This window comes from Mixophyes fleayi, chromosome 11 (genome assembly GCF_038048845.1).
Source record: "Mixophyes fleayi isolate aMixFle1 chromosome 11, aMixFle1.hap1, whole genome shotgun sequence".
In the NCBI taxonomy this organism is placed as follows: domain Eukaryota; kingdom Metazoa; phylum Chordata; class Amphibia; order Anura; family Limnodynastidae; genus Mixophyes; species Mixophyes fleayi.
In genome coordinates, this window is record NC_134412.1 from 17652125 (window position 1) to 17796303 (window position 144179).

The window sequence follows — 144179 nt, forward strand, 5'->3', positions numbered from 1 at the left end:
AGATCCTCTAATGCTGTGTTCTCCTCCAGGTGAACAGAGATTGTGGCAATGCACCACTGACAGCTGTAAATTCGCCAGTAAGTACTTAACTTAAATCATTCAAAACTAATGTACTCAAAAACTCGTGTGGGAAATAGTGAATCAGACAAACACCTCCCTGATGAAATTCGGTCACCTTGGTATACCTTGTAACCTTCTCTCTCCAGGCTGTTGTTTAAAAATGCCCCAGAGAGGTTAAAGGGTCATAATAGGTCAATGTTGTAAAAATTATCTATTTTTATTCAAATTGGCTTTCAAGCTACATTTATCGGCCTATTTGGAGTGTGTGACATTTTGTACACAAATTTAATGCAAATTAAAAATAAGTGGTATGGTAAGGTGGATGCTTATTATACAACCAGAAATATTTTTGGCTTCTTTTTGGCACTTAAGTGTAGTCAATGACATAATTTCTTAGATGAACTGAATTGCTGTTCTTTACCCTTGTTCCCCTACCTGTGCTGCAACATTGTAAAGAATACAAATATATTTTGAGTAGTTCACGCACTTACTGTACACATTGAGCTGGACTACTTCTGTGACTGAGACAGTCTGAAGCATAAGCGTCACAGAGTAAGATCTGTTATCTGCGAGCACAAGCTGGTCCATCCTCAGGGTCCCATTAATAAATAATTCGCACTTTGCGGGAGTACATCTACCGCTGTATGTCGGATCCCTGCCTGGAAGACGAGTTGCAATAGCAGCTCCTGAGTTTAAGTTCCAAGTTATCTGGTGGCCCGCTGTGACGGCTGTGTCCCCATATAAAAAGGCTGATCCCCCTATAGATGCATTGAAGGGACCTGGAACAGACATTGCCACTGTAGAGAACCATGCCACTGCAAATAACAAAACAAAAAGCAATCGATAAATAATACATTCTTCGGGCTGAGTAACATTGTAAACCACATTATACTCTTTAAGTGATTTTTTCCTCCCAAACAAAACACTTTGATACATGTTGAAATAGAGGTTGAAAATACTAAAATTATGTCATGTCGTAAATGGGAGTCTATTTTCAGCGACATTTTTTTATTCCATAAATTAAGTATACAATTGTCAATGTGCCGCTGAGGACTACGGCAGTGCAGTAAAAGAATGTGTGAGAATAAGAAAACAATCTGTTTTGCATGTTTATTGACTTTTTATGCTCTTCAAACATTTAATTTATATTGTTGCTATTTATACCATAAAATCTGCTAATGTACAAAACAATTTGGATGTATGAACTTCATTTTAATAGCACTGGGTAGTACATTAAAGGTATACTTAAAGGCTATTTCCGTTTTTAATGGCGTTTATATAATACACCAATTATATGAATATATATATATATATAAAATATCCTGTAAAATGTAGAGTTCTATTTGGTTAGTAAAATGTAAGTTATATTAGTGCAGTGATGATGTCGCTTCTGTTACTTAACTTCATTTGAAAGTTCTCCGTGATACAGTATATAGCTGTCACTAAAGATAAAACACATCTGGATTGGGGGATCACCCCTATATAAGCAACTTGCTTTGCTACACATTGAAACACGTATACTATAAATAATCATGTACCCCCTTACTGTAAAATAAAAAAGATAAGAAAAGTCACCTTGGAGTTCCGTGAACTGTATAAAAGTTCTTGGTCTGTAGTCGTCGGCTTTTATATGGTCACGGAGCTCCTCGAAGATTAGCCAGTAATTATGGTCATTTTATTTTATCATCATCATCAGGTATTTATAGAGCGCTACTAATTCCTCAGCGCTGTACAGAGAACTCATTCACATCAGTCCCTGCCCCATTGGGGCTTACAGTCTAAATTCCTTAACTTACACACACAGAGAGACTTGGGTCAATTTTTGATAGCAGCCAATTAACCTACCAGTATGTTTTTGGAGTGTGGGAGGAAACCGGAGCACACGGAGGAAACCCACGCAAACACGGGGAGAACATACAAACTCCACACAGATAAGGCCATGGTTGGGAATCGAACTCATGACTCCAGTGCTGTGAGGCAGAAGTGCTAAACACTAAGCCACAGTGCCGCCCATATTTAATTCAATTTGATTATGAGGATCGTTTTGCTGATTCCATAGCAACTGCATCATTGATATAAGGAAACTTCAGCCTATTATATAATCACAATATGCAGCTTGAACCCCACATCGTACCCCAGCTTACCCGACAACAGGATAACCTTCCACTGGAGGAAAGCCATTCCTTCTGGTCCACAGACAGGTAGAGAGAGAATCGTCAGAGAACAGCCAGGGATTTGTCAGTGTGTGTGAATGTACAGAGTTTCATGCCATAAAGATAGCAATGAGGAAGATGTTTTTATTTTTGTAGGTATGGGAAGTATGATAAAGAAAACTGACACAGTTATGAACATGTTTTTTTTTTTCACTAATACTTAACTTCCCTTTTTAGTGTATGTCCAGATAGCAAAGGTAACTCAGCATTCTATAGCTAATAACTCAATAAAACAAAACTTTATGAAGGCTCAACAAGTCGTAGATAAATGTTGTAAAAAGAGGTGACACAATTTCCAACAGTTTGGTTCACCGAACTTTAGACATTATTAGTCAACCTCGGGGGTGTGAAATATTGGTTAAAGTCTTACCAGTGGTTTTTCAGTTCCTCCACCTGAATCGGTCTCTCTAGGATATCAGCAGGTAATGGATGAGGATTTTAACCACCAGGGCTTGACCCAGGAGACCCCTGCCTGTCTTGCCTGATACAGATTAATACCCCCTATAGTGATGGGACTAGGTCAATGTGACATGATGTATGGAGGTGTGGAATTAGAAAGCAATAGAGCAAATACAAACAATCTTGGGGTCAAGATAATGGCTCTCAGTAATGAACTTATGGGCAGCACTGTGGCTCAGTGGTTAGCACATCTGCCTTACAGCACTGGGGTCATGAGTTCATTTCCCGACCATGGCCTTATCTGTGAGGAGTTTGTATGTTCTCCCTGTGTTTGCGTGGGTTTCCTTAGGGTGCTCCGGTTTCCTCCCACACTCTAAAAACATATTGGTAGGGTAACTGGCTACTAACAAATTGACCCTACTGTGTGTCTGTGTGTGTGTGTGTGTGTGTGTGTGTTAGGGAATTTAGACTGTAAGCCGCAATGGGGCAGGGACTGATGTGAGTGTTAGAGGATATAGGGATCGTTTTATTAAAGGGCAAAAAGCCTCTTCTCTGATAGTTCTTTTCATTGGAGATTGGGTTTCACCATAACAATACTGCTTCTGTCTTCGCCAAGTCAGGATGGCGATGACAGAAGAAAATGAAAAAAAAATGCTTTCAATGGCCAATATTTTTATAAAATATATTTTAGTTGTTAAAAAATATTTAATTTTTTTTTACAATTTAATTTTTAATATTGTTTTTTTTAGTTAGTGGAACTGAAAGCCTGCACCGGCTAGTCGGGTTACGGATGCACATATACGGATGCACATATACGGATGCGCTTATCACATTTGCTAGGCAAATGGTAAATATTTCCTTATTACTCTGGGCCAGTATTGCGGAGGCAACAGAGTATCACTCAGCTGCTTCTGCAAGATATCAATAATAAAGATAAAAGGTAATTTTCTGTTGCCATGATAAGCGGCTATAGAAAATCAGCCCTTTAGCCATATAGTTATGAATAGTCCCCCTAGTCAGTCTCTAATGCGTTTTCATTTTGGTGGGACTGTCCCGATTTGCAGACCCTGAAAGGGACACAGTCTCATGATAGTGTGGTATGTGTTGACGGATCTGGGAGTGGTTTAAAAAGGATCGTGGGAGGGGCTTATTTGTTTTATATAATGCTGTCTACAGTAGAGTAGCTGGCTGCGCTTGTCTCTTCCCTAGCACCGGAGGCTCTCACAATCCACCTGCATCTGCACACATTGCTGGGTCCACTAGAGAAGAGACTGATGGTGGCTCTACAAGGATATTTATGCCACTTGCGTCTAGTATGCGCTGCAACTTTAAGCTGCTGGGGGATGTAGTTTTTCCAGCAGCCAAACACTTGGAAGCTCCTCCAGACCCCCCTGGGCCGGCTGAGTTGTCCAGGACTGTATCTGGCCGCTTACACTCCTGGCTGCCGATACTCAACATTTTTGCTGAAACAATCTGCATCTCTCTTATTTGTGGGTAAAGCTAAAAAAAATGTAAACTAGTTGTGAGTATGTGAAAAAGTCATTTTAAAGCAGACAGCAAGAAATTGAGCAAACACATTATAAAGGATTTGTTATTCAAAATGATTAAAAAATAATTAATTCCACTTATCAAATAAAAGCTCTTTGAGTGAACTTCGGGTGTTGCTGATGGCCAGTTGACTGGAGGCCTCCAAACCAGTCGAGTCTGACAACAACACAACCCCTGAGCTGGGTATGAGCGCTTCAATTTATTATTATTTTTAAGCACAAAATAAGAGGTGTACTGCAAAATGCAGCCTAGTTTCCAGCCATCCGAGTGTGCAAAAGTTAAACCTATTACATTGTCTGCTCTTGTAACACATATAATTGTATTTCACAGACTATTTCCACCTTTGACTACTCCATTCTGGATTAAACGGCTTAAAAAATAATACAAGGTTCGAAAGAAAAAGAGAAACCCTTTAACAAAAGGGGTGAAAGTACAAAAGCACTTCTTCTGGCAGAGCGCTAATCGGATGGCTTTAGTCTAATCAATTCTTGTGATCTGCTTTTCGTACAGGAAGTGATAGGTCTGAATGGGGGATGCATCTGTCAATATGCAGATCTATAAACCAATTAAGGTAAATCATTTCTGGATCAAATTTATTATACTGGACATATATCAAGCTTAGGAAACTCTCATTGGACAATCAAAGTCTTTTATATAGGTGGGACAATATCAATCTGACACTTGGCAACGATTGTATATTTACAGTATGTTATAAATCACTGCGATACCAATGGAAACATAGCATCACATTCATCGTTGATGCCTAGTATTGTATGGTTTGAGAGGCGCCAGCATGTGAAATTGTTTTATGCCAAATGTATATGTAAGGTTATTGATTAAAGTATATTAACCTTTTAGTTCAAGAGTGTTTAAAAACATTTTATTATTGTATTATAATAAAATTAGTTTTTTTTTATTTAGATGATCCTATTTTAATTATATCACAACTAGTCATAACCCTTATCTACCAATATGCAGATCTTAATTATTAGAGAATGGGAGAAGTGTTAAAACAATTTATCCAAGGTAGCCAAACTTATTGGAATGATATAGCTAAGGTTACAAAGTATACTTGTTATATATTCCATGTTGTAGTTTAGCCAGGTCAAATTAATTGCGTAGAGAAGCCCAACCTATTATGGCAATCGTCTAACTGTCAAACACATAATCACAACCGTGTGGTTGGGCCCAAAGACAATGACATCTTTCACTCTTAACATGTTAAGAGGAAACACAATGTGTCAGTTATACTCAGTTATTCTTTCTACATTGGTGTAATTTACATACAATGACCTCAATGTTTTATTCTCATTATTGATCCTATAGTGGTATGTTTTTTTATTATTTCAAATATTTTATTGTGCTCTTTAACTCTGAGCAGCACAAAAGTATATATATATACACACAAGTTAACCCGTGCATGATACTCATGCATTCTAGTCAAATCAAGATACTTAAGGTCTTAAAAAGGTTCTTGTCATGCATTTGGGCCTAGCCCAGGCCTCCTCAGGGGAAGAGCGTTACTTCCCGACGCAAGCGCCCTTTTTAATGTGTGTTCATGAGGTAAAATGACCTCACGAAAATGAGTTTGACCCCTCAACTCGTAAATTTAGCCTTTACTACCCCTCCCACGGGGGGAAGGGGGATGATGGAAGTTAACTGACTTGACTATTATAATTTTTTTGTCAAATAATGTCAGTATACCAAATTTCAGGTCAATTGGATGAGCCCTTTCTGAGAAAATAGTTTTTTTCCACAAACACACACACACACACACACAAACTAACGCACGCCTCTACACATGTGTGTTCATGAGGTAAAATTACCTCACGAAAATGAGTTTGAGCCCTACCAAATTTCAGCCCTTTTTGAATTTTTTTTCCCACACACACTAAGAATTTAGTAGGTCAGTGTATAACTCTGCCCAGCAGGTGGCGCTGCAACTTGGTTTTTTTTTTCCACACACAGACGCCACTAAGCATTTATATATTAGATATATATTGTTTTTAAAATCCCAAATGTCTCAATCTAAAAGCAATTCTGTGATTCAGTGACATCTGAACTATTTAGTGAAAAAAAACCACAGCGTGCTGTAAACGATCCGGCGCTGTGTGCTAGCACTATTATGCTGAAGGGATGAGGAGGGCGATGATGATGATGCTACAGGCGCTGTTGCTGCTGATGGGCTGTCACGGTCATGCAGTCTTGTGTTTGACCAGTACCGCTTGTCCACATAGCCATCGTTAAGTGGACAGTCGGTACAATGGCATTTTGCTGGGACTGAATGACTTATCCCGCTACAGCTGTTGAATTGCGGTTTGGAAGAAATGGAATCGAAATGGAATTTGGTAGACACATGACCTCAACTAATTGGCTAAAACCTGATGCATTGATGGCGGAAATCTCACGCACATGCAATGCTAACATAGCTGATTGCTTCACAGACAATTGTTGTTTGAAGCTATGCTTTCTCTCCTTGCTCCCCTTCTGTATAGAAGAATAATCTCCAGCAGCAGCAACTGCAGTGCGCAAGGATGCCTTTTTGGAATCATGGATTGCCTTAGGGGAATCAGTTTGCATTTGAAAATTGGATGCTGTTACTATACATGATTTTCCACCTTTTTATAAACTACTTGAATGATCTCGTTGCAAATAACGTAACTGGGAAATTGCAAGCTCGCAGGCAGGGCCTCCTTCCTTACCTCTTTGTCTGTCTGTATTACTCAGTATTGTTTAATTACTGTGTTCATTGCCAATCAATGATCACTACAGAATATGCTGGCGCTATATAAATAAATGATGATGATAATGATGAAGGTAGGAGGTGCCTATCTCTAGTTATTGTGGCATCACAAAAGCAACAGATGCCTTGACAAATATTTTCTGGGTTAGGATAAAAATATTTCTGCATGAAGAGGTGGATATTTTGGTCTGTTGCCCAGACATGATAATGTTCTTATCATGGGCGTGAGGTGGTACCACTGGTGACTGATTTACTTGGACACATACATCATTCTCCTCGTTATCTTGTTCAATTACAACACATTGTTACATTTTCAGATCCACAATTATCTCCCACACCCTGTTGCACTGTAGCAAGTTCCATAGTAGTATCCTAAATTTCTATGTCTCAGCCATCATCATTACTACACATCCTCACATTTACAAACGTATGCGGTGGACGGCTAGACATTCATTTGGGGATATTGTTGTCAAACTAAAATAGTGTCTATACTTCAGTTATTTTCTTAAACCCATTTCAGTTGTGGGGTGGCAGACGTGAAGAGATCATTAGGAAATAAAAAATGTAAAATGACTGTAAATGAAAGTTAATGCTATAAATACTAATGTAGGAGCAAAAAACTGCTCAAAATCACATGATTTTACCTATTTTTCAAATTTTTTTAATTAAATCCAGATCCAAAACCTTTCAGGATTTTTGAGCAAAACCAGAACCAAAACCAAAACACAAAGAAGTTTTAGAACCAAAACCAAACCAAAATCAGAACACAGGAGTCTGCGCACATCTCTAATTATTATTATCTTTAGAGTTGAATGTTCATGTTCTGCAGGAGGATTTCTATGGAAGGTGAATAGGCCGACCGCACTTATTGATGATTTGAGCACAGGAAGCTTTAGGGACTGAACCAGGAGCTGTCACCTGTAGATCCTGTAAAGAACTGGAAGTTGCTCAAATCAATTTATAGGCTATAACAGGTGCATGAAAGGGTGGGGTTATCCTAAAAGGAAAAAACACAGACAAATTCCCCCAGCACACTGCTATAGCCAGCAACAGATCTGCTATTTCTACTGTAGATAAAAATGCAAAAGTCTTGGTTGCACACATTTGCAAATGTATGTTGAAGCCACCCACCACTCCACGGTGCTTTTGCTAATAGGGTGGTCCTACTCAAAACAATGAGAGTCCCATATATTTGGGCCATACATATGTGTTTTTAAATTGAGAGCTAACTTACCAAAGAGGTACCCCAGAAACCTCCAAATAGCAATCCAATGTCAGTACTCCCCCTCAGCTACTGACACCAACATGCCTCTCAGACAAATAAAGAACTGGAAGTTGCTCAAATCAATTTATAGGCTATAACAGGTGCATGAAAGGGTGGGGTTATCCTAAAAGGAAAAAACACAGACAAATTCCAACAGCACACTGCTATAGCCAGCAACAGATCTGCTATTTCTACTTTAGATAAAAATGCAAAAGTCTTGGTTGCACACATTTGCAAATGTATGTTGAAGCCACCCACCACTCCACGGTGCTTTTGCTAATAGGGTGGTCCTACTCTAAACAATGTTAGTCCCATATATTTGGGCCATACATATGTGTTTTTAAATTGAGAGCCAACTTACCAAAGAGGTACCCCAGAAACCTCCAAATAGCAATCCAATGTCAGCACTCCCCCTCAGCTACTGACACCAACATGCCTCTCAGACCTCTTGATCCTGGCCTGTTAGTGTTTAAATTTGAAAAAATTGTATGTGCAATTGGTGGAAGGTGGTCTAGACTATCAAAATATTGGGACAGCCTGTTCTCTGGTGGAAGCAGGAATAAAGGTGAGTAGAACTACTTGGGGAGGTCTCAGCACTCCATATGCCACACTCCATCTGAGCCTTCAGACGTGTAGATGGCAGTTGTAACTCGAACTACTAGGTTGAGGTCCATCGGCTGCCTAGGTCGGCTGTCTACCATTCAAACCAATAGTAGGGTGGCAGGTACTTGGTAGCACCGGATGATGAGACACATTGAGCAATAGGGAAGTCACTGTGCATGATAAGTAATACAGTTGGTAGTTTGAACAAGTGAATTGAGTTTTAAAGGCTAGGCCTCTAATAACAGCGAGCTGATAAAAAATAATCCTTGAGAAGTTGCAACATATATAGGAAATGCATAACAGATACTACAGGGACATTACCTGCTTCAGTTCCTCTTTAACAATTAAAAATTTTCATAGTAAAGAGCTTTATTAAACAATTGTGGATTATGTAAATTATCTCTTATGAAGAAAGAAATTAAATATTATATAGGGTCGCTTACAGTTGTATATCAATTGTGTATTTTAGCCATTTTTCTATCAAGATTGTATAATTTCGAAGGCATAAATAGTCTAATTTTGACTGCTTGGAATTATACCTTTGGACCGGTGTAAACCAAGTATGCCTAACATTTAATCAGTATTAAACTGACAATTATAGAATTGGACACCCTCCATCAGCCCAGTTGTTTATAATATTTGTAATATTTTTAACGTACCATCACCCCATCATCACCATTTATTTATATAGCGCCACTAATTCCACAGCGTTGTACAGAGAACTCACATCAGTCCCTGCCCCATTATAGCTTACAGACTAAATTCCCTAACATACACACACACGGGTCAATTTGTTAGCAGCCAATTAACCTACCAGTATGTTTTTGGAGAGTGGGAGGAAACCGGAGGACGCGGAGGACACCCACGCAAACGCGGGGAGAACATACAAACTCCACACAGATAAGGCCATGGTCGGGAATTGAACTCATGACCCCAGTGCTGTGAGGCAGAAGTGCTAACCACTAAGCCACCATGCTTTTTATGGGTATATAATTAAAATAAATATTTTTTTTTATTTTTTTTCTGGGGGGTCATAAAGTCTAGTGAGTAGACTTGGTATATAATCCTTATTACTATAGCTCTTATCACTATTAGCCTAGGAGTGCCTGATACAAAAATTACTTCCTTTTCTTTGTGTTACTTGACTCTCGCTAGCTCCCAAGTATACGCATATAAAATATTTTTTTTATTGAAAAATGTAACTTTATTTTGCATAAAGATTCAAAAGAACAAATAGAAGACATTACATTCAATTGTACTGCGTCACAGCGCAGCGAACGCACAATACACCATGAAACATAAATCAGACATACTTTATAGCACAATACAAGACATGTGGCAGAAGATATGACATCCTACACTATACATCAAGTATTGCACTATTCATGCATCACTTTAACGAGACAACAGTTTCAACAAGCAATGGATGTGAGGGGGAGGTAGGTGAAGGGGGTAAAGGAGGGAGACCACAGGACTGAAGCTTCATTGATAGACAGACACATATAAGGGGAGGATACATAAATAAAGGCAAGACAGTCAATAAAACTTAAAACAGTGTGATAGGGGAATTGGATGGGGGTAAGGGAGGGGGAGTCACCATTCCAAAGCTTTATTGAAAGACATACATATAGAGGGAGAAGGGGAAGAATGAGAAATATTTAGTCCTCTTCTTCCTCAGGACTATCCATGATGGAATAATCTCTTAGCAGGTTGTGGATCAAAAGAATGAAGGAGGGGGCAGAGTGAGGATGAAGAGGTACAGAGTGTGTGGATGAAGGAGGGTACAGAGTGTGTGGATGAAGGAGGGCATAGATTGTGTGGATGAAGAGGTACACAGTGTGAGGATGAAGGGGCACCGTGTGAGGTTGAAGGGGTACAGGGTAAAGATGAAGGGGCACGGTGGGATGATTTTTGTACATGTTGTTTTATTTTGTTTGATGTTATTCCTCTTAATATTAGCTGTAAATTATTCTTTGAGATCATCATCATCATTTCTTTATATAGCGCCACTAATTCCACAGCGCTGTACAGAGAACTCATTCACATCGGTCTCTGCCTCATTGGAGCTTACAGTCTAAATTCCCTGACATACACACACACACACACACACACACACACACACACACACACACACACACACACACACACACACACAATTAACCTACTAGTATGTTTTTGGAGTGTGGGAGTAAACCAGAGCACCCAGAGGAAACCCACGCACACACAGGGAGAACATACAAACTCTGCACAGATAAGGCTGTGGTCAGGAATCAAACCCAGTGCTGTGAGGCAGAAGTGCTAACCACCAGGCCACTGTGCTGCCCAGAAATATAATTGAAAACAATATATAAAAATATTATTTTCCCTTGTATTTATGTGTATTATTTTTGCAAACAACTTACTAAGTATTTCTGTCCTGACCTAAATACTTATTACGTTATTTTGACCCAACTACTTATAAAACGGAACTGCTCTGTAATTATTTTGGAGCGGTGCCTTGAAAAAATTATGGAGACTCTAAGGGTGCCGCGAGCTGCAAAAGTTTGGGAACCATTGCCATAGACTATAACTATATGCAACATGTTAGCAAATCACTCTCAGTAAGTTAAAATAATAATAATATTTTAAACATATATTTATATACAAACGAGAGAGAGAGACAGACATCCTGTTCTCACTAAGATCAACAAGGTCTATTCCTTGGGAAAGTTGCTGAGAGATCACTCCCAAATCCTACAAAGAGACCAAGTAAGGCTCTTGCAGTACTATGGATAGTAGAGGAGGTTCGGTGCCTCAGTCAACAGTAAGAGGCTAAGACCTAATAGTAATAATAAACATTTGTAAGTCGCTGCAGCTAGGGATAAACGTCTACCCAGTTTAGGCCAACTCTAGTTCGATGGATAGGTAGGGATTACGCAATGGGTTAGGAAGTGGCCAGGTTAGATGTCCTTAGGCAAAACAAGACATTAAGGGTTGTTAACTTAATTTAAAATATGCAGGTGCAAGCAAGTTACATGAATGTGTCCATCCACCTGTCTAGCGTATATACGGCCACATTTAGAGATGGACGCATTTTGTAGGTATAAAAATGTTGTTATAAAAAAAAGTGTACCACCATATTCCGTAGCGCTTGTTTGTCCTTTAAAAATTAAATGGGTTTCTTCTTTCCAGCAGTAATGCAAATGTAAATAACAAATTAGACAGGAGCAACTTATTATAATATAGATAATTAGCGACACTAATCAATGAAAAACTATCAGCTGGAGGAGTCAATATATAAACAGCCAATCAGAAGCTGTTAAATATTGCTGGTGGTGGTCATCATTATCTCTTATCTTTCCACCAGTCCTCCACTACCTGGAATTCACGCTAAGAGGCGTATCTAGGGATGCGTCCACTATCTCCCGTGCTGCCCCCCTTCACTGGAACGACCTCCCTCGCTCCATTCGTCTCTCACCCAATCTGTGCTCCTTCAAGCGGGCACTTAAAACTCACCTGTTCCTTAAGGCCTACCAACCATCCACTTAACCTCTCACCTCTTCTGGTTCTCCCCTGCCCCCTTTCTCTCTCCCCGTTGCTTCACTGGCTCCCTTTTGTGCCTGACTTTGTATACCCTCCCTTAGGATGTAAGCTTGAATGAGCAGGGCCCTCTTCCCTCCTGTCTCCATACCTGTTCTTCTGCTCCGTCTCTACTGTATCTGCCTGCCTGGAGTTTCTGAAGTACTGGTACTTTGTGTTTATTGTTCTGTACTGTTTTACCCTGTATAGTCTACTAATTGTACCATGTACGGCGCTGCGGAAACGATAATAATAATAATAATATCTAATTACTGGGCATCTCCAGGGGACCTTAATTAATTACACTAGTAAACAAAGATTTTGTCGCAAGGCACCTCAAGTGGTATTATATATGTATTTTTTATGCTTTCAAAAACAGTTTTAGAATCTTTCTATCACCCATAGTGTTAAAGTTACGCACCTTTTAAGAATATACATTACGATACATATCCCATATATACAGCATTTAGAGAGCCTTTTCTTCAGTAAAATTCCATTGTTTTCTTTAATTATACTGTTCCGGGAAGATTAGTATAAGTTAAGAAGGGTACAGAATAACAAAGAGTTGAGTCACATTCTGCTGGATGATGCACTTTGGACATGATGAGATATAGGAGTGATGACTAAGCAAGTAAACCTTTCTTACTATGGGGTTCATGTATCAAGCAGGGAAAAGAGTGGAAAAGTGGACCAGTGGAGAAGTTGCCCATAGCAACCAATCAGCTTCAAGGAAGCATTTATCAAGTACATTTTTATAAAAAAAAGGTAGATGCTGATTGGTTGGGGATGCTGATTGGGGAGTGGAGATGAGCTGTGCTTCCACAGAAGCTTCCTCCTGGGACGCAGACAAACGGTCTGGACTAGTCCATGGAGAACAATAGCTATTAATTGGCTTCCCCTCCACCAAAGATAAGGTAGCAGTCAGCCCCTCAAAAAAAATAACCCCTTACACTACTTTGTGATGTCATAAAAAGAACATGCTATAATCCACATTTTATGAAAAATGAGGGACAGGCTTGTTAGGTTGATATTAATACCTTGTTTAACCACACATTGTTTTACTCCACTCTTTAAGAAGTCTTATGAGCTTTACTTTGGATGCAAATTTGAAGACCGAGATAAAAACTGGGCCCCTCATTTTACAGATTGTTACTTTTGTCTTATGAACATTTCAGGCATCAGTGACATACCCTAATTTACCATCTGCCATAAGGCCTGTGCCAAAGCCTCCAGAAAATGTCATACTTAGTAATAATGAACAAGAAATAGAGCCTGTAGACAATGGTGAAGGTCATGTAAGGCTTGAGCCAACCTCTGGAGCTTCCTGTTCATCTTCTGAACCACATTTACTTACCCAAGGAGATCTCAATGACCTTGTCTGAGATTTAAACCTATCTAAAGGTCAATCAGAACTTTTAGGCTCCAGATTGAAAGGCTGAAATCTCCACAAAGAAACAAAGTATGTATTTTTAGATATAGGCATTGTGACTTTAAGGATTTATTTTCCCTTGACGATGGACTTGGTTTTTGCAATAATATTAATTCTGTTACGGAAGCCCTTGGTCGCAAGAACAAAACAGAATATTGGTGTATATTTATCGATTCTTCTAACGTTAGATTGAAAGCTGTGCTTCTCCACAATAGAAATAAGTTTCCACGAGAACCACTAGCTCATACTGCTGATATGAAAGAAACATATGAGAGCATGAAACTCAGGCTGGATAAAATCAAGCATGAAGAATACAAATGGAATGTATGTGGTGACTTAAAAGTCATTGCTCTTTTGTTTGGACTACAACTTGCTTTCAAAAAGTACCGTTGTTTTCTTTGTGAGTGGGACAGTAGAGACCGGATAAATCATTATGCTCAGAAGCAGTGTCCAAAGTGAATATCACTATCCCCAGGAAAGGAAAATGTTGTCAGTACACCACTTGTTGATCCAGAAAATGTATATCTACCTCCACTCCATATAAAGCTTGGTCTTATGAAGAACTTTATTAAAGCAATGGATCGAAGTGGACTTGGATTTCCTTACTTAATAAAAAAAATTCCTGAGGTACATTGATGCAAAGATCAAAGAGGGGATCTTAGTGGACCTCAAATAAGAGAACTGATTCAAGGTGAGAGTTTCGATGGTCAGTTGAATTAGGCTGAAAAGACTGCATGGGAGTCCTTCAAGAGTATTGTTGTCCGCCCCCTGTCATTGCGTGCGCTGGCACTTCCGGGTGTTGGCTGGTCATGTGACTTCAGTCAAGGTGGGCAATTTAAATCGGATATCCTATTTAAATCCCACTCTGACACCTCTGCAGTGTCAGAGCAACAAGTATCCTGGCTTGTCTGAATCCCTGTCCCAGCGTTTCTGCCTGAGCCCTGCCTTCCAGTGTTTTCTCTCCCTGTGCTAAACCACGAAGCTGACTATCTCTGTACCAGTTACCTGCTTCATCTGACGCTTCTTCCTGTCTTCTGACTTTGTCCTGCTGACTCGGGGCTAGACTTACTAAGCTGTGGGTTTGAAAAAGTGGGCATGTTGCCTATAGCAACCAATCAGATTCTAGCTGTCATTTTGTAGAATGTACTAAATAAATGAAAGCTATAATCTGATTGGTTGCTATAGGCAACATCCCCACTTTTTCAAACCCGCAGCTTAGTAAATCTAGCCCTTGGTGTACCGGTCCCAGGCTATGTTTTGTGATTCCTCTCTGTTTGCTGTTTTTGTACCTCACTGACAGTCCATGTACCAGATCCCGGTTTGTCCTGATTTTGCTACCGTCTCCTGATTCTGTAGTCAACCCATGACCAACTCTAGCCTGTCTGACCTTGTTTACTCCTGTGTCTCCACACAGACCATCTGTGTTCCAGACTTGTTCGTTACTTTCACCTGACTGCTTCTACTCCTCCTTCCGCAGTGTTACATCTAATGGCAGGCCAGAGGAGCACGACCTGCAAGCCAGGGCCCTCTTAAGAACATCTTGGGCCCCCGGGCACAGCAGTGCACCGGGGCCCCTATATACACAAAAAAAATAATAATGATTATATATATGGGCCCTGCAGCCCAGGGGGGCCCGTCGGAGGCAGCAAAAAAAACAAATCTTAAAAAAAAAATAAAGAAAATACCTTACGGTCAGCTGGCGATCCAGCTCCCTCCATGGTCTCCGCCTCCGTCGTGCTCCGCAATGGATGTCGGGCGGGCGTGATGACATCACGCCCGACATGCACTGCGAGCGCGACAGAGGAGGAGACCATGGAGGGAGTCAGATCGCCAGCTGACTGCAAGGTTAGTATTTTCTTCTTTTTTTTCAGGTTTTTTTTTTCTTTTGGCTGCCTCCAACAGGCCCCCCTGGGTTGCAGGGCCCCCGGGCACCTGCCCATTGTGCCCAATGGGAAAGACGGCCCTGCTGCAAGCCGTTCTTGGGAACACCAGAGGACTCGTCAGACTCCGCCCCTCTGGTAAAGGTTATTGCTATAAGAACCCCAACTGACATACTAACTTAACTATCAATCTTGTCTGTCCAGAGTTTTATATTAATCCATCTGTTGATCACACACACATTTCTCACGTGTCTCTCAGATAGTGCACTCGGCCTAAGCCACATTGCTTATTTTAGATTTTGAGTCTACAAAGATGTGTTCATATATTAAGTAAACACATGGGAATTTGATTAAGCAAGTTATAGTTAATAATTTATTCTTTAAATATTACTATTTGATACTGTTTGTGAATGATACAATTAGTGTGCTATCTTACTGATCAATGGGAGTCATTTATCCCTGATTTAATTATACCTCTTTTTAACTGTAACGATTTCAATATTACAATCATGAAATATTAGCACAAAGAAACAATAACACTGTACACAAAAAATGTATATGAAAATTATTTTACTTAACTTATATTGAATGAGTTTTTGTAATTGTCTAGATTAGTGCAAGAATCCCAAAGACCCCCAAAAGTCTAGCTAAGATTTGGAATATATGTCACTTCCAAGACAATCTTCACATCAAGGAGACTGGGGAACAATGTCTCTTTGTTCAGCAGAGAGATTCCCATGAACTCCCCACTCTGCAGGCTTTAAAAACGTCTTTAAATGTCATAGAACCAGTTATAGTCAATACTAACTTTAGACAGTAGATGGCAGTTATACTCTATCTAAGTATGTGAACTACATGTGTATTAACAAATCACAGGTTATTTTGGAGTAAAAAACAATATGGAGTTTATTGTAGTAAGCAAGAGCAGAAAGGAAAAATACAGACTGTGAGGCAATGCAGGGATGAGTAATCAGCCACAAGAATTAATGAATTAATGCAATAATATAATATTTGTTTCACTACAGATATATACATAGTCTTTGTTGCAATCCTGGACTGTAAAAAGTGTCTCTGAGGAAATGATGGTGCAGAATAACATGGTCTTTGAGGCAATGCAAGAAAATAAACAATGGGCTAGATTTACTAAGCTGCGGGTTTGAAAAAGTGGGGATGTTGCCTATAGCAACCAATCAGATTCTAGCTTTCATTTATTTAGTACCTTCTACAAAATGACAGCTAGAATCTGATTGGTTGCCATAGGCAACATCCCCACTTTTTCAAACCCTCAGCTTAGTAAATCTAGCCCAATGTCTCTAAAGAATGCTGTGTAGATTAACACAGAGTCCAGTGATAACTGCTAAGCCTCATAACAGTCTATTTCAGTCTGTTTGTAAATTGTTTTATAATTCATTTTAATTTTGTATATTTTAACATTATCTGAGAAAGTGCAAACATTTATTTATCTTTTCTCTTAAATGTCTGAGTTAAATATATATGTATATGTGTAGATAGATGCATGCATTTGTTAGGTAAATCATGATAAATGTATTAAATGATTGTGTTAGATATAAGTGCTTAATATGACTGTTATGTTATATATAAGTTTACTGTCAGTTATATAGTGAATCACTGTTTGGTGTTGTTTTGGTGCAACAGGTGCACTCAGATACTGTTTGATCTATAAGCAATTCTCTTTGTTACAGTAGGGGATATATACATTACAGTGTTAACATTTTTCAATATCTTTATATTTGAGGTCACCCCCTACCTCTAAGAGTACTTTGAAGACATTATGATTGGACCACTGTGAGCTTTGCAAAGAAAAGAGTTAAAGAAGAACACAGACATTTTGTACACGCTTTGACCTTGCAAAACTTATGCAGTTCTCTGCTAAGAACAGCAATTTAACTAGTCTCCTCACCTGGACAACTGCTCAGCTTTCTTAACTCTGCAATCAGAGCTTCAGTGAAAAGGTCAAGTCAATCAGATCAATTCATCTCACTTGTTTGTAGCCTTTATAAAGTCCATCAATTCTGCCAAACCTTTGCAGGATCAAGTTTGTTTTTCAAAATATTATTAATCCACTTCCATTGAAACGCACAATGTTCCTAAAGCCTCATGCCCTTCAATATGAAATAATAAACTCTGTTAACTGTCAGCAAATCAGGTTCTAGATATATTGGAAGCTAAAAGATTATTATAATTATAAATACACCATTTTTTTTTCCCTTTTGAATAAATTATTTAAGGAGATATAGCTTGCCTATTTTTAAAAGATGATGTATAAAAGTTTTGCCTGCTGGGAACAGACTTTATCCATTTCTGCATATGGGGAATGTTCTGTCATCAATCATTGACGTCAATGTAGTAATTACTGTTGTGTGAAAGAGAAAAACCACTGACAATATTGCATGATCAGAAGATCTTTTTTATTAAAAAACAAAACAAGAACAAATGATAAATTAAGTCATTATACAGCAATATGGCATAGTGCAGTGCGCCTTGCGGTTTAGATAGCGCTACCGAGATAAGGGAAGTTGAAATGTATCAATCAGCGATTTAGCGCCCTCCAGAAAAAGCGCCAGAAAATAGAAATGATCCTGATAGGCGAGATCAGTATGCTGTATAAGCTATCTGGCCATTTATAACATAAGAGGAAGCACCATTAACTTATGAATTATGGGGCAATCATTATTTATTGTTTTAGTGAGCACAGCTAATTAATAATTAACTTATGTGGCAACAATAATTGATACATTTTTTATAATTAATTTAAGGGGACATTGTGCTCATGGGCACATTAATTAATTATAGCGATAGCAACACTTATTTTGCGATCGAAGTACAATTTATACTGCACACATGTGGCACTACAAGTGCCAGCAGGCACATGGGCAGTGTAAACATAAAACTGTTCAGTATCTGTGTGCTACATGCAAAATCAGCCAGTATTTTAGCTGCATGTAAAATATAAATAAATGCATTTGCACCCCTTTCATTTCAACATTGTCCCGGAGCAAATTTGGACATCTTTTTGCTTTACTCCTAGTTCTCTATAATGCCCTAAATGAGTAACAGTGATTGGTCAGAGATAAGATGCTGCATACTGTATAAATATTTGTAATAAGGGTGTTGTGTTTCATTGTAGCCAGGTAACCTCTCTATAACATACATGTATAAACTGTAAGATATGCTGTATTTTATATCTTGTCCATGTGCTTATATTAGAACAAACAAAAAGACTTTTTCGGTTAAAGATACTGGAGTGTCTTCAATTTTGGGTAAAGAAAAAACCCGCAGAGCTGTACAGAGAAAATTTGTCATCTACATCAGTCCCTGCCCCATTGGAGCTTACAGTCTAAATTCCCAAACACACACACACTAGTGTTAATTTTGTAAGCAGCCAATTAACCTACCAGTATGTTTTTGTAGTGTGGGAGGAAACCCACGCAATCCCGGGGAGAACATACAAACTCCGCACAGAGAAGGTCATGGTCAGGAAACAAACTCATGACCCCAGTGCTGTGAGGCAAAAGTGCTAACCACTAAGCCACAATGCTGCTCACAATTGTGGCATGAACCAATGCTTTGGGAGATTACACTATCACGGCAAAGCATGCTCCGAAATATATTGCCCTTTATTAATAATGTATTGCTACAAAATTAAGAAAAACATCTCATTTTAACAGGGGCCAGATAATATATTATTTTGTGGTCAAACTTACAAATATTTTGCATTTAAGAACCACAGTTATGTTATATTTGGTAATATATATATATATATATATATATATATATATATATATATATATATATTTTAAACTATACACATATGAATGTTCTGGAGAGCTACAATTAGTCAAAATGAATTTCTAGTCCTCAGTTAATAAGAAAAAAATACAGGCATAATATTATTATTTTAAAAGGAAGTTCCCTCCTCAACTAACAAATTCAAAAGAGGTTCACCGCTGTGAGTACCATCATTTTTTGGTTTCTGATAAAATAAATTATTCCTGAAACACAGCAGACCTACTTGGAATCAAAATTAGTTCAACCATGATGCTGGATGGGTGAGTGACTCGTGAATTTAATGTATGCCATGGTTGGAACCAAATATATTTTTTTCTAATTTGGGGGAGGACTTTCTCTTAAAATAATATTTTGCCTGTAGCTCTCAGTTAAACCAACACTGAAGAGTTTAGAGGTCCAGCCTTCTCTTGATCAATCCCGTGAAAATTGTCTCCTGACCCCACTTGTTTCTACAGCAAGTAGTGGTTTGATGAGATGTTTGTTTCATTTTAGTCACATAATCTAGAAGAGGATGAAACAGTAAACATAAAATAATTAGATATTTGTATATGTAGCATACCTCTCATATACAGTCATGAGTTTTGAGAATGACACAAATTTTATTTTTCACAAAGTCTGCTGCCTGAGTTTTTTATGATAGCAATTTATATATACTCCAGAATGTCATGAAAAGTGATCAGATGAATTGCAATTAATTTCAAAGTCCTTCTTTGGCATGACAATGAACTTTATCCCAAAAACAACTTTAACACTATATTTCAGCCCTGCCACAAAAGGACCAGCTGGCATCAAGTCAGTGATTCTCTTGTTAACACAGGTGAGAGTGTTGACTGGGACAAGGCTGGAGATCACTCTGTCATGCTGATTGAGTTAGAATAACAGACTGGAACCTTTAAAAGGAGGGTGGTGCTTGAAGTCATTGTTCTTCCTCTGTTAACCATGGTTACCTGCAAGGAAACACGTGCAGTCATCATTGCTTTGGACAAAAAGGGCTTTACATGCAAGTATATTGCTGCTAGTAAGATTGCACCTAAATCAACCATTTATCGGATCATCGAGGACTTTAAGTAGAGAGGTTTAATAACTGTGAAGAAGGCTTCAGGGCAGCCAAGAACGTCCAGCAAGCGCCATGTCCGTCTCCTAAAGTTGATTCAGCTGCGGAATCAAGGCACCACCAGTGCAGAGCTTGCTCAGGAATGGCAGGTGTGAGTGCATCTGCACGCACAGTGAGGTGAAGACTTTTGGAGGATGGCCTGTGTCAAGAAGGCCAGCAAAGAAGCCACTTCTCTCCAGGAAAAACATAAGGGACAGACTCATATTCTGCAAAAAGTACAGGGATTGGACTGCTGAGGGCTGGGGTAAAGTAATTTTCTTTGATAAATCCCCTTTCAGAGTGTTTGTGGCATCTGTAAATACTCTTGTCTGAAGAAGGAAAGGAAAGGTGAGTGCTACCATCAGTCCTGTATCATGCTAACAGTAAAGCATCGTGAGACGATTCATGTGTGGTGTTGCTTCTCAGCCAAGGGAGTGGGCTCAATCAAAATTTTGCCTAAGAACACAGCCATGAATAAAGAATGGTACCAAAACATCCTCCAAGAGCAACTTCTCCCAACCATCGAAGAACAATTTGGTGACAAATAATGTCTTTTCCAGCATGATGGAGCACCTTACCATAAGTCAAAAGTTATAACTAAGTGGCTCGGGATCAAAACATCAAAATTTTGTGTCCATGGCCAATAATCTCCCCATACCTTAATCCCATTGAGAACTTGTGGTCAACCCTCAAGGGGCGGGTGGACAAAAAAACCTCAGACAAATTCTGACAAACTCCAAGCATTGATTAGGTAAGAAAGGGCAGCCATCAGTCAGTATGTAGCCCAGAAGTTGATTGACAGCAAGCCAGGGCAAATTGTAGAGGTCTTCAAAAAAGAAGGGTCAACACTGCAAATATTGACTCATATTGAAACTCAATGTAATTGTCAATAAAAGCCTTTGACACTTATGAAACACTTGTAATTTTACTTCAGTATACACATAGCAACATCTAACAAAAAGGTCTAAAAACACTAAAGCAGCAAACTTTGTGAAAACTTTGTCATTCTCAAAACTTCTGGCCATGACTGTACACATTAACACATTGTAACAAATAATTACTGCTATTTTATAGCTATATAATGTAACACATTCAATATTGAATCACAATGGAAGCATGTCCCAGAAAATAACTGTTCATAGCTTGTGTGGGGAACAGGTTACAAACAGGGACATTAATATTTTACATATTCCTCTGAGAAAATAGCTCTTATCTGTGACATTGCTGACTGCTGTTGAATTTAGATCATCCTATAATGTGTTACAAACAAATTCAAAGATACAAGCTGTCATCTATTATCTCCTATTATCAGCATAAAGGACTGGTGTAATTGGAAGTTATTTGAAATCTCTCCAGTGAACTTAACAGTCAAGTGCCCCAGTACCATCCGGTTAAAACGATCTTGGAATGTTTGCCGTGAGTTAGGCTATCTGAGGTTTCCTGCAGTGGTTCTGGATGCTTGTATCGGTTTAATAACCTGTAACTGAAGTTAACCAGTAAATCTGTCTCTTTTAATTATACTTCTGTGTCTGTTATCTTCCATCTCGCTGTCAATATTTCATGATTGAACCGCGGAACCTATGTTTAAGTTAAATGAACCCATTCACTTCATACAATGATATTAAACAAAAACTGGTTTATTCCAGGTCATCCAAAGGAAAGTGTGATGTATCGGAGAGAAGCTACACATTGAGCATCTCTTAGACACCAGATGTGATTGGCCCCACATTGATGAGCATGCCAGATACAGCTAGTTGCATTACATGCACACAGACAATGATGTGAGTGTGATTAGTGGGGTGTCCTCTGGAGCATGATACCCTATAGAGAGTATATAGCAAACTGATACGGATAGGATTAGGTCTATAAACACCTATTTTAATTAAAAGGACAATAGGTGTTTGGTCTCTATTAATTAATTATATTTTATTAAAAGCGCATATTCTCTATTTTTATTAAGATGCACTTTTATTTCATCAATGAAATTTCTGCTGATGGATTCAAAATATCATCATGTGTTATGTTATGTATTTCCTTTTCTATTGTGTTTTGCACTTATGGGTCAGCTGTGAAATGACTTTGCCTGCTACTAACTGTGCAAAAGTTCAACTTGATAGCAGCTAATTGTACAAAAGTGCAATTAATTAAATTCATTCTTTTGATCTATTGGCATTATCTCCTTTTTTGTACTGCGCACCCCTACTTGGATTATATTTTGTAACTCTGACTGACAACAACTTTAAAGTTTTAGTGCATATATTCCATTCAGCCTGCCAGGGGTACTTGAGGAGAGGCAATAAGCACACCAGAAAATAACCAAGAAAACATGTTTTATATATCTATACATACGGTTAGTGTTATTGTCTCAAGGGAACATTGCTGTATATGGCTCCGTCTGTGCGTATTACACTCTGCAGATAAAATATAAACAGTAATTACAGACATACATACACAATATATGTAGTACATGTTTGGTGTAATTGGTAAGTAGTGATATAATTTAGTCACATGATTCCTGTTGAAAATATTGTATATAAGAATGAACGTCTGTCAGTAAAGGATAAGCAAACACTCATTATGAGGATCCCCTCATACTATGCAAGTAACTTTGATAATATGTTTGACAGGATTATTATCCGGTACCTTTGTGAAATGTGGGTGTGTTTATGGGTGTGGTTTGAGTGTGTGGGTGTGGTTTGAGTGTATGGGTGTGGTTTGGGTGAATCATGGGAAGTGTGTATTGTATTCCAACTTCTTCACATGAATTGCAAGTAAGCATTGCAGGCAGCACAGCATTGTACAAAATGGACCCGGTATGTGAAAAATTCTGGTAACATACAGAAAAGAACAATCATTTAATACAGTTCTGTGATAAACATTTTAGAATCATTACCCCACACATCCGATTGGAAAGCAAGGTACAACCTTCACAGCATAAATGGTGAATTAATGTGTTGGGTAATACCCTGCGCCTATATTATCATCTTAATAATAACCTTACCTCATAATATGGTTCTTCATTTGTAGAATTTGTTTTGCCCATCTGTATATGACATAATGAATAGAAAATATTAGTGAGGTACAATATGCATCTATTACATAATTCCTTAAATGGCAATGGAAAAAAGAGACTAATAATACTGAAACGGCTCAGTATAGACACATAGGCAGGACAGCGCCAGCCCTGGGGACACCCTTCTTCATTTGGAGATGTTGCGCCCCACCTTAGCAGATGGGAGGCGTGGGCGGCATCCCCTCTTCCTGGGACTGGAAATGTGGTACCTGCCTGTGACATCATAGACAAGCACCATACTCCTGGTGTAACACTGACAACGATGACATGTAAGAAGCCACTGGCTGCTTCTCTTTCATATCAGCAGCCGACACTCTGCGTGCGCATCAAAAATACCAGATGGGTGATGTGTCATACGTCACTCATTCAGTGTTTTAGGCACTCCAAAACAGTTGGCACCCTAGGCAACCGCCTAGGCTTGCCTAATGATAGCACTGACCCTGCACATATCACCTCTTGCAAAACTTTATATTTATATCTTTCTTTTGTAACCTGTTTCATTTCCCTCCAACAAGGTTGGTTTATGAATTATGTAACCTCTCACATGTCACATACAAAACCGAAGAAATAAGGTAGCACAAACATCTCTTAAAATATTTTTTAGGAGACCACTGTTGGTTGAAGAACATGGCTTTGTCTTGTTGCATTGTTTACAGAATTGAGCCTGTATGGTCTTCTGCATAGAGTTCAAATCTATCTTCTCTGCCAGCTGTCTAATGGTGCAGTCTGGCAACCCACATAATGGTGAGAGGTCCAGAGGGGGAACAACAACCAAAGGACTTCATGGAGTAACAGAGTATGTGTGACTTTTATATGTGTTATTGCATTGGGGTGTCTGCTTCTATAGATATGGAACAGGGGAGGGATAGAGGGACGAACGTAGGCAGTGTACAGTAAGGGCTTGCAGAGGGCATTCAGATACAAATGTGCCCAATTCAAGTGCTGGGTATCTTGTAAGTACACTTTTTTTTCGCCGTCTCATTTGGACCAACGACAAGGCAGATGTAAGTGCCGACTGATGGGCAGCACAGTGGCCTAGTGGTTATTACTTCTGCCTCACAGCAGTGGGGTCATGAGTTTGATTCCCGACCAAGGCCGTGTTTGCGTGGGTTTCCTCCGGATGCTCCGGTTTCCTCTCACACTCCAAAAACATACTAGTAGGTTAATTGGCTGCTTTCTAAAATTGACCCTAGTCTGTCTGTCTGTGTGTCTGTGTGTGTGTGTCTATATTAGGGAATTTAGACTGTAAGCTCCAATGGGGCAGGGACTGATGTAAATGAGTTTTCTGTACAGTGCTGCGGAATTAGTGGCACTATATAAATAACTGATGATGATGATAGTGATGACTGTCACGGTATAGTCTTTGTATTAAAAACTGCAAGTATGCGTGACACTAGATAGCATGTGTATGCAAGTAAGAGGGACTATAAAAACGCAATGTGTAATACAGTATGCAACAAGTACATCCTGATTTATATATGTAATGTGATTTTTTTTTTTATTAATGATTATAGTATCAGATGTTGTTCATTTGTTTTGCTAAACTATTTATTTTTTTGATGTGACTCTACATTGCACATATGCATATGCGTATCCTGCACTCTGTTGTGTCTGTTAACATACGGCAAGTAACTTTTAGAGAAAGCCTAGTTACACCCAGATTCAAATCAAAGCGCATCTTGAGATCCGCACGGACTTGAATGCCGTCAGAATTCTGCTGAAGTTCCGTGCTCTTTTTTTTAACCACAAGTAGCGTTCAGATATGAATCAGACCCATTGTCTTTATTTTACTCTTAGCTCAGAAGACATCTTACTTCTACTCCTTTTATGGCATTTTCATAAATGTGTTGAGGTGGGATGTCTCTATTCTCATACACGGGTCTTTTGGGAGCACCTGTTAAAAAAAAAAAAAAAACAGCAAAATTTTAAAGCAACTCAAAATTGCTGTTTGCATTTATCGATCTGGTTCATATCATTTACATAAAACAAAGTGTGCTGGAGAAAAGGTCATAACTTCCACTTAATGAGAAAGTTCAAGGTAACACATAAAACTGGATATAAATAATAGTGTCTCTGAGCTAGTGTAAGAAATAAGTAAGCAACATATCTGATATAACTACTATATATTATTACAATGCACAATAATATGCAGAATAATCAGGGCCATTCCTATCATGAGGCACAATGAGAATATTTTCTCAGGTAGCAGAATTGTAGGGTGGCAGAGATGAGATTCTCCCTTTATCTCCAGGCCTGCAAAAACTCTCCCTTTCCTCCCCAGGGATTCCAATCCTGTACTTATCATATAGTGACTGTAGGAGGAAGCACAGCGTGATAAACTAAATTGACTTTGCTCATTTCCTTGTGCAGTGACTACATGAGGGGTGCTCCAGTGACTTACAACGAGAGTAAAGGCTCATTCTTTCTTTCTTTCTTTCTTTCTGTCTCATTCTGTTTATAAATGACTTGCAGGCCTCATGCTTACTTATCAGTAGGGACTCTAGATAATTATAGTCATAAATATACATAGATAAATACTCATACTGTTTCCCTCTGCAAGTCTTTGCCGTTCTAAAGGGAAGATTTGTTTAGAGGTGTGAGTTAAGGTTTGTGAATAGCAATCACGGTATAATGCTGTATGTACCATTATCTTTTATCCATACTTGTCAACTCTCCCGGAATGTCCGGGACATTCCCGCATTTCGGGTGGGTCTCACGGACTCCCGGGAGTGTATGGCAATCTCCGGCATCTGCCCACTTCCTAGTGAAGTGGGCAGAATTACGGCCAAAATACAGCGATTTTCTGGGAATCGCAGCATTTGGCCCCGCACCCCCCCGCTGTAAAATGATGCGTTTGTGCCATTACGTCATGTCCCCCGCATGCCCACCTCCCCGCGGGAGGCTCCCGGACTCCAACTCCAAGTATGCTTTTATCTGATGCCACAAATAACAATCCCATTTCTAAAAATTACACACAAAGACCAGCTGCTCTCTTGTATATTCCTCATCCTACAACTTTTCTGTCTTCTCCAGTGCATGATAACAATACTGGGATGAAAGTTCACACTGACCAAGTACTTAGTTTCTTAGTCTGTCACCACATTTAGTCTGCACATCCACTGTCCATATCGTTTCCTATATACATAAATAAATGAAGCTATCCAGTTTGGGAGTGAAAGGTGGTCTCCAAAAAATACCTTAGATAATGGAATAAAATAAGAAAAGAAACATATGAAATAATTTTTCATGGAGGAGGCAAGGGTTGGATACATACTAAGGTTATTGACAATAAATATTTATCCAACACTGTCATTCCTTGTATTCCAATTGCTTTAATGTATATGCTATAAGATTGCTTGGGTATAGTGGAGGAAAGAGAAAAAATAAAAATATATCAACAAACTTTCTTCGCCTAAGGAACCATATTTTATTTCAGGGTACCTGACAAATTAGGGCCCCAGTGGTTTAGTAGTAACAAACTACACTTGCAGTCAGAAAACCTGAGTGAGGTGAAAAGTTGAAAACTGTTTCTAATAAGTTCATCTATTGGGATATGCATTCAGATTTAATCTAACACACATAAATCATTACAAAGCCACAGAGATCCATCAGGTTTTGGAATTAACACCAAAGAGTTAGCCCAGTAACATTAAGATTCCTCTATAGCCTTACATCTTTTTGATCATCTCAGAGATTGCTTTCCTAAGGGATTCTGGAACCCAATAAAATGTATCTTAATGTTGAGTACTATTATCACATTATGTTTTATTTTATTTGTACACCTGAATGACTCACAGAAAACCTCCCTATTACTCTCTAAAACATCTTCCTGATTTTGGGATATAGACAAAGACTCAATGTAATTTTGCGAACATACTGGTCCTCTTTGGTTACATTTACTTCTGCAAGCACCACTCGATGCTCATAAAGTTTAATTAGGTTTACATGATAAACTTGAAGGGGCTTTCATTTACCCAATAGGAATGCCTGATAGAGTAACCTCTCCAACCCATTCAATTATGTCAAACAGACCTTGCCACTTATCAAAAAATAACTAAAGAACTTGCAAATACCAAAAAATAACTAAAATCATTTACCCTGATTGGAATTAAATTAATATGTTCTATAATTGATAACTTAGTGGTACAATGCTTGAATCAAAGAAAGAGTGCATTGGATGAACTCACTAAGTAATATTAAAAATACAATATTTTTTGAAAATAAATACATTTTATGTTATTAGACATACATCAGGGATCATGTGCTAAGATGGTGATATTCACTGAAAAACTGTGCACACAATCCTGGCAAATAGCTATAAATAGCTGTAATGAACAATTAAATAGCTAAGCATAAAATGATCTACCACTGGATTAATAAAACATTGCTCATGCTATTAAGGAATGCACAGCTAAGAAATGGAATTACTAATAGTTCTCAATATTTATTTAAAAGTGATTGTGTATCAGATAAAAGTCCATTCTAATTAGGAGAAATATGGTGCCATATCACAATACGAATACCTCTGATAGATTGTAAAAATAGCATATCTGTGGAGCTTTGAAAACGAGTCCATTCTTAAATAAAATTTAAAATTGTATAGATTCATATGGAGATTTTAAAGTCTTGGATAAAATCTGAATAAGGGACATCACTCATGGGACATTGGAAGTTTACATCATACAGACCAGCTTAATGTATAGCAATTATTTGTGCAAAGGGTACCAATAAAATCGGTAAAAGAATCAAAAGACTATGGAAAACTGGTGTAAGTGCCGTAAACAGTCATTCTGGCCAAGATTAAAATAATTCTGTATATTCCTGTGTAAAATGTTTGGTTTTAACAAAATCTAGATGCCCACCCAATACATGATGATAGGCCATTTCAAGAACCACGTATCGATAGGACTAAGGCACAGCAAGATGCTTAATGACTTTAACGCTAACTTTACCAACCTTATACAACATATCATTACTCATATTAGAAAATTATTTATCAGCCTGGACTCTTTATTCTTTATGTTTTCCACCTTAACGTTTATCCTGGCTTGGAATAGAGTATGATCACATGACACCCCTGTGTTACTAGGTCACATTTGTCACCTTTAGGGAAATTAAGAGTTTCAAAGACCTCATGGAGTGAACCATATCCTGGCATAAGGGTTGTTTCTGGCATCTAAAAAGACTGTAGGGAGCCGTTCACAGCTGTATTTTATGTAGACAAATATATAAGTTTCCAAAATGCAAATTACAATCAATATAATTAGTGATCAAACCCATAATCATAAATAGCATAATGAAGGGCAGCTCCTACGTCAAATAAAGCTGGCTGTCAGTCAGAGAAGGTGAGGAAATCAGCGTCAACTCAGCTAATACACTGGACCTATGCTGTTTGGTATCTATAAATTTGTAAATTTATATTGGATTTATTAATAATAAAATTGGGTCTGGTGACATTCCACAGAAAAGTTAGGTCACATTTTAGAGTTGAGTATTAAATCAGGGAAGATGCAAAATTGTGGTTGTAAATGGTGTCAGAGGCCCCCTCTGGAGACCGCAACCCCCTGGAGATGGGGAAAGGTGTAAAAGTTTTTTTAAAAAGATGAAACCAGTTACAAGAAATTGTTAGTCTTTTGGGAAATCAATAATTGATCAGCTGTCCATCTACCAACCCAATTTTCTTTGGCGCAGAGAATACAACTCATATGTAAGTTCATACTCTGAATTTTATCTTTTTATTTTACATGCTTTGTTATGTAAGTCATATCATCTTAATTGTTTTTATAACCTATAAGCATTGTACTTTTTTGTATATTAAATCTAAAATGTAATAAGTGCTGTCCTTATTGCTCTAAACAAATTCACTGCCTGTTTAGAAGAGATAGATTGCTTGGCTGTGTTAACCCTTTAGATACCAGTGTGTGAAGTGTTAACTGCTTTAGCTACCAGAGCACAGAGTGTGTGCAATTGGGTAATCAAGTTATAGGCGTTTTACGTGCCTTATACATAGATGGTGGCATATGCTGAGTGATTTTGCGTACATACGATATGCTTAAAATAGGCAGATACGTGCTTTGATAAATCAGGCCCATAGTGTATTCTTTCATATACAATGTTATGGACTAAGTGAAACTCAAAATAGAAAAATAAATAATCCTAATTTATTAATATCATTATTTCCACAGAATTCGCTATAATGTCATAAACATAATCAACATAAGCAATCCTACATAATCACAATCAATGCTCAAGCAAGCAAAATATCTCAAAAAAATTAAAATAAATAAAATACTTTAAAGCAATAAGGGCTATAGAGGGTACGTTTAATACATTTCTCTAACATTTCATTATAAGTTGCCTGTCATTATCTCTCCCCTTCCCATCTCTCTATCTCTTAGACAAGGTCTTCTAAGTCCCCAGCTATTACAAAGGGAATGTCACAGTCTATAGGTGTATTACAGTTTACCATGCCCAGGAGGAAACAAGTTTATTGTGATCATCTGAAAAAGCAAATAAGGCATAGCCACCAAAGATGCAAGTATATAATATATGCATTTATGTACGCACAAATATACAAAGATGCAAGGGTGGTTTATAAAAAAAAATCCATGAATACATACATTTCTTCACTATGAAGAACACACTGATTCCAATTATGGTGACTCCAGCGAGCGCTCCTATCACGATACCAGCGATTGCACCACCACTCAGTCCACTACTAGAAACAGCTGTGAAATAAGCAGCAGAACAGCAAGTCAGGAAATTCAGGAAATTCCTCTATGACTTTGCTTGAAATTACAACAAAGAGATACTTCACAAACAGCATTTTACACTTAAATTAAGATCAATTATGTTATTGAAGGATCCATCATTCAGTTAAAATAGGGAAATCCAGGGGCTGGCAACTTTTAGCTCAGGCAAGGGTGGGGGGGGGTGGGGTGACACGGCTCAACAGACTATTAGGAACATTTTAAGGGAGGAAAAATGCTGATAGCCCAGGGATCCAGCTCAAGGCAGCCCACTATGGGTCTGGCCGCGGGGGCAGATGCCCCCCTGCCCAGCCAGTCCCTGGTGCAATCTGTTTGTGCCATCTTCTGATGTAGCATAAGTTTAAGTAATAAAATAAATCTAGATAATTGATTTATTTCTATATTTTAGGAGTCTCATTTTAGGAATGTTCATCTAACCATATTTTTTTAACCATTTTTTTATGTTTAGGCTCTCAAGGTGCTTAATCTTTGGATTGATTTCACTATTACAAATCATAATAGAGACATTTGAGACAATTTTTTCCTGTACGAGTCCCTTCCACAGCTGCTCTTAGACTATTCCACTTCAAAACAACATAGTATATAAGTACATCTAGCGCTCACTTTTTAGCACAAAGAAGTGTGTAGACCTCCAAATGACGGAAAGAACTTGATGCACAACGTATTTTTCTATGTATCTTAGCTCAGGTTCTGTAATGGTGAATGTAGTTTATTGTATCAGTGGGCTTTCTATAGGTCTTGGTTTATAGCCCCTTTTCCTTGGTGTATACAGTGATGTCTAAAAAGTTTACACTAGATTGGCTAGACTCAAAGGTAAGTTCAATGTTAGAAAAATTCTCATTTAAATGATGGCAACATTTATGAAGATTATCCCTTGATCCCCTCCCGATGAAAAAAATATCATCTATGTACCGGTACCAGGCACTTTTTAGTTTTCATATATTTCTGGTGGAGTATGCAACTATGACCGATCCATGGGATATTCTGAGGCTTGAGAACATCTTTAACATTTGTAAGCATATGTCCTTGTGAGACGCTGTGTCTTGAAGATCACAGGTGCAAACAGTTTTACCTATCATCATTACACGGTGGAAGGAGTTAGTGATTTACTCTAAGGGACTTTGGACTTTATATATGTTATTCATGACACACTACACTATATGTATCTATGTTTTGTGAGTTAAATTTTCAGATCAAAGAACCTGAGCTAAGATACATACATAGAAAAACGTTGTGCATTGTGTTCCTTCCCTCATTTGCATGTCTGCCCAGATGTACGTATATACTTTATTGTTTTGATTATGGATTAGAGGTAAAGTAGACCCTCTTTATATGTATTCGGCTGCACATTTGGTGGAGCACCATACCGGTTTGTTTAAGTATTTTTCTATTCCACTGATCAATCACCCCTTTTTGCCTTTCAGTCTTCCCACCAGGGCCGGATTAAGGGAATGGAGGCCCCTGGGCTAAGGGAACCTCCATTCCCCCGTGAGGGCCCCCCCTCCCCGTGAGAGTGAGACTCACGAGATCTCCTCAGTAAGGAGTCTACAGCGTGCCGGGGAAGGACCGCATTTAAAGTGCTCAGCAGCATTGATCGCGGCGCGGTCACCCCCGACCAATCAATACTGCTGCTGAGCACTTTCAAGGGCCCCCTGGATGCCCGGGGCCCCTGGGCTGTAGCCCAGTTAGCCCTAGGGTTAATCCGGCCCTGCTTCCCACATGCTATTTTTCATTTCGATATGTTACATTTAAGACTCCACACTTTAGTACGATCCTCTGTTTTCTCTAAATCACTATGTATTTCTTTTACCCCTTCTAGGGTATCATCCCTGTTGGAAATCATTGTTTTAGGTGCGGAAAGGCATGACTTCCATTGTAGACTACAAGTAATATCACTAATGAATACAATAAACAAAATGATAAGTTAGTCATGGGCAGGGGTCAATATGTTGTACTTTTAGCTTTATTTTCTGCCTTTTTTTCTTTATTTGGAAATATGTCATGATTTAGGGGCCTAATTATGAGCCTCCAAAGAGGTTCATCTCACATTATTGATTATTTTAAAGTAACAAGGCTATTTATTATTAGAGGATCACAGCAGATATATGAGATATCTACTGCTTTCCCAGACTCTTCAATGGTAAAGGCAGTCGCCATAGGTGTCTATGGGACTGTGAAAATGCCCTATATATCAGGCTCCAGAATTCAGAGCTTGACACCAACAGCTAACCCCATCTGCAGATAGTGTTAACTGTTCCAACCTATGGGGAGAGTATCGCAGGAGGCAAATCTTCAGCTCCCTTCCGGGCAGGCTTTGTGCTCCTACCCATCGCAAGTTTGCAAAAGCCATAAGAACCAGTGGGTAAAGTAATCGCGGAGTTGCTAAGGATTTTTCATAAATAGATATGTTAATTTGTTTCTTATCAATGCAATGAGAAATGATAATTAATGTAAAGTAGATGTGAGAGATCATACATAGGCCCCTTAATCTGTTTAGTAATGTCTCTTTAGAAATGAAGATGACTTACGTTTGGCTGCCACGTTGAGAGTAAAGGTGAAGGTGGTGCTTCCAATAAGATTTTCAGCTCTGCATTCATATTCTCCATTTTCGTCTTCAGTCACATCAGAGATCTGGAGACTGGATGTATAATTAGTAGAGTTCACTGTGAATTTATCTCCAGTTTGTATAGGAGTAGTGAAGTTTGGACTGAGACGGGCCCAGGAGAACTCAGCAGGGAGGACCTGAGGTGTGGAATTGGTGGCTCGGTCCTGGCGTCCAGGTCTCAGATCCACCGTCATAACGGCATAGTCTCCCTTTATCACTCTAGTGATTGTACTATTGTCATGTCCCGGAGACTGCGGAGACTCTGATGGAATAAAATCAGAAGATTTATACTGAGTCACCTCATGTTATCTCTGAACAATGTATTTTACTTCCATCAATTTGATGGTTTTATGATGCTTTAAAATTCATGTGACAGTAACTTTAATATTGAATTGATATTTTGGATGGCTTTTATCCTTTCTGTCTTAGGCTTTCCTGCCTTATGTTATGTAATAGGAGCAGTAACAGCTTCACTTGCTACAAAGAAGTGTTTATAATATCCCTAATTACAATGTATCTCACCAAATGTCAATGTACAGCTTGATATTTTTCCCAGCTGATCACCTTTGCAGGTCAGGATTGATCCTTGGACATTATCAATTGAAGACAGATTCCTGATCACTTGGTTATAATTTATCTCTGTTACATTATTATATACCATGGTCACATTGGCTGCAGGGTGTCCTCCTGGCCAGGAGCAGATAAGCTGTAGACTCTGGTTATCATTTTTGGCAGAACAAAGAATGTGTCCTTGTGGGCGCCCTGTGAGATAAGAGGAATGAGAATCATAAATAAAATCCACATATTGTATTAAGCAGCTGTGCTACGTCAGGCCTTATGGGTGCCAGATTCACACTGCCACAACACAACTTACACTGTTCCCTTTATCACCTATAATTTTACCTTTCAGATAAATAATACCATATTCTAGGAACAGCGGGCCTGAGTCATTAAGGAGAGCAAGGCAAAAAAAAATAGTAAATTTGATCCTGGACAAACCAGGTTACAAAGCAAGGGGTGCAAAATAGTTTATCCTTTTGCACATAAGTTAAATACTGGCTGATTTTCATGTGGCACACAAATACTTGATAGCTGTATTTTTGCACTGAAATTTAAAGTTGATCTAGGATATGCCTTATAGAAACTATACATCTGTCCCCACTTCTTAAATTACCTCCCTCCTCCAATGCAACATAGTTTGGCCAAGGTGCAAAGTTACTCCCTTATTTTGCTTTACTCTCCTTAATGACTTAGGCCCAGTATACATACTCGCAGAATGATATGCCACCAAGCCTTCTCTCCTTCGTAGAATGCATTCCTCTCTCTCTCTCTTTCTCTCTCTCTCTTTCTCTCTCTCTCTCACTGAGTTATTAATTTTGCAAGATTTTAGTGTCTCTTGGCTTTACAGAAGTGTATTTGTTTCAACTTTATGGGGGAATTTAATTGGGGGGGGGGATTCAAAATCTGCAATGTTTTGGCTTTCAACAAACCTAAGGAGCCTCATTGCACGAAGCTCCAACAGAATGTTCAGTTCCCGAAACATGACTGATTTGTAGACATTGTCTCTTGTCTTTAGGGAGAAGAAAAGCAGTGTCTATCTAGAGGCACTCCAGGGTAGCACTAAATTTAAAACATAAATTTTATTTAATATAGATAAAAGAAATATGGAAAGAAAAACAAGAGCGAAATACTACCCCGGAGTGCCTCTAGATACACGCTGCTTTTCTTCTCCCTAATGTCAATTCTATTATTGTGTGTAGGGCGCACCTTTCAGGAGGACATTTGTTGCTCTTGAATTCTCTCTATTATAGGATAAATTGAGGGGCAGCGTTTAATAATTATACCTAGTGTGGTTTTTCCATCCTCTCTTAATGTCTCTTGTCTCTTTACCACTGCTCATTGTGCTAGTGAGGCAGCATCATCTCCAGTGAAGATAAACCAACAGAACATACTCCAACACTTTACCATTATAACACTATTAGCTTACATAACAAGGGGCCCAGGTCTCAACAGTGCCTCAATGCTGCAACAAAATTCTGAGTTGGAACTATATCATAAAGTTGTAAATTCATGTATGCATTTCCAAAATACCCCAAATTTTTATACTTTATCCTAAATTACCATTACTATCAAATACAAGAACCATTGATGGACAGAATAAAATGCAATTGTTGCAACATATTACTCACAAGCCAGGTCTAAGCTCAGTGTATTACTGGTTTCATTATTTGCCAAGTTAGAGCCTCTACAGGTGAAAGGTCCATTGTCGTTCCTGGAGACAGGGCTGATGGTGAGATTGGAGTTGGGAGGAGAGTTATCCCCTGTGATGTGATAATGAGGGCTCTGGGGTAAGGGTTCCCCATTCAGTATCCAGGAGAAGCTGACAGCTGAACCTTGAGCTGAGCAATGCAGAGAGACTGAATCTTCTCCTTCAATGAGCAATGCTGACGTGTTACTGCTCAGCCTCACATCGGAGACGGGTGCTGCAAATCCAAAGATAGAAGGTGGTAGAATTAGGAAATAAATTAAACAAATGCCATATAATACAGCTTAATTTGCATCACATTCATTTCTATCAGAGCACTAAATTACTCTCAATAAATAGTAAATACTACAGAGAAACATAAACCAGGCATTGTAGATGAGGTAGAAGCAGATGCAGATAAAATAGAAATCATTTAGTATAACTCACACCGTACTCTGCTCCAATGGCCCTAATAAGAGATATATATGGATTGGATTAAACTTTTAGAGGATACGAGATTTTGTGCTATATTTATTGGCAGGAATATTTATTCAATCATGTATGATTGTGTACTTCTACAACATCTGTTAGTGTGTGTATTAAAAGTGCCACAAAATATTCCTATTCAGATAGGTTGAGGTACATAGACTATATTTAAAATATATAAATAGTAAATAGATCAGACCGTACATTTATTACACACCTGAAATAATCCCTGCCTTTACAGTCATTGGATCATCTTTTATGCAAACAATGAATCAAAAAATGACTATTTAACGGATTAAATAAATCGGGAAATGGCAATGCAAAATATACGTACCGAGGGCTGGATTAAGCACGAGGGAAATCAAAAGCTAAGGTTGTGTTCATTAACTAAAGGTCACCTTTCTAAGGGTTGAAGGTTAAAACGGGATGGGGTACACCCATCTGATGTCACTAGGGGAAGGTTAAGGAGTAGTCAATAAAAGTGAGCAGCGGAGTGAAAATCATTCTCTAATAGCCAGACGTTGTCCGCCATCCCTGGTATTTGATGGATTTTGCACCTTGGTTGTTGTGATGTTCTATTTTTGTGCTGATTTTCTATTTTTGTCAGTTCCTGGCCTGCTATGGCCTTTGTATTTTTGGAGGTCCTGGATGATTTTTGTTGACGGAAAATTGAGTGCAGTTGGTGGCCAATGATTGATGGGCGCACATTGAGATGGTGGACATTCCTAACCCATTTCCCTTCAAAGAGTCGGCTATAGTTTTGGTGCAAGTACCACCCCTGTGGGTCAGCTTGTAGTTGCACCCCTTTTAGCCCAGAGGGGTAATGGGTTCTCTATTGCCCAGGATAATTGATTCCCGCTATGGTAGCTATGTACACCCGGGTAAAGTTGTTACCCTCATTGTTGATATCCAAAGGGGAAGTTAACCTGCATTGTGATATCTGGTTTTGGGCCTTGCCGCACTGCCTGCTCTTTTCTCCTCCACCATATAGTTTTGCCAAAATGCCAGTCTGGTGTCTGCTATTTTAGGCATGAGTTAAGAGGGTAAAGAGAGGTTATACAAGGTAAAGAATATCAACCGTTAAGGATTTTTTTATTTTATTTTGTGGGCTCTTTATCCATCAGTTGCAGATTTTAATCAGAGGAATTGGGGCAGTAGTCTGGCATAAAGGTGGCTTTCCCTTCTCCCATGCAATCTCAGTTTTACATCTATAACCTTGACAAGAGAGTCATAGTGATTATGTTCAAAGAACTGGTCATTGTGTGGAGGTGGGGAAGAGTTATAACATATATATATATATATATATATATATATATATATATACATAGATGCACTTGCTAAACAGCAAACACTGTTTAGTTAACTTACTCTACTTAGTAGAATTCTAGATTTCCATGTTTTACTCACAAGCCAGGTTGAGCTTTACTTCATTGCTGGTAATGTTATTTATTGAGTTTTTAGCTGTGCAGGTGAAGGATCCATTATCTTTAGCAGAGACTGGGCTGATAATGAGGATGGAGCTATTGTTGGTGACATTGTATCGGGGGTTCAGAGGCAGTGGCGCCCCCTGTAGGTTCCAGGAGAAGCTGACATTTGTACCACGAGCTGAACAGCGCAGAGACACGGAATCCTTTCCCGGCCAGACCAGAGAATCTGATGTGTTAGTGGTCAGGGTCACCTCAGAGACCGGCACTGGTAAATACAACACAAAGATTACATTGTACCAAAAATAACATACGGTACTTGAATTCTACATCAGACAATCACACAAGGAACTATATAATCCTCAGAGTTTTCAGAACTGTATAAAAAAACAGCCTGTGGTTTCATGCTTTATGCTTCTGATGTCACTATATATATATATATATATATATATATATATATATATATTTAGTTTTGCTAACGGCAAAGGTCAGAAGACCCCAAAGTGAGGTGGAAACACTTGAACGTGCTGCAATAACCCACACACCCACTGTATTCCAATAGTAGTGCAGAGCAGGTAGAAATGAACAGTGTGATAAACCTGCTGTAATATCCTTCCAATATCCTTATACTTATAAGGTGTGGATTATCCCCTATACGTTAAAGGGCATGCCAAGTAACCTGAACAACTAAATTCCATATCTATGTATGTACAACAACATTTTAAATCCATTCATTTATTCATTCTATACCTACTCTGACAATTTATTAGCACTCTGTCCTCATTCAGAATTAGACATGCAGTACCCCTGTGTTACCAAAGGAGCTGCTGTTGTACCTAGACAGTTTCTCTTTGCCTGCAAGGGGTTAAGCCCTCCTCATCTGAGCTGGATTATGGTCACCTGTGTCTTGCCTTTATTGGACTGCCTTTTTCCTACAGACTGATGCCAGTTTGTTTGTCTTTGTCCCTGTTGCTGGTTTCTGTAAATCTCCTGTTTGGATCCTGACCTTCTTCCTGGCATTTGACTCCTGCTTTGTTCCTATGAATTGCACCTCATCTTGTGACCCAGATCCTGGCTTAGTTTGACTTTGATCCTGTTCATTCCCTGGTATTTTGTGGATCTACAGGCTTATGACCCCTGGCTTGCCTGACCCTGCTTTTGCCTAATCATCCCGTGGATCACCCAGTGCCTTGTGCCTCCTGATTAATCTGGTTATCCTGCTTCATCTGTTAAACATGGTAATCCTGTTCATCCTGCTACCCTGTGCTGCAGTTAACCTGTTGTTCCTGGTATCCAGTACTCCTATGCCTCTGCTAATTCTGGTAAACTGGTACCCTGTTCCTCTTATTTCTATTTATTACTGCACCTAGTTATACCTGTGTGATCCTTGTTCAATAATAAAGACATTCTGTTTACATTTTCAAGTATTGTCTGTGGTATTCACACTGAGAACCCTAACACAATTACTGCATCCCACATCCATGTCTGACAACACATGTACCAGGGTGTATCAATCCCTAACAAATTGATTCCCTGTCTAAAAATATTGCTTATTTTTTCTGTGCCTAGTAAATACAGCATGTTCACTCCATGTCTCTATAATATGTGATATGGCTACCAGTATCACAAGTTCATTCCATGTTTATTATTATTATTATTATTATTATTATTAATAGTTTTTATTCATAAGGTGCCACCAGGTGTCCACAGCACTGTACAGGTTACAAACAATAGGACAGTACAAGGTAGAACAATACAGTACAATAAACAAGTAACACTAATAGGCTAGTAGCGCTAAACACAGCTAATGAGAAAGGCTGGAAGGGCAAGAGGGTAAGCAAGTTATATTCAACACAAGCCGAAAATCTGTGCCCAAGAGTGTGGGTGAAGCTAACAGTTTAAGACCTACTGAAAAGTGCAAAGAAGTGCAGGAGTGGAGTCAGTGTACAGAAAGCCCAAGAAGGAGGTGGGTAGAGTAACTGGTGAGCAAAGTTAAAAGTAGTGGAAACAGAAGGCGAGAGTGCCCTGATCAAAGGAACTTACAACCTAAAGGGAAAGGCAGACATACAGATGACACAAGGGGTGAAATGGGGACAGGGACGAAAGGAACAAGTGGGCGAGAAGGAGGACGGGGGGATGAAAGGATGAGAGGTTGAGGTAACTGACTTGATGAAGTAGTTCAGCAGATGACTGTTGGATTTTTAAAAATAGGTGGGTTTTTAATACCCTTTTGAAGCTGCACAGACTAGGGGATGTACTGATGGAGAGGGGCAGTGCGGGAGAAATCTTGGATGCGTGTGTGAGATGTGGTTATCAGGTGGGAGGAGAGGCGATAGTCATTGGCCAATACAAAGGTAGGGAGCAGTAGAGTTGGCGAGTGACTTGTGAGGGTGATAAGCTTGAAAAGGATTCTGTAGGGAAAACAGAGCCAGTGTAAGGCTTGGTGGAGACAGATGTGGAGCTGCGAGAAAGGAAGATAAGTCTAGCAGCAGCATTGAATATAGATCGAAGAGGAGTGAGATGGGAGCAGGGAAGGCCAGTAAGAAGAAGGTTATAGAAGTCCAGATGAGAGATGATCAGTGAGTGGATGACAGATTTGGTTACATCTGGGGAGAGGAAGGACCGGATGCGAGCAATGTTGCGTAACTGGAAGCAGCAGGATTTGGCAAGAGATTGAATGTGAGAGGAAAAGGACAGAGAGGAGTCGAGAATGACACCCAGGCAGGAGTTGGGGAACAGATAAGATTGTTTAAAAATACATATAACTTGTTAATTGTATGTCTAGCAAGTGCAATAAGTTAATTCCAAATTCATTCCCTAACTAATACATATTATTGGAAAAATAGGCATGATTATGTTACAATATGCTAGGATATAATTATATACAAATATAAATATTTATATTAATATGAACTGCAATTGTTTCCATTTAGTTGGCTCAATCTTGTTTTCCCTTCAACACCTGCTACTTAGCTTAGTTCCCCCTGTTAGTTCCTTCTTGTTCATAGCATTCTATTAAAGAATGTCCCACATTCATTAGACTCTTACCTATTACAGTCAGCCGCAGGGAGGTACTGGTGTTGGTGCTGACAGAGTTCTGGATGGTGCAAGTGTAGGTTCCGCTGTCGGTCTCTGTGATTGGCTGGAAGATCAGGACTGAGTCCCTGCAGGTCACATGGGGTTCAGAGCAAATGGTCTTCTGGTCCCGATAGAACGTGTAAGTAAGTACAGTCTGACTTCCAGCATCACAATGGAGGGTCACATTGCTGCCACCAACAAGACGGTCAGGTGTAGTATTGTAGGTAGAATTAAACTTGAGAACCGGTGCATTGAGGAGAGCTAGAACAGAACACACAATAAAATCAGTGATGGTTTCTGATGAGCCTGTTTCATTCTATTGAAGCACATTTACTATATGTAATAAACAAAATTTGTAGACATTCACAATGCCGCCGTTAAAAGAGCAATGCCGACAATCTTACTATCGACATTTTGAAGCTCTTACCAGAAATGAAGTGTCGGCATTTAGCCTGCCAACATTTTCATGTCGACAGTATGTACCCAACCCATATTGAGAAATATAAATACCACAGGATTCTGGGAAGGTTAAACTTGGGGAATAATAAACTGGGATTGGTATGATAAAGTATTTGGGGGTTCAATAGGATTCTGAGTAGGCAGTGATCTGGATGGAGATGCTGGCATTAAGATATATGGGAATGTTAAAATAATTCTGTAGATATGGGAATTGTAAGGCTGAGATGATAAGATGGGTATGCTGAGATAATGAGACTGAAAGATGGGGATGCTATTTTAATATGAGATTGACATATGGATTCTAAGATATGTGAATTGTAATAGGACAAGGGATACCAGCCACACTAGGATGGAGGACACATACACATGAGTAAAGTATCTACAAGCATCGGCCGTGATTCATCTTCTGGTGTAACATAAATGCGTACCTTGTGTGCATGTATCATCATCATCATTTATTTATAGACGGCCACTGATTCCGCAGAGCTTTACAGAGAACTCACTCACATCAGTCCCTGCCCCATTGTAGCTTACAATCTAAATCCCCTAATACACACACAGAGAGAGAGACACTAGGGTCAATTTGATAGCAGACAATTAACCTACCAGTATGTTTTTGGAGTGTGGGAGGAAACCGGAGCACCCGGAGGAAACCCACGCAAACACGGGAAGAACATATAAACTCCACACAGATAAGGCCATGGTCGGGAATTGAACTCATGACCCCAGCACTGTGAGGCAGAAGTGCTAACCACTGAGCCACCGTGCTGCCCACATGCCTATATTCAAACACAGGCAGATCTCAATGTACATTTCCATTTGGATCTGGGTATAAATACGCTATGCCTAAACGTTACTTTCCTTATGTAGAGAGACAGAAGAGACAGCAGGATACGCACATGCGCAAAATAAAGTTCCATCAGAACGCATGCAAAAAATATATAAAGTAAATTAACAACCATTAATTCTATAATCATCGATAAAAATATGTTTTAATGTTTTTATATTAAATACATAAATCAGGATGTTCTTAATGCGTACTGTACATAAAATGCATTTTTACAGTTTCTCTTACTTGCAAAGACATGTTTTGTGCTATCTTTAATACAAAGTCTATGCCGTGTCTTCGCTATCAGTCGGCCCTGTAGCCGATGCAAATGATACAGCTAAAAAACACTTATTAAAGATATACCCTGAACTTGAATCATCTGCATCTGCGTTAGCACATCCTTATTGTATATGTAACATTGCCTATGTTCATCTGATCCCTTCTCAACCCCGTTCTGCCCTTCAAACCGTAGGCAATCTTTAGTGTCATTTGCGTTCAGACATGAATTGCATACAATTGCGTTCATTGGCGCCAGTCCCGTTCGGAGGCATGCACAGAGCTGTTTCACCCAGAAAGCACCACGTAAATGGACTTACAATTGAAGATGAATCAGTCCTTGAATATATCTTAAACAGACACAGAATTCTGAGCATTGTTAATGTATTGTATCATCTACGTAATGTTATATGTACTCTGTGTAAGCTTATGTTATTGAAGAAATATATTATAATAATATTTAAATGGTGTATATGAGTAGGTGAAGGCTAAATAGCACAAAGGAATGTGTAGTAATTAGTAAACAATGTGGTATCATACGAAGAGTACAGAGGTAGTAACTGAGTGTATATTGTGTCCTGTTAATAGAGGTTATTTAGCATTATAATTTTAATTAGCTTAATACACAGTCCTTTTTCAATGTACTTTTCTTTCTCATGTTTTTCCTATACTTCTGTTTAAGTGATTTTTCTCTTGTCCCCCTTCTTACACTTCATTCCATCTCTGATCATTACACTTACTGCTACTGTATATCTCTTTCATTCCTTTATCTCCTATTTATTCCAGTCGATATCAAGCAGGAAACGTATTTGTGTCACACAATAAATACATACTGCTTAATGCCTACATGCTCACACAAGAGTAAACCTTTGTTCCTAATATGTAGGAACCTGTGTTTTACCTAGTATAGGACACTGTTGTCCGCAGAGTATTACATGGTGCATTCTGCTTAAACAATTGTATATTACATTGCATGTCTTTGTCCTTGCTTCCTGCTCAAACACAGTAGTTATATTCATGAAACATAACAAAGGAAGTTATTATGGATCATGGTTAGTTCTTACGGTAAACGTTGAGCTGGAGATTTTTTGATTCAATGACGATAAAGTTTTGGAACTGAGCAGTCACAGTGTACTCCCCCTGATCAGACTGTCTGATAGCGTCCAGTCTCAGGCTTCCATTACTAAACAATTCACATCTTCCCATAAATCGATTGAAACATTGAGAACCTCCAGAAGTGAAAGTTTGAGCTATTTGGAGACTGTTACTAGTCCATGTTATCAGAAATGTTTGCAATGGGACAGACACATTAAAAAGAACAGAACCCCCAAGAATCCTGTTCACCACCGTCCCATCAGACACAGCACCTGCATGGAGTAACACAACACATTAACACATACTTGCCAACTCTCCCGGATTGTCCGGGAGACTCCCGCATTTTGCGAGAGTCTCCCGGACGAGTGTGGCAATCTCCCTGATAGGAAGGGGGAAAAATTCATTTAAAACGCCGCGATTCACCCGGAATCACGGCGTTTAGCCCCGCCCCCGCTGTAAAATGACGCGATTTGCGTCATTCCGTCACGGGGGCGGGGCCAAAATGACGCGATTTCGCAGCCCCGCCCCCTGCATGCCCACGTCCCAGCCGGCATCTCCCGGAAAAAGAAAAAAAAATGTTGGCAAGTATGCATTAACATGGTTCTGTTTAGGGAATAAGACAAATAACTAAATTAATGTGCATTGTGATGTAATTGTCAACGTCTGATATTAAAATATAAATATTGGGTTAGTAATGAGTTATTTGTCGATTTTCCTTTAACCCCCAATATTACATTGACAGGATTCTTTCACTTAACAAGACAGTTACTGTTTAACACAATAGATAAAAGTAAATCTCACCTGAAACTACCACCAGCAGCAGCATACAAGGGAGGAAACATCTATAAAGATCCATTGTAGGTGACTTCTGTTTGTGTCTGATAATCCAGTCTGTGTCTCTGTACTATCTGTGCTCCAAGCTCAAACCTTTGTCCTGTGTTATAAGGATGGTTATGACTCACAATCAGTTTCACTTCTTCTAAAGGGAAGTATGTGAACTATTAATTAATAACCACCTGCCCTGGAATATTGCAGTGTGTTATCATACAGAGCTTCCTGGTGTCTCTGCCAATAACACACACGTCTTATGTAACTAACCATGCTCACGGAATACGGAATGTTATCAGTGGTGAACTAAAACTACAATGGCCCGTGGTGTCTAATACATTTGTATGTGCCTGATTAGCCAAAAAAGACCCATATTTTGTGCATATAAATTTTGACTATACCATTAGTTTATACAGTAAGTGTTTTACATCCAGTAATTACCACAAACAGCAAAAACATTCCCCAAGTTTGCAGTAATATATTCTATGCCATCATCTGTCAAGGTCAGGCATACATCGATATGAATGGGAAAGCTACGGTCCTTCTTACTGACCTGGGCCCAGGTATACCACCCAAAATGCCCTTTTATAATCCACCATTGCATACCATTGACAGTAATGAGCAGCACATACATAGATAATTTTTTTTTTCATATATGCACATATTCCCCAAAGGTTCCACTACTCATGTCCTATAGACAACAATTTCCCATGGGCATATGGGGCATAGGCTGATGGTTGGGCAGATAAGAGTTGTGATCAGTGTGGGCTATGGAGTGAACATATTTGTCCTGATTTATTGCTTGCAAAAGTTGCCAAGTATGCATTCATGATCATTTATATAAGTACTGTGAGTGTTAGAAAAAAAATACTTAACTCTATAATGTCTCTTTGTCCCTTAATAAAAGAAATACATTTCCCCTTTTTAATATGCATCACTTTACCTGGAAATACGTTGTTCCTAGTCTACGCCAGCAAAATACATTCATTTATTTTGACAGCATATTGACAGTGTTTCTCTTAGATTAATGGCAGATCTCAGAGATGGTTTACCTAGTCATGTCATGCTACAGATTGCACCAGTGTTGCAGGATCACTTTTAATTTTCTTGTTTCTTTAGGCTAAGATCATAAAAATATGACAAACTGCAAGGCAGACTGTGTGTATTACTGTGAGAGTACATTTGTCTATGCAAAAATGACATGGCCCTTGATAATCCTCACAACCCAATATTATTAACGTAACACTGCATGCTTGTTCTTCGGGCCAGTCACTCAATAAACGACCTTTATAAATTGTTAGGAACTCTTCCATATCACTGGGTCTTGAACAATAGAATACTTGGTTTGTTATCTTCCATACAGTTGCTCTTTTGTCTGGAAAACCTTTTGTGGAATCCAAAGCAAGTATTTTATTCAAATAAATAAACTCCTTTTGCTGTTTTGAAAATGAATACTGTTTATACGTTTACTTATATTTTGGATTTACTTTAAGTATCCTTATTATTTCCAATGTATACTATGACAGCGCAGAAAGACTTTCATCTTTTTTTGTCATATATTGCATTTTGAAACTGGTGGTATTTGAAAGGTATTTCTAGATTCAGTCACTGGGGCATAGGTATAGTTTTCATATATTTTAAATTGACATCTCCTTTATTTCACCTTTAAACTTACCCTAGTTGCACCATGCTATCTGATAGGGATACTAGATAAGATATGATAAAATAAGTGTTTGATAGGGATACTAATCTAATAAATGTAAGTGATGACGATCTTAGCATGGTTATTAAAAAGTTAGAAACTAGTACCAAAAGGATTATCAAGCTCTATAGTATCTTCCTTCAAAGGGCAACTGAGGATTTTAGAAAAGAGTGGGGTAAACTTCTTCATATATGCTCTATCCCATTGATATAATAAATTCTGAGAAAGAAGGTGAAATGGGGAAAAATATGGAAAATACAAGTTAACCCGTGCATGATACTCATGCATTCTAGTCAAATCAAGCTACTTAAGGTGTTAAAAAGGTTCTTGTCATGCATTTGGGCCATAGCCCAGGCCTCCTCAGGGGAAGAGCGTTACTTCCCGACGCAAGCGCCCTTTTTTAACGTGGTTTTGTCCACATGTCACCACCTCATCATTTTTCTCCATCACCTCATCCTTCATCTTTATCGCCACATCTATCCAGATGTCTATCCAGACACAGCGATCTCTCTCAGCGGTCCTGAGTATCACACTCCTCTCGCTCTGTCACCCCCGGCAACCACCAACCCCTCCCCACCGTTACCCCCGGCAACCACCAACCACTCCCAACTGTCACTTCTCCTTCAAGAAATATATATATTTTTTTTTTAAATCTTTATAAACACTTTTAACAATTAACAAATTAAGTTAACAAATTAAAAACATCTTAGTATACCAAATTTCAGCCCTTTCTGAGTTTATTTTTTCCACACACACTAAGAATTTAGTAGGTCAGTGTATAACTCCGCCCAGCAGGTGGCGCTGCAGCAAATTTCAGCCCTTTCTGAGGTTTTTTTTCCACACACACACTAAGAATTTAGTAGGTCAGTGTACTACTTCGCCCAGCAGGTGGCGCTGCAGCTTGGTTTTTTTTTCCCACACACAGACACACGCCACTAGGCTTTTATATAGTAGAAAATTACGAAGGAAACCAAAGAATTGATGGCTAGTAAAAAGAAGAAGTATAAAAGGAATTGTGAGATTCGTAAAAAAGAAAATAGCAATAATACCTTAAGGAGAGATAAATCCCCAATAGCTAAAAATAAATCTAAGTATAATAGGATAATATTTAATAAAGATAAAGATAGATACAAAATCTCTCTAAGGAGGATTTGAAATAATCAAATGAAGGGGGTACATATCCTAAACAAAACTATAAATTGCTCTCCTGAGCCAAATTGGATGATTGGGAGAAGGTGAAGAATTAAGAAAAATCAGCAAACCTATAAGGGTGGTATGTGGAGATCAAAGGAAAATAGTGGCAAAAAGTAAAGTCTATAGCAGAAGAGGACAAATCAGTGAAGACTTTAAGACACTTGTCAGGAAAGCAAGGGCTAAACAATACAGTACTAAAAAGCTCTGTCGTGGATCTTAACCTACATGTGATTGACATATCGTTAGTTGGTACCATGTGCATGCCTTTATGCCATGAGGAACAGTTATCAGGAGAATTACATATATTTTAAAAGAAAATGTTTAAATGATGCCAGGTGGGTTACACGTCCAAAAATTGTGATTGAATACTCCACATGTTAATAGATTGTATGACTCGGAGAGGGGAATTGACCAGGAAAAGGAGATTAGATGGTCAGTTCCATATACTCTTTTGAATAGGTCAGAAAACTAGCCATTGTATAATCAAGCACATGTCACCAGGGGGGGGGGGCCTTCATCCATTGTGTAAGAGATGGAAATCCTCTCCCTATCATACAACTAAGCTGGCCACAGTGTATCTGGCATCATCCTGCAATATTATCACATGCAATAATTGTCAGCGATTTAAGTAATATTGTACCGAATGTGTTACCATGCAGTGCTGCAAAGGTCTTATATTAGTAGAATTGTTCTTGTGTTATTAACTAGCCAGATTCTGCATAATGTATCAGGTGGAACAAATGCTAGTCATCAGCTTTATATGTAACTCAGATATTGATTCAGAGTCTGTGTATTGAAGCTTGCATTAGCTGTAAATAACCACAGTAGTATATTTCATCGCTCAGCCACCCCATTGTCCTTGTGAATTCTACCCTCAATGGCATCCTTGATTAAGGAAGCGGGCTGGAGGCAGAGATATCTTGTGTGTCAGAATGGGGATAGAGAGGCAGAGAAATCAGAGCTGAGTGTGTAGTTTTGTCAGACAGATTGAAGAGGTCATAGTCTGGTCTGAGTAATCTCAACATCTGAAGTTGTTAGGATTTATTATTTCCTGGGACTCTGCCATACTGCTACTGTTACCTCCGTAACTATTGTAACCAATAACGATTGCCCAATGCAATCAATGTGGTACCAAAGCACAAAGAGATTTAATTGCAAAATATAACAAAGTATAACCGATACATTCGCTGCCCACTGGATCCATTAACAGTCTTCAATCCTGAAGTCTGTGTAGAGAGAGACTGATACTGTGCTCATTGGCCTGTTTTAAACAGTCTGAGTTTAAAAAACATTGATGATGTCACAATGTACACAGAGATAACAGTAAGATCATTCTTCAATGGTTCAGGGTTCAAGTTCAGTGCAATGCAGGTCATAGGTCAGTTCAAACGATTCTTCTCCAAGGTAAGAGCAACTCACTCCAACAGGTGTGTACATGTCTTGCCTCAGGGAACCACCAAAAATCCGGTTTAAATTAACATATTAACATATTAAGTACAGAATATTTTTGAACATTAATCTCATACTAATCATAACTTGCAATAGCAATGTGCGATCGCTTATCCAGTGATACCGGATTCCTGCTGGTGAAATGTGGATTAATATAACACCAAATACATTTCTTATGACCTGAACCCTAAATATCTTTAATGTAGTTTTACCATTGTGTAATGAATCTCTAAGTCTTTAATATTAATAATAAAAGAATGCAAGTAGAAAAGTGTATTAAAAGTGAACTATTTGCAAATGTAAGTGTGAATGTAAGTATATTTACTGTGTCTTTGCACAGGAAATTATAACAACCGATATTTATTAATTCAAACAACTTCATCCAATTATTTGACTTCAACACAACCTTACTGGAACATTATTGTGCCGCTTGCAGGTCTTTGTTACCTCTCTGGAAAGCTTACACCACTGGTTGTTGCTGTTCTGGTTCCTGCACTGTTAAGTTGCTTAAATAAGATCCTGTTACACCAGTATCTGTTGTCGGCCTGAGGGATCGAAGAACCCGCTCTCCTCACAATACTCATCTACAGTACGTTTAACGCCACTAGAGATCAGGAAGATCCTTTTTTAGAATGGCTGACAGAAGAGTAAGAAAAAAATAGAAATTAAGGAGATTGAAAGAAAGGTGACCACTGAGAATACCATAGATAATATTTAATCTAAGCTCTAGGTCTTTAAAGGAGGATAAAACCTCACTGTTCCTTGAAGCTTTAGAATATGCACCAACATCAAAGATAAATTCCTTCCATGTTTAAAAATTGGAGAAGTTATTAATTATCAAAAAAGGATGTAGATATAAAAATGACATCCCAGTTTTTAGATAAGGAGGATATGATGTATATACCAGACCCAAGTGTTATAAATGAAAAGTCCACATTTTGTCCTACACGTTTGAAAGGTAGTTTTATTAATAGCTTTTATAAGATGTCATAGATGATGTACGTTGCCTAACTAAAAAGAAAAGTAAGGTAAAATCAAACTTAACAAAAAAGGAAATAGAGGCTCTAAAACTTCTACAAGAAGAATATTATTATAAAATTGGTGGATGAAGGGGGAGTAGTTATTATAGAGAAATATATAAAAGAAATAGAGGGACAACTAAGTGAAGGCGGAACATATACAAAACAGAGGAATGATCCAACTAACCATAATAACAAAATATTTGGAAAATTTAACCATTAATTAAAAGGAATTTAATTTTCTCAATATTAAGGATCCTACAACACCCCTCATTTACATACTCTCTAAAATCCATAAAAATATTACCAATCCTCCCCAGGTAAACCGATAACTGCCAGGACTAATAGTATCACCTCAAATCTTTCATCTTTTGTTAATTTTTATTTATAACCCTTAGGTGAACCCATCCTATCTTAAGGATACGGGGGATATTATAAGGAAATTGCAGAATTTAGAATGGCAAAATTATTATGGTGTAATTACAGCAGACATTACTTCGCTTTATTCAATACTTCAGCATACTAAAGGTTTGGAAGCACTGAGCTTTTTTTTAGGATTCTACTATTGTACTAAATATAGTGAGAATCTTAAAATTCTTCAGACTATATTAAGTGTAACGTGGATTTTTTTTATTAAGGTTTTTCAGGATGTTTTAATGATAGTGATAGTGACATGGGCTATGAGTATTATGTATTATGTAAACTATACAATGAAGGAATACCAATTAAGATTACACCCCCCTGATAAAAATATGAATCCTTATTGCTTTACTTCACTTTAAATACCAATAGATTTGACACCTCGCCATCCACATTAAAAAAGACTGCAGCTGTTGCAGAAATCCGTTGGGTGTCAAAAGACACATTCTTTGTGTAATATAAAATATATTTAACTGGGGACTGCACCCCCAGTGTTGAATGTATGGATTTTGACTCCTAAACAGGAAAACATTATTTCTTTAACAAGATGGAATTATAATATATTTTTATATGGTATTTAATTGGCTATATTATTTTTTATGTTTAATTTTGGCAATTTTACATTAGAATATGAATAATAAAATATGTGTTTTTAATTATAAGCTGGTTGGAGGTCAATAATATAATATAGAAAAAAAGCGCTTCTTTTACTTTTTGTTTGTTTGAGTTTACTGAGAACATCATATGACAGCCAATACTTATTACACCTATATTAGTAGGACGACCTGCATATATTGTTTGAGATTCTTTGTGTATATTGTATGTTTTTTTTAATAATTTTCTATTGTTAGTGTTATTCTATTAAAATGTCCATTTTTAGTAATGGTAATGTGCTAGATACTTCTCTTTTGTATCCATATATACAGGTTGAACAGGAGAAGTAGCTACAGAGAGGAGGATTTGGAGATTTGATTCTGAGAGACAGAGACCACAGTGGATTCACATATTGTGTGCACTTCAGGGATCCATATTTGGAGATTCTATTCTGGAATACCCTTTTGTGACTCTTGTTTATCAGTGATAAATTACTGAGTGCGTCACCTTTTTTTTTTATTACTGATCTTTGCTGATTTTATCACCTATAGTGTGGTGTATGGTTAAAGACATTTCCTGTGGGAGAGACAATGAGATAGAACAAAGAGGAAGTTCGAGCAGAACATAGACACATTTATGTTTTCCATTGTATATTGTAACAGCGCACAAAGGTTATTATCTTCTATGCTAAAAGCAGAGAGCTGGAATGGGAGGGGTTTAAAGAAGGAGGACTGAAGTGGGTGAGATTAACAATTGAGGCAAGACGTCCAGGGAATTGGATAAAAATGTAATACTGAGGCTGCTGGTGGTTAAAAAGGAGGGGTAGGGGAGATTTAAAAAGGAAGCAGTAAGGGACTTTAAAAACAGGAGGGGGTGTTGTGGGGGCATTTAAAAACAGAGCTGAGGTTAGAGGGGTTTTTAAAAACAGAGAACTTTTATTTATTTATTTAGTAATATTTTTATTTTCAAATTGCAATGAAATTTGCAGCCATTAACCACTTTTGAGCGGAAATTAAAAAGAAAAACTGGTAAATTTCCCGGGAGTGCAAGGATGGTTGTGTCAACTTGAGCAACCAGATTGCATTGAAAAGTTGGCTCCTAGAGACAACACTGTCTCTGGTCTCTGTAGTTTAGCCTCCCCAATCCCCTTCGGAGCTGAAAGTAATTTTCCACTATTGACATGTGAATCTCTTCTTATTTCCTGAGCATGATGTCTGTGATACCAATCACTCCTTTGTTCCTACCCCTCCCTCGTGCATGTAACGATCACCACAGTTGGTACACAGTGAATATTACCGACTGGGAATTCATTGGGTTGGCTGGGGTGTGAACATTGCTATGAAAGAGAGCATGGGAGCCTGGAGAGCCCCGGGCAGTTGCCCCTCTAGCACAGCCCTAGTAAGGAGATAAAGACACACCAATAGTGTACACTGTGTCGTATGGCAAGCAATTTGTATTGCATTCACTTATGCCAAAGAAAGGATAATAATTGGACACGTATTACTCCGTGATTGTGGTTCATCTCTTAATTCAACTTTTTTCTTTTTAGATAAGATATATGTCTTATATACACAAAAAGTTATTTTCAAGAATATATAAGATTCAAAGAAACCTTATTTAGTAAATGGTTCAATTTATTATCTAAAATGGTAATAAAATACTCAAAATGCAAAATAAAGTGTATAAAATACAACATATTTATGTTATATCACGGTGTTCACAATAAAAATAAATATAAAAGAAAACAAAATACTTCTCCACTCAATGGATACAACGCGTTTCTCAGACCTCTGCTTCTTCCTGTAGGTAGGAAGGGAGGGAGGGAGAAGTGCTGGTATATATAGGAGATCCTTAAGTATTATTGACTGTCATTCTAATTAAAAAAGGCTGATAATTCTTATATAATAATAATGGATAGTTTGAAGAAACTAATTCAAATGAATAGCGGGACCTCTATTATGTAAAACACATTCAACAAGCAATAAATATATGTAGAGATAAGTTGAAATAAAAGCAAAAACCTAATCTAGACTCGCCCCAATCAATTCACAGCCAAGGCAGGGTATACTAAATGATTAATACACGAGGTACAATACTTAAACCTTATATGAATAATTAGATAAATAAGTTAATGATTTTTTTAGATCATATGAGGACAGTTCTGAAAGTATGAGAAGCAGATTGCAGCTTTCTTTGCAATATTAATTCACAATCGCCAGAAGAAGATCTCTGTGAAATGCTCGAAGGAAAGAATTTTCCTATAGAATAGGTGTAAGAGATATAGGGGGTAAATGTATCAAGCTGCGAGTTTCCGGCGGATTTGAAAAGTGGAGGTGTTTCCTGTAGCAACCAATAAGATTCTAGGGCCTGATTCATTAAGGATCTTAACTTAAGAAACTTCTTATTTAAGTCTCCTGGACAAAACCATGCTATAATGCAAGGGGTGCAAATTAGTATTCTGTTTTGCACATAAGTTAAATACTGACTGTTTTTTCATGTAACACACACATATCAAATTTAAATGTCAGTGTACAAATAAGCTCTCGAATATTTGTGTGTTACATGAAAAAACAGTCAGTATTTAAAGTGCAAAATGTCATTAATTGTATATAACTAACAAAATAGTGTATAAATCAAATTGTAACAGACATTTAGGTACATGTCATATAAGATATAATGGAGTGGGATGTGTCTACAGATCATTCCACAGAGACACATTGTGCCGATGTTGGGGCCCGAAATCTCTGCTCATTTTTCCTCGCAAAATAATAATAAAATGATAATAAATAATAAACTCAACATATCAAATATTTCAATATATACAATTTTAGTCCCAAAGGTTGCAGCATCAGTTATCAAATTCATAATTGCAAATCCTCAAATGCGTATTTAATATATATATAAAAAAATCTCTCTTGTTAATGTGCAAATAAAAAGATGACTATAGTTAATAAAGCGTGTTCTCAGAGCTAGAAAGCAAAGGTAATCTACAAAAAGGCATTGTAAATCCAATATGTCTCTCTTTGTGAGAGCTTTTTCTGTCTGTCTCCACCTCTTGGGTTTTGAAACACTCTTTCAATCCCAATCACTTTGAGACCCAAATTGTGGTTATTGTGCTTTTTTATAAAATGACAAGAGATTGGTCTGGAGCCCTTTTTGAACATTCAGAATGTGTTCTCTTATTCTTGTCTTCGTCGGTCTCCATGTCTTGCCAATGTATTGCAGACCACAGGGACATTCTAGAAGATAAATCACAGTTGAAGTTCTGCTTTATGTTATATTCTTTCTTGTCCGAATATAACTGATTTAGATCCATATTTGCTTGCTTTGGAGTCAGCTATGGAAAAAAAACCCTCTACTTCTTAAAGTAGAGCCAATTATCTATATCAGTTTAAATTTTTTGGGAACTGTTGGAGCAGGGAATTTTTAATATTCTGTGCTAAAAACAATTTGGGGTTTATTGGGTAAGATTGGTTTGAGGGTCAGATCCTTTCGGCAATACATGCCAATGTTTGTTAATAACCTTGTTTACTTTTTGAGATTAGTTGCTCTATTATCACTTGTGTGATACATGGTATTTTGAAGACCTCGTTGGTAATTTTTACTTTGTTTTTAATGAGATCTTGGCGCTCCAACTTCTCACAATCTTCTACCAAGATTCCAGTAATTCTGATAGGTATTCTCTTTCTTTAAATTGTTGTGTTGATGCATTGTTTCCTGACCCTTCCAAATTGTCCTCTTGGAATTTTTCATGTCTTTGTTCAAATTTCATTTCCTTTTGAGTAGATTTCAGCCTCTAAGAAAAATGTTTCTCCTTATTATTCAATAATTATATATATATATATATATAATAATACGGACAGCATTATCGTATCGAAGAAACATTGGTCACGCTGCTGTATAAGGCTCCATCCGTTCGTATTAAAGTCTGTGAATAAAATGTAATAATTAGAGACATATGTACACACAGACTTACAGTGTACATAGGTGGGTTCAAATATACAAAAATGTAGAAGCTCCTGTAAAATATATATACAAGTATAATATGGTATTAACCGAGCACAGGTGTATTTCCTTATTGCTTAGTAGCTGTCTATCAGGCCTATATAAGATAATTTTTTATGTGGCTCACAAGCCAGCCCTTGTGAGCCCCTATACCTGGGAGGTGAGTGCATCTGATTTTAATGGTGTTTGAAGCATATGGGTCAGTGTAAGACCTGCATACAATGAGGTGTACTTGACGATGGGATGCAGGCTTAAAAGTTTTGATCAAACTATGAACCAATACCTCATGTTTTCATTTTGCTGGATACACACAGACATGCAGTGTTAAGGACAAGCTTTGACAATAACTGTCTTTGTACATGAAACACCACATGTGAAGTATAAAATATACTAGATGTCAGAATCAGTTCATACTGTACAAATAACCTGTTGTGTCCCAAGTTACTGTATTATAAGGCACCCCCTTCTGTAAAATGTAATTTTGACCATAAGTTTAACATGATCATTATTGGGTATCCTGGTCAATTAATATATCTCCCCAAACAAATTATTTTGTTTGGATACCCAAATTATTGGTCCCAGAAATGGGACTGACCTCATTAAAATATAGGAGTAGTTAGAGGTAGGAGTGGCTAAATTCTCTTTTCAAATGTTAGTAGGTACGTTTTAGGGTCACAGAATCGGAGATGTCGGGTCAAATGTCTGATTTTCCTGACATTAGAGATGCTCAAAAATGTTTCAAATTGACTTTTCAAGCCAATTAGTTGAACCGGTTTTAGAGTTTGAAAATTATTGATAAATTTTCAAATTCTCAAGGTGAACGGTTTCATCCATGTTCAAGCAAGTTCAAACGTAATGGGTACATTATGCATTCGCTATTCGGTTTGATTTAAATAAAATATCCTGATGACGTGTGATGATGAGCTCACTTACGTCTCTCCATGTCACACTCACATAGAAAGTTATGTGAGTGGTTTATTTCAAATAGACAAGAGCCTTAAAGTTCCCCTCGCTGCTGTATCAGTCCATGCATTTAGAATCTGTAATGTTATTTTCTGTCTGCACCATAAATTGATATCCACGCATACCTGCCAACATGTCGTTCCCCGGCAGCAGGACAGGTGGGCGTGTCCTCATTGCAATAGGGGCATGGCCACGCCCCCAGAGGCCTAGCACTAGACTGACTTTTAGATATTACCCTTCTCCCCAACGTTCCCACCCGTGGATCAAACATGTCCAGGGGCAGGACAGCGGGACAGAGGCCTAAAATTGGGACAGTTGGGCAGTATACCAATGGCATGGAACATGTATATATAGCAGTTTACACAAGGACTTGTTTGTAATTACATATCTTAGTGTGTCCAGCACATTTTTCATTCATCAATTGGAAAACAAATGCAATTTGCATTAGGAACTAAGTGAGCGATAAGAATCATTGACCTCTATGGCGACATGCATTACTTTCTAGTTCCATTGCAATATATATATATATATATATAAATATCTAATATATATAAGCCTAGCGGCGTGTGTTAGTGTGTGTGTGTGTGGAAAAAACTATTTTCTCAGAAAGGGCTCATCCAATTGACCTGAAATTTGGTATACTGACATTATTTGACAAAAAAATTATAATAGTGAAGTCAGTTAACTTCCATCATCCCCCCTTCCCCCCGTGGGAGGGGTAGTAAAGGCTAAATTTACGAGTTGAGGGCTCAAACTATTGACCGTGTGGGTATTTATTTACCAGAGGCTGTGTTTGGTCATGGACAATTGTATGTCGCATTTTCACGAGTACGGAAAAGCAGTGATGTGAAAGTGCAGGTTATGAATACTGCCCTTCAAGGAAGACTGATTGAGCACAGCGATAAGGTGTTTAGCAGAAACGTTGTGCATCGAGAGGTTTTAGAACAGTAAGACGATGGAGATTAAGGATGTTGCGATGAAGATGAAGGATGAGGTGATGGAGAAGAATGATGAGGTGGTGACATGTGGACAAAACCACGTTAAAAAAGGGCGCTTACGTCGGGAAGTAACGCTCTTCCCCTGAGGAGGCCTGGCCTAGCCCCAAATGCATGACAAGAACCTTTTTAACACCTTAAGTAGCTTGATTTGACTAGAATGCATGAGTATCATGCACAGGTTAACTTGTGTATATATATATATATATATATATATATATATATATATATATACACATATACAAAGAACAATCGTTTACTAGAGTTCTCTGGTAAACATTTTAATATCCCTACCATGTATTAGATTGGAAATCTATGTTTAAACTTCACAACATAGAGGAACAATGATATCCCACAGATTGTAAGCTTGTGAGCAGGGCCTTCTTATCTGTGTCTGTCTGTATTACCCAATATTGTTTAATCTCTGTGTCCGTTCTCAATTGTACAGCGCTAGGGAATTTACTGGCGCTATATAAATAAATGTTGATGATGATAATGAATTTGTGGGTTGCTCCCTGCACCTATATTATCATCATAAAAAAACACTGTGTTACTCACCTCATAATATGGATTTTGATATGTAGAATTTGTTTTCTCCATCTGTACAAGAGAAATTGACTATGAATAAAAAAGGCTAATTAGGTATAATATGCATCTTTTACATAATCATTTAAATGGCAAGTGAAAACACCCTGATACAAATACAAGACAGAGACTAATAGTAGTGAGATGGCCCAGTACAGGTACATATCACCTCTATACTAGTTACACACCTTATATTTACATCTTACTTTTGGGACCTGTTGTGTTTACCTCCAAGAAGGTTGGCCTATGGGCTATATCACTTCTTACATGTCCCATACAAGACCTAAGAAATAAGGTAGCGCAGCCAATATACATTGGAACATACTTCACAATATTTTATTTTATTTAAAAAGTTTAAGGAAAACTATGGGACAATTAATGGTTGAAGACGAAAGAGTTAACTTGGTTTGTTCAGAAAAATATTGTTCAGGGTTCAGGCCTACAGCTTTGCAAGTCACAAAAGGCTTTAGTTTTATTAACAATTTTCAAGGACGTGCAAGAACTGCAACTATGGTTTGTAACAGTTATGCCCAGTTTCACAGGACATGTATATCTTTCTTTATTCTTTGTAACATTTGCTGATGTTGGATTTTGTGATTCATGCTTGCGCTGTGCTAAAATGTCTATGTGACTAAACTGTTATATATAGATGATGATTTGTTTTGATAAACTCAGAGTATATACTTTACCCCACCTGTGCACGTATTTATTGTCTCTCCGACCGTTATGATATATCTTATCTGATCACTGACCACTGAAGAAATATTGCTATCAAAGAATATGGCATACTTGCCAACTCTCCCGGATTGTCCGGGAGACTCCCGCATTTTGCGAGAGTCTCCCGGACAAGTGTGGCAATCTCCCTGATAGGACGTGGGAAAAATTCAGTTTAAACGCCGCGATTCACCCGGAATCGCGGCGTTTAGCTCCGCCCCGCTGTAAAATGACGCGATTTGCGTCATTCCGTCACGGGGGCGGGGCCAAAATGACGTGATTTCGCCGCCCCACCCCCTGCACGCCCACGTCCCAGCCGGCATCTCCCGGAAAAAGAAAAAGAAATGTTGGCAAGTATGGAATATGGTGAGAGGCTTAGTCTTGCTGCATTATCCCCAGAATTGAGCCTGTATCGGTCTCTGCATTGAGCTCAAATCTCTCTGCTCTGCCAACTGTCTCGGAATATGTCTGCACATTTTAAGCCCCCACCCCTGTAGTTGCCCATTTTCATTATGTTACCATGAGCAGCAGACATCATACCTCTACTCCTTTTATAGTAGTTTCATAAATGTTTGGAGGTGGGATGTCAGAATTTTCATAGATGTGAGTTTTGGGGATATCTGTAGAGAAAAGTACAAAATTAAAAAATATTAAATTTTAAATAAACCTAAAATTATTGTTTGGTTCACATTATTTACATATATCAAAGAAAGTGTCCTGGAGAAAAGTAGGGATGTGCACCGGCGACTTTTGAGGTCTCGTGTTTTGTGTTTTGGATCCGGATTTTCGTTATTTTTGAGGTTCGGATTTGTCTCGCAAAACACTTGACGAAAGGTCTCGGTTCGGATTTAAGGTATTGGATTCGGATTTTTTTTGAAAAAAACATAAAAAGTTTAAAAATCAAGTTTTTGGGCTTATTTTCACTCCTAGGCTATTATTAACCTCAATAACATTCAATAACAAGCATTTCCACTAATTTACAGTGTATTGTGAACACCTCACAATATAGTTATTAGTCCAAAACGTTGCAACAAGGTATCTTTCTGGACTGCGTAGAGGAGTGGGTCACCACAATATATATTAAAAACCCTGAACTTTTATGAATCGCACCAATAAATGTACCTGGACTGCGTAGAGGAGTGGGTCACCACAATATCTTAAAAACCCTGAACTTTTATGATTCGCACCAATAAATGTACCTGGACTGCGTAGAGGAGTGGGTCACCACAATATCTTAAAAACCCTGAACTTTTATGATTCGCACCAATAATTGTACCTGGACTGCGTAGAGGAGTGGGTCACCACAATATCTTAAAAACCCTGAACTTTTATGATTCGCACCAATAATTGTACCTGGACTGCGTAGAGGAGTGGGTCACCACAATATCTTAAAAACCCTGAACTTTTATGATTCGCACCAATAATTGTACCTGGACTGCGTAGAGGAGTGGGTCACCACAATATCTTAAAAACCCTGAACTTTTATGATTCGCACCAATAATTGTACCTGGACTGCGTAGAGGAGTGGGTCACCACAATATCTTAAAAACCCTGAACTTTTATGATTCGCACCAATAATTGTACCTGGACTGCGTAGAGGAGTGGGTCACCACAATATCTTAAAAACCCTGAACTTTTATGATTCGCACCAATAATTGTACCTGGACTGCGTAGAGGAGTGGGTCACCACAATATCTTAAAAACCCTGAACTTTTATGATTCGCACCAATAATTGTACCTGGACTGCGTAGAGGAGTGGGTCACCACAATATCTTAAAAACCCTGAACTTTTATGATTCGCACCAATAATTGTACCTGGACTGCGTAGAGGAGTGGGTCACCACAATATATTAAAAACCCTGAACTTTTATGATTCGCACCAATAATTGTACCTGGACTGCGTAGAGGAGTGGGTCACCACAATATCTTAAAAACCCTGAACTTTTATGATTCGCACCAATAATTGTACCTGGACTGCGTAGAGGAGTGGGTCACCACAATATCTTAAAAACCCTGAACTTTTATGATTCGCACCAATAATTGTACCTGGACTGCGTAGAGGAGTGGGTCACCACAATATCTTAAAAACCCTGAACTTTTATGATTCGCACCAATAATTGTACCTGGACTGCGTAGAGGAGTGGGTCACCACAATATCTTAAAAACCCTGAACTTTTATGATTCGCACCAATAAATGTACCTGGACTGCGTAGAGGAGTGGGTCACCACAAGATATATTAAAAACCCTGAACTTTTATGATTCGCACCAATAAATGTACCTGGACTGCGTAGAGGAGTGGGTCACCACAAGATATATTAAAAACCCTGAACTTTTATGATTCGCACCAATAAATGTACCTGGACTGCGTAGAGGAGTGGGTCACCACAATATATATTAAAAACCCTGAACTTTTATGATTCGCACCAATAAATGTACCTGGACTGCGTAGAGGAGTGGGTCACCACAATATCTATTAAAAACCCTGAACTTTTATGAATCGCACCAATAAATGTACCTGGACTGCGTATAGGAGTGGGTCACCACAAGATATCTTAAAAACCCTGAACTTTTATGAATCGCACCAATAAATGTACCTGGACTGCGTAGAGGAGTGGGTCACCACAATATATATTAAAAACCCTGAACTTTTATGATTCGCACCAATAAATGTATCTGGACTGCGTAGAGGAGTGGGCACTGGGCACCACAATAAAATATATAAAAAACCTTCAACAGATCTGCATTACACTACACATACGGCTGCTCCTCCATCCTCTCCATCATATACATGTTGGAGTTTTAGCATGTGACAACCTCTTGTTTTTGATAATGTCAGTGCATTTGGAATATTTTTCAATTTGCCCCACACCACTGAATGTACTTTATCTATGATACGCAATACGCATCTATCTATCTTGACTGCGTAGTGTGGTGGCCCCGGTACACAATTTGGTACCGAGGCCACAATATAATTAAAAAACCCTCCACGTGTCGGAATTCCACCAAACAAGTATCTGGACTGCATAGTGGGGTGGCCCCGGTACCCAATTTGATACCGGGGCCACAATACCTCCTCCAAACATGCTACAGACAATTCGTCATTGAGAGACCCCAGACAGACAGGGTCGAAGTGTTATTGTTTGACTTTGTAAACCCAAAAAAATGTCCCTGTTGCACTTGCACATAGTCGTGCAATGAAGACTGACTTTTTCATTTAAAGGCACGATCTTTAAAGTGTCAGAAAGAGAGAGAAGACACAGGAGAGGAGAGTTGTAGCTGGGGACCTGGGGTGGAAGCTCCCAGGCTTCCCCAGCATTGCCTGGAAGTCTGAGCGTGGTGACTGAGCCAGGGCAAGGAATGTGTGCCCTGGATGAGGGGGAGAACTCCATGCCACTATAGTGAACCCAAGAGAGAGGGGGACACTGCACATGGAAGAGGCCCTGGAGTGAGGGCTGCTACAAGAGGCATGGTAGCTGTAGTGTCAGATCCTGAGGCTGAGAGTACACAGAGTGACGTGTCAGAGCACAGGAGACATTATCCCCGCAGAGGAGGGATGAGCTGCAGTTGAGAGGTATGTTGTTGAAATAGGACATGCACACTTTAACAAACCAATCATTTCAGCGACAGGGCCTACCAAACAACTTTGACTGAAATGATTGGTTTGTTTGGGCCCCCACACCAAAAAAGCTATTCATCTCTCCCTGTACAGACTAAACAGGCTCTACTGAGGCAAGATGTCGTCCTCATCCTCAACCTCTGATTCCTCTCCCCCTACAGTGTCTACTTCCTCCTCATTACACATTATCAATTCGTCCCCGCTGGACTCCACAACCACAGGTCCCTCTGTAGTATCTGGAGGGCAGTGCTGTACTTCATTGAGGAATTGATTATTCATTTTTATAAACATCATTTTTTCAACGTTGTGAGGAAGCAACCTCCTTCGCCGCTCACTGACCAGGTTCCCCGCTGCACTAAAAACTCTTTCCGAGTACACACTGGAGGGGGGACAACTCAGGTAAAATAGAGCCAGTTTGTACAGGGGCTTCCAAACTGCCTTTTTTTTCCTGCCAGTAACAATATGGACTGTCTGACATGTCTACTTGGATGGTGTCAGCAAAGTAATCATCCACAATTTTTTCTATTGTCACAGCATCCAATGCAGCGAGAGTAGACATGTCTGCAATGGTTGGCAGGTCCTTCAGTCCGGACCAGATGTTATCAGCATCCCCGCCAGTGCCTCTTTTGGGAAAACTGAGCTTTTTCCTCGCAGCCATAGATGTGGAAGAAAATGAGGGTGGAGCTGTTGGCATGTCACGGTCCTCTTCAGAGGACAATCTCCTGACCAGCAGGTCTTTGCACCGCTGTAGACTTGTGTCCGCCGGAAACAGAGACACAACATACGCTTTAAACCGAGGATCGAGCACGGTGGCCAGAATGTATTCCTCTGACTTTAAAAGAGTGACCACCCTCGGATCCTGGCAAAGCGTACGAAGGGCTACATCCACAAGAGCTACATGCTTGCTGTAATCGCAATGGCTTACCAGCTCCTCCCTCACTTTCTCCAGCTGCTTCTGCAACAGCCTGATCAGGGGAATGACCTGACTCAAGCTGGCAGTGTCGGAACTGACTTCTCGTGTGGCAAGTTCAAATGGCTGCAGAACCTTGCACAACACGGAAATCAGTCTCCACTGCGCTTGACTCAGGCGCATCCCCACTCCTTTGCCTATGTCGTAGGTGGCTGTGTAGGCCTGAATGGCCTTTTGCTGCTCCTCCATCCTCTGCAGCATATAGAGGGTGGAGTTCCAGCGCGTCACAACCTCTTGTTTGAGGTGATGGCAGGGCAGGTTCAAGCTTTTTTGATGTGCCTCTAGTCTGCGGTAGGCACTGGCTGAATGCCGAAAGTGTCCAGCAATTTTGCGGGCCACCGCAAGCATCTCCTGCACACCCCTGTCGCTCTTGAGGTAATGCTGCACCACCAAATTAATGGTGTGGGCAAAACATGGGACGTGCTGGAAATTGCCCATATTTAATGCCCGCACAATGTTACTGGCATTGTCTGACACCACAAATCCCCATGAGAGTCTAAGTGGGGTAAGCCACTGGGAGATAATTTCCCTCATTTTCTCTAATATGTTGTCAGCGTTGTGCCTCTTATTAAAGCCTGTAATGCACAATGTTGCCTGCCTTTGCATGAGCAGCCATTTTGTAGATGCTGCTACTGATGCAGCTGTTGCTGTTGCTGCGGAAGGGGATGCATCTACCCAGTGGGCTGTCACAGTCATATAGTCCTTCGTTTGCCCAGAACCACTTGTCCACATGTCCGTGGTTAAGTGGACAGTGGGTACAACCGCATTTTTAAGAGCACTGAGGACACTTGATCGTACTTCTCTGTACATTTTTGGTATCGCCTGCCTAGTGAAGTGGAATCTCGAGGGGATTTGGTACCGGGGACATAATACCTCCATCAACCCTCTAAATCCCACTCCACTGATGGCGGACACCGGGCGCACGTCTAACACCAACATTGCAGTTACAGCCGCAGTTATACGCTTTGCAATAGGGTGACTACTATCGTATTTGGTGGTCATGGCAAACGACTGTTGGACGGTCAATTGTTTGGTGAAAGACTTAGCGGTCTTACGACTTCCCCTCTGGGAAGATGACCGACTAACAGCAGCAACAGCAGCAGTGGCAGTAGTAGGCGTACCGCTGCAGGATTCCTCGGATGAATCCCGTATTGAGGAGGACTCAGTCTGGCTGCTGACTTGGGCTGCAGGACTGAATCTGATGGAGATTGTGGAGGAAGTTGACGAGGAGGGTGTTGCTGGTGTGTATCCAACTGGACCACGGGATTTAGGTGTCCCTGTACCGATGAGGGTCCTAGCCCCAGTTCCTGAACTAACCACTGAACTATGAAGGTTATTCAGGTGACGTATAAGGGAGGATGTTCCTAGGTGGGCAAGATCCTTACCCCTGCTTATTTGAGCTTTACATAAGCTACATATTGCCATACATTGGTTGTCTGGATTTGGATAAAAATAACTCCAGACCGAAGAGGTGCATTTTTTGGTCTTCTGACCAGGCATGACGATGGGCTTTTTCATCCCATGGACATCAGCTGTTTCCCCCCCTGGTGCCTCATTTACAATAACCACATCACCATCCTCATCATCAAGTTCCTCCACAGCGCCAGCTACATCATCAATAGCCTCCTCCCGAGCCACCTCTTCCCGTACAGTGATGGGAAGGTCAGGCTTGACAACCACCAACACCCTTGGACTCGCCTTGGGGATTTGTGATAATTTCTCTTTAGAAGGCAGAGTTGTTTGCTGTTTTGTTGCTGACAGCATAACTCTCTTCAATTTTTTGTAGGGGGGGGGAGGAGGAGGAGGGCTAAGATCCGTGGGTGAAGCTGAACCACTAGTCATGAACACGGGCCAGGGCCTAAGCCGTTCCTTGCCACTCCGTGTCGTAAATGGCATATTGGCAACTTTACGTTTCTCCTCAGATGATTTTAAGTTTCTCTTTTTGCTACTTTTTCTTAACTTGGGCTTTTTGGATTTTACATGCCCGGTACTACGAGATTGGGCATCGGGCTTGGAAGACGACGTTGATGGCATTTCATCGTCTATGTCATGACTAGTGGCAGCAGCTTCAGCATTAGGAGGAAGTGGGTCTTGATCTTTCCCTACTTTATCCTCCAAATTTTTGGTCTCCATTATATGTAGCACAAGATACTGCAGAATGTGTGAACTTGGTAATATTGCAGTACCAATGGACTTATACTGCTGGATTGGTTTTGCAAATTTGGTTATAATTATTATTTTTTATTTTTTTTTTAAATTTTTTATTTTTTTTTACTTTTTTCTTATTTTTAAAAAACTTGGGAATAGTGGGGAAATAACTATGCCCTTAGAAGCACAGAGCACAGGACACAGCACCACTGGACTGAACAGGACACGGCACAGGACCCAGCAGCACTACGGAACTCAGCAGGACAGAGCACAGGACACAGCACCACTGGACTGATACTGCAGAATGTGTAAACTTTGTAATATTGCAGTACCACTGGACTTTTACTGCTGAATGTGTGAACTTGGTAATATTGCAGTACCAATGGGCTTATACTGCAGGATTGGTTGTGAAAATTTTGTGGTAATTAAAAAATATTAAAGTAGTTTTTGGTATTTTTTAAAAAAACTTTTTTTTATTTTTTTAAACACAGGGGAATATTGGGGAAATAACTATGCCCTTAGAAGCACAGAGCACAGGACACAGCACCACTGGACTGAACAGGACACAGCACAGGACCCAGCAGCACCACTGACCTCAGAAGGACAGAGCACAGCACACAGCACCACTGGACTGATACTGCAGAACACAGCACAGCACAGCACAGCACAGCACAGCACTAAACAGCACAGCACAGCACAGCACTAAACAGCACAGAACTAAACAGCACAGAACTAAACAGCACAGAGGACCACCTAACACACCCTCCCTCTACCCTGATCAATGCCCGAGTGAAGATGGCGGCGACTAGCGGGGAATTTATAGGATCCGAGTATCGCGAGATCCGACAACGGGATTATGAGTCAGAGCCTCAGTTTCACTTTTGAATTTGGCGCCAATACCCGGATCTGTCTCGGATCCGACTCGGATCCGCAACGTTCGGGTGGGCTCGGATTTCAGAAATCCGAGTGCGCTCATCCCTAGAGAAAAGGTAATAACTTCCACTTAATGAGAAAGATCAGGGTAACATAAAATTGAGTTCAGTAGATTAGTAATGTAGTTGAAGATAGTTCAATGGTTCAATTGTCCTGGACGATCCTTAAGGACCACAGGTATAAGTCCAGTAGGTAGACATTAAAAGACAGAAAAAAACAGGTATAAGATCAGTGTGTTAGTGATAGCCCATCCCCTAGATAAATACACACCATAAGGAAAAAAGGTTGCTTATCTGCATATATCTTTTCCAGAAACTGGAACACAGCTATTACACGGCTGTTCTCTCAATGATATATAATCAGCATTCTCTCCAAGGAGGTAGTAGAGTCAGCAAAACTGCATGCCTGCTCACCAGCCATACAACAACAGCATACTGTAAACACCATAACTCTCCTCCACAAAGTGGATAGGGAAAAAAGAATAATGCACTATATGGTGTAGTATTTCAAAGAAAACAGCATTTAATAGAACGTAACATATAAAATGCACACTCACATTGAGTAGTTATAACATAAGCTTGTCTGTAATTAAGGTAACAGATATACCATGTCCTCGGGTAGAACAGGAACCTCCCACAGTCTCCGCACAAGAAACACTAATGGTATGGTGATCCAAATGTGACCCAGGGGTGAATAAAATATCCTCAGGGTGTTACGTTCTATTAAATGCTGTTTTCTTTGAAATACTACACCATATAGTGCATTATTCTTTTTTCCCTATTCACTTTGTGGAGGAGAGTTATGGTGTTTACAGTATGCTGTTGTTGTATGGCTGGTGAGCAGACATGCAGTTTTGCTGACTCTACTACCTCCTTGGAGAGAATGCTGATTATATATCATTGAGAGAACAGCCGTGTAATAGCTGTGTTCCAGTTTCTGGAAAAGATATATGCAGATAAGCAACCTTTATTCCTTATGGTGTGTATTTATCTAGGTGATGGGCTATCACTAACACACTGATCTCATACCTGTTTTTTTCTGTCTTTTAATGTCTACCTACTGGACTTATACCTGTGGTCCTTAAGGATCGTCCAGGACAATTGAACCATTGAACTATCTTGAACTACATTATTAATCCACTGAACTCGGGCTATATACCCCTGTTAACGCACCTGATTGCGCCATATCCTGCACTTTATACACTTTAATATCTTGGACTTACCTACCATTTCTAAGGAAGGCTGCCTCCATACGTAGAAGAGGTGTTTTATGTGGACTTGTATTTATATACCTATACAATACTGTTGTGAGCGCCATTGTTTATTACTCCTATTGCACACTAACATAAAATTGAATTTAAGTAATAGTGTCTGAGAGTTAGTGTAGGAAATAAGTAAGCAACCAAACTATATAACTAATGTCTCCCTATTATTCTATAATAGCTGCTATTGCTGGAGAAACACTTCCCTTTTGTAACGCTCTTACATGTTTCCTCGCTCCAGCGTTGTCTCTCACTGCCACGATCGGCACTTCTAGGTAGCGGGTCACATGACTCGGCTGCCGGGGCGGGCTATTTGAATCTCCTTTATATAACTCGGCACTGACACTTGCTCTGTGTCAGTGCAAATTTGTTGTTAGGGTCTGACTCCTGTATCCTCTGTGTGCCCTGCTCTCTGTGAGTTGTGTATTTGCTAGATTCTCTGTGTACCATTCCTGAATTGTCTGACTTGCTGGATCATCTGTGTACCGAACTTGGCTTGGCTGACTACGCTTTATTGGATCATCTGTGTGCCGAACTTGGCTCGTCTGACTACCCGAGTACCCGATCCTAACTGGTCAGGACCCTTGTTTACTTATTGTACTAGATCCTGTCAGCCTGTTATCCGTGTGCATTTACACATTTGACTCCACCATATTATCACTCCTGTATTGCTCTTCTGTGACGATTATACTCCTTGAGACCTGTGTTACTTCCTGAGACAGTTCAGGGGGCCGTGACCTGCGAGTTCCTGGCAGCGAAGAGCATCCTTGCGGCGGTTCTTGGTGAACACTGGGGAACTCGTTTGACTCCGTGCCCCTGATCTGCCAGTGCTAATCAGGAATATTATAGCCCTTCACCTTCAGATTGTAACACCTTTAAATGTTGTGTGAAAGTAAGACTCAACCCAGTTAATAATATAGCAATGATTATGGTTAAGTTCATATTAAATTCATGTTTATATTTAATTTAGAACTAGCCAGGAGGGGAAGACCTTGGTGTGACTTAATGCACATATAAGTGGTATAATGACACTTATATGTGCATTATATATCAAATGTTTGACATAGGTGTATTTGTGTGAACATAAAGATATAAGAGACTATTACAAACAAAGTCACAAATACATACATCTCTTCACTATGAAGAACACAATGATTGCAATTATGACGACCCCAGCGAGCGCTCCTATCACGATACCAGCGATCGCACCAGCACTCAGTCCACTTTTAGAAACGGCTGTGAAATAAACAGCAGAACAGCAAGTCATGAATTTGTTTTCAATTGTATTTATAGTTTATAGGCGTATTATTATTATTATTATTTTTTGCTACTTTTAATCTTACGCGAGAACGATTAGAATATCTGCTTTTTTTTAGAGGTTTTTATTTTAATTTAAATCAAACCTAATTATGAACATGCATTTTTCGCTATCAAAGCAAATGTGAACAATCGTTTCTTGTGATTATGACTTGGTGGGTGTGTAGGTGCATCTAGGTGTAAGTACACTTGAAATAAACCTGGCACATACTGGCGCAGAGATGGATCTTGAGACGCCAACGCCTCAGCATATGGACGCAGCTTGTGAAGTTTTTTTAGAGCTTATGCTTTTAACGCATAGACATCCATCTCAGCATCTGCCCCAGAGTCTACAGAACTGTACATAGTCCTCACGATGAGGTTTTTACAGTGACCTATAATATCACCTCTTTCCTACTGCTACTAATATTGTAACCCTACAGCACAGTATTCTGCTGCCTTCTTCTACTGTTTGACTTCAATGCTTGTTTACCTTCATATCATGCAAAACTATGGCTTCAAGGTCCGTTTTCTTGTGTGGTTGTTGACATTATGCCAATGTTCATTTTGTGTTCTGCTTTCACATTTTGGTGCCACATACTGTATTTTATATTTTGATGTATAAAATTTAAGATTCCATACTTTAGTTTATTCCTTCATTTTCTTTTGTATTTACCCCATCTGGGGTATCAGCCCCATTACAAATCTTTATATTACCTGCACAAAGGACTAGACCACTCAGAAGATCTTTAACAAAACAGGACCCATGACAGATCTTTAAGTTACTCCACTGGTTATCAACCCTTACTCTGAACTTACACGGGCGACTACATCTCTCGTGTCCTGATTAAGTTTTAAAGTGGAAGACTTGACTTTAAATAAAGAAGAAAATGGAACAGGGAAACATTTTAGGGGGCGGGGAAGGAATCTTCTGAGACAGCTGTTTACCAGTGACAATACATCTACATGTACTACGTAGTGATGGATAGAAAAAAACCAGGAACCAGGCATGGATGTATCGGTAAGCACAGCAGGTGAGGCTGGCAGGTCTGCTCAGCTCCAAGGTGCAACCATTTATCTTACACACAATGGAGGAAGACGGGACATACATAAGTCTGATTGCAGAGAGGGAGTTGGTATGATGAGTACAAGGGTGACGGAGGTGCGGTCATGCAGTGGTTAAGTGTGTTCAGCGAGTGTGTGGGTGATCCGTTACAACCATCCGCAATATCAGTGCGGGTATGGTCCCAAATGGCCTCATTGGAGGTAGGTATTGGTAAGAGTGGGGACATGTGGCATAGTTAAAGGATCTGGGGGCTTTGGAGGAAAGACAAAATAAATAAAAACAAAAAGCCCATTCAGAGCTATATACATTGACAGCCATAAACAACATGGGCTATAACCATTGTAAACCAACCGGTTTTAGATTTTGAAAATTGTTGATAAATTCTCAAACAGACTAAAAATGTCAGCACAATTCAAGCAAGGTGAATGGTTTAAAGCAAGTTCAAACGTAATGGGTACATTATGCATTCGCTATTTGATTTCATTTAAATAAAATATCCTGATGATGTGTGATGATGAGCTTACGTCTCACCATTTCACACTCAAAAACAATGTGTTCTATAACCATTGTAAACCAAGAACACCAAGAACTATAAACATTTGGTTCTATAAACATATAGAGCTATAAAACCAGAGCTATAAATATTAACACCACCTCACCAACCAACTACATAGCGGAATAGCAATATACCAACACACAAAAGAGCTATACTACTTACACGCCATTAAGGAAGCATAAATAAGTGCTATAAACTAAGAGCACAGTGTTACTGTATAATGGAAAGTATATTGCTTCCAGTCCAGTTTATTTAGCAAACTGTACACCTCCCCTTTTTGTCTACTCCCCCTTCCCTTCTCTCTCCCACAGATCAAACCAGGACTAATAACCAGGAGCTGGACACAGAGCAACACTCATATGTGAATAACCAACATAAGGACTCACTAAGTCTAACAACTACAACCACCTGCCTCCAAAAACTGGAACCAAACAGGAACATCACCCCAGATTTGACACTAAAAAGAAGAAGAAAATACAAGATCTACAAAGGATAAAAGGACTATAACCAAAACCAACCTCCAAGCACAGAAATATACACAGTACAACAAAGTAAAAAAAACACAGAGAAACAACGAGAAGCTACCACATACAGGTGAGCCTCTCCAAATTACCCCCTTACTGTATTGTTCTCTCTGCCCCTTCCCTTCTCTTCTCTCCAACACAGGCACAGAAAAGAGACTCACAAGTTACGAATCTAGACCACCACAATCCTCTGTCAAGCAACAACACAGCAAAGAAAACACATAAGCTACAACCAACAATAAACACAACATACACAAGGAAAAATACCAACATACAAGATACAGAAGAGCAAAGAAGGGTAAGCACCACCTTCAGAACATCCCACCGCACACATCACTCCACGGGGCATCATAAAAGCATCTTTGCAAAGAAAGTGGAGTGTGTCTGGGACACTTGGCGTTTGTCAGATTTGGTTAGAGGAAGGTCATACCTGTGTCTTCAAGGATGGTTGGTGGCCCAGATTACGCAAGAAGTAAATTAAAAGATTTTGAGGGATGGATATGTGCAGTTATTTTGTTTATAGCAGAAGGGAGGATGTTGGGAGGACGTGACATAAGATAATCCCTAGAATGTTTGGGAATTGTTTCTAACATTTGCAATTCTGTTTATTGTGACTGGGGCAAAGAGGCCAGAACTCAGCTCACTATAGGTACATTGATACAGTGTCTTTGGGAGTTGGGGCTGGTTATGTTATAATGAAAAAGTGGGTTAAGGAAAGGCAAAACTAAAAGACGTAATCTTCCCAAAAGAGGTGGTGGTGACTGATTCAAATCTGGGTTGGTGGAAAAAGGGATCAAAATGATCCAGGAATGGTCCAAATGGTGGGACTATGGTGGTGATGGAGGTAGAAATGTGCTAAATGGAACGAAGAAGAGTATTAAGAGTATTAAGGTGACAGTGTCATGAGGTAATGGTAATTGGGTCATGTAGGGAAAAAAGTTAACATGTTGTTATATTTCTATTTATTCTACTTCAATCCAGTGTCTGGTGTGAATTGTGGGACATCCGTACGCATTCTGGGCGGCACATCTGGCAGCGGTCAGACCATATGGGAGGCAGTGGAGTTTGCCAGAGATGACGTTATAGCCTGATGATTGGGCATATGGGCAATAAGGTGGGAAGATGTAGTTCTGCTATGCAGAGACTGTACATCTGATGTCCTGGTAATTCATGCTGGAGGCAATGACCTGGGCGTAGGCCCCATCTAATTTATTTTTTCCATTGTGATTTTTCTTATTTTGATAATAAACCAGTAAAGCTGCAGATCTGTGCCTGTCTATGATTGCTGAATTTAGAGCACTGAAAACATTTGAAAGAACAGGGAATTATTATTCTGTAGTTACAGTATTATTTTTTAATAGACAAAACAGCAAGGTGAGCACAGAGTTTAAAGGAACCAGTATTATCCATGCAACTTTAATTCCCTTATAAAATGACTTTGCTAGTCATAAATGAAAAGACAAAAAAAATCTTAAATAAAATTAAACTTAAAAGGAATGATAAAAGAATGTAAAATTAAGGTTAGCTCTAAAGGTCTGGTTACTCCATCTTTTCCTATTATGAACAACTAGTTACTCTGTGGTATACATGATGTCTAATCATTGGAAGTTTTGCTATTTAGCCTGTGCAGGGATCAGTATATTGTACTCTTGGCCTTATTTACAGCCATTTTTCTTTCTTTGGAAACATTTTATCATTTAACTTATTTGTTATCGTATCTTAAAAACTGAAGATAACTTACGTTTTGCTTCCACGTTGAGAGTAAAGGTGAAGGTGGTGCTTCCAATAACATTTTCAGCTCTGCATTCATATTTTCCATTTTCATCTTTAGTCACATCAGAGATCTCTAGATTGGATGTATATTCAGTAGAGTTCACTTTGAATTTACCTCCGTCTTGTATAGGGCTGGGGTTTGGACTGAGACTGGCCCAGGAGAATGTAGCAGGGAGGACCTGAGATGAGAAGGTGGTGGCTCTGTCCTGGTGTCCAGGTCTCAGATTCACTGTCATAACTGCCTTATCTCCTTCTGTCACCTCAGTGATTTTACCATTGTCATGTCCCGGGGACTGCGGAGACTCTGATGGAATAAAATCATAAGATATATACTGAGTCATCTCATATCACTTCCAGATAAATTACAGTTGTACCTGTAGCTGCAAGGTGTGTAATGCAATGCAACGAATCATATATTAGCTTTCATTACACATCACTTGCATGTCTATGATAAAAGCAAGCATCAGATTGGTTGCTCTGTGCACATTATGTGATTGGTTGCTTCTATGCTACCTGATTCAGTTTTATTCTCTACTACCTGATTTGCACCAAAACAATGCAATGTGATTTTTTTTTAGCAATATCCATTCACTGTGGCTTAAATGGATTGTTCTACTCAACATGACCTAGTTATAAATCTGAGTGTTCTGTAATACACATCTTTTTTTCTAAAATGTTATTATATTGCAGTCACCAAATTGTGTTGGCTTTTATATGAAAATATAAAGAATATTATATTTGACTTATATGACTTAACATAACTATGAAAATGGGGTTCATTAGAGTTGAATTCTCATATTTTTATTGTGTATGATACATATTTTAGTATTGTACATGTGCACCAAACAAAGATACACATACATCCGTAAATAGGTCTTAGATTGTACGTCTATTTGCATTACTTAATTGATAGTTCCATTTGGACAGTGGCAGGAAAGAAGATTCCTAATTGATTTTTTTTAAGGAAAAAAAATAAATGTTTGTGCTGAATTATACTTTACATGATTAGTGTGGCTCTCACATTTATTACAGCGTCCAGACTATTTTCTGTTGACACATCATTACATTTTTATATTGTCTACAAATAGGGTAATATGACAGTTGCAGCAATCAGGCAAAACAGATTATATGCAGTAGACACTTGTATATATTAGTGGTGATGCACTCTTATGGAGATATGATGCAGGTTTAACAATACTGCACTACTGTGCAGGTACTTGTGGCAGACTCCTCTAATATTGCTGTAGGAACAGTAGGGAGCCTCCGGTCACTATATGAGGGCTTTTGGGGACTTTATATGATTGTGGGCACGCAGCTCTCTAAGCTACGACTTGTCTCTCCAACAGTCTGGATGGAAGTGCGCCGCCAAGCCGAACTTCCAGCTTCAGAGGTCTGGGCATGCACAGTAGCGCAAACCGGACATTGCAGTCCTGCCCCACTTCCTGTCTCTTCCTAGACCACCAGGGAAACTAGTGGTTGGCATAGCAACAATGGGAGGTGAGGCGAAAGCGCTCCTAAACACTAACAAACATGCTTTATTATGATTGTCTTTTCCTATGTACATTAAAAAGCAAATACCTCCAACTCTACATGAGCCCCAATGTATCTAACGAATGTCCATAATTGCAGTATAGCTTCCAGCAGTGGGAAACAAGCAGCCTGTGGGCTGTCTGCAGCCCGCTGAGCATTCTCTCGTGGCTCCCCAGCTAGCTGCTCCCTCCCAGTGCAGGAAGGTAACGCGGCATAATCGGAGGAGGAAGGTGTAAGTGCACTGCGTCACCGTCCTCTGCGCGGCCCCTTTGAAGGCAGTAGGGCCACTCCTGCGGCTCTCCAGCTGCTTCATGTTGCCCATCACTAGAGCAAACACAATGGCAGCACGTTTGGTACATTTTAAAAGGAGCAATATTAAACTAACATATTTGAACATCTGTGGGTTACTGAGCAAAACAATATCATTGAAATAACTGTTTATATTTAACTAAATATTTCCACCATTCTCTATTTCAATCCTCTGCAGGAAGTTGCAATGTTAGCAGGGAGGTGCTTCTATATCTGAGCAGGCAGCATGTGAGTGCCAGACTTGTAGATTTGCTGTGCACAAATAGTCTGACACTCAAATTCTGAGTGGAATGTTGGATCATACACAGGGGCCGGGTCATTGATGTTACAATACTTAGATGACTGCTTTCTCAGCTTTTTATCACTGTTGAAAAGGAACCTCAGCTGCCCTAAGTGGGGTGGAGAGACAATACTTTACTTTGCAGTAGAGAGCTGCAATCACACTCACCTATTCTCCCGGAATCCAGGAGATTGCCAAATTTATGGTACATTACCCTGAATTGTGTCATTGTGATTCCACCCACTGTGATCAGATGAAGTGAATAGTGGCATTATGCCACGGGTGGCAATGCCATGATGATGGGATTGATTTGCATCGCCACCAGCCTGCAGTTGCCATTTGACCTTCCTTCCAAACGATCCCTCCGGGGGGGCTGAAGATGGTTCATATATAAACATTTATATGTTGGGGTCCAAGCATCTTTATAATGCAGATGACAGTAATGTTTATATTGAAGTCTTATAGTGGATAACTTTTCTTTTTCATTTTCTCTCATATCTCAGCCTTTGGTGGTTGACCAGTTATATAAAAGGAGCAATAACAGCTTCATTTGCTACACATATATTTTTATGATATCAATATTAATAGTATATCTCACCAAATGTCAATGTACAGTTTGATGTTTTTCCCAGCTGATCACCGTTGCAGGTCAGGATTGATCCTTTGATGTTATTATTTGAAGTCAGATCCCTGATCACTTGGGTATGATTTCTCTCTGTTACATTATTATATATCATGGTCACATTGGCTGCAGGGTGTCCTCCCGGCCAGGAGCAGATAAGCTGTAGATTCTGGTTATGAGGTTGTCCTGTACACACAATGTTTCCATCTGGGCGCCCTGTGAGATGAGAGGAATGAGAATCATCATTAAGAACCTTCTGCAGTATTAAGCAGCTGAGCTACGTCAGGGTTCACTGGTGCCCAATGTATAGGACTACAAACAAACTAATAGAGGCAGAACATATATGGTCTCTTGAAAGTAGCCAGGCCCAGAGACATATAAAATCTCTGAGCAGTATGTGTATGCAGAGGAGTTAGACTTAGCCAGGCCGAACGAGCAGAGGTGAGAACTCAGGTCCTCTGAAAATGCCAGGTCTCAGGACATCCATAAATTACTTTGAAAGCCCTGTGTAATTTTGTGCATCCATATAACTTAGATGAAAATAAAATTCCTAAGGTGGGGGGTGAAGAGCCAACAAGAAATGGTTTAAAAATCCCTTGTATCAGTAATAAAGTGTTCATTTCTTTGAGGAGGTCTATCACAACTGAAATGTGCCATTCTTCTCAATGTGTCCTCCTCACACGCCAATTCCTGAACTTGTAAGTAGGGACTCTGGTTTTTATTTCCTATTTTATTTTCTGAAACTCATTTGTGCAACCTGTTGTATGTCTTGTTATTAATTTTTGTAAATAAGCATTGGAAATATTTTTCAGATTAAACATATTTAATCTAGCGTATTTCTCCATGATTCTTTGTGATGTTACATGCTACATGTGTATGTGATTTAAGTGTGAAACATTAATAAGTGGTTCTGATGAACGTAAGGACACCATAATAATTCCTGCATGGTGGCAGAAAAGCTGCATTCATTGTTAATTAACTAAGGTAACACCAGTCATGACCAGCTGTTCAGATTGTTGTATCTGTGACAGGCTTGGGTGTTTGTGACACCTCCTTTAGAATAAAGACTTAAAAGAATTATCTTTGATGTAATGCCTCCTGTCTAGTCAGGTTTTCTCTGACATGGTTTCTGACTGCAATCCAAGTCTTGGCTGAAAACATCACAGGGTGACCTTTGACATTTATTATACTATCTCAAGCACACTGCTTCATCTAGCATCATGACTTGGTCATAACTTTGATGTGTCTGGGACTGGCTAACCAACTGTTACTGATAGCAGCAAGATGACTTCTAAAGTCTGCAGAAACATCTGGACCTATCTGCAGGGAAATGCCTTCACACTTATTGACCAATGCTGCATCCTGAGGCAAGAAAATGACTCAAAACACACTGCACATGCAAAAGATATGTTGACCTTGGGAAAAAGTGGAAAGGCTGAGATTGGCCATGTCCCTTTCATGGTTTTAACTCAGTCAAGCATTTCACTAACGGAACAAGAAAGTGAAGTCTTAACTCCTGCCCCCCTAGAAAACAGCAACTGACTGCGTTGAATGTGTTCAGCATTCATTGCATGCAGAGGCTTAACATTTAATATGAAAACACTTAATAAAATGTTCAATAGCCTATGTCAAAATAAATATGCCCATGCTCCTCTTCTCCCTTTGAGATTGTTACCATATGCAATGATAGGAGGTTCACCATCTTCAGCTGATCGGCTGACCAGATCAGAAAGCCCTCCCTTCCTCTGCAATTGATGTGCATCAAAACTGAGATTAGAGAGTAGCACAAGAAGCGAAGGGTTCCGGCATGGGGTAGTAAATGAGGGTGAGATTAAAATGTATATACAATTGTTCACATAGAGGACTGGTCACTCCATACTGCCCTTGATTAGTGCAGGCAGATTTAGGTGCAGGGTAACTCCTGCTCTGTCGAGTGCGTTTAGCCCTCACTAGTTATAGAGGAGATCAGAGTTCGAAGTGGAAGTCTAGAAGTGGCGGTATTTAGAATGTAAGTGATTGGAATGTTATAATTTTACTAAGGCAGTATCTGAAGTGGCGGTATGGCATACCACCTTACACTGGCCCACTTCAATCACTGGTAGAAATGATAAAGCCTAGGTATCAGACTTCCTCAGATAATTTGATTAAGACAGGGAAGTTTCAGTTTTGCTAGGGAAAATACCTTGTAGGATATGGAGTCGGAATAGTGTCTATTGAACAATTAAATGTTCGTATCCAGATTATTACTGTATCACACCAATGCATATTTAAATACTGTAACATGTAAAAAGACAGCAGTTCAAAATGCATAGTAAATATAGTAATGAATTCATAGAAATGATCACGTGCAGTGCAAAAAAATAATAATTACAATTTCAGCCTACGGTATCATTAGAGATAAGCACTATCAGTGGTACAATCTTACTATTACACTTTTGTTTCACAATTTCTCTAATGGCCATTCCACAAAGTATTTATAAAATTACACATTGTGCTAAATTTACAATTTCTAAATAGAGCTGGGACGTGAACGGCATCAATGCATTGTGATCTATTTAACTTCTTTGTAGGGTTTTATGTATCTAAATGAATCTAAATGAATAGACCAAATGTTGCCCCATTTTTATCTGTTTTTCCCCAAATATCCAGCATAATAATTACATATGCCAACCTATGTTTGATTCTGTTTGGATCTATTTAGAACTCAAATTTAGATAATGTGTTCCATTGCCCTCTAAACGTACATCAGTAGCTTCTGTTATAAGTTTTACTGTTGTCAAGGTTTGTACACTGGTTAAGACATATGACATATGCAGTTTATCACCCTACATTATCGGGGGCTCTGGTATTAGTCTTAACAGTGTATTAATTCTGCAATAAAACTTATTCTAAATTACCATTAATATCTAATACAATAAGGATTGATGGACTAAGTAAAATGCAAATACAACATGTTACTCACAAGCCAGGTCTAAGCTCAGTGTATTACTGGTCTCATAATTTTCCAAGTTAGAGCCTCTGCAGATGAAAGGTCCATTGTCGTTCTTGGAGACAGGGCTGATGGTGAGATTGGAGATTGGAGTAGAGTTATCCCCTGTAATGTGATAATGAGGGCTCTGGGGTAATGGTTCTCCATTTAGTATCCAGGAGAAGTTGACAGCTGAACCTTGAGCTGAGCAATGCAGAGACACTGAGCCTTCTCCTTCAATGAGCAATGCTGACGTGTTACTGCTCAGCCTCACATCGGAGACGGGTGCTGCAAATCCAAAGATAGAAGGTGGCAGAATTAGGAGAGTAATTAGGTAAACATTATAGAAAACAGTTACAATGGCCTTCTCTATATAGGAAAGAATAGAAGAGCCCCAATAGACGAATAGTATTTATTAACGAAAACAGTAAAGATAAAAAGTTTACACTTACAACCGTGCTTGTTCAACAGGAACATAAAATGGGTAAGGATGAATCTTACATCTCCTCCACCAATCAGCAAAACCTTACGGTCAGCTCATGCAGCAAATCTACCCGGCCAGGATCAATACACCAACGCTGCTACTTCTATTATTTCTATGTTAATCAGATACTGTGTAATACAGATTACTTTATATCACATTTATTTGTATATTCACACTAAATTCCCTTCAATAAGTACTACAGAAAGATAAAACCAGACATTATAAGAGCTGTAGAGGCAAATAAATAGAAATTATTTAAGATACCTATATAATGTATGAAACTAATTTATGGGAGCTAAGATAATGTGTTGTATTTATTTGCAGAAATAATTATGTAATAAGTAAGTGCTTATTCACACTGTTTTCAAAACTATAGTACTTACACTGTGCTGTTCCTATGTCACAGATTAGAATTGTGTACTCACTTCTACTATATAACTGTCAACATGTCTATTAACAGTGACATAATGTAAAGGCTACAAAATATTCTACAAGTTTATATATAGGCTACATGTAAATTATATTAGGAGTGATATAGATCAGACGGTGCTTATATTCCACCGCTGAAAGAATTCCCTGCTTTTCAATAATTGGATAATTGAAGGATGTCCTTTATACAAACAATTAATCAAAATCAAGACACATGGATGATTTACTGGATTAAAAATTGGGAAATTCCAATGTAAACTCTTATGAATCATTCAGCCAAAGCCAGGCCAAAGAAATTTGTTTTTTGAGCCCTTTATCCGTTTGTGCATAGATACAATTGCCGAAGAGCAAACCCATGCAATTGTTGAGAGAAACCATTTCCTAATCTACTTAGCAGAGTTCTAGATGTCCTTGTTTTACTCACAGGCCAGGTTGAGCGTTACTTCATTGCTGGTAATGTTATTTATTGAGTTTTTAGCTGTGCAGGTGAAGGATCCATTATCATTAGCAGAGATAGGGCTGATAATAAGGATGGAGCTATTGTTGATGACATAGTATCGGGGGTCCTCAGGCAGTGGCGCCCCCTGTAGGCTCCAGGAGAAGCTGACATCTGTACCACGGGCTGAACAGCGCAGAGACACGGAATCCTTTTCCGGCCAGACCAGAGAATCTGATGTGTTAGTGGTCAGGGTCACCTCAGAGACCGGCACTGGTAAATAAACAAAAAGATTACATTGTACCAAGAAAAAAATACTCGGAATTCTCATATCACACAATCATACAAGGAACATGAACCACTTCAATTTACAAACAGATAGAACATACTTGTTTTTGCTCAATGGAATGATCATCAGACCTCAGGGTGAGGAAGATGCACCTGAACGTCCTGTAATAACCCCCACACCCATCGTATTACCAATATTAGTGCAGATGACATATGCCGGATCTCTCTGCTTATCTATTTCAGTCTTACTCTGGGTCTCCAGTGCTCAGTGAAGCCTCATGCCTCACTCTGAAAGTTTTCCATGATAAAACGCACAACTGTTTGTGACGGTAAAACTCTCTAAATTATGAGAGTGATCTTATACAACTAACTTGTTTTATTCCACACAGAAGCTTATGTATAGCAAGAAATACTTTACCCTGACTGTAATAAATATATATGTATGGATTATCCCCTATAAGTTCAAGCGTATGCCTGGTAACATTCTAGACATAAAACAGATATAGAGGCGCTAGTAATTACTTGATTAAAAAATTATTGACATTTATTGTTATATACATATACACCAGGAACATATATTCCCTAAATAGGGATTTTAACAAAAGGCTCCTATACCTTGGGTGGAGCAGGTAAAAAATCACAGCACTATCAGCTATGAGCACTCGGACAGTATTTGAAATGACAACCAATATTAATAAAAGTCAATAAACTCCATAGATGGATTGAATGAAAGTGGGGATGACACAATTTGTTAGGAACTCATATAGTGTAGAGTATTATGTTAGACTCTTGCTGAAATACATGTCCAGATGGTATAGCAAACACCATATATGAGTTCTCACAATGCCGTTTATGCAATGGTATAATTTATCAAACCGGCATCATCTCCGCATGAGAGACCACCAGGGAGAGAAACACAATATCAATGGTTTGAAAAGAATAAAGGGGGCAGTGCACCCTTGATCTTAATACAAGCTGGATCTCTTCTGGTGAAATATGATAAAATTAGATCACCATCTTCAGTATAAGGAGAGCGCTTAGTATAGTCAATGTAGCAAACTGCAGTTTGGAAATGTTCTTTTGAAAAAAAGAAACTCACTTTTCGTAGCGTGGTTTTGATCTCTCACCCTCTAGAGTGTCCTCAGACGGTTATTGCGGCTCACTGAAGCTTAGCGTAATATAACCTCAAAGTTTCATCTTCCAGAGCGTCCTCAGACGATTGTTGGAAATAGATGCAAAAAACTTTGAATGGAAAAGCCGTTGTTTCGTCCGTCAGTCTGCATGAGATACAAACAAACCAGATATCCGCTAGTGAGATCCCCGGGGTCTCTAGATTTTCAAGAAAAACTTTCAAAGTTATAAATGTAAAAGCTTGACGCGTTTCTCGACAGATGTCGTTTCATCAGAAGCAGGATACCAATCCGGGAAGAACAGAGGTTTTTAAACCCTTGTAAATGTCCAAAGGATTAATTGATTGTCATTAGTTCCAGGTGATCATCAGGCTACTCATTGTTTCACCTGTTAACGGGCTGTATGCAAATTCTCACACACAGCATGATATTATCACATAAGGTCTCTGTTTGAACAATACACAAAACATATATAGCAAGTGACCGTGAATGTCTCATCCAATTAATGAATAGTGCATAGCATAAATGCATTAGAAGTATCCAGTATTATATTTAACAAGAGACATACATATATATATATATATATAAAAATTTTTGATAGAACAAACCAAGTGTAGGCCGTGCCGACCCATCTACCAATAGTTATAAAAAAACATTTTCTATTATAGATGTTTACACCAATACTGTTATAAATCTTAAATGCAATAAATGACTCTCTAATTACATAAATAAATAAACTAGTAGCATGATAATAAATCCCTCTCTCCTATATTGTATAAAACAGTTACTATGGTTCAGAATACTTAAAAAATATATTTGAAACAACTTATATAAATATAAACTTAAAAAATGCAGGCTCTCACAGGTGCCTATGTTAAACATTCCCTCTGGTATGAGAGGTCTCCCATCCAAAGCCAAGCCTAACTCTGTTCTGCTTAGCTATAGAGTGGATCCTCATATCACCTCCCCTAACCAAACTCTGAACAGATAAAGAGAATTGCACTAATCGAATTCTTATAGAGTGAAGAACAAAGACATTTTGTTAAACTAAATCATAAATTGTTTAACTCAATAGAGTCATTCAGACCATTAGGTGAAAGCGTTCTTAGCTTAAAAATCCAGTATGCCTCACGTCTGCATAAGAGATTAAATCTATCTCCTCCTCTGTTTGTTATATTCACCTGCTCTATTGCTTTTACCAGGAGACCTGATAATCTCGTGCCTTGACACTGATTAATATGAGCAGAAAGAGAGTGTGATCTATTGTTTCTCAATATATTGCGGTGATGTTCTCTAAATCGGGTGCCTAATGTTCTTATAGTACGGCCAATGTATTGTTTGCCGCATTTGCAGTTAATGGCATAGACTACAAAAATAGATTGACAGTCTAAGGTTTTCTCTATGGGGAATTTTTCCCCTGATGTAAATGAGGTAAAGTCAACCGCTTTATGGTCTGCATATACACATGCCACACATTTTGGTTTCCCACATTTGAAGAAACCATTTCCTCTACTCAGCCATCTCTCTGCATGGGATAACTTAACTGGTACATGAACTTTAGTTCCTCCCCTATAAAAACTGGGGGCTAATCTTTCTTTAAGATTTCTTGACCTTCTGAAAACTGTCATTTCATTCTTCTTGATCATGTGGCCAATATGATCATCAAGCTCCAAAAGGGACGCATTCTTGTTAATAATCTGTTTGATCTGTTTAGCACAATTGTTATATTGAGTTACAAAGACCAGAGACTTATCTTTTGGTGTTAATTTTGTTGAATCCTTCAAAAGTTCACATCTATCCATTTTCAAAACTTCATCATAAGCTTTGTCTAGAACATAGCTCGGATAGCCCAATTCTACAAATGATTTATATAATTTCTCTATATGGATTTCAAATTCTTCTTGTCTTGAGCAATTTCTCTTTATTCTCAAGAATTGTCCCTTGGGGATATTAATTTTCCATGGCCTGTAATGGCTACTAGAAAAATGTAAGTAATTGCGAGTGTCCACCTCCTTCATAAAATTTTCAGTCACAATTATATCTTGATGTATACTTAAAGCCACGTCAAGAAAGTGAATTCTAGAGTGATGATGTTCACTAATAAATTTCAAACCAAAAGAATTACAATTAAGATGGGTCACAAAATTGGAGATCGAATGTTCATCTCCATCCCAGATGAAGAACATATCATCTATATAGCGCCCATAAAGGACCAGGTTCGCCCCAAATGGCGAATCCCAAACATGGGACTGCTCAAACATACCCATGTAGAGATTCGCATAACTCGGGGCGAACCTGGTCCCCATCGCCGTCCCGAGGATCTGAAGATAGTAATTGGAGTCAAAAATGAAATAATTGTGATTTAAAATAAATTTTATTGCCAACTGTATAAAATCACTCAAATGTGTATCTAGATGTTGTTGTTTATCAAGAAAAGCTTTAACGGCATTCAGGCCCTGACTATGCGGAATATTGGAATACAGAGATGTTACGTCGCAGGTGAGAAAATAATAAGTGGGTTTCCAAATGATCCCCTGAATCATACGTAGAAAGCTAGTAGTGTCCTTAATATGTGACTTAAGGGTAGAGACAATGGGCTGTAGATATGAGTCTACAAAAGACGAAAGGTTACTTGTTAAAGACCCTATTCCCGATATTATCGGTCTTCCAGGTGGATTAATCAGGGTCTTATGGATTTTGGGCAGATGGTAATAAGTCGCAACCACCGGATAAGGGTTGTAAATAAAGCCCATAATGTCCTTCGAAATTGTGCCCTCATTCAGGGCATCCTCTAATAGATTTTTCAACATTAGTTGGTATGCCATAGTCGGGTCATTTTTAAGTTTTACATAGGAATTCGGGTCCTCCAATTGTCTCATAGCTTCTCTATGATATTCTAATTTATCTTGTATAACCAGCCCTCCCCCTTTATCAGCAGGTTTAATTATGATACTTTGATCAGTCATCAGATAGTTAAGGGCTTTCCTCTCACAAGGAGACAAATTGTCTTTTCTTCTCTCATTGTTAGATTTTTCACAAAGAGTTCTAAAATCTTCCATAGTTTTCTTGTAGAAGCTTTCTATCAATGGCCCCTTAAACTGGAGTGGATAGAAGCTTGATTGTCTTTTGAACTTCCCAGTTTCAACTGTATTATTGATATCAAAAATCTTAGTTGGAGAAATGAAATTAATATCACCACTTTCTTCCTCGAGTGATTCAAGGCAAGAGAGAGCTGGTAGATCATCTGTATCCAATATAATCGGTACTGAATCACTATCTGTCCTCTTTGTTATCTTGTTTGCAAAATAACGTTTTCTACTGAGGGTTCTTACAAATCTATTCAGATCTACAAAAAGGTTAAATAAATTTGGTTTATTTGTTGGTGCAAATTTAAGACCTTTTTGTAATAATTTCATTTCAGACTGAGTGAGGACTTTAGAGGATAGATTGAAGATTCCCTTCCCGTCTAATTTAGTCTTGAACTTTTTGCCTGATTTGAGGGTGCCTCCCCTGGATCCTCTATTTCGTTTCCTCTTACCCTTTTGGAAATATTTCGTCCCTGGCCTCCTTGATAATGATGTTTTGGGGGGGGGAGCCTCTTCCTAAAAAAAGGGCACTTTGGGCCTCAGGGGATGAAGGTCTTATACAAGATCGTGATTCCATATCCTCATAGGAGTCTAAAACCCTATAACGTGACCCTCTAGGTTGGTATTCTCTTTTCTCAAAAGCAACCTGTGTTCGTTCTTTTGGTTTATCATTAGAATGAGAGCGGAGATCATTATTATATTTAGAACCACTTCCATTTCTCTCATCAGTATCATTCCTAGATCTAGGAATGATACTGATGAGAGAAATGGAAGTGGTTCTAAATATAATAATGATCTCCGCTCTCATTCTAATGATAAACCAAAAGAACGAACACAGGTTGCTTTTGAGAAAAGAGAATACCAACCTAGAGGGTCACGTTATAGGGTTTTAGACTCCTATGAGGATATGGAATCACGATCTTGTATAAGACCTTCATCCCCTGAGGCCCAAAGTGCCCTTTTTTTAGGAAGAGGCTCCCCCCCCCAAAACATCATTATCAAGGAGGCCAGGGACGAAATATTTCCAAAAGGGTAAGAGGAAACGAAATAGAGGATCCAGGGGAGGCACCCTCAAATCAGGCAAAAAGTTCAAGACTAAATTAGACGGGAAGGGAATCTTCAATCTATCCTCTAAAGTCCTCACTCAGTCTGAAATGAAATTATTACAAAAAGGTCTTAAATTTGCACCAACAAATAAACCAAATTTATTTAACCTTTTTGTAGATCTGAATAGATTTGTAAGAACCCTCAGTAGAAAACGTTATTTTGCAAACAAGATAACAAAGAGGACAGATAGTGATTCAGTACCGATTATATTGGATACAGATGATCTACCAGCTCTCTCTTGCCTTGAATCACTCGAGGAAGAAAGTGGTGATATTAATTTCATTTCTCCAACTAAGATTTTTGATATCAATAATACAGTTGAAACTGGGAAGTTCAAAAGACAATCAAGCTTCTATCCACTCCAGTTTAAGGGGCCATTGATAGAAAGCTTCTACAAGAAAACTATGGAAGATTTTAGAACTCTTTGTGAAAAATCTAACAATGAGAGAAGAAAAGACAATTTGTCTCCTTGTGAGAGGAAAGCCCTTAACTATCTGATGACTGATCAAAGTATCATAATTAAACCTGCTGATAAAGGGGGAGGGCTGGTTATACAAGATAAATTAGAATATCATAGAGAAGCTATGAGACAATTGGAGGACCCGAATTCCTATGTAAAACTTAAAAATGACCCGACTATGGCATACCAACTAATGTTGAAAAATCTATTAGAGGATGCCCTGAATGAGGGCACAATTTCGAAGGACATTATGGGCTTTATTTACAACCCTTATCCGGTGGTTGCGACTTATTACCATCTGCCCAAAATCCATAAGACCCTGATTAATCCACCTGGAAGACCGATAATATCGGGAATAGGGTCTTTAACAAGTAACCTTTCGTCTTTTGTAGACTCATATCTACAGCCCATTGTCTCTACCCTTAAGTCACATATTAAGGACACTACTAGCTTTCTACGTATGATTCAGGGGATCATTTGGAAACCCACTTATTATTTTCTCACCTGCGACGTAACATCTCTGTATTCCAATATTCCGCATAGTCAGGGCCTGAATGCCGTTAAAGCTTTTCTTGATAAACAACAACATCTAGATACACGTTTGAGTGATTTTATACAGTTGGCAATAAAATTTATTTTAAATCACAATTATTTCATTTTTGACTCCAATTACTATCTTCAGATCCTCGGGACGGCGATGGGGACCAGGTTCGCCCCGAGTTATGCGAATCTCTACATGGGTATGTTTGAGCAGTCCCATGTTTGGGATTCGCCATTTGGGGCGAACCTGGTCCTTTATGGGCGCTATATAGATGATATGTTCTTCATCTGGGATGGAGATGAACATTCGATCTCCAATTTTGTGACCCATCTTAATTGTAATTCTTTTGGTTTGAAATTTATTAGTGAACATCATCACTCTAGAATTCACTTTCTTGACGTGGCTTTAAGTATACATCAAGATATAATTGTGACTGAAAATTTTATGAAGGAGGTGGACACTCGCAATTACTTACATTTTTCTAGTAGCCATTACAGGCCATGGAAAATTAATATCCCCAAGGGACAATTCTTGAGAATAAAGAGAAATTGCTCAAGACAAGAAGAATTTGAAATCCATATAGAGAAATTATATAAATCATTTGTAGAATTGGGCTATCCGAGCTATGTTCTAGACAAAGCTTATGATGAAGTTTTGAAAATGGATAGATGTGAACTTTTGAAGGATTCAACAAAATTAACACCAAAAGATAAGTCTCTGGTCTTTGTAACTCAATATAACAATTGTGCTAAACAGATCAAACAGATTATTAACAAGAATGCGTCCCTTTTGGAGCTTGATGATCATATTGGCCACATGATCAAGAAGAATGAAATGACAGTTTTCAGAAGGTCAAGAAATCTTAAAGAAAGATTAGCCCCCAGTTTTTATAGGGGAGGAACTAAAGTTCATGTACCAGTTAAGTTATCCCATGCAGAGAGATGGCTGAGTAGAGGAAATGGTTTCTTCAAATGTGGGAAACCAAAATGTGTGGCATGTGTATATGCAGACCATAAAGCGGTTGACTTTACCTCATTTACATCAGGGGAAAAATTCCCCATAGAGAAAACCTTAGACTGTCAATCTATTTTTGTAGTCTATGCCATTAACTGCAAATGCGGCAAACAATACATTGGCCGTACTATAAGAACATTAGGCACCCGATTTAGAGAACATCACCGCAATATATTGAGAAACAATAGATCACACTCTCTTTCTGCTCATATTAATCAGTGTCAAGGCACGAGATTATCAGGTCTCCTGGTAAAAGCAATAGAGCAGGTGAATATAACAAACAGAGGAGGAGATAGATTTAATCTCTTATGCAGACGTGAGGCATACTGGATTTTTAAGCTAAGAACGCTTTCACCTAATGGTCTGAATGACTCTATTGAGTTAAACAATTTATGATTTAGTTTAACAAAATGTCTTTGTTCTTCACTCTATAAGAATTCGATTAGTGCAATTCTCTTTATCTGTTCAGAGTTTGGTTAGGGGAGGTGATATGAGGATCCACTCTATAGCTAAGCAGAACAGAGTTAGGCTTGGCTTTGGATGGGAGACCTCTCATACCAGAGGGAATGTTTAACATAGGCACCTGTGAGAGCCTGCATTTTTTAAGTTTATATTTATATAAGTTGTTTCAAATATATTTTTTAAGTATTCTGAACCATAGTAACTGTTTTATACAATATAGGAGAGAGGGATTTATTATCATGCTACTAGTTTATTTATTTATGTAATTAGAGAGTCATTTATTGCATTTAAGATTTATAACAGTATTGGTGTAAACATCTATAATAGAAAATGTTTTTTATAACTATTGGTAGATGGGTCGGCACGGCCTACACTTGGTTTGTTCTATCAAAAAATTTTATATATATATATATATATGTATGTCTCTTGTTAAATATAATACTGGATACTTCTAATGCATTTATGCTATGCACTATTCATTAATTGGATGAGACATTCACGGTCACTTGCTATATATGTTTTGTGTATTGTTCAAACAGAGACCTTATGTGATAATATCATGCTGTGTGTGAGAATTTGCATACAGCCCGTTAACAGGTGAAACAATGAGTAGCCTGATGATCACCTGGAACTAATGACAATCAATTAATCCTTTGGACATTTACAAGGGTTTAAAAACCTCTGTTCTTCCCGGATTGGTATCCTGCTTCTGATGAAACGACATCTGTCGAGAAACGCGTCAAGCTTTTACATTTATAACTTTGAAAGTTTTTCTTGAAAATCTAGAGACCCCGGGGATCTCACTAGCGGATATCTGGTTTGTTTGTATCTCATGCAGACTGACGGACGAAACAACGGCTTTTCCATTCAAAGTTTTTTGCATCTATTTCCAACAATCGTCTGAGGACGCTCTGGAAGATGAAACTTTGAGGTTATATTACGCTAAGCTTCAGTGAGCCGCAATAACCGTCTGAGGACACTCTAGAGGGTGAGAGATCAAAACCACGCTACGAAAAGTGAGTTTCTTTTTTTCAAAAGAACATTTCCAAACTGCAGTTTGCTACATTGACTATACTAAGCGCTCTCCTTATACTGAAGATGGTGATCTAATTTTATCATATTTCACCAGAAGAGATCCAGCTTGTATTAAGATCAAGGGTGCACTGCCCCCTTTATTCTTTTCAAACCATTGATATTGTGTTTCTCTCCCTGGTGGTCTCTCATGCGGAGATGATGCCGGTTTGATAAATTATACCATTGCATAAACGGCATTGTGAGAACTCATATATGGTGTTTGCTATACCATCTGGACATGTATTTCAGCAAGAGTCTAACATAATACTCTACACTATATGAGTTCCTAACAAATTGTGTCATCCCCACTTTCATTCAATCCATCTATGGAGTTTATTGACTTTTATTAATATTGGTTGTCATTTCAAATACTGTCCGAGTGCTCATAGCTGATAGTGCTGTGATTTTTTACCTGCTCCACCCAAGGTATAGGAGCCTTTTGTTAAAATCCCTATTTAGGGAATATATGTTCCTGGTGTATATGTATATAACAATAAATGTCAATAATTTTTTAATCAAGTAATTACTAGCGCCTCTATATCTGTTTTATGTCTATTTGTCTTTTGGTCTAGGTTTGCATCCTAGCGTTTAGGGGCAGCTGTAATTATCTTATAGGTCCTATCTAGCGCCCTAATATTATTTGTACAACTGGTAACATTCTATACCTACTGTGCCAAGTACAGAGTCCCATATCTATATCTGACAATGCATGTAACAGGGTGTATCCATCCCTAACACATTCATTCCTTGTCTAAAAATATGACTTATTCTGTGTCTAGTAAATACAGCATGTTCACTCCATGTCTAACAACAGGTATAACATGCTGATTCTACGGCTACCAGTATCGCAAGTTCATTCCATGTTTAAAAATACATATAACTTGTTCATTCCATGTCTAGCAAGATCAAAAAGGTATTTCCAAATTAATTTCCTATCTAATACATATTATTTGAAAAAAAGACATGATTATGATACAATATGTTAGGATATCACTGTATACAATTAGAAATATGAACTGCAATTGTTTCCATTTAGTTGGCTGAGTCTTGTTTCCCCTTCAATACCAGCTACTTAGTTGAGTTCCCTCTGTTAGTTCCTTCTTGTTCATAGCATTCTATTATAGAATGTCCCTCATTCATTAGACTCTTACCTATTACAGTCAGCTGCAGGGAGTTACTGGTGTTGGTGCTTACAGGGTTCTGGATGGTACAGGTGTAGGTTCCGGTGTCGTTCCCTGTGATTGGCTGGAAGTTCAGGACTGAGTCATTGCAGGTCACATGGGGTTCAGCGCAAATGGTCTTCTGGTCCCGATAGAAGGTGCAAGTAAGTACAGTCTGATTACCAGCATCACAATGGAGGGTCACATTGCTGCCACCATCAAAACGGTCAGAGGTAGCATTGTAGGTAGAATTAAACTTGAGAACCGGTGCATTGAGGAAAGCTAGAACAGAACACACAATAAAATCAGTGATGGTTTCTGATGAGCCTGTTTCATTCTATGGAAGCTCATATACTATATATAATAAACAAAACCTGGTGTACCCATGTAACATTTAAATGTGCTTAATTAATTAAAGCTGCCTTCTTATAACCAGTAATTCTTTTGATCTGCTGTTTTATGACCGAAATCATCATTTAATTCAAAGTTAGTAACAAATGCGACAGGGGAAATAAGGACACAAGGGATCTAAATATACATAGGGCCAATTTTTTTAAATGATTTGGGAGCTCATGATACCCACCCCCACCCATATGACTGAGAAATGCCACATAAAGACATGGTCAATGGCTGCAGCAACACAAATATTGGGGTACTCAAGCACCCACAGAACTGGCTCCTATGCAGATGTAAAACACATTCAATTGGTATGACCCATTGCTTTAGACTTGTATCTGCAATAGTGCTAGAAATGGATAGTTTTCTAAACTTTGTTTTCAATGAATATTCCTTTATGTACTGAACGATAATTATAAATAAGATACAATAAGGAGTGATAGCACAACAGCCGCACAATAAAGTGTTTCACGTTTATTAAATGCACTGTGAATATAGTTGCCCTGAACCCCCCCGCCCCCCGGCCCGGGAATGTAACGCCTAAGGCCAGTCTCCATACAGCGGTGGTCACGAACCATACAGATCCTTTCTGTGCCCGCTCCTCTCTCCCTGTGACAGCGTATAACACATACGCGCCACAGTTGGTTCAAGAAATGGAGCTGCGGCCCCAGCCACAGCAGGACCTTGAACTGGGGGCACTACTGTGGAGCATAATATGAATTGGGGGCACTACTGTGTGGTGGTGCTAGACACGCCCCTCCAGCGGTGAGCTGCGGGGCAGAGTATCCTTCTCTAGATTTTCCTGGGTGCCCACCCTAATGAAATGTACTGTGCACACCTATGTGTAACACGTGGGGCATGCACCACTTAAAATGATAACCATGCCAATTGCAGGATGGTCATGTCCACTCTGGCGGCATAGCTTGGAATCCCCCCTCTAAAAATCCTGCGTTTGCCCCTGTGTTGTGGGGGTGTTTCACTTCTGCATGGGCAGGGCTATTGGTCAGGGTTGAAGAGTATATAGATGCTGCCAAGTACACCCAAATACTTGAGGAAAACCTCTGGCCCTCTGCTAGACAGCTGAAAATAAGCTGGTGGTTCCTCTTTCAGCTCAACAACGACCCTAAACATACCGTCAAGAAAACTATGCAGTTGTTTAAGGATAGGAAGGTGATTGTCCTTGACTGGTCAAGTCAAAGCCATGACCTAAATCCACAAAAATCTGTGGATGGACTTGAAGAGAGCAGTCCGTTGCCGCTCACCAGGAAATTTGACTGAACTTGAACAATTCTGCATGGAAGAATGGGCAAATATTCCCTAATCTAGGTGCACCAAACTGGTAGAGTCATATCCAAACAAACTGATGGCTGAAATTACAGCATGAGGTGTCTCTACAATGTATTAATTCAGGGGACTGACCACTTTTCCAACCCTGGTATTCTAGTTTTCCATTTTTTATTACTTTACAGAACTGGTTTCTCATTAGTTGAATGCTGTAAGGTGAAATGTGTAAATAAATCTGGAAAAAGTTTTAATTTATTTTAATTTCCATGGTATAATGGGACAAAAGGTAATTATTTTAACAGGGTATGATGGTTTTCTATAGGGACTGTTCCTTTCCAAAAGCTACAACCCTGAATGTGTATATATACACATACACATTTTGGAGGATAGAGAGAGAATATATATATCTTTTTCTCGTATATTTTTCAATAATTTATTGGATAATTTAATATTATAAAATCAGTTTACTCCATACAATCTAATTATTCCTACAGCTAATAACAATCATTCCTTTAAAAAAAGTATCCAGTTATTTGGGGTATTGCCTTTTTCTACATCTTGGATAGCAACACTCTCTCTCCAAAAGCAATAAAGAAGTAATCACCAATGACAAAAAACACCCATATATAATAATGTCAAATAGCGGATTCACATGTTCATTAAATTAGCAATAGTTGACAGTGCAGTGTAATAGTGTACACATGAATGCATTCCTTTCAGTATGCATTAATACACTGTCTTTGAAATATACATATTCACTGCCCAAGTATCCTCTATTATCCCCAGCACCCTTAATTCTCTGATAGCTTTTCCTTGCATCATCAATACAGGCTCACCATACAGGTGGCAGTGGGGTATGAGCTAAGATAAACAAGGGGGCCTGGCCAAAGCGACTGTAATAGTCCTTTAATGTGATCCACAGTTCCTCACTCATCCTTGTAAGGGAAATGAAGCCGGGAGCCTGTGTGTTAGGCAGCACCCCTGGAATATTGGGGTCAGTAGTGGGATTATAATAGTGGTGGATGGTGCAACTGTCTGGGGCCCAGAGCAGTAGTCACAGTAATCACTTAATGTAATGATGCTGTGACTCTGCTTTAGAGAGGAGTCACTGTCGCTAGTGAAGGTATAAGTCAATAGAGAGAACTGCAGGGTGGAGAGAGAAAGGATAGGGAAGGAAAGTGCAGAGAGGAGGGAGTGGACTCAGATTCATATGTTTGTATAATACATATATATATATATATATATATATATATATATATATATATATATATATATATATATAAAAACATCAATGTAACAGTGACCTGCTTCAGGGCAGGAAGTGAAGAAGCTCATTGACCATGTTACCAGCATCTCAGAAGCAGGTAAGAGACTCACCTGCCAGTGCCACATGAAATGGTCTTACTCTTCTCTGATGTATGACCTCGGATGGTAGGTTCTTTGTGATTCATATCAGAGATCGAATTAGGGAACCAATGCCTGACTCATGACAATAACTTATGTTTAGTAACTAAAACACAGACCTGGACTATAGAGCAAGACTCATGGCAGATTTATTACCAGGCAACAGATTTCAGTGCCAATGAGCTCTGTAAAAGAGCAATGAGTCCCCCAATTGCTAAGGGAGTCCAGAATAGGGTTCAACATTTAATATTAGTGGCATCCACACAGGATAATAAGAATATTGGTTTTTCATAGCTTGAGGATTACAATAAGACAATTGGTATACACAATGGACCTGATTCATTAGCGGACGTATCTGCAAATTTTGAGCGTATCGCAAAACCATATTGCGCATGCCCAGTAAAGGGACCAACGTACGAAAAACAGTGAGATGCGTATACACAAGCAAGCAACGTACATGCGAAAACGAGTGCAAGGACCACTTACTACACTCTACGTCTTTGGGAGTAAAAAGGTGCGTGCGATGGGCGGACACCACTGGGACATACTCAATGTAGGCGTTTAGTTCAGGATACATCTGATTGTTACTCTGCTGAACGCAGCAATATAAGTAATACTCAACGTAACATTTTCACCAGATTTACAGATTCACACATATACAATTTTTGGGAGTTTAAAGTGATTGTTGTTAAAGAATATACATAATAGTTGGCAAATTAATTTATTTACCTGTTTTTTTCTCTTGAGAGGTAAGTATTTTTTATTTTTTTAAATGTCTAAACTGTCTTGTTTTTTTTTTTTTAACAACATTATCAATGCTTATTTATGTTCAAATGTTGTATTATGCCTGTTGAATAGTTTGTCTCATGCTTCGCTGCATTGTTTTTAATTTCATTATTTTTATTTTTGTAGCTGGTCTGTGTATCTGTTAACTGTAATTATTTTATTACTTTCAGTTATTTTAGTTAATAAAAATGGTTACATACATTGGTGTGTTTGCATTTTAATAAAATTAAATGAAACACACATAATTGGTCACCTACATGATAGTGTGATCCAAATAAAACAAAACCCCAGGTAGATGATGCAAAATCAGCTTCCCTGCAAAGTAAACTATTTTTAATAATTATTGCAAAATAAACTCAAGACATCTCAACACTAGGCAAGTCCACAGAACTGATCTTATTTGTATGCATTTCCCTAGAGTTCTCTAAAGTCCGTAGTAGTCCGTGCTGCCCTCTGTGTATGATTTCCACGGTTGGACGCAAATGTCTGTTATGTCATTTCTAATGTTGCGTAGGCAATTTGCGATCGAATTCATCTTGGTACATATTTGAAGATCAGTTGCTTGATGAATCCACACGTACGTTGCTTGCACTTATGTGTGTATATATTATGTTACGCAAGTTGCTCTCAGAATACATCCGCAAATGAATCAGGCTAAATAAGACTAATCACAGCATAACGTGAATACATGTGAACATTAAGAATGCTAACAAATCACAGTTTAGTATGCAGTATCGTTGTGACTGGATCACAATTAAATTACTTTTGGTAAAAATGTATTTAAAGCGAATAGCGCAGGGCACTTATTTATGTAATTGCATTTGCACTTATTCTTGTTTAGTGTAAGATAGGAAGTCATTATCTCTGAGACCAGGGGAGAAATTTGTCTCTGTTTAACCTTCCTATAGGATATACCTATTTATGATGCATATAACTGATACAATAGGTCTTTGTGGATGGAGGTCTTGTGTGTATTGGGATGTATTTAGTATAGAAGTGTCATTGTTTAGGATTTGTAAGGTTGCTTGTGGAAACCTGCAATTAGGACATGTGCAAGGAAGTCTGATAGCAGAAAGTGCTAACGAAGTTTTGTGATGAAGTGTCATGTCTGCTCTGGCCAAAGACCTCATCAGGGGGTCATTACTGTGGCCTTTGCCAGAGTGAATTTCATAGAAAGATGTAAATTTTGTTAGCCTTGAAATGTATGTAAATTCATGTTTGTGTCAATAGAGTATATCCTGTTTCTGAACTGTATAAAAGAGGAGCTCTGTGAGCATGTTAGGGTTCTTCTGAATTGTCATCTGACCTGATCATACTGGGACCTTCCACCAGTGTGTGTGAGCAATAAACATCTTGCTTCAAAGACCTGCTTGGAATCATCTTCAATATTGCTGTTTTCCTGTGATCTACAGATTAGACCCTAAAATCGAATCCATTCGCCGGCTGTCTCTGCGGTTTGGACCCAAGCTATTCCAGTGCCAACGCTCTGCGCTACCCAGAAGCCCTGGTTTGTGTGATAAGCCAGGGGGGGACCCATTCACAGCAATCCTGATCCATAGTAAGAGGTCCGGAGTTACCAGCCAGGTACACCAGCAAGGAGACCCGCTAGCAGCGTCAGTGACCCAGAAGAACATGGTTCTGAGTGCCATAGAAGGAGCTCAGTGGTGGCAGAAGGCCCCTCCCACTGCGGCAGGAGGGGCGTATTCAAAATAACGTAAGGGAACGGTGGCAAAGTAAGCCCAGCCGGTTCCCAGCAACAACAGACAGGGTGGCATAGGCGGTCCATCCTGTCACAATCGTAAACAGTGATGATACAGCATTCTAAGCTTCTCAACTCTTAGCCGTCAATCAGCCGTATTTTTATAGGCATTTGCTCCACTGAGAGCCCCACTCCATCAAGACCCCTGCCCCACTAGGTCTAGTCCTTCCTGCAACTGCATCCCTTAACACCTTCACTATGCCCAAAATGTCCATCCACCAAGGCTTGGTTCACTCGAGAAAGATGTAATCCCCATCTTGGCCCATCTCACATGGCAGCGTTCTCTCCACCTTTTGTCTCAAGTTTGTCCACTGTCCATCTTTCTTGCTTGACCCTTGTCATGTCTTTTGTTGAATTTTGTGAGCGTGCTATTCTGTTGTTTACTCTTGTTTATGCTCTTTGTATTCATGTATGTGTATCAACCTATTTTTAGGCCCCTGGAAAGATGGTTTGTGTATGTTGTTGTCACAACCAATACCAGAAATTAAGGATCTCAGTTACCAGCCAGAATTAGAGCTAGCAGGACAGAATTGTGTAGTCTAATGCGACCCTCGGTTTCCCCCAAGAACTACCACAAGGTGGTATGGGCTTCGCTGCCGGCAGTTTGAAGGCTATAGCCCTCTGTACTGCCTTATGGCGTGATGGAGAGAGAAGTGGTAATACAAGAGAAAAAATCAAGGTGCCAAATTAGAATCCAAAAGTGTAGTCAAATTTCAGGCCGATATCAAAGTACAGGAATCTCAATAGGGAAGGCAGGAAGTAATAGCTGGGAGTAAGGAGCCAGAAGCTATGACTGGAAACCCTGTTGCTCGGACACTGAACAGTGTACAGGGCCTGTTTAAATAGAGAGGCATATATGCATGGACTTTCGATCATACAACCGCCAATATCATCCAGTGTGCCTTGTGTCTGCTGTACAGTGAGTGGTGTCAGTGAAGAAGGAGAGCCCGCCGCTGGAGCCTTGCATGAGCGGCGCTGATTGACGGGACCCAAAGGTAACTTTATGACCATTGTGGATCTTGATCTCCTCTCTTCTTGGCAAGGACTCCACCAGAATCTTGACTCATGGACTGCGTGGGGAATGTTCGCAGTCATGAACATCAGGGGGAAATTTGGAAACCTCCTGCTCACAAATAAAATAGGCGCTGATTTACTTGTAAGCTGCAAAGGCCATTTTGGCATATTTATTGATACAATAGACAGTATAATGGTGTTTATTCTCAGCAGAGTTTGTTTTATATATATATATATATAAATAAGATATATATCTAGTCTACTATATAAGCAATATAATAGGTGTAATGAATCGAGTGGCACTTGTTGAATACTCATGTGTGGCAGATCTCCTGGCAACTGCACTCAAAATTTTCCGACTTTCACAGCTCCTCTCTCTGACAGAGTGGTTCTCCAAACACAGCCAACTCCTTACTCCTTGATCATTAAAGTTCTCTCCCTTCAGCATCACACTGGCTTTAGCCTCACTCTCAGTCACTGCTTCTCTCACCGAGTCTTTCCTCACCAACCATCTTCTCACAAAATGACTCTGCCCTCTGGTTCTGGAGCCTTTTCTTCTCTCTCTCCCAGCAGTCATATACCCTGGACTGGTTCAGCTCCTCCTCTGACAGTCTCCCTCCCAGCTGCAAAGCATGCTGTGAGACGTAGTTTATCACTTTCCTTGGTATCACGCAGTGTCGCCAGAGTTACACGTTTTATCTGCATGATGATTGTCTGGTGTTTTGGCATCTGTAGCACCTTATAAATAAAACATGATGATGACTGCCTCTGGTCACCTAGACACCAAATAGACGTGGCAATTCTCTCTCTGTCTGCACCACATCACTCTTCCCTGCTCCTGTGATTCTCTTCCTTGTTTTGCAAAAATTCTGATCTGTGTGGATGAACTTTGTTGTTACTTCCTTTCCCCAGCACCAGGCATGCTGGGGGATGTAGTCTCTGACACCCAGGAACAACCAGGTTACAAGTTCCTCCTGCCCATACTTGCCAACTCTCCCAGAAAGTCCGGGAGACTCCCGGGCGAGCTGGCATTTCTTCCGCATCCCGGATATCACCGAGAATCGCGTCATTTGACGTGATTCTCGGTGAATCACGCCATTTTGGAGGGCGGGAGGGGGCAGGGTGAGGCCAAATCACGTCATTTTGACCCCCCCCCCCCGTGACGTACATTACGGTTTCCTTGGGGGCGGGGCCAAAATGACGCAAATTGCCTCGCCCCGCCCCCTCCCTCCAGTCACGCCCCCTCTCCCGGAGACAAGATCCTGGGAGTAGGCAAGTATGCTCCTGCCTTCTCTCTCAACCCCCTGGTTTTAACCCCCCTTTGTATACTTTTCTCTCTAGAGAAAGGCGTACATAGCAAGGGGCTGGGTAATGGGGGAAATGTTTGTCAGAAGAAGGAGAAATTACCACAATTAAGTTAAATGGCTCTCATAACAAAGCTGCCATTGTTGCTGCATGTCTTTGTGAGATCAGTTTCTGATATATGACTGGACTGAAATGTTTTTTAAAAATTTAATTGGTTCCAGAAAATAATCATATTTAAGTTAATCCTAATTTAATTAAATGCTTGGCCTTCTCATTCCAGTAGCGCCAAGTTTCTGTGAGTGCACGTGCAGAGTGTCAGCAGAGTGCATGTGCATTATTGCAACAAAAATAGAATTGACAGCATACTCCAGTTGCCAAACACAACTCCATATACTTCACAAATCATCCATTATGTAGTTAAATGACTCTTGATTTAGTCTTGCTTAGAATTCCTTCAGTATCATTACTTGTATTTCACTTGCATTTTGGGATGCAACAATTGCATTAACAACTACTAACAAAAGGTTAAATAAACCAAAGTGTAAGTAATATATAATAATGTAGTTGCTGTATGGTGTAATATTATGTGTTATTGTTGTTGATATGATTTGTCATTTTGTTTCCTGACATATTTCACTGTAAAGGTTTTGCAATGTTTGTTTTTCTGCACTACAAACTCATATTGTTTACAAACAATCTGTCATGCTGTTGGGAACAGCCAACAATATTTAATAATTAGATATCATTGTTATGATAAGTGTGTAGTTTTACTAATAATTTATTATAACACTTATTTGTTCAATATGTCTAATGACTAACATGGGGTTTGTTTGCCATAAAAATCAGATTTTAATAAATAGATTTCCTTTTGTTTCTGGTTTTGTCAGCCTGGATGTCTATATGAGTTACTGCCCCAAACTCCTCATTTCTGAATCCTTTTATAAAAACACAAAATGTGACAACAGAATTTTTTTTGTAGTTATCACGCCTGAGGATCTGTCTGTACCCAGACTGGGTTGTGTCTCTTGAGCTGGACTGGTGACTATGTGGACAAAGCTGGGTGGCCTGATAATGTTCCTCTGCATGTAGTGAAAGGACAGCTGCAGATGGTGATTACACTAGCAGAGGAGAGCAAACAGGAACTGGATTCTGGACCAGACTGCTGAAAGAGGATTGCTGTAATCGGTTTGAAACCAGACTGCACTGTCTGAGCTGGATTAATAGCAAGATTGCTGGGAACCATGTTGGCATCTGACATACAACATTGCACTGGTAACAGGTAAGGCCTCCAGGAAGTCCTTTTATAGTAGTTGTAGTTTCCTGATTGGAGACTGTGGTCAGCTGGACTAAAGCAGCACTCTGAGTTGCTGGGATGGATCAGGTGACTAAGTCCAAGATGGCAGCTCCCATGAACTGGTTTTGGAGCGAAACCTGGAATGGAGGCTTTTATCACCTGATTGGCTGAAAGTAATCATGTGACTGAATCCAAGATGGCCACGCCCATACACGGATTCTGGAGGGATCTCTGGAGTGGGAACAGACTGGGCAGCATCTTATAGAGAGGTCTGAAACCAGCAGAGCCTGAGGACCGCAGGAACAACTTGGAAAGGCAGTGTTGAGGTAAGTGACAGAACCTGAGAAGCCTGGTGTGTCAGTAGTATCTATTTTACAGTTTTATATGGTATTTTGTATATTTTATAATTGCCTTAGGGCTGTGTCAGGTGGCCTCTAGCACTGTTCCAGATAATAGAGTGTGAGCTCCTGTAGTCCTTACTTGTCCATGTGCTCACACACTGAAGTGAGGGGCATGTTCCTCCTCTGTTAGTGTTTGTGCTCCTGTGATGAAGGGGGGCATCTCGTTTATTCCAGTGTGTCAGCAGGAAAGAGGACTGAACACTAAGAACAATGGTCTTTCTATAGATGGAAAAATGCCATGGTTCAAATCAAATATACTACATCAGTTAGTCTATGGGCCCATAATACATATATAGTCACTGCCTTTATTAGCTCCCTTCTGTACCTCTATTTCTTGCTGTTCCCTTTTCCATATTATATAATATCTCACCGTCTTCTGAAACCATCTTTTCAATCTTTTTTCACCAAATGTCAATTTATTTTCCATTTCAAAATATATTACTTTCATAATGAGTTGTTTTTCTTCCTCCTTTCTCCTCTGGTAATATTGTTCCTCTCTTTCTTTAGATATCTAAGCTAATTCCATTTTAATCTTCTTCTCTTCTTTCTATTATCTTACCTTCCTTTACTTCTATTTGTCTGTAACTCTATTTTCTCTGCCTTCCTGCGTCCCCTTCATCCTATCTCTATTCATTGATGCTTCTGCTATCCCTCTCTCTTATCCCTTATATCTCCTATTCTTTCCAAACTAAAATAAAGCAGGAAACTTTTCACAGTATAAATACAGAGAGCTTAATGTCCACATGCTCACACAGTGCTAAACCTTTTATTCTTTATATATGACACTATGTATTTCCTAGGGTAGGTCAGTATTACCTGCAGAGTCTTACATGATATATTCCATGTAAATACTTGTATGCTTATTGCATGTCTATGGTGCTCAGTTTCCTGCTCAGGCACAGTATTATATTCATTGTAAAATGAAACTCAACAATGGAAAGTATTATGTTATAGTTCATGGTTAGTACTTACTGTAGATTTTCAGCTGAAACTTTTTTGTGATTGAAGCATTGTTACTTCGAGCCTGTATTGTGTATTCACTTTCATCAGCGTATGTGATATTATCCAGTCTCAGGCTTCCATTACTGGACACATCACATCTTCCCACAAACTGAACAAGACACATAGGATTTCCAGGAAGATCAAGTATAGCTATAGGGGCACCTTTTTTACTCCATACTATTAAACTTGGTTGGAATGAGATAAACACAGTAAAATAAGCAGATTCCCCCAGAGTTCCATTCACCACGGTCCCATCAGACACAGCACCTGCATGGAGTAACACAACACATTAACATGACTCTGTTCAGAGAAATAAGGCAAATCACTGAATTATTGTGCAGCATTATGTAATGATCACTGACTTCAAAAACGTAGATATCTGGGTAATACGTAATTTGTCTGTTGATTTTTGTTCAGTTCCCAATATAACATTGACAGGAAGATTTCACTTAACAAGACAGTTACTGTTTAACACAATAGATCCCAGTAAATCTTACCTGAAACTACCACCAGCAGCAACATACAAGGGAATAGAGATTTATAAAGATCCATTGTAGGTGACTTCTGTTTGTGTCTGATACTGCAGTCTGTGGACTATCTGTGTTCTAATAGTCTCAGGATGGTGACAGCTCACAGCCAGTTTCACTTCTTCTATAGGAAAGTATGTGAAATATTAATTAATAACCACTCACCCTGGAACATTGCATCGTTATTATTGCTGCTACTTCTTCCTGGTGTGCTCTGCCAATAACACACACACACACGTCTTATGTAAATGAACCAACCACTGTATGCCCATGAAATTGAGCATAACATCAGTGTCATATTAGTGACCACTTGTAGGTCATGGCAGTGGTGAAGACTACCTTCCTGTGCTTGATTACCCATGAAATACCCATTATTCTTCCATATCCATTTTTGATCTCTTATTAGTGGAAACCACAAGACTCATACTTCCAGTAATGTCATAAATGGCAAAAACATCCCCCAAAGTTCATAATAATATCCTGCAAGGCATCATCCCAAGTACTTATCAATAGACTGTTCCTGGGACAATACCTGTTACCTTTAGGAACCAGATAAGTATTTACTCCTGGGCAAGGGCAGGCTGGGCCGGAGGGGCCGGGTGCCCCTTGGGCCGGTCCCATAGCGGGCTACCTTGGACTGGGTCACTAGTCCACCTGCATTTTTTTTTTCTTTAAAATGTTCCCAGTAGGCTGCTGAGTGGAATCTTGCCCCCAGGTTATATAGCAAGTCTCAGACATCCAGTAATTGCCACAAACAGCAAGAGCATTCCTGTTTACAACAATATATTCCAAACCGTCACACCAAGTGCTTATTGCTTGTCATGGTCAGACATACACCCATGGCTTTGAATGGGAAAGGTATAGTCCCTCTTACTGCCCTGGGCCCAGGTATACCAACTAAAATGCCCCGAATATAATCCATCATTGCATACCATTGGCAGTATGCTGCAGCAGTTCATACCACTTTTTTTTCCACGTATTCACATATTCCCCAAAGGTTCCACTGCTCAGAGGACCATCCTGATAACTTCTAGGCAGCAATTTCCCATGGCCAAATGGGGCATAGGACTGATACCATGGGAATGTAGTTGGTCAGATAGGAGCTGTGATCTGTGTGGACTACAGAGTAAATACATTTGTCCTGATTTTTTAGTTAGCATTCATGATCATTCATAAAAGTACTGTGAATGTAAGAAAACAAATACTAAACCCTATAAGGTCTTTGCCCCTTAGTGAAAGAAATACATTTACCATTTTTTTAAAATGCATCGGTTTACCTGCATCGATTTATTTTGACATCATATTGACAGTTTCTTTTGATTGATGACACATGTCAGAGATGGCTTACCCAGCTGTGTCTTACTACACACTGCAGCACTATTACTTGTACTTTTCTTATTATTTAAGGCTAAGCTCAGAAAATATGGCAAAATGTAAGACATAATGGGCCTGATTAAGGAAAGTAAGGCAAAAAAAGAGCAAATTTGCTCTTGTACAAACCATGTTACAATGCAAGGGGTGTAAGTTAGTTTATTATTTTGCATTCAAGATAAATACTGGCTGTTTTTTCATGTATCACACAAATACTTGATAGCTTATTTTTACACTGAAATTCAAAGTTGATCTAGGACATGCCCTACCCCAACTATAAATCTGTCCCCTCATTTTAAATTTACCTCCCCCTCCAATGCAACATGGGTTTGCCAAGGTGCAAATTTACTCCTTTATTTTTGCTTTGCTCTCCTTAATGAATCAGGTTACCTGCAAGGAAACACATGCAGTCATTAATGCTTTGCAGAAAAAGGGCTTCACAGGCAATGATATTGCTGCTAGTAAGATTGCACATAAATCAACCATTTATCGGATCATCAAGAACTTCTAGGAGAGAGGTTCAATAGTTATGAAGAAGGCTTCAGGGCACGCAAGAACGTCCAGCAAGTGCCAGGACTGTCTCCTAAAGTTGATTAAGCTGCGGGATCGGGGCACCACCAGTGCAGAGCTTGCTCAGAAATGGCAGCAGGCAGGTGTGAGTGGATCTGCATGCACAGTGGGGCGAAGACTTTTGGAGGATGGCCTGGTGTCAAGAAGGCCAGCAAAGAAGCCACTTCTCTCCAGGAAAAACAACAGGGACATACTTGTATTCTGCAAAAGGTACAGAGATTGGCCTGCTGAGGACTGGGGTAAAGTCATTTTCTATGATGAATCCTCTTTCAGATTGTTTGGGGCATCTGGAAAAACGCTTGTCTGGAGAAGGAAAGGTAATCGCTACCTTCTGTCCTGTGTCATGCCAACAGTAAAGCATCCTGAGACTATTCATGTGTGGGGTTGCTTCTCGGCTAAGGAAGTGGGCTCACCCACAATTTTGCCTAAGAACACAGCCATGAATAAAGAATGGTACCAAAACATCCTCCAAGAGCAACTTCTCCCAACCATCCAAGAAGAGTTTGGTGATGAACAATGCCTTTTCCAGCATGATGGACACCTTACCATAAGGCAAAAGTAATACCTAAGTGGCTCGGGGATCAAAACATCGAAATTTTGGGCCCATGGCTAAGAAACTCCCCAGGCCTTAATCCCATAGAGAACTTGTGGTCAATCCTCAAGAGGCAGATGAACAAACAAAAACCCTCAAATTCTGTCAAACTCCAAGCATTGATTGGGCAACAATGGGCGGCCATCAGTCAGTATGTCACTCAGAAGTTGATTGACAGCATGCCAGGGCGAGTTGCAGAGGTCTTCAAAAAGAAGGGTCAACACTGCAAATGCTGACACTTTGCATAAATTCAAATATAATTGTCAATAAAAGACTTTGGCACTTATGAAATACTTGTAATTTTACTTGAGTATACCATAGCAACATCTGACAAAAAGGCCTAAATACACTGAAGCAGCAAACTTTGTGAAAACCAATACTTGTGTCCTTCTCAAAACTTTTGCACATGACTGTAGATATCGCCTCTTTGGTATAAGATTCTTTCCTTTTACATGTCTTACACATGATACAATTTGCAGATCTAAAGGTTTTTTTGGCATTAATACTGAACTATTAGCATGTATGTACTTACAGACAGTGCAGTCTTCACAGAGCCTGCAAAGGCTGAATGCCGACATTAAGGAGAGACAAGTATCATGTTTGTAAAACCACTTTGCCATATTACCATTACAAAATAACTTTCACACGCAGATTTTAGTATACATTAATAAACCTTTATAAACCTTTACCAGGTAATTTATCTGGAAAATTAATTTGATGCCAATGAAGCTTCTGGAATTTATACTGTTTCATACATTATCATCATCATCCTCATCAGCTATTTATATAGCGCTACTAATTCCGCAGCGCTGTACAGAGAACACACTCGCATCAGTCCCTGCCCCATAGGAGCTTACAGTCTAAATTCACTAACATACAAACACAGACAGAGACAGACTAGGGTCAATTTGATTGCAGCCAATTAACCTACCAGGTATGTTTTTGGAGTGTGGGAGGAAACCCACGCAAACACGGGGAGAACATACAAACTCCACACAGATAAAGCCATGGTCGGGAATTGAACTCATGACCCCAGTGCTGTAAGGCAGAAGTGCTAGCCACTAAGGCCCGTGATGCTACAAATAGCATGAGCCATAGTATGACAGCCTACATATATCATTGAACTTTTATGTCTTACTGGGTTCAGCTTGCACTTTCTCTGTTGTTCTTATAATTCATTACCTGTCCAACAGAACATTTTAAACTCAGGGACAAAGTAGATAATACATAGTATGTGTGTGTGTGTGTATATATATATATATATATATATATATATATATATATATATATATATATATATTAATGCAATGTTAGTTTTGTCACTACCAATACACATTGTCTGAATGCGATTACTGTGGTTCCATCACACAAAGAAATTTAATGAGAAAAGATAGCATTTACAGTAAGCCATGATAACGCATACAAGGTATATCAATAAACAGAAAAAAAATTAAGACATTTCATTACACAAGCACATCCTGGGCCCAGGTCCATGTAGTCTGCAGTCAGGAAGATAGAGATCTAACACTGGCTCAGAGTTGCTTATATGCAGTTTGAATTAACATAAACGATGATGATGTCACAAATACAAATACACACAGATAACACTAAGAGAAGTCTTCATTGGTCCAGGGTTAATGATGTTCCAGTAGACTGCTGGATCTCTTCCTAAAGGAGGGGTCAACTCACTCCAACTGTTGCCTACGTGTCTTCCCGCCGAATAACCAGTTTAAACTGACCCATAAACATATACATATACAGTATTAATCTCGCATTGCTCATAACTTGCGATCGCTACTCTGTCAAAACCAGGTTATTGCTGGTGAAAAAAGCTTTAATATGAGACCAAACTCTTCACCTTTTAGAGGACCTGAGCCATAAATACCATTACTATAATATTATCTATGTATAAAAAAATCTCTAATAAATTTTACTAATAAATGTGGATTGGAACCTTAATAAATGTTTACTATTTACAAGTGTAAGTGTGAGGGTAAATGTGTGTTATTAATCCGTGTAATTGTGTCACTATACGCGGCATACTAATCACAATCGCATGGAAAACAAATATTAATTTAGCCAACTTCATCCAATTATTTGACTTACACAATATATAATATATATAAAAAGTTTTAATCAAATAGTTTACCCTATAGGTGATGCAATCAGTGATTTATCAGTGATAAACATGAGTCACAGGAGGGTTTTCCAGAAATGCAAATATGTAAATTCACTGTAGTCTCTCCCGTTGGTAATACACGTACATTCCACAAATATTGTGGGAAGCTTTGAGAACCAAATCTACAACCCCTCCTCTTATCTTATCTACTTCTCATGTTTCATACCCACCATGTACAATATGTATAGTTAAAAAAGAGAAGTATCTAGCGCATTACCATTATAAAAAAATAAATTTTAATAGAATAACACTCACAATATAAAATGATTTTAAAAAAAGCATATACAATATAGACAAGGAATCCTCAAAAATATATGTACTTTCTCCTACCAAAAAGAGGTGAAATAATGAGTCGTATGATGTTCTGAGTATACTCCTGGGATCTTTCTCCGCCGTACAATGCCTATAGTGCGGTACAGAAACTTTGGCAGGATACTGCTGAACCTCAATTCCCTCTAACGCGTTTCAACTGACAACAGCAGTCTTTTAAGGTCGATAGTAATGCGTCATAGCTATCAGTATTTAAAGTCAAGCTAACCAATAAGGATTTATATTTTTACGAGGGGGTGTAACCTCAACAGGGCCGGATTAAGGGAATGGAGGCCCCTGGGCTAAGGGGCCCTCCATTCCCCGCGAGGCCCCCAATGTGAGCCGTCCGCCGCCCCCCACCCCCCGCGAGGACCCCCCCAAGCACTTACCTGTCAGTGCAGTCCTCCGTCCCGGCGCGCTGTAAGCTCCTTACTGAGGAGATCTTGCGAGAGTTCATGAACTCTCGCGAGATATCCTCAGTAAGCAGACTACAGCGCGCCGGGACGGAGGACTGCACTGACAGTACTCAGCAGCATCGATCGGGCCGGGGGCGCCCCCGCCCCCGACCGATCAATAATGCTGCTGAGGAGTTTGAAGGGCCCCCTGGATGCCCGAGGCCCCTGGGCTATAGCCCAGTTAGACCTCGGGTTAATCCGGCCCTGAACCTCAATGACTATTCCTACATTCTATAGTTTACATAATTATCATGATAATATTCCTATCACTGTCCTGAAAAACATGAATAAAAAGTCCACACTGCACTAAATATGGTGTGAAGAAATTTGCCCATCTCCATTCAAATCTGGAAATTATGTCATCCCACAAGGTAATCAAAATCATTGTCTAGGTGATCCTGAAGTATGATCACTGGACTGTCAAATCCAAGAATGAGTAATACGTCCCTATGTGAGTCCTATGATGGCAGCTATCAGAGGTAGTAAATATTGCGAGATGTGTAATACATCCTATCTCTGACCCTTTACACAAACATATGGCAGGCTATCTCCATTTCTAACTAACCTCCAGTTGTGATTTGCTTAAAACAGAAATTCTAGAATACATTCGTCAAGACTTCTAAAATTTCCCAAGTAAGGAACCATTTCCTCTCAAAATTCAAATTTAAACCATAGGGTGATAAAATGTTTAGTCTAAAGATCCATTACAGTTTTTAAGGATTTTGCAGAGCACTGATGTTTGCTCTTAAATTGAGCAGGGATTAAATGCATATCCTTCCCTTTCTCTATATTACGAATGTGCTCTACTATGTGAACCTTAAGCGGTCTTGAAGTCAGGCCACATTCACACTCAACCAGCTAAACAACTTTTTTGAAATGACATATCCTGTGTGTTTGTTCATTTACTTTAAACTTATTTATTCAGCACAGTTTGGCACACTAGACAGATCTCTGGAAACCCTTTGTCTTAATAATTATGGTTGGTTCATTAGGCAATGCACTTTTAACAAGTTTGTGCCTTTCTGTAAATGAACCTGAGTCGAGATGAAAGAGCATTCTTCATCATCACCATCTCCATTTCTTTATATAGCGCCACTGTTTCCGCAGCGCTGTACAGAGAACCCATTCACATCAGTCCCTGCCCCATTGGAGCTTACAGTCTAAATTCCCTAACACACACACACACACACACACACACACACACGGATCAATTTTGATAGCAACCAATTAACCTACCAGTATGTTTTTGGAGTGTGGGAGGAAACCGGAACACCTGGAGGAAACCCACGCAAACACGGGGAGAACATACAAACTCCACACAGATAAGGCCATGGTCGGGAATCGAACTCATGACCCCAGCGCTGTGAGGCAGAAGTTCTAACCACTTAGCCACCGTGCTGCCCTACTATTCTTGAGAATAGTATCTTTTCAAAAGAATATTTCAATGCTTGCATATTATATGATAAATTTTAAACCTAATAGGAACATGTACATGTGTACAATAGGACATCATATCCTATCCAATGAAACATTGAAAGAGATGCTGACTGACCTAAATAGAATTTATATTATATTGTATTGGATATTTTTAATTTTTTTTATTATTTGTATTTTCATTTTCTTTTTTATATTTGATTGTATTTAATTCATTGATCAATCTTGGGACTATTGTGCCCTTATACATTTTATTTCAACTAGTCATTTGACAATATTTTGTAGCCCTTTTTAGATTCATATACCTGAAATTCAAGTAATTTAATTTATCCCACTAAAAAATGTAGCTAAATAATCTATCTGTTTACATATTACTTTTCTGTCCCCAATTCCCATCCTTTCCTTATGTGTCCCATTCCCTACTTTTACTTCTATGATTGCCTGACATATTATATAATTATTTATTATTAAAATTAATAATTATGTTGTCAAAAATAAATTTAATATTCCACTAATTTTTATTGACACATGTGAAAAAATCCTTCAACTTCATTCTATCTCCTTTCTAAATAAATAGAAAATTGTCAATAATCTTATGCCAGGATATAAGGCTTTTCCCAAATAGGTTATGATCCCATGTATAAGATGTATCCAAGTAGGCCATAAATAAATTTGCAAAATTAAACTTGGGGCAAATTTTGTGCCCATCGTGGTTCCAAATTACGGTATAAAGTATTATCCATTAAAGCAAAAATAATTGTTCATAAAGATGTAGGTGATACTCTCCTTAAGAAAGATTCTCACTATAGGCATTGTAAGGCGGAGAAGGAGTTTATTTAGAACATCATTGGACTGAGAATAAATTACTTATGATCAGTATGAGGAGAGAATCCAAAATTTGACAATGTAAGAAAGAGGTCAAGACACACATGGAACACAATACAGATACTTAGTGGGGGCAGGGGAAGGCGAGATGGAGAAGTAATGCGAGGGGGAAAAGGAGAGATGAGGTAGCCACTGTAGTGGCCAAAGCTATATATGAGGCACATGTTTTAAGGGGTTACATGGTATAATTGACAAGTAATATGAAGAAGGGGGAGGGGGGAAATAAGAAGAGGAAGTCTAATGGGGAAGAGGTAAGGTCTCACGTTCATATCTGGGTGTTGGGGTGTGCTGAAAGACCTTGGGAGAAGAGCCATGGGGCTCAAACCTGAGTGAAGTTATTTTCTTTACCTTGAAGGTAGTAAGCAACCTTTGTCATGCGGGCTAGAATCCAAATGTAAGACTTGAGAGCAAAAACATGAGGGGGGCAACGTTTCCAAAGCAAGGCATATGACTTCTGCCAAGACAAGGGAAGCTAATAGAACAGAGAACTTGTCAGCGTCCTGCAGAGGGAGGTAAAGGAAGAAGATCCAGGGATCTTTAACAAAAAAGCTATTATTTTGGTATAAGGTTTGGAGATCCCAAAGCTTATCTCATAAAACTGAAATTTTGGTGCATGACCACCAAATATGAATACATGTGCCCATCTTAACACAGTCCCTCCAACAGAGTGGAGTGGCAGAAGAGAACACATTTGCAAGATTGTCAGGGATGTAGTAACACCGATAATACACTTTGTAGGCATTTTCCTTAATCAAGGTTGAGATGGAGCTAGATGCAATGTTTTCTCTTAGGGTATCCTAAGAATCATCATCGGGAAGGAGGGGGGGGGGGAGGGGTGAGGTTCATTTCCCATTCCTGCCCTTATGTCTCAGGTCTGAGTCCAAATGAATTTAGAGAAATGTTTTTGAAGGGTTGTCAATTCTGAGAAGGGGACTTTAACTAGGAGAGCCTGAAAGCGAGATAAGGGTTTGGGGAGGATATTCAGTTTAATTGTGATAATCCTGCCCAGTCCTGAGATTATTAGAGGTCTCCAGCAGAGGAGGTCTGTTTCTATTCTGGAGAGAACGGTCATAAATTATAATATGCATATATATATAAAAAGTCTCTCGTCAATGTGCAAATAAAAAAAGAGAACTACCGATGCAATATAATTAATCTAACAGGTTCTCATTACTAGAAATTCAAGGTATTATACAAAAAGGCAGTGTATATTAAGGCCTAGGGGAGATAAAGTTTTAAGCTGGTAAATCCAATATGTCTCTCTTTGTGAGAGCTTTTTCTGTCTGTCTCCACCTCTTGGATTTTGAAACACTCTTTCAATCCCAATCACTTTGAGGCCTAGACTGTCATTATTGTGACATATAATGGCAGGAGATACTATTGGTCTGGAGCCCTTTTTGAATATTCAGAATGTTTACTTTTATTCTTGTCTTCGTGGGCCTTGATGTTTTGCCAATGTATTGCAGACCACATGGACATTCCAAAAGATAGATCACAAAGTTATAACCACAGTTGAAGTTCTGTTTTATGTTGTATTCTGTTTTGTCCATGTTAGATCTAAATATAACTGATTTAGATCCATATTATCTGTATCAGCTATTAAAAATTCTCTGGCTCCAACAGTTCCCAAATTTTTTTTGCTCTGTGCTTTTGTAAAAACAATTTAGGGTTTATTGAGTAAGATTGGTTTGAGGATTGGATCATTTCTGCAATATATGACAATGTTCATTAATAACCTTATTTACGTTTTGAGATTGGTTGCTGTACTTTGTGTGATAAATGGTATTTTGAAGACCTTGTTGGTGATTTTCACTTTGTCCTTAAAGGGATCTTGGTGCTCCAAATTCTTACAATCTTTCTACCAAGATTCCAGTAATTCGGATGGGATTTTCTCTCTTTAAATTGCTGTGTCGACGCATTGTTTCCTAAGCCTTCCAAATTGTCCTCATGGGATATTTTTCATAAATCCTTGTTCAAATTCCACACTTCATTTTGAGTAGATTTCAACCTCTAAAAAAACAATGTTCTCCTTTTTTTATTATTCAAAAACTAAAATAAAAATAATATATATATCATTATCGCATCGTAGAAACATTGGTCACGTTGCTGTATAAGGCTCCATCTGTTCGTATTAAAGTCTGTGAATAAAATGTGAACAGTAATTAGAGACATACATACACACAGACTTACAGTGTACATATGTGGGTTCAATTATACAAAAATGTAGAAGCTCCTGTAAAATATTAAACTATGTATATACATGTATAATATGAGATTAACTGAGCACAGGCTTGCAGGCAGGACCTTCATACGTCTGTCTGTATGTATTACCCAGTATTGTTTTATTACTGTGTTTGCTCCAATTGTAAGGCGCTACAGAATTTCCTGGCGCTATATAAATAAATATTGATGATGATGATAAATTTGTTGGGTTGCTCCCTGCACCTATATTATCATAAAAACACACTATATTACTTACCTCATAATGTGGATTTTGATTTGTAGATTTTGTTTTCTCCATCTGTACAAGACAATTTGGAAATAAATAAAAAAGGGCTAATTAGGTACAATATGTATCTCTTACATAATCAAAGAGACTAATAGTAGTGAGATGGCCCAGTACAGGCACATATCACCTCTATACTAGTTACACACCTTATATTTACATCTTACTTTTGGGACCTGTTGTGTTTACCTCCAAGAAGGTTGGCCTATGGGCTATATCACTTCTTGTATGTCATATACAAGACCCAAGAAATAAGGTAGCACAGCCAATATACATTGGAACATACCTCACAATATTTTATATTAGTTTAAGATAAACTATGGGACCATTAATAGTTGAAGATGAAAGAGTTAACTTGGTTTGTTCAGAAAAATATTGTTCAGGGTTCAGGCCTACAGCTTTGCAAGTCGCAATAGGATTTAGTTTTATTAACAAGTTTCAAGGACATGAAAGAACTGCTACTATGATTTTTAACAGTTATGTCCAGTTTCACAGGACATGTATATCTTTCTTTATTCTTTGTAATATTTGCTGATGTTGGATTTGGTGATTCATGCTTGCGCAGTGCTAAAATGTCTACGGGCCTGATTCATTAAGGATCTTAACTTGAGAAACTTCTTATTTCAGTCTCCTGGACAAAACCATTTTCCAATGCAAGGGGTGCAAATTAGTATTTTGTTTCGCACATAAGTTAAATACTGGCTGTTTTTTCACGTAGCACACAAATATCAATTTAAATTTCAGTGTACAAATAATCTATCAAGTATTTGTGTGTTACATGAAAAAACAGTCAGTATTTAACGTATGTGCAAAACAGAATACTAATTTGCACCCCTTGCATTGGAAAATGGTTTTGTCCAGGAGACTGAAATAAGAAGTTTCTCAAGTTAAGATCCTTAATGAATCAGGCCCTACGTGACTAAACTGTTATATATACATGATGATTTGTTTTGATAAACTCAGAACATATAAATGTGCATGTATTTATTGTCTCTCCGGCCGTTATGATATATCTTATCTGATCACTAACCACTCAAGAAATATTGCTATAAAAAATATGGTGAGAGGCCCGTGGCTTAGTCTTGCTGAATTGTCTCCAGAATTGAGCCTGTATCATCCTCTGCATAGAGCTCAAATCTCTCTCCTCTGCCAGCTGTCTCTGAATCTGTCTGCACATTTTAAGCCCCCTCACAGTTAACCATTTTCATTATGTAACCATTAGCAGAAGACATCGTACCTCTACTCCTTTTATAGTTGTTTCATAAATATGTGGAGGTGGGATGTCTGAATTTTCATATAGGTGAGTTTTGGTGACATCTGTAGAAAAAAAAAGTACAGAATTAAAAAAAAAAAATAACATTTTAAAAAAACCTAAAAGTTCTGTTTGGTTCACATTATTAACATATATCAAAGAAAGTGTGCTGGACAAACGGTAATAACTTCCACTTAATGAGAAAGATCAGGGTAACCTAAAACTCAATGTAAATAGTAGTGACTCAGAGATAGTGTAGGAAATAAGTAAGCAACCAACTATATACCTGACGCGTTTCTCGGTTTTTCGACGCGTCAGACATCTATTGGCTTCTAGCCGGTGATTGATACAGCAGAGCGATTATTTTACACCGGGGTGAATGAGCTTTTTTGTGACCTGGAAGGACAAACATCTTTATCCAACTAATGTCGGAGATACACCTTTGAGTGATCCGTCAATCTGATAAACACGATAAGTACTCAAGACTTTTTATTCCTCTTCTCTCACAGAGAGGTTACATCTGTATAATATAAAAGAGGTGCGCACAAGCTGTGCTTATACGAACAATCAGTGGTATATTTGTGATACTTCAATAAATTGCTGGATCGCAGTTTCTGCAAATTGAGGATTTATCTCTTCTATCCTTGTGTTTATATACAAACACCTTCCGGGACTAAGCTCAATATATTTTGATCAATACTCTGCATTTGTAGCTTTGCCTTTTTATGGGTATATATCTGCATGTGTATTAACCAACTAATTAATCACTTCACCTGCTATGAATCCAATTATGAATACTCCATATGTGTTTTTGACTTACTATGAATGCTGATTGCAATTGATGTCAGTCTGTTGTTATATTCGATACGAACCAATGTTTTATTCATTTTATATATTTTTTATATTTCTGTGTATGTAAATACATATTAAATTACCTATCAATATTACTATTGGTTAACAGTTTTTGCGCTCTCAATTTCTTTTTCTATGTATGTTACGTTGATATCCAGGTCCCAGAGCCTGTATTAGAGAGCTGCAACTGGCCATAGTTATAAATGACTTATTAGCTAGTTACATAGGTTTTTTAGAGCGCCCATTGTTCACTTACATTATCAACTATATAACTAATGTCTCCCTATTAATCTATAATAGCTGCCATTGCTTGCGGAGTGCTTGCCTTTAAACCTTGTGTGATGGTAAGACTCAACCCAGTGAAAAACATGGCAATGATCACGGTTAAATTCATATTTAATTTAATTCATTTTTATATTTAAGTAAAAACTAACCAGAAGAAGACCTTGGTGTGACTTAATGCACATATAAGTGGTAGAATGACACAAAGTGTGTGTGTGTGTGTGTGTGTGTGTGTGTGTGTATGTATGTATATAGAGATATATAGAGATATATAGAGATATATAGAGATATATAGAGATATATAGATATATATAGATATATATAGATATATAGATATATAGATATATAGATATATATATATATATATATACATCTATATATAGATATATATATATCTATATAGAGAGAGAGAGAGATATAGACAGGCGCGGGCTGGGAGAGGCGTGGCCGGGGGGCACACAGGCGGCCGCATCCCATGAAAAGAGATGCGGCCGCGTCATTGATGACGCGGCCGCATCCCCTGTCATGTGATGCGGACGCCTGTGCGCTGACACGGCCGCATCTGATGTCATCAGATGCGGCCGCGGGGGAAAGCATAGTATTTTGTGGCCGGCAGGCCAACCCCCCGGCCCTAATAGCGGCCTGACCGATGCCCCCCTGCCCCGCCTGCACCCCGGGCCAGCCTGCCACTGGATATAGATATATATAGAGAGAGAGAGAGAGAGACAGGGTTGATAATCTATCTCAAGTCTCAAATGTTCGACATAGGTGTATTTTTGTGAACATGAAGATATAAGAGAATATTACAAACAAAGCCACAAATACATACATCTCTTCACTATGAAGAACACAATGATTCCAATTATGACGACCCCAGCGAGCGCTCCTATCACGATACCAGCGATCTCACCACCACTCAGTCCACTTTTAGAAACGGCTGTGAAATAAACAGCAGAACAGTAAGACATGAAGTTGTATTCAATTGTATTTATATTATATAGGCATATTATTCTAATTTATTTATTTTGCTTTTTTAATTCTTACGCGAGAAGAAATATAATATCTGCTTTTTTTCAGAGGTTTTTAATTTAATTTAAATCAAACCTAATTATGCATATGAATTTTTCTCTGTCAAAACCAATGTTAACAATTGTTTCTTGTGCTTATGACCTGGTGGGTGTGTAGATGCATCTGGGTGTAAGTACACTTGAAATAAACCTGTCACATACTGGTGCATATTTGGATCTTGAGATGCCAACGCCTCAGCATAAGGACGCAGCTGGTGAAGCTTTTTAGAGCTTATGTTTTTAACGGATATACTGCAAACTCAGCATCTGCCCTAGAGTCTCCAGAACTGTACATAGTTTTTACAGTGACCTATAATATCACCTCTTTCCTACTGCTACTAATATTGTAACCTTACAGCACAGTATTCTGCTGCCTTCTTCTACTGTTTGTCTTCAATGCTTGTTTACCTTCATATCATGCAAAACTATGACTTCAAGGTCCGTTTTCTTCTGTGGTTGTTGACATTATGCCAATGTTCATTTTGTGTTCTGCTTTCACACTTTTGTGCCATATACTGTATTTTATATTTTGATGTATTAAATTTAAGATTCCATACTTTAGTTCATTCCTTTGTGTTCTCTAAATCACTGTGCACTTTTATTTAACCCATCTGGGGGTATCGGCCCCATTACAAATCTTTGTTACCTGCAAAAAGGCCTAGTTTCTGCAGTAGACCACTCAGAAGATTTTAAACAAAACAGGACCCATGACAGATCCTTACATTACTCCACTGGTTAACACACTTCTACTCTGAACTTACATGGACAACTAGATCTCTCTGTGTCCTGATTAAGTTAAGTAGAAGACTTGATTTTGAATAAAGAAGACGATGGAACAGGGAAAAATTTTAGGGGGCAGGGAAGGAATTTTCTGAGACAGCTGTTTGCCAGTGACAATACATCTACATGTACTACATGGTGGTGGTGGATAGTTGAATAAAGCCAGGAATCAGGCATGGATGTATCAGTAAGTGCAACAGGTGAGACTGGCAGGTCTGCACAGCTCCCAGGTGCACCCATTTATCTGACACACATTGGAGGAAGACAGAGTATACATAAGTCTGATTGCAGAGAGGGAGTTGGTATGATGAGTACAAGGTGGGATGAAGGTGCGGTCATGCAGTGGTTAAGTGTGTTCAGCGAGAGTGTGGGTGATCTGTTAGAAATGCTACAACCATCCCCAATGGCAATGCAGGTATGGTCCCAAATGGTCTCATTGGGGATAGGTATTGGGAAGAGTGGGGACATGTGGCATAGTTAAAGGTTCTTTTGGGTTTTGGAGAAAAGACAGAATAAATAAAAACAAAAAGCACATACAAAGCTATGTACATTGAGAGCCATAAACTGCGTGGGCTATAACCATTGTAGACCAATCACAAGACTACAATCACAAGCAACCTCCAAGTACAGAAACATCCACAGTACAACAAAGAAAGAAAACCTAGAGAATCAACAATACGCTACCACATACAGGTGAGCCTCTACAAATCTCCCCACTGTATTGTTCTCCTCCCCTTCCCTTCTCTTCACAACAGGTACAGAAAAGAGACTCAGAAGTTAAGAATCCAGACCACCACAATCCTCTATCAGGCAACAACACAGCAAAGAAAACACACAAGCCCCTACCAACACTGTGGTAGTCAGCACATCTATGCTTACTACCCCGAAGGAGGCATTCATAGTCAACTTGTCGGGGTATGTCTTGTCAGGGTACTCAGAATCGATATGACGTACCCTACCCAACAATAAGCACAACACACACAAGGAAAAGCATCATCCAACATACAAGACACAAAAGAGCAAAGAAGGGTAAGCGCCACCTTCAGAACATCCCACCACACACACCGCTCCACGTTGTGCCACAGAAGCATCTTTGTAAAGAATGTGGAGTGAGCCTGGGACACTTGGCGTTTGTCAGATTTGGTCAGAGGAAGGTTATTCGTGTATCCTGAAGGGTGGTTGGTGGCCCACCTTAAACAAAAAGTAAATTAAACGATTTTGAGGGATGAATATGTGCAGTTATTTTGTCTATAGCTGAAGGGAGGATGATGGGAGGAGGCGATATAAGATAATACCTAGAATGTTTGGGAATTGTTTCTTAGCATTTGCAATTCTGGTTATTATGACTGGGGAAAAGAGGCCAGAGCTCAGCTCACTATAGGTACATGAATTCAGTGCCTTTGGGAGTTGGGGCTGGTTATGTTATAATGAAAAAGTGGGTTAAGGAATGAAAGAAATAAAAGACGTTGGCTTACCAAAAGAGGAATTGGTGGCCGATAGAAGGCTGGTGTGATAAAAAAAGGGAACAAAATGATCCAGGAATGGTCCAAATGGTGGGACTATGGTGGTGATGGAGGTGGAAATGTGCTAAATGGATTGAAGAACAGTAGTAAGATGGCAGTGTCATGGGCTGCTGTGGTAATGGTAGTTGGAAAAAAAGTGAATGTGTTGTTATGTTTCTGTTTATTTTATTTCAGATCCAGTGACTGGTGTGAATTGTGGGACATCTGTACGTATTCTGGGCAGCACATCGGGCAGTGGTCAGACCATGGGAGGCAGTTGGAATTTGCCAGAGGTGAGGCGAAAGTCAGATGGTTGGGCATATGGGGCCTAAGGTGGGAAGATGTAGTAGTAGGCATGTAGACCTACATGTCCTACATGTACACCTGATGTCCTGGTAATTCATGCTGGAGGCAACGACCTGGGCGTAGGCCCCATCTGATTTATATTGTCCATTGTGGATTTTTCGTTCTGATAATAAACCAGTAAAGCTGCAGATCTGTGCCTGTCTTTGATTGTAAAATTTTAAGTACTGAAAACATTTGAAAGAACAGGGAATTATTATTCTGTAGTTACAGTATTATTTTTTTATTAGACAAAACAGCAAGGTGAGCAGAGAGTTTAAAGGAACCAGTATTATCCATGCCACTTTAATTCCCATATAAAATAACTTAACAAATATAAAATATTGTTAGCTCTAAAGGCCTGGTTACTCCATCTTTTCTTACCATGAACAACTAGTTACTCTGTGATATACATGATGTCTAATTATTGGAAGTTTTGCTATTTAGCCTGTGCAGGGATCATTATATTGTACTCTTGGCCTTATTTACAGCCATATTTCTTTATTTGGAAACATTTCATCATTTAACCTGTGTGTTATTGTATCTCAAAAATGAAGATGACTTACGTTTTGCTTCCACATTGAGAGTAAAGGTGAAGGTGGTGCTTCCAATAACATTTTCAGCTCTGCATTCATATTTTCCATTTTCATCTTTAGTCACATCAGAGATCTCTAGATTGGATGTATATTCAGTAGAGTTCACTTTGAATTTACCTCCGTCTTGTATAGGGCTGGGGTTTGGACTGAGACGAGCCCAGGAGAATGTAGCAGGGAGGACCTGAGATGAGAAGGTGGTGGCTCTGTCCTGGTGTCCAGGTCTCAGATTCACTGTCATAACTGCGGCATTTCCTTCTGTCACCTCAGTGATTTTACCATTGTCATGTCCCGGGGACTGCGGAGACTCTGATGGAATAAAATCAGAAGATATATACTGCGTTACCTTATATCACTTCCAGATACTCAACAGTTGTATCTGTAGCTGCAAGATGTGTAATGCAAAGCAACCAATCATATATTATCTTTAATTATGCATCACTTGCATGTCTTTGATAAAAGCAAGCATCAGATTGGTTGCTCTGTGTTGCATTATGTGATTGGTTGATTTTCTTTGATGTTATTCTCTACTACCTGATTTGCACCTATACAAAGCAATGTGACTTTTGGGCAATTTCCATGCACTGTGCTTAAAGGGATTGTTCTATTCAACCTGACCTAGTTATAAATCTGAGTGTTCTGTTATACACATTTTTTTCTAAATTGTTAATGTACTACAATCACCAGCCTCGCATTGGCTTTTATCTGAAACTACAAAGAGTATTATATTTGACCTTTTATGACTTAATATAACTAAGCAAAAGGGTTTCATTTCGAGTTGGATGCTCATCTGTTTTTTATTGCGTATGATACATATTTTAGTAATGTACATGTGCAACAAACATAGATACACATACATCCGTAAATAGGTTTTAGATTGTACGTCTATTCGCATTACTTAATTTAAATTTCCATTTGGACAATTCAATTTGGACAATGCCTATTTGTTTTTTTTAAGGAAAACCGTAAACGTTTGTGGTGAATTATACTTTATATGGTTAATGTGGCTTCTATATTAATAAAACTGTCTAGACTATTTCTGTTGTGCATATGACACATCATTACATTATTATGTGTACAAATAGGGTAATGTAACTTTTTAGTATTTAACACTATAAAGTCACATCTCTATGCTATGTCTATGCTATTATTAGCCTTTCTTTATAGGGCACCACAATGTTTCTACAGCGCCGTACAGAGACAGACATAAGACCAAACATGGTAGATACAGTATCGAAAATACTGTACTACCAGGACATCAAACACTCCAAACATAACTTGCATAGTGACGTAGGAACAGAAGAATAGTTAGAGAAACTAGAGGGAAGAGGGTACTGCTCATAAGAGCTTACATCCTACAGGGAGGCTAAACAGACAGGAGGAACAAGGGAGTTAGATGAGGGGATCAAGTGCAAGAAAGGTGAAAAAGGAGGGTAAGGTTATCAAATATGGATAGAAGGTTAGGTGGATGGCTGGTAGGATTTGAGGAAAAGATCAGTTTTGAGTGCCCGTTTGAAGGAGCCCAAATTAGGGGACAATCGGATGGAGCGAGGGAGGTCGTTCCAATGAAGATTTGCAGCCCGGGAGAAATCTTGGATTGTGGAGTGGGATGAGGTGATCAGAGTGGAGGAGAGGCGACGGTCATTGGCCGACCACAGGGAATGGGATGGGGTGTGAATGGAGAGGAGATTAGAAATATAAGGGGCAGTGGAGTGGGAGAGGGCCTTGTAGGTGAGTGTAAGGAGTTTGAAAAAGATTCTGTAGGGGAAGGGAGCCAGTGAAGGGCGAGGCAGAAGAGGAGCGGCTGGAAAGAAAGAGGAGTCTCTCAGCCATGTTGAGTATAGATCTGAGGGGGGTGAGGTGGGAGAGGGGAAGGCCAATGAGAAGATTACAGATGACGGTATCATTTATATTGAATTCTTTTAGTGGATAGCGTTTTTCAAAAATTGGGCTTTTGCAATATCGCAGACTTTGGCTGTTGACTAGCGAAATAAAAGGAGCAATAACAGCTTCATTTGCTACACATATATTTTTATGATATCAATATTAATAGTATATCTCACCAAATGTCAATGTACAGCTTGATGTTTTTCCCAGCTGATCACCGTTGCAGGTCAGGATTGATCCTTGGACGTTATTATTTGAAGTCAGATTCCTGATCACTTGGTTATAATTTATCTCTGTTACGTTATTATATATCATGGTCACATTGGCTGCAGGTTGTCCTCCCGGCCAGGAGCAGTTTAGCTGTAGAAGCTGTTTATAAACTTCTGTAGTACAACTAATGTTTCCTGTTGGGCGCCCTATGAGATGAGAGGAATGAGAATCATCAGTAAGAGCCTACTGCAGTATTAAGCAGCTGAGCTACGTCACGGCTCACTGGTGCTCAATGTATATGATACAAACTAAAACAGCTCACAGCGACAAATGCAGAAAGTACTCTAATACAGGCACTAAAGCATTTCTGCTGCCTTTATGGTATTATCACACTAGCACTTTTTCCACCGCAATTCAATCACTAAAAATCTCTATTGAAAATCGCTGATCCACTGTTTATAAGCAGTGATTTGTAGCTACATTTTTTTTCTCTGCATGTCAGCCCTAAAAATGACCAGAAATACATTCAATATTTGAAATAGAGATATTAAGCAGCGATTTTTAGCTGCAAACAATTGTAACTTAAATATCACCAGTGTAATACTACCCTTACAGATGCTGATAACCTCCCATAGAATAAAGACTGAAAGTTATTGGGCCTGATTCATTAAGGAAAGGAAAGCAAGAAAACGAGTAACTTTGAACCTTGGCAAAACCATGTTACAATGCAAGAGTTGCAAATGAGTTTATTATTTTACACATAAGGAAAATAGTGGCTGTTTTTCATTTAGGGCACACATACTTGATAGCTTTAATATTAGACTGACATTAAGGGCTAGATTTACTAAGCTGCGGGTTTGAAAAAGTGGGGATGTTGCCTATAGCAACCAATCAGATTCTAGCTGTCATTTTGTAGAAGGTACTAAATAAATGAAAGCTAGAATGTGATTGGTTGCTATAGGCAACATCCCCACTTTTTGAAACCCGCAGGTTATTAAATCTAGCCCTAAAAGTTGATCTTGGACATGCTCTACACCAATTATAAATTTGTCATCACATTTTAAATTTACCTCCCTCTTAAATGCAACATGGTTTTCCAAGGTCCAAAGTTACTCATTTTTGTTTTTTGATTTACATTCCTTAATGAATCAGGCCCATTATCTATGATGTAATGCCTCCTGTCTTGTCAAGTTTTCTCAGTGATGGTTCCTGACCTCAATCCAAGTCTTGGCTGAAAACTTCACATGGTGACTTTTGACATTTATTATTATACTATCTCAAGCACACTGGTTCATCTAGCATCATGACATGGTCATAACATTGATGTGTCTGGGACTGGTTCACCAACTGTTACTGATAGCAGCAAGATGACTTCACAAGTCTACAGAAACCTCTGGACCTACCTACAGGGAAATGCCTTCACACTTATTGGCCGATGCTTCATCCTGCAGCAAGAAAATGACTCAAAACACAATACCCATGTAACCAAGATGTTTACCATGGGAACAAGTGGAAAGGCTGAGATTGGCCATGTCCCTTTCTTGGTTTCAATTCAAGCAAGCATTTCACTAATGGAACAAGAGCGTGAAGCCATAACCCAGGTCCCCCCTAGAAAAAACAACTGAGTGGGTTGAATGTTTTCTGCAATCATTGCATGCAGAGGATTAACATTTAAAATGGACCAGTAGATACTTAAAAAATTGTTCAATTGCCTATGTCAAAATAAATATAACCCTGCTCCTCTTCTCCCTTTGACATTGTTACCATAGGCAATGATGAGAGGCTCACCATCTTGAGCTGACCAGTTCAGAAAGTCCACCCTTCCTCTGCTCTTGAGGTGCATCGAAACTGACACTAGCGAGTAGCACAAGAAGCGGAGGGTTGTGGGGTGGGGTAGTAAATGAGGGTGTGATTAAAAAGTATATACAATTGTTCACATAGAGGACTGGTCACTCCATACTGCCCTTGATTAGTGCAGGCAGATTTAGGGGCAGGGTAACTCCTGCTCTGTCGAGTGCGTTTGGCCCTCACTAGTTATAGCGGAGATCAGAGGTCGAAGTGGAAATTTAGAATTGACGGTATTTAAAATGTAAGTGATTGGAATTTTATAGTTTTACAATGAAGGCAGCAGGCGAAGTGACGGTATGACATACCACTGTAAACTGGCACTGCAACCACTGAAAATGATAAACCCTAGGTATCAAACTTCAAGGTATAGTGTGTATTGAACTCTTAATAATCTGTTTGAGAACATTTAATATATGACACCAATGTGTATTCAAAGATCATTAGACAGCTGTTCAAAATGCTTAGTAAAAATAGTAATAAATTCATTGAAATGGTCACATGTAGTGCAAATAAAATAATTACAAGATTAAACTACTGTATCATTAGATATGAGCAAAGTTTCAGTGGTACAATCCTTACATTCCACAACTTCATCAATGTATTTAGAAAATTACACATTTTGCTAAATTTACAGTCTCTAAATAGAGCTGGGACGTCAACAGCATCAATGCATTGTGATCCATTTAATTTCTTTGTAGGATTTTATGTATAGAGCAATCTAAATGAATGGACCAAATGTTGTCCCATATTCTGTTTTCCCCAAATATCTAGCATAGTAACTACATTTGTCAACCTATGTTTGGTTCTGTTGGATCCTTTTAGAAGTCATGCTGTTTTCATCTCTGTCCACTAGCTCCTTTTCATTATTTTCATCCAAATTTAGATAATGTGTCCAATTACCCTCTAAACGTACATCAATAGCTTCTGGATAAGAATCAATACTCTTCCCAATCGCAATACCCTCTCCAAATTGCTAATCCCATTCCAAACTGAGCTTGAAAGCCAATCGCAATACAATATTCTTCTTTCACGTTTAATTATTTTGTCATTCAATATCTACTATACTTTTACTCTGAAGAAATTTTCTCGTTTTTTTTGTTAACATCTTAGTCTTTACCCTACACGTTACTGTATATTTTTTACTCTATCTTGACCTTCAACCTCAAGTTTACTTGCATGCAATCACTTACTAAACTAGCTGAAAATCTAACTTTATCCTTTCCATTAAAAAGAGCATCTTCAATAGGACAATGGACACTTAGAAAATACACTTTACTTAAATAAATCCCTTCTTCTTTTGTTCTCCTACGTTTCTCCAACACTTAACACTATCACTCTACATTATCGGGGGCTCTGGTATTAGGGCTCAAAGTCCTAACAATGTATTAATACTGCAATAAAAACTTATTCTAAATTACCATTAATATCTAATACAATAAGGATTGAAATGCAACATATTACTCACAAGCCAGGTCTAAGCTCAGTGTATTACTAGATTCATTATTTGCCAAGTTAGAGCCTCTGCAGATGAAAGGTCCATTGTCATTCCTGGAGACAGGGCTGATGGTGAGATTGGAGTTTGGAGGAGAGTTATCCCCTGTGATGTGATAATGAGGGCTCTGGGGTAATGGTTCTCCATTCAGTATCCAGGAGAAGCTGACAGCTGAACCTTGAGCTGAGCAATGCAGAGACACTGAGTCTTCTCCTTCAATGAGCAATGCTGACGTGTTACTGCTCAGCCTCACATCGGAGACGGGTGCTGTAAATCCAAAGACAGAAGAAAGGTGGAAAGTAATTAGGAGATTAATTAGGCAAACAGTATAAATAACAGGATACAACTGCCTTCTTTATACAGGAGAGAATAGAAGAGCAGCCAATAGACGAAGCATAGTTATTAACTAAAACATATTTAAAAAGCTTACAAGCGTGCTTGTTCAACAGGAATATGAAATGGATAAGGATTAATTTTAAATCTTCGCCACCAGCCAGCAAAACCTTATGGTCAGCTCATGGAGCATGAAGGGGGGATTATGACATGTAAATGCAAAGGGTAATATGTGCATAGACACAATTGTGATACAGCAACTACATAAAGTTGACAGAAACTATTAGTTCAAAATAAATGTTTAACTACGTAGTAGAATTCTAGTCATTGTTTTACTCACAGGCCAGGTTGAGCGTAACTTCATTGCTGGTAATGTTATTTATTACGTTTTTAGCTGTGCAGGTGAAGGATCCATTATCAGTAGCAGAGACTGGGCTGATAATGAGGATGGAGCTATTGTTGGTGACATTGTATCGGGGGTTCAGAGGCAGTGGCGCCCCCTGTAGTCTCCAGGAGAAGCTGACATCTGTACCACGAGCTGAACAGCGCAGAGACACGGAATCCTTTCCCGGCCAGACCAGCGAATCTGATGTGTTAGTGGTCAGGGTCACCTCAGAGACCGGCACTGGTAAATACAACACAAAGATTACATTGTACCAAGAATACAATACTCGGAATTCTCACATCACACAATCATACAAGGGACATGTACTACCTAAATTTATATACATAGGTGACTTCTTATATCACATTTCACAATAGAGGTGGAATATCCCACATGTATGTGATCAGTAGTGTTACCACTATATATATATATATATATATATATATATATATATATATATATATATATATATATATATATATATATATATATCTATCTATATCTAGATTGATAGGTAGGTATATAGATAGATAGGCCGTGTAGATAACCCGTGCATGATACTCATGCATTCTAGTCAAATCAAGCTACTTAAGGTGTTAAAAAGGTTCTTGTCATGCATTTGGTCCTAGCCCAGGCCTCCTCAGGGGAAGAGCGTTACTTCCCGACGTAAGCGCCATTTTTTAACGTGGTTTTGTCCACATGTCACCACCTCATCATTTTTCTCCATCACCTCATCCTTCATCTTTATCGCCACATCTATCCAGACACAGGGATCTCTCTCAGTGGTCCTGAGTATCACACTCCTCTCGCTCTGTCACCCCCAGCAACCACCAACCACTCCCCACTGTCACCCCCGGCAACCACCAACCACTCCCCACTGTCACCTCCGGCAACCACCAACCACTCCCAACTGTCACTTCTCCTTCAATAAATATATATATATTTTTTAAAAATCTTTATAAACACTTTTAACAATTAATAAATTAAATTAACAAATTAAAAACATCTTAGTATACCAAATTTCAGCCCTTTCTGAGTTTTTTCCCCCACACACACACTAAGAATTTAGTAGGTCAGTGTATAACTTCGCCCAGCAGGTGGCGCTGCAGCTTGGGTTTTTTTTCCACACACAGACACATGCCACTAGGCTTTTATATAGTAGATTATACTTATTTTTGCAGAACGTAATGAGCAGAAGACCCCAGGGTGAGGAGGATGCACCTGAATGTGCTGTAATAACACCCACACCCATCGTATTACAGTATTAGCACAGAGGAGGTAGAAATGAACAGTGTGATGAACCTGTTGTGTGACATGTGCAGGATCACACATCTATTTCAGTCTTACTCTGGGTCTCTGGTGCTCAGTGAAGCCTCATGCCTCACTCTGAAAGTTTTCCATTATAAAACTGTTAGTGATGGTATTTCAATCTAAGTTATGAAAATCACCTAATACAACTAACTTGTTTTACTCCAAACAAAAGCTTATTAATAATAAATACTTCTACTGTAATAAGAAAAATGCATTGGAACTCCCGTCCCCTTTATGTGGTCACATGACTCCTCAGCAGCTTCTAATATCCTTATACTTCTAGGGTTGGATTATCCCCTCTGAATTAAAAAGTATGCCTATATCTTTTTATATGTACAGTGCACAGTGACGGACCTTCATTTTTGGGGCCCTGAAGCTTGAACTGTTATGGGGGCCCCTTCGCAACCAGCCACAATAGGGCAACATTCAACAAGGTCCAAATGGGGCAAAACGGGGGGTGGGGTGGGGTCCTTGAAAATGGGTCATAGAGTGAGCCCCTTCCCACCAGCAACGCGGTCTGGGTAACCGCCATAATCTTCTTCAATGTGATTGTTCCATGCAGAACACCACAATGTTTTTTAAAATGTAACCACTATATCTCAGATTTTGATTAAAATTGCTATACTGGGTTATCTCACATGTCAAAGTCACTGGTGTGGACAAACATTTTCTAGGCTAATGCCTTCTAGTTTTCAAGTTATGGGGGATGGAAATTAGGCAAGCATTATATACAGGCTTGCCTACATGCTTGCATCATAAGAGCCATGCCCTAGTCGGAGCTGTAGATAGAGTGTCTGCTGGTCAGCACTAATCAGGGGGGGTTTCTGGGTACTCAGAACGCCCCCCTCCTCTCCCTGCGTAGAGCATATTCAAAGGTTAATTTCAAGTACTTCAACCCTTTGGTTTATGAATCTATCACTGAAAAAAAACTTAGCTTAATAACACACACTTAATGAAAACTCAATCATCGATTTTGTTGAAAAATGCACTCTTTCAAAATGAAAAAAAATGGCTACAAAAAAAAGGTGCTTTAGGGCCTTTCCTGGATTAGGTGCCCTGAAGCTTAAGCTTCATTGGTTTCATAGTACATCCACAGACAGTGCAACATTTTAAATCCATTCATTTATCTCTCTCTCTCTCTGTCTGTGTATGTTAGGGAAGTTAGACTGTAAGCTTCAATGGGGCAGGGACTGATGTGAATGAGTCCTCTGTACAGCGCTGCGGAATTAGTGGTGCTACAGAAATAACTGATGATGATGATGATGATTTGTTCATTCCACACCTACTGTGCCAAATACAGAGTCCCATATCCATGTCTGACAACGCATATAACAGGGTGTACCCATCCCTAACACATTCATTCCTTGTCTAAAAATATGACTTATTTATTCTGTGTCTAGTAAATATAAACAGCATGTTCACTCCATGTCTAACAACAGTTATAACGAATGTGTTGATTCTATTGTTACAAGTATTGCAAGTTCATTCCATTATAAAAATACATATTCAATCCATGTCCAGCAAGTGTAATAAGTTAATTCCAAATTAATTTCCTATCTAATAGAAATATTTTATGTTAATATGAATTGCAATTGTTTCCATTTATTTTAGTTCCCTCTGTTAGTTCTTTTTTTGTTTAATTCCATCCTGTTGCAGTATGTCCCTCATTCATTAGACTCTTACCTATTACAGTCAGCTGCAGGGAGTTACTGGTGTTGGTGCTGACAGGGTTCTGGGTGGTGCAGATGTAGGTTCCGCTGTCGGTCTCTGTGATTGGCTGGAAGTTCAGGACTGAGTCCCTGCAGGTCACATGGGGTTCAGAGCAAATGGTCTTCTGGTCCCGATAGAAAGTGTAAGTAAGTACAGTCTGACTTCCAGCATCACAATGGAGGGTCACATTGCTGCCACCAACAAGACGGTCAGGGGTAGTGTTGTAGGTAGAATTAAACTTGAGAACCGGTGGATTGAGGAGAGCTAGAACAGAACACAATATAATATCAGTGATGGTTAATGATGTGCCTGTTTCATTCTATTGGTCCATATTTACTGTATGGTCGGCGGCTGAGGCAGCACAAATATTGGGGTGCTCAGGCACCCACAGAGCTGGCTCCTAGCCTATGTAATAGCAATATAAAGAGAAATGAGATGTGCCAAAACTTTTCAAATAGTAACAACAAGAGAAATGGTTTAAACTAACAATAATATAAATGCATTAAAATATTAGATATAAAATATTACAAATGGATAAACAATAAAAGGTTGCAACTTTCATATACACAGGCTCTAAATATAAGCACTGCTATAAGCAAGTAACTGCAATAAAAAGTATATGCATTAAACAATTAGACATAAAAGGTCTGAGTCATTAATGAGAGTAAAGCATAGAAAAGGAGTAACTTTGCACCTGGGCAAAACCATGTTGCATTGGAGGGGGAGGTATATTTATAATGTGGAGACAGATTTATAGTTGGGGTGGGGCATGTCCTAGATTAACCTTTAATTTCAGTGTAAAAATAAACCTGTTTGTGCTACATGGAAAAGCAGCCAGTACTTTCCTTACGTGCAAAATAATAAACTAATTTGCACCCCTTGCATTGTAAAACATGGTTTGTCAAGGAACAAATTTACTCATTTTTTTTTGCTGTGCTCTCCTTAATGACTCAGGCCCAAAATCCTTAAGGATATATTTAGCATCTGTGGAGCAATTTCAACAGGAAAGATGCAGTTAGTTCCAATCTAGCCAGGCGTAAATGTCCACACATGGGATTAATCAGCGAATCTTGCCACCCAATGGTTTATAGAGAGAGAACGTTCTGCTGCTGTAGTTGGAAAGCGTCCTGTCCACACTGAACACTGCTCACATCTGTGCACAAGCAGCTGATATTAATCAGGCAGAAAGTAATGTTTTATCCTAATCTGTCGTATAGCACAGTGGTGTGTTAGGCTGGGTACACACTACAGAAGCTTTCTCCCGATGCGATATCGCTAGCGATTTTACCTGTGATTGAAAGTCCCGATCATAATGCTGATTCATGTGTACACACTATACACATTAGGGGTACAGACGGAGAAAGAGCAATTGGTGAGGTAGGAGGATAACCATATGAGGGAAACAGGGCCGCCTTCAGAAATTATGGGGCCCAGTACGGGCCCCCCCCTCCCGATGAGCGCCCACGGGCCCCCTCCTTGATGAGCGCCCCCCCGCAACACATACTTACCTGGGGGCCCGCTGTCTTGCAGTCCGCTCTCCGCTACTCTGTCTTCAGCCTGGATGTCACCTGCGATTGCAGGGGTGGAGGAATCATTCCCCCTGCGATCATGTGATCTGTCACAGGCAGAGGACATTATCGCAGAGGGAATGATTCCTCCACCCCTGCGATCGCATCCTGGTGCCTGGCTGTCACGGTGATAGCCAGGCTGAAGACAGAGTAGCGGAGACCAGCAGGGCCCCAGGTAAGTATGTGTTGCACTGTTGTACTGGACCCCCTGGTGAGCCCGGGCACGGTACAACAGTACCCCCTGTACCCCCCTGATGGCGTCCCTGGAGGGAAGTGTCACGGAAGATAGATATCAAAAACGAAGGGGCTGATGCAGAGTTGGTCAAAAAATGGGATTAAATTATTGTTCCAAAAATAAGTACAGAAAAATAGCGTATTTCTGCCCATGTGCATCAACCCATAGACAGAGCACAGATAAAGCAGTATATTACAAATTTATTATCAGCAACTAGTAACTGGATTAAAATTCTGTAATTTTACATGAGATGTTTGTGCTTATCTGGTACAATAAGTGGTCTGTGTCCTGGACATGATAATCTATACGTTCTTGTTCCTGGTCATACTGTTCCACCACTCAACACCAGGAAAACGGCATAAACTGGGATCCATTGTCACCAAGGGATCTGGGCTGACACAACCTATAATATCATTGGATGGAAGTCCACTTGTTAGTGATGAGTAGAGGGGCACGTGATTGTATGTTGTGAGTATGGGCAGATATGTGCATGAGGCTTCAAACGGGCCTTAAAAACCCACCTCTTCCTTATAGCCTTCCAGTCCCCCACTTAACTGCCCTCCTTCCTGTCTCCCACCTACCTCCCTCCTCGTCGCTCTCCTCTCCCCCCCACCTCCGTCTTTGCCTCCGCTCTCCCCCTTTCCTCCTCCTACCCTTGCGTCTCTGTCCCTCCTACCCTCCCCTTAGATTGTACGCTCCTTCGAGCAGGGCCTCCTCTTCTCCTGTTCTCCACCACCTTAACTCTGCTTTCCAGCTCCTTGTCTCTTCCGTGAGGCCCTTCTACCCCTCTAGCTACCCCGCTGGGGCTCTCGCCTGTCATCTAGCTGTACTTTGAGCTTCCGAGTTACTGTGCTTTTTGTTAACTGTTCCGTGTTGTCTCACCCTGTATCGTGTTTCTGTCTGTCCCTGTACGGCGCTACGGATACCTAGTGGCGCCCTATAAATAAATAAAAATAATAATAATAATAATAATAATAATGAGGCTGATAAGCTGGGCATGTAAATATTGGACACTGGATTACAGGACATAATATTAATAAGCTGAGATCAGGGCTGTATGTAGTGGGCACATGGCTGTGTGTTTTCAGTATAATTCTATTATGCCAGACAAAGGGCCATATGTGGCATAGTGCTGTTTGTGGCAGGCATGAGGTTGGGTCAGAGTTGTACAGAGTGGGCATTAGGCAGTATGTGATGGTAATGAGGCTGTCTGCTATTTACATTCACTTTTAACTATTCTAACTATTACATTGTTGCACACCAAGTTCATTGCTCTTTGTTTGCTTTTATTCTGTATACTTATGGTCATGTTTGTGTATGTGTGTTAAGGTGAAGTATATACAAAATCATTATATATTGTAATTATATCAACGTGAGTGGCCTAGTTTCAAAAGTGAATAGGTTAGGATCTTTCTGTGTATACTTGAATCTTCCAATGTCAGCAGTATAGAGGTGGTGATGTCAGACCAATAGGACAATAATGTCCTCAAAGGAAAGAAAGAAATGTGCAATAGTGTAATACCATTATAATACACAGTCTAATAATAATTATAGTGCAAGTACATCAATAAAAGAAGGGATGAGTTTATCTGGATTAATAGTGAAGCCCTCAAGAACGACAGTATCCCCCCACTGTCCTCGGGAACACTGGGAGTGGCAGGCTGAAGATCACTTCAGGAATCCAGAAACAATTCCACAAAGCACCTTTTGGATCCCAATGCATGTTGTCTAACCAGACTTCTTCAAGTGACAAAGCCTTTCAGGTGAATGAACAAAACTAGTGATGTACCCTTCTTATATAGTCCATAAGAAGGTCAGTTGACTTCAGTAACCTGTGATCATATTAGTACTAGAGATGTGCTCAGACCCCCCGTGCTTTGGATTTTGGTTTTGGTTCTAAAACCATCTTCGTGTTTTGGTTCTGAGTTTGGATCTGGATTTAGTTAAACATTGTGACAAATAGGTAAAATCATGTAATTTTCAGCTGGTTTTGCTCCTACATACTTATAGCATTAGCATTCCTATACAGTCACTTACAGTTTTTTTTCTAAATATATCTTCACAACTGTCCAAATTTTCACCAATTTTGTCAGAGCAGTGACATAAATACATGGCAGTTTAATAAAACATACAATCCTTATGAAACATAGTGGCATTGAATCCCAAAAATAGATATTTTTGAGTTTTTCCAATAGATTGACACTGGTATGTTTCTTAGTGAAAGCAGTGATACAAAGAGTAACTTGCCTGTGAATGACCTGACATTGTGTACTAGCTCTACTATGGTGAAAGAATGATTAGGAGGATGACGAACAACCAGGTTTTGTGTGTAATGTATAATGCAATCCCTATGAAACATAGTGAAAGATCACTGGCTGATAGAAAGGTCATTTTAGATAAGTAGATAGATGAAGGTGGGATACACCCAGAATAAAAATGGTGAAAAACACTATATTTTTAACGTTAGACAGCATCCATCATGGAAAGTGAAGCGGCAGTAAGAAAAAGAGGTCATTAGTGGCATCCGTAGATATTTAACAGATGGTGATAGGCCAAGGCCATAATGTTAAATAGTGCAAGATGGAATTGTCTTTGGGCCCAACCCATATGTTAAAAAGGACATGCACAAACAAGAAGGAAAACTGGGAAGCAGTTCTACTCAGATTGCGTTTCTGCAACCTAAACCTCCCAACTGGAACAGCCAGCTAATGCTCCAGATGAGACCCCCAGATCCCCAGTACCCTGGCTCTTCTAATCCTTGACACTATTCATTATATTCACGGTATCACAAATGGTAGTAATATTAGGGCAATGTTTAAGAAATATCAGAGAATGTCTTACAGTACACAGACCAATCCTTACAACCATTCATCTGCATTTCCTGGGCTCCATATTTCTTACACTACAAACCAGTCATATGTCAACTTCACCAATCAGATTCAGACACCAATGTATCTGCCATCTGGTCCTTTAGGAGCCACTATGCCATACAATCACAGTGACCATCACTCTGCTTCAAGACAGACCGGTGCTTCTGCTGCTGATGGTGATACACCTACCCAGTGAGCTGTCATGGTCATGTAGTCTTTTATTTGACCAAAACAGCTTATCCATATATCTGTAATTAAGTGGACAATCGGTACAATGGCATTTTGCAAGGAATGACTGACTTTTTGTTTAACCTCCCGGTACAGCTGAGAAATTGCTGTTCGGGAGAGATGGAATTTGGTAGCATGGACAGATGACCTCAACTAATTGCTTTATTAAACACTTAACCTGCAGGGTCCACACATTGCCACTTTAAATGAACATGTATCTCTTCAGTGACGTCCAAGCGAAGTCCCGGAGAGCTACCTCTTCGCAATTACTTGCTGTCAACATCATTCAGGCATCGGAACTCTGCACCTTCGCTTTTTAGGTAATTCTAATTATATTGACGTCATTTTTTTTTCAAATCAATCTTTCTTTGTAGGCATGCTGGTTGTCGGGGTTGTGGTAATAGTGAAAACGATTACCACTGTGACAATGTATTTATCATGGACATGAGCTATTACCACTGATGGCTGCCTTAGTTCAACAAAATCATCATTATCCACCTCATTATCTTGTTCAAGTACAGCCAATTCATTTTCAGATCCACAACTATCCCCCTCATCCTCTTGCACATTTACAAGTTTCAAAGTAGCATCCTCAATTTTTATGTGTAAATCATTAGAAACAGTCATGGGCAAAAGTTTTGAGAATGACAAAAATATTATTTTTCACAAAGTCTGCTGCCTCAGTTTTTTTTCAAAATGTTATGAAAAGCGATAATATGAATTGCAATTAATTTCAAAGTCTCTCTTTGCCATGACAATGAAACGTTATCCCAAAAACAACATTTCCACGGCAATTCAGCCCTGCCACAAAAGGACCAGCTGACATCAGGTTAGTGATTCTCTTGTTAACACAGGTGAGAGTGTTGAGGAGGAGAAGGCTGGAGATCACTCTGTCATGCTGATTGAGTTAGAATAACAGACTGGAAGCTTTAAAAGGAGGGTGGTGCTTGAAATCATTGTTTTTTTTCTCTGTTAACCATGGTTATCTACAAGGAAACACGTGCAGTCTTCATTGCTTTACACAAAAAGGGCTTTACAGGCAAGGATATTGCTGCTAGTAAGATTGCACCTAGATCAACAATTTATTGGATCACCAAGAACTTCAAGGAGAGAGGTTTGATAGTTGGGAAGAAGTCTTCAGGGCGCCCAAGAATGTCCAGTAAGCGTCCGGACATTCTCCTAAAGTTGATTAAGCTGCGGGATTGGGGCTCCACCAGTGCAAAGCTTGCTCAGGAATGGCAGCAGGCAGATGTGAATGCATCTGCACCCACAGTAAGGCAAAGATTTTTTAGAGGGTGGCCTGGTGTCAAGAAGGCCAGTAAAGAAGCCACTTCTCTCCAGGAAAAACATCACGGACAGACTAATGCAAAAGGTACAGGGATTAGATTTCTGAGGACTGGGGTAAAGTCATTATCTCTGATGTATCCCCTTTCAGATTGTTTGGGGCATCTAAAAAAAATACTTGTCCGGAGAAGGAAAGGTGAGCAATACCATCAGTCCTGTGTCATGCCAACAGTAAAGCATCCTTAGACCATTCATGTGTGGGGTAGCTTCTCAGCCAAAGGAGTGAGCTCACTCACAATTTTACCTAAAAACACAGCCATGAATAAAGAATGGTACTAAAACATCCTCCAAGAGCAACTTCTCCCAACCATCTAAGAACAGTTTGGTGATGAACAATGCCTTTTCCAGCATGATGGAGCACCCTGCCATAAGGCAAAAGTGATAACTAAGTGGCTAGGGGATCAAAATGTTGGGTCCATGGACAGATAACTCCTCAGAGCTTAATTCTATTGAGAACTTGTGGTCAATCCTCAAAAGGTGGGTGGACAAACAAAAACCCATAAATTCTGACAAACTCCAAGCACTGATTAGGCAACAATGGGCGGCCATCAGTCAGTATGGGGCCCAGAAGTTGATTGACAGCATGCCAGGGTGAATTGCAGAGGTCTTCAAAAAGAAGGGTCAACACTCCAAATATTGACTGTTTGCATAAACTTAATGTAATTGTCAATAAAAGCCTTTGACACTTATGAAATGCTTGTAATGCTACATCACTATACCATAGCAACATCTGACAAAAAGGTCTAAAAACATTGAAGCAGCAAACTTTGTGAAAACCAGTACTTGTGTCATTCTCAAAACTTTTGGCCATGACTGTACTTCTCATCCTCACACTTCCAAATGGTTGAGATGTTTTGGAAGGAGGCTGCTCTATAATTACAGTGTCAGAATCTGAAATGTCAGACTCACATGTAGCACTCATGGATACCCTTAGACTTTCCCCAGGATTCTGTGAGTGCCCAACTTGTTCTTCAGCCTCAGTGTTCCTTTCATGCACTGATGTGACTGTTTTGGAGGTGACAGATATACATTCTGAGCAAGAAGGTGGTGAATGGGAAGTTAAGGAAGATGCATGACCCTGTTGGGCACTCTCTTTTACCAGCAGTAGCAGGACCCATACTAGCAAAAAGTGGGCATGGTCTGAGCCCTTGTCCTGCTACTGCAGGTGGTGTATGGAGTGTTAGCTATTTTCCTTTTTTTGGACAAATCAACACATTCATCAGAAACTTCTCTCTTTATCTTCCTTACATCAAGAACTGATGTTTTCTTTGAGATTGACAAACAGTGTTTGGATTTTGAACATGCTTTCTTACACTTTCTTCCTGCATTACCTTTATTTACTAGTAGAGGTCTTAAAAGTACTACTACTGCCAGTACTGGTACTGGGCTGCTCCTAATCTGTACAGTGATCCATGGTTGCCAAGAGGAGTAATACTACTTTAGCAATTTGGAGCTACTTGTAGTTGCCACTACACCAGGTGAATGCCCAAAGAGATAGGGAAAGCAGGGAATGTTACCTTACAATTCTTCTGACACTGCTCCACAATACAATTAAAATTCAGGCAACTGGTTCTTAAAAATATATATTTTTTAAAATTTTTTTTAGGGGGGGGGGGGAAGGGGTACTGCTCAGAAGCAAAGAACACCCTGTGTATTGCCTGCTTTATAAAGATGTCACTGAGACTGACCCTCACAAACTAGCTTTTACTAGAAACACTAGCAATGTATGCTAATTATGTTTACTGCTTACTCCAGCCCACCACATGGCATAGCAGTAGCGGTCGAGTATATGGGATATGGAAACACTGTAGATATTGATATATGGGAACTATATTGATAAATAGAAATACTACAGGATTCTGGGAAGGGGAGCCTTGAAACATGCTGAGATTGATATGCTAAAATGTATTATTACTATATTATATTGCAAAGGGAAGGATTGAGATTGATATGCTGGGATTAAGATATATGGGAATGCTGAGTACACATAAGAAAATGCCTTCACACATCATATATATATATATAAAATCAGGCGTAGGTAATGCTAGATTATAAGCTTTTTGTGTACGACGTTATTGAATATATATCTATTATGACATATGTCATATTTTATACATATTTACCTGTATTGTGATTGTGAGTTTTCTATAGTATGTACTGCCTTCACACAGTAACTTTAGTGTGATTACTATGAAAATGTTGATGTTATTTAAATAGTGGATAGGACAAGAGCAGGTGGGGTCTATATAGAAACAAGGGAATGTGAAGATATGAGCAAACAATGATGAATCATAGGAAGAGTACAGAAGTAGTGAGTGTAATAAAACATATTTAATACGCTCCTATTTCTGGAGGTGCGGCATTGAACAACAATCCCATGTTATGTACAGTGAATAGTGATTAGGATTTTGTTAATTATAATTACTATTAATGTCCCATACATGGTCCTTTTACAATCTACATGTACTTTTCTTTCTCTTTTTTTCCCCCTACACTTCTGTTTAACTTAATTTTTTCTGTCTTCTTCCTTCATTACATTTCTGATCATTACTATTACTACTACTGTTTTATCTGAGTATTACATTGTTTAAACAATTTTATGTTACATTGTACTGCACTGTCGATCAGTTTCCTACTCAGACACAGTATTATAGTCACTAATAAATTGAACAGAGGAAATGATTACATTATAGACCATGGTCAATTCTTACTGTAAATGTTGAGCTGAAGCTTTTTTGTTTCAATGATAGTAATATTTTGAAGTTGAGCAGTCACTGTGTACTCCTCCTGATCAGTCTGTCTGATACCGTCCAGTCTCAGGCTTCCATTCATAAACAATTCACATCTTCCCATAAACTGATTGAGACATTGAGAACCTCCTGTAGTGAATGCTTGAGCTATTGGGACATTATTAGTATTCCATGTTATCTGAAATGTTTCCGATGGGACAGAAACATTAAAAAGAACGGATCCCCCAAGAATCCCATTCAGCACCGTCCCATCAGACACAGCACCTGCATGGAGTAACACAACACATTTACATAGTTTTGATTAGAATAATAAGACAAATCACTGAGTTATTGTGCTGCATGATGTAGTTGTCACTGACTGACATTAAAATATAAATATTGGGTTGATATTTAACTCATTTGCTGATTTTTGTTAATTCCCAATATAACACTGACAAGTTACTGTTTACCACAATAGATCCCAGTAAATCTTACCTGATACTATCACTAGCAGCAACATACAAGGAAGGTAACATTTATAAAGATCCATTGTAGGTGACTCCTTGCTACTGATACAGCAGTCTGTGTGTCTGGACTATCTGTGCTCCAAGCTCAAACCTTTGTCCTGTTTTCTCAACGTTGCCAGGTGGTGACAGCTCACAATCAGTTTCACTTCTTCTTAAGGGAAGTATGTGAAATATTAATCAATAACCAAATGCCCTGGAATATTGCAGTGTGTTATTATACACAGCTTCCTGGTGCCTATGCCAATAACACACAGGTCTTATGTAATTGAGCTGTTTATGAAACATAGAATATTAGTTGTGAACTAAAACTATAATTGGGTATGGGCAGTGGTGATGAATACATGTTTATGTGCCTTATTACCTATAAAAAGACACAAAGTTTGCTCATATCCATTTTGAAAACCGTATTAGTGTATACAGCAAATCCAATAATTGCCACAAACAGCAAGAACATTCCCGTTTACAGGAATATATTCCAATACCATTCTCTCAAGGGTTTATCTTTTGTCTTGGACAAACATACACCACTGGCTTTGAATTGGAAAGGTATAGTCCTATTACTGCCCTGGGCCCAGGTATACCACCCAAAATGCCCCATTTTATAATCCACCATTGCATACCATTGGCAATATGGAGCAGTTCATACATATATAATTTTTATTTCGATGTATTCACATTTTCCCCAACAGTTCCACTGCTCATAGAACAATCCTGATATCTTGTAGGCAACAATTTATCATGGGCAAATGGGGCATCGACTGATGGATTGGCACCATGGGAATGTGGTTGGGCAGATAAGAGCTATGACCTATGTGGGCTGCAGCGTGAAAATATTTGTCCTGACTTGTTAGTTAGGAATGTTGGTAGGTAGGTATGCATTTATTAACATTTATAAAAGTACTGTGAATGCATGAAAACAAATACTTAACCCTATATGGATTTTGCCCCTTAATAAAAAAAATGTAGTATTTTTAAAATGCTCCAGTGTCCCAGGAAAAATGTTTTTTTCTAGTCCACTCTAGCAAAATGCATTCATTTATTTTGACAGCATATTGACAATGTTTCTTTTAGATATATGGCACATATCAAATGTCGAAGTCGTATAATTGGATGAACGAAAGTATATTGGTTAATATTGTTTTATTGTGCGATTGCACTCAGTATGCCACGCTACACATGGCATACTGCGATCGCACGGTAAAATACGCACGTACACTTCGCATTACAACATTTAGTTATTTATATAATTCATATTCATATTGGTTCCGTTATACAGTGATTTATGAGCAGATAGTATTTAGTTTATTATTAGTTTATATATTATGATTATATGTACACTTCAGTGTTATTTAAGGTTCAGGTTATAGGAAATGTGTCATGTCTGATATCATATTAACCCCCTTTACATCAGCAGCTGTCCGGTGCATTCGGCAAAGAGATCGCACATTGCATACTCTAGTTATTGATGTTAGGGAATAAACCTTTAATATAATGCAGACTATAAAATGCTAATAGACTAGTTGTAACTGGTTTCTGGGCGGGAGAACCATCTGGAATGTTGACCTCAGCCTTTGAGGGGGTTGTTTGAACTAGCCTATGACCTGTTTACCCTGGACCCACCCGAAGTCTGGACCTATAGAAGCAAGCCACGTCATCTGCATTGTTCACTCTGTAACACCAAATGTATATATAATCATAGCTGCGCTCCCAGTCTTCAGTCTACTCTGACCACAGAATTCAAGGGTGAACTACTGTGCACTGGTACCCGTGGGGGCGCAGCGAAGCGCAGCGGTATGTATGTATCTTTTGGTATTGGTTGTACTGTAATGTATTGTATTATAATCTTGTATTGAACTGTTAACTTTTTACATCTGCTAAAATAAATCACTTTGTGCATTGGAAACACAATACAATCGCCTATGCAATGCTTATTTGAAAACGATAGAATTACTTTAATACAAAGATGGCTAACTTAGTCATGTTTTGCTACACACTGCACCAGTGTTGCAGGATATCTTGTAATGGTCTGATTTCTTTAAGCTAAGATCAGGAAATATGGCAAAATGTAAGGCAGACTGTGTGCAATACTGTGAGAGTACAAAGTGGCATGGCCCTTGATAATTCTCACAAAGCAATCCTATCTATGTAACACAGCATGCTTGTATTTCTGTATACATCATTCAGCTTATGCAAGTAATGTTACACTGCTTTTAAAATTCTAATATTGTTCCCACTACGTCTCATGTATCTGATTGATCACACCCATCCAATAGTAGCTCAGATGAAAGTATGGAGACTTTTACATTTTAAAGAGATGTGAAGTCCCCCTCCCCATTTGGACTTTTGCCCCCAATTGGGTTACTTAAGATAAAAAGGATCAAGGGTTGTAATCAATATAAGTGGATTACATCTGAAAATTTAGGATCAAGGGCTACAATTTTCTATGCAGTGAACTCTGGTTGATAAGTAAAAATAATTAATCAAAAACAATGGGATGTTTGTGTGTGTTTTTGAGTATTTTATATGTAATTTTTTTTTCAACCAGGTCTGGACAGCTTGTGAATCATCAGCTACAAATTCCAGCGTGCATCTGCATGAGCCACAATTTGCCAATAACATGGTGGATGGGTAGAATGTTCATACAGTCCTGCAAAAAAATTCCAATTTCCCCCTACCTCACTGCCTATTGTTAGGATACAACTAACAAACCTTGGTGAAGTTGGTTGTCTTCAGAGATCAGCCTTTCAATGGATTTCAAAATAAATGCACGGGAGAGCGCAAACAATTTTTGTTTTTGCATTTCTAAACAAGAACTTCATCATGAAGATCAATGAATATTCTGATATTCAACAAACTATGTCTGATAAAAGTTATTGAAAAACAGCAATCAGTAGTAGGATATAATAAGATATAATTGTACGCCTTAGAGCTCCCACACTCTTCTCCTGCTTTGGCTCACTACTGGTTCTTTATCCCCCTGATCGCTTCCCAGTTATTTTAGGCAGGGACTTATCACAAAATCCTTCGATCAGAGGGGAATAATGCGTTATTGACCTCTTTTCATTTCCTGCATATGCCTTCTGCTTACAAGGATATTTTCTACCTTGATTCAGGCATAGACTTATGGTGCCTGTATTGATTCGATTTTGGCACTATATGCAGATTACAACATAGGGGTTTTTTCTATATTCAGTACATTAATGTGCAGGAGGTACACCAGTTTTATCAAATGGGGTTCATTATGACCCTTAAACTGCATTAAGGCTTATTGTAGCCCTCGTGCACTTAACTGAGTGTTTCAATTGACTGTTGGAGCCCTTGCAACATAGATTGCATTTTTAATTTGTATTGTATCACTGTATGTTTATATGTTTGTTTTATATTTCGCTCTTTATCTACCCCGATTTTAATGTATACCAATAAAGATTATTTTTAATCATCTTTGGAGTGCCCCAAATTACACCCCTTTTTTCCCTGCTCTACTTGTACTGCTAAGGCAGTGTTGAAGCAACTGCTTCCCACAAAGTAAGGCTCAAGTTCTAGCTACATGTACTCGTCTGAGCTACAATCCTGCAGTGTGTGTGTGTATATATATATATATATATATATATATATATATATATATATATACATATATACACACAGGGTAATTCAAAAGTTGCAGTACACCCTTTTATTTCAAAAACTCTACAGGAAATTGGGAAACCTGAATACTCCAGTAAGGTTTGGGTGACGTGGTCTATCTTTTACGGTATGTACCAAACATGGGTGCCATCTTGAAATCGGCCAATCGGCCCAATTCCTGTAGAGTTTTTGAAATAAAAGGGTGTACTGCGACTTTTGAATCACCCTGTGTGTGTATATATATATAGGAATGCCTGCACAGATGGACCAGTTTACCACCCCAAAAAAGCTGAATCACACCCCCTAGCTAAGCCCTTAAGAGGGGTTTGTTTATGTTACCAGTGTTTTCCGTTAGTCAATATTTCTGTTTTTAATAGTACCTATGTGGAGCCTGTACATGGAAAAAATTCAGCAAATTCCTGCAGCTTAGTTTCAAATCTCCTAACAAGCTGCTTTTAAAGTTAATAATTATGTGTCATGTGGTGCTATTACCTAGTTGTAAAGCGCCTGTCCAGTAAACAGGAGAGCCTGAGTTGAATCTCAGCAGTGCCTTTCTTTGTCTCCATTTCAGAATCACAATTTGGTGTTTGCTGTCATTGCATCACCAATAAGACTGGTGAACCTATGACTTTACTTCAACCTGATGCTTTGATGCAATTCGTTAAGTAGGTGGGAGTTCTGTGTGTGGTGTGTGCCCCTAAAAGAAAGTTTAAATGAAAAAAAAAAAAATTAAATGTAAAGAAACAAAACAACTTTAACAATTTCTCCTGGACCATGAAAACAATGCAGGAATGTTTGTCTCAGGAGCAGGGGACAAAAAGGACATCTGGCCCATCTACTGAATCAGTGGAGTCTGATAGAGATAGATTCTGTGAATAAGGAAAAAAGGGGGTGTTTTATGTCGCACCAATTATAAATATGCTGATCTCTGAATTAAGATATCATACACAACCCTGCAATCGCTACGGTATATATCCATTTGATATGTAGAGCTGCAATGTCTGCACTTTATTATATTATTATGATGCAGTCTGAGGTTGTCGTAAGACCGCTAATGGGAAAGAATGCTATACCCAATATTGATTCCTAACATAATCTTCAAATGTTTAGGCATGGGTGCTACCACTAAACTGTTTAATAGCAAGAAAGAGTTTCTTATGTGGTTGGGTTCTGTGTTAGATTCTATGTTGAAATGTATGGGAAGTATGCAAAAAACCATTGATTTCATTTGTGAAACCCAGCTGAATAACATTGTTTTTTTTGTTTCAGAAGCACGATTTTTTACAGTAGTAGCAAAAAGAGCTCTTTGGCTATGCCCATGGATGGCAGACCTGCGGTCGGAAAAAAAGTTTGGCCTTTCCGATAATAAACAAACAAACTAGAGGCAGGCAAGAGCTGCAAAGAACTCAATGACTTCCTTCAAGACCAACCTCGGTTTATCCCTGTAGGGGGCAGAATTGCATACTTTGCAGAGGTCTGGAAACTTACCACTCAGAATCAGTGGGTACAAGATGTTGTCGGCAAGGGCTACAATATACAGTTTCTCATTTTGGCATGTTCCAAATCCATCTTCCCTCCTGGAACTCCAAGCTCTAGAAGACAACCATCAAGATCTGATGAAAGCAAAAGTTATTGTTCCTGTCCCTGCAAATCAGAAAAGCACAGGATTTTATTCAAAACTTTCTTTAGTCAGAAAGCCTTCAGGAGTTTTCAGAACCATTCTAGACTTGCAAAGTCTCAATCATTTCGCGCAAACAAGGCACGTCCAAATGGAGTCAGTAGTGCCACCCTACAGCAACATGTTAGTGTTCCACTGGGACTCTCAGCGACTCAGCCGTGCCCTTATATCACAGCACAAACGTTCACGTTGCAAGAGGCACAGAAGAGAACTTCAGCCAGACTGGACAATACTGCATCTAAGCGGAGAGAGTTTAAAGCTTATTGCTACAGACAGGCTGATATACACGAACCCCCTATTTCTGTTCCCTGCCAATCACCACATAACCAATTCATGGGATCCTTAGACATAGTGTTATCAGACAGAGAATCCCTTAACTATACTCACTGCTAAACAGTGTGGATTCCTAAAACCACCTCTACCCTATCTTAGCCCAGATCCCATTTGAAGCCTTGTGTTTATTAGCATAACCAACCCCTTGGGCAAGGATTCCTTTAACAACAAAAATATCTAAATTGGTTTGTTAATATTAACTACTAGCAGTAGTCTGCACTGTTGACCCTATTGTGGTATTAAAGTAATTCTATCGTTTTCAAATAAGCATTGCCCAATTAATTGTATGTGTTTCCAAGGCACAAAGTGATTTATTTTAGCAGATGTAAATAGTCAATAATTCAATACATTATTATATTATGATACAGTACAGTACAGCACTGCCAATACCAAAAGATACATACATACCGCTGCTATCGCATGTGTTCGCTGCGCATCCATGGCACCCAGTGGACAGTATATCTGTTTAGAATACTGTGTCAGAGTTGACTGAGGGCCATGGGGAGTGCAGCTATGATTATACACAGTACAGTGTTACACAGTGAACAATAGACATGACGTAGATTGTTTCTATAGGTCCAGACGTTGAGTGGGTCCAGGGTAAACAGGTCATAGGCTGATTCAATCTAAGGAATCCAAAGGTGGGGGTCGTCTCCCAGGGGATGAGCTCCTTTCTTCCCGCCAATGCTCCAGTTAATTAGCATTTCATAGCCTACATCATACAAAGGTTTATTCCCTAATATCAATAACTAAAGTACGCAATGTGCGATCTCTTCCCCGACTGCACCGGACAGCTGCTGATGACTAGGGGATCAATATGATATCAGGCATGGCACCTTTCCTATAACCTAAACCTTTAATAACACTAAAATGTACATATAATCATATTATATAAACTAATAATAAACCAAATACTATCTGCTCATAAATTACAGTGTAACGGAACCAATATGAATATGAATTATATAGATAACTAAATGTTGTAATGCGAGTGTGTGCGTATTTTACCGTGCCACGTGTTACGTTGCGTACGGATCGCAATCGCACGGCTAAACAATATTAAACCAATATACTTTCGTTCATCCAATTATACGATTTCGACAGTGGCATACTGTATAAATAAGGTTTCATCTATAATATTTCAGTTAGTGATACTATATGCGTTTACACTGCTATCTTGTGGAAATATTGAAAACTGCGTTTATCTTTCTCTACAGATTTAAAAATCCTTGAAATCTACAGTAACGTATACCATTTAACTTTTTATTTAATATTCGATACTTTGTATTGTTGCCAGAAATTACAGTTGGTTCACCTTAATTCTTTTACACTTTAGAATATATATCCTGTTATACCCTGGTTCTCATTATATCAATCTATAAAGAATAGGAATACAAGAGAAAGCGATACGCATCTGATAGATATATATAGTTATTTTCCTTTTTTGCAGGGAGTCATTTTCAGATTTCTCTTAACATTTAAATTGTATGTGACATAATACATAATTCTCTTGGGTAACAACGATCCACAGATTCGAGGAAACTAGGTGTGATGGCCAAATTCGTGTCAGTCATTCCTCCTCCAGGACCACTGTACAATGAACTCCATAGAAGTTGGGTAGATCAAATCAGAATGCTAACAAATCTCTACATTCATCACAACCACCTGCAGAAATGGACCAAGACCTTCTTTCCGCAGACCAAGAAGAACAAGTTATGGTTTTGGTCCCCAATTCGATAGCAGAGGTGGCTAAAGCGATATCAAAACTCGTTATGCCCCAAGTAGATAAAAAGTTTGAAGACCTCCAATCAACCATAGACTTAGCACGGGGAAATATAAACTCCAACTCTTCCAGAATTTCAAGCTTGGAACAAAGTACAAGAGATGCAGAAGACATTCACTCCAAGCCACAATAGATTCCCAATGTCGGAGAAGATTGAGGATCTCGAAAAAAACAGAAACAGGAGGAACAATATATAACAGTATGCAGACATCTGGTGGAGAATAATCAGAGGTTTGTCCTCTTATACCTGGCAAAATTGTGTGTGGAGGACAGTGGCAGTCTCTTTTTTACAAACCCAGATACTGCCAAAGCCGGTTTCCTTCAAGCTTGCTTCCCATTGTGGTTGTCCATTTACCTTAATGATCCTTAATCAATCCAAAACATGTCACATATTCTGAATAACCCACCTTGAGTGGGGTAACTACATAGTCACAATCTGTAACGGACTCCCCCATACTCATTGAGAGAGCAATTTACAAGGTTACACAACCACAACTATTTCTGATAGGGTTACTGTTTTTGTTATTGAATCTGTTCTGTGTACTATTTGATCAGTGGAAGCACATTATTATGTATATTAGGATGGAAAAATGAAAAGATTTTTTAATTCGGAAAACATTTCTTTTTATATTGCTATTAATTCATTTACATTGTTCAAATTTTACTTACCTTTAATTCAGGATTATGCTGGGGATAGCTGCACTCTCTGATGACACCTTTGACAACTGAAACAGGGGAGTCTCATACTTTCTGGTACACACTATCTCTTTGACAGGCTGATAGAAGGAGTAGGATGAGCTCATCTTCACATACACATAACTCATCAGTGTGCCACAACTTATCTTTTAAACTCACATCCTGAAAAGTTGGGGGTTTGAATTCCCCAATTAAACATAAAAGACTCACTTAATTTTTAAAGAAAACATTTGCCGACATAGTATTCCTAAAGTAGACCCACTGGCGGGCTGGAGACAACTGTTCCTTTGGACACAATTGGATAAGTGAATGA

General features: G+C 39.0%; 3 protein-coding genes across 4 annotated transcripts; all 3 read right to left on the reverse strand.

The window, feature by feature from the left end:
• Positions 1 to 19835: 19835 nt before the first annotated feature.
• On the reverse strand, positions 19836 to 43966 carry LOC142107485 (cell adhesion molecule CEACAM1-like). Of its 2 annotated transcripts, XM_075190927.1 has the most exons (12): positions 43742 to 43966; positions 42910 to 43212; positions 40252 to 40542; positions 37187 to 37471; positions 35238 to 35531; positions 33571 to 33810; positions 32972 to 33310; positions 30294 to 30401; positions 25488 to 25567; positions 23602 to 23643; positions 22950 to 23011; positions 19836 to 20008 (listed from the first exon to the last, which is right to left on the reverse strand). In XM_075190927.1, the coding sequence occupies exons 1-11, from the start codon at positions 43794 to 43796 to the stop codon at positions 22958 to 22960; spliced, it is 2091 nt and encodes a 696-aa protein (XP_075047028.1). In that variant the 5' UTR covers positions 43797 to 43966; the 3' UTR covers positions 19836 to 20008; positions 22950 to 22957. The 2 variants fall into 2 exon arrangements, with proteins under 2 accessions (XP_075047028.1, XP_075047029.1); XM_075190928.1 differs by lacking the exon at positions 42910 to 43212.
• A 7799-nt stretch (positions 43967 to 51765) lies between these two features.
• LOC142107486 (cell adhesion molecule CEACAM1-like) lies at positions 51766 to 99727 on the reverse strand. Its single transcript, XM_075190929.1, has 10 exons — positions 99548 to 99727; positions 88924 to 89214; positions 78599 to 78883; positions 77256 to 77549; positions 74270 to 74509; positions 71521 to 71856; positions 67466 to 67573; positions 57949 to 58028; positions 56668 to 56709; positions 51766 to 54074 (listed from the first exon to the last, which is right to left on the reverse strand). Exons 1-10 carry the CDS (start codon positions 99699 to 99701, stop codon positions 54012 to 54014), a joined length of 1893 nt encoding a protein of 630 aa, XP_075047030.1. The 5' UTR covers positions 99702 to 99727; the 3' UTR covers positions 51766 to 54011.
• An 8113-nt stretch (positions 99728 to 107840) lies between these two features.
• LOC142107483 (cell adhesion molecule CEACAM5-like) lies at positions 107841 to 135875 on the reverse strand. Its single transcript, XM_075190926.1, has 11 exons — positions 135721 to 135875; positions 135208 to 135510; positions 126225 to 126515; positions 123186 to 123470; positions 122486 to 122779; positions 119139 to 119378; positions 117049 to 117384; positions 113621 to 113728; positions 111643 to 111722; positions 110379 to 110420; positions 107841 to 110037 (listed from the first exon to the last, which is right to left on the reverse strand). The coding sequence occupies exons 1-11, from the start codon at positions 135773 to 135775 to the stop codon at positions 109975 to 109977; spliced, it is 2097 nt and encodes a 698-aa protein (XP_075047027.1). The 5' UTR covers positions 135776 to 135875; the 3' UTR covers positions 107841 to 109974.
• Positions 135876 to 144179: the final 8304 nt, after the last annotated feature.

Coding starts and splice junctions, on each gene's coding strand:
- LOC142107485 (XM_075190927.1), bottom strand. CDS start 43,796: ATGGATCTTTATAGATGTTTCCTCCCTTGTATGCTGCTGCTGGTGGTA. Junction 40,543..42,909: donor TCTCCAGCTCAACGTTTACC/GTAAGAACTAAC, acceptor GTTCTGTTCTAG/CTCTCCTCAATGCACCGGTT. Junction 30,402..32,971: donor TCTCAACGTGGCAGCCAAAC/GTAAGTCATCTT, acceptor CTTATTTCACAG/CTGTTTCTAGTAGTGGACTG.
- LOC142107486 (XM_075190929.1), bottom strand. CDS start 99,701: ATGTGTCTTGTTCAGTTTGTGGGAAGATGTGATGTGTCCAGTAATGGA. Junction 78,884..88,923: donor CCTGCAGCTGACTGTAATAG/GTAAGAGTCTAA, acceptor TTTATTTACCAG/TGCCGGTCTCTGAGGTGACC. Junction 74,510..77,255: donor ACTGAGCTTAGACCTGGCTT/GTGAGTAACATG, acceptor CTCATCTCACAG/GGCGCCCAGATGGAAACATT.
- LOC142107483 (XM_075190926.1), bottom strand. CDS start 135,775: ATGGATCTTTATAAATGTTACCTTCCTTGTATGTTGCTGCTAGTGATA. Junction 117,385..119,138: donor AAGCTGTACATTGACATTTG/GTGAGATATACT, acceptor TTATTCCATCAG/AGTCTCCGCAGTCCCCGGGA. Junction 110,421..111,642: donor CAACTATAAAAGGAGTAGAG/GTACGATGTCTT, acceptor TGTCTTGTACAG/ATGGAGAAAACAAAATCTAC.